The sequence below is a fragment of the Rousettus aegyptiacus genome, unplaced genomic scaffold (genome assembly GCF_014176215.1).
Source record: "Rousettus aegyptiacus isolate mRouAeg1 unplaced genomic scaffold, mRouAeg1.p scaffold_m13_p_3, whole genome shotgun sequence".
In the NCBI taxonomy this organism is placed as follows: Eukaryota; Metazoa; Chordata; class Mammalia; order Chiroptera; family Pteropodidae; genus Rousettus; species Rousettus aegyptiacus.
In genome coordinates this window covers 136,012,217-136,117,056 of record NW_023416306.1, presented here as the reverse complement: position 1 = coordinate 136,117,056, position 104,840 = coordinate 136,012,217, and the positions used below count along the sequence as shown (strand labels likewise).

General features: G+C 38.0%; 3 protein-coding genes across 14 annotated transcripts; 2 read left to right on the top strand and 1 right to left on the bottom strand.

Moving 5' to 3' along the window:
• Positions 1 to 6,462: 6,462 nt before the first annotated feature.
• Positions 6,463 to 57,834, top strand: CDKL1 (cyclin dependent kinase like 1). 4 transcript variants are annotated; one of them, XM_016145776.2, is made up of 11 exons: positions 6,463 to 7,050; positions 7,700 to 7,982; positions 31,323 to 31,444; positions 44,816 to 44,888; positions 47,339 to 47,429; positions 47,999 to 48,199; positions 50,233 to 50,315; positions 52,909 to 53,040; positions 53,186 to 53,242; positions 54,351 to 54,521; positions 56,080 to 57,834. In XM_016145776.2, exons 2-11 carry the CDS (start codon positions 7,815 to 7,817, stop codon positions 56,185 to 56,187), a joined length of 1,206 nt encoding a protein of 401 aa, XP_016001262.2. In that variant the 5' UTR covers positions 6,463 to 7,050; positions 7,700 to 7,814; the 3' UTR covers positions 56,188 to 57,834. The 4 variants fall into 4 exon arrangements, with proteins under 4 accessions (XP_016001262.2, XP_016001263.2, XP_016001264.1 ...); XM_016145777.2 differs by lacking the exon at positions 6,463 to 7,050 and adding an exon at positions 7,348 to 7,524; XM_016145778.2 differs by lacking the exons at positions 6,463 to 7,050; positions 52,909 to 53,040 and having other exon boundaries at positions 7,532 to 7,982.
• Positions 57,835 to 58,086: 252 nt separating this feature from the next.
• DMAC2L (distal membrane arm assembly complex 2 like) lies at positions 58,087 to 67,962 on the bottom strand. 8 transcript variants are annotated; one of them, XM_016145787.2, is made up of 6 exons: positions 67,878 to 67,948; positions 62,354 to 62,411; positions 62,123 to 62,234; positions 60,802 to 61,010; positions 60,065 to 60,236; positions 58,087 to 59,304 (listed from the first exon to the last, which is right to left on the bottom strand). In XM_016145787.2, exons 3-6 carry the CDS (start codon positions 62,224 to 62,226, stop codon positions 59,190 to 59,192), a joined length of 600 nt encoding a protein of 199 aa, XP_016001273.1. In that variant the 5' UTR covers positions 62,227 to 62,234; positions 62,354 to 62,411; positions 67,878 to 67,948; the 3' UTR covers positions 58,087 to 59,189. The 8 variants fall into 8 exon arrangements, with proteins under 8 accessions (XP_016001273.1, XP_016001266.1, XP_016001268.1 ...); XM_016145780.2 differs by having other exon boundaries at positions 62,358 to 62,411; XM_016145782.2 differs by lacking the exon at positions 67,878 to 67,948 and adding an exon at positions 64,259 to 67,866.
• An 81-nt stretch (positions 67,963 to 68,043) lies between these two features.
• L2HGDH (L-2-hydroxyglutarate dehydrogenase) lies at positions 68,044 to 102,098 on the top strand. Of its 2 annotated transcripts, XM_016145772.2 has the most exons (10): positions 68,046 to 68,251; positions 71,252 to 71,367; positions 71,992 to 72,143; positions 76,695 to 76,826; positions 81,772 to 81,934; positions 83,185 to 83,219; positions 89,897 to 90,064; positions 90,999 to 91,156; positions 92,248 to 92,379; positions 100,020 to 102,098. In XM_016145772.2, exons 1-10 carry the CDS (start codon positions 68,112 to 68,114, stop codon positions 100,213 to 100,215), a joined length of 1,392 nt encoding a protein of 463 aa, XP_016001258.2. In that variant the 5' UTR covers positions 68,046 to 68,111; the 3' UTR covers positions 100,216 to 102,098. The 2 variants fall into 2 exon arrangements, with proteins under 2 accessions (XP_016001260.2, XP_016001258.2); XM_016145774.2 differs by lacking the exon at positions 89,897 to 90,064 and having other exon boundaries at positions 68,044 to 68,251.
• Positions 102,099 to 104,840: the final 2,742 nt, after the last annotated feature.

Here is a 104,840-nt window from a genome sequence, read left to right as displayed (position 1 = left end):
TTCCTCAAATACCATTTGCACCCTCCCTCCTTCACGGACCCTTCCGAAGTACTTTGAAAAGCAAAAAGTACAGTGTAAACACCAGCCCTTCGAGTTCTCCTATCCAGTTTCCTCCTGGAGGAAAGCCACTGAGTGACGGGACAGAACTGGATCCGTGCATTGATACAGTGCTCCATCTTGGGAAAGTCACTTCCCACTTCCCAGTTCCGGAAGTGGTGTCCAACGCATATCTGCGCTCAGTAACAGTCTGCTCTCCAAACAGCTTTCAGTCACAGAGTTAAGTTCAAGCTCAGTAAGTTATTAGTGTTCTTTCCTATTTATTCAGTCTCATAAATTTACCTTTGCCCTAGAATTTCATGATCCAAAAGTCACAGAAGCACAAAAATGTACTTAGAGTGCCCAATGAGTAAGTATGGTTAGCAATCAACTGTACAATGTGGCAAAGATATGTACACTTTGAAGTTCTGAGACTTACTTCCAGAAGAAGGATAGTTTTATACATTGACTGGAAAATGCAAAGTGTTGTGGTTGTTAAAGGAAGACGGAAAGGAGTTTTTAGAAAAGGTATTTTAAAAGGATGGCTTGACAGATATAAAATGCAATGAGTATTTAAAGGGGAAAATACAAAATAACTAACTAAGGTTATGTTAATTAGGGTTGAAAACACTTTATGGTCACTGGGCTCACATATAAGTCAAAAATGCTAGGCTCTCATTTTATTTAAATTGATTTTCCAGCATTTGCATTGCTTTACCAGGCTTTACTCTCTCCAGATAAGAAGGAAAGTTATTTACATGCCTGGTTTTGTGACTGTTAGCAGTGACTGGTCAGGAGGAACTTGGCCGACACCTGGCTTCTCTTTAGATTGTTGTGTTATCAGGACTGGACCAGCGTTCTGCCCCATTGTCAGCTCTCTTGGGCATCTGAGGACAGAGGACCTTTCTGCAGGTGTTCTTTGTTGTTGTAACTCTATTCACCACTGCCAGAGTGTGGGTTCGGAAATCGGAGGAGGTGGATTTGAAACCTGCCTTCAACCCTCGATAGCTGGGTGGCCTTGTCTTCCCTGACCAACCTCCCAGAGCCTCAGCTTCTTTTATAAAATGGGGCACTTAACAATTCCAACCAGTTAATTAATCCAACTATGTAAGATTGTTATAAAGATTTAGAAACAACGTGATTATTGAGCCTGAAACATAATGCCCCTAAATAGCAGTTATTAACTATTTTCTTTATGTTCGCTGGACACTATTTCCTTTCCAAACCCACTTAAAGAGGGGAAAGTAAAGTCAAGTATTTCCTGAAGCGGCTTTATAGTGTCATATTAAAATCACTTGACTCAACTCTCTTTTCCTAACAGGAAACATGATTAGGGGGGAAAAAGCTTCAAGCATTGCCTCTGGGTTCAGCGTCAGTGTTGTGCCCATCTTCATGGAAGTTTGTGCTCTAGAGTGTTGGGGCTGCACACAGATGAAGTTACTGAGCTACTGGAGAAGGAAGCGCAATGACAAGATTCTCCCCTCTGGCAGCTTAAAAAAAAGAGGGCACTACACTCTGCATTATAAGTACTGTGGCCAACTCCCAATATCCTATACATTAGCACAAAGATCCTGACGACCACCCCTCTGCATTAGGCTGCATTAGCAAATCGGTAAGGAGCAAAGTTTCTGGAGTTAGACTGCCTGCGTTGCAAATATTGATGCCCCTCTCCTAGGGTAGTCGTGAGGCTCATGTATAAAAGATACTCAGCAAAATGTCTGCCGTGAAGCAAGCACCAGCTAAATAGTTACTGTAATTGTCATTTAGACAATAGTAATTATCTTGTACAAGATCAAACACCATTAAGAAGGCAGAAATCCTGGTGTTCTGACTCCAAATCCAGGCTCTTTCTCTTACCATGGGATAGTCTACTGAATGTATATTGCTTACTTGAATGATTAAAATACCACAGGACTGTTCGTGTTATCCTAGGGACACTATATGTTCTCCGATTATGCAGAGCTGCAAACAAAAGACCACTATAATGTCGTTTCACCATTCTTTGCACTTTCTTAAGAAAAAGAGCAAATATATCGGGCCATTCCTCAGCTTCCCAAGAACTAGACTTCAGAAGAGTTATAATTCTTAAATATCAAAACCAATTTCAGTTCTGCCAACTGAAAGGACTGCCTGTGATTTGACAGGATAGAGACCATAGTATCGTCTCTGTTCGGTGCTAAATGGTGACATCAACTGTTTGTCTCCCTTTCAAAGCTGTTTTCTCATATTTTAACCCAAACAAAACAACTGGTGCAGCTGCAAGACACGCTGTCTTTCTGGTTCACTGCTGACTTGGGCATAAATAACTGGTGCATTTGCACCCTACTTCTACTGCCACTGGGCTTGGCACAGACCCAGGCTCCTTGGGAACTGAACCATAAAGTTAATTTTACAGACTAACTTTAACCTGGTATGAACTTCAGACAAGGTAACTCTGGAGAAATTCATGTTGACTTTCTCACCTCAGTTCAAGATAATTTTTAATTGTCAAAAAGAAATATCCAACATATACCATATTCTGGGCCATAAAACAAACCTTGATACATATCAAAGAATTTAAATCATATAAAAGTATTTCTCTACAAACAATGGAATTAAATTAGAAACCAGTAACAGAACGATATCTGGAAAATCCCCAAATAGTTGGAAATCAAACAACACACTTCAAAATAACCCATGGGTCAAATAGGAAGTCACAAGGCAAATTAGAAAATATTTTGAGCTGAATGAAAATGAAAATACAACATGTCAAAATTTGGGGGATACATTTAAGGTGGTGCTTAGAGGAAAGTTTATGTCACTAAAGGCTTATATTAGAAAAGAAGAAAGATCTAAAATTAATTGCCTAAGCTTTCATCTTAAAACAAAAAACAAAACAATAAGAAAAAGCGGCTAAAAACAAAGCAAGCAGAAGGAAAAAAAATAAAGCAATGAAAACAAAATTGAAAAACAGAAAAAACATAGAGGAAATCAGTTAAATTAAAGATGTTTCTTTTAAAAGATCAATAAAATTGAAAAGCCTTAGTCCAAATGATCAGGAAAAGGAAGGAAAAATTTACTAATGTCAAGAATGACAAAGGATACACTACTATATATCCTGTAGACACAAAAAGATAATAATGTAATATTATTCTATATGAACAACTTTATGCCCATAAATTCAACAAAATAGACAAATTCCTTGAAAGACACAAACTACCACAGCTCACTTGAGAAAAAAACATATCCTGAACAGTCCTGTATTTTATTAAAGAAATAGAATTTGTAATTAAAAATATTTCAACAGTGGAAACTCTAGGCTCAACTTGCTTTACTGGCAAATTCTACCAAACATTTAAGAAATAAATAATATCGATTTAATGTAAACTTTTACAGAATATAAGGGGGAAAAAAACCACTTCCTGACTCATTTTACTAGATCAGCATTACCATGTTACCAAAACTAGACAAAGACATTACACAAAAAGAAAACTACAAATCAGTATATCACAGTAACATTAATGCAAAAATCCTCAATAAGGCATTATTAACCACAATAGCCAAGATATGGAAGCACCTTAACTACCCATCAATTGATGCCTGGATAAAGAACTATGATACATACATACAATGAAACATTACTCAGACAGAAAAAAAAAAAAAAGAAAGAAATCTTATCATTTACAGTGACATGAATGGACCTACGGGGTATTTGCTAAGTGAAATAAGTGAGACAGAAAGATAAATACCACATGATTTCATTTATATGTGGAATCTAAGGAACAAAAGAAATAAACTAAATGAAAACAGATTCACAGATACAAACTGGTGATCGCCAAGGGGTTGGGAGACTGGGTGAAAAAAGTGAAGAGATGAATAACTACAAATTAGTAGCTACACAACAGTCACGGGGATGTAGAGCACAGCATAGGGAATATAGTGCCAGATGGGTGCTATAATAATCAGGGGGATCACTTTATAAATCATATAAATGTCTAAACATTGTGCTGTATACCTGAAACTAATATAAAATAATTTTAAAAATAAAGTAAAAAAAAAAAGTATAAGTTGGTAGTTACAGAATGGTCATGGGAATGTAAAGTACAGCGTAGGAAATATAGGCGATAATGTTGTAATAACTATGTATAGTGTCAGATGGGTACCAGACCTATCAGGGTGTTCACTTAGTAAGTTATGTAAATGTCTAATCATTGTGCTGTGTACCTGAAACTAATATAATACTGTATGCCAACTGTAATTGAAAAATTAAAAAAAATTATTTTAAAAAAAGTATTACTAATCAACTCTAGCAATGTAGGAAAATGATAGAATATAATAACCAAGCTGGTTTTATCTCAGGAATGTAAGGTTGGTTTCAACACTTAAAAATTAAATGTAATTCACTATATCAACAGACTTAAAAAAACCATATGATCATCTCAATAGATATAGAAAAGCATTTGACAAAATTCAATATCAATCCATTACTAAAAAGAAAAAGAAAAACCTCAGCAAATTGGAATTAAAATGAACTTTCTCAATCTAATAAAGGGCTTCTGTATGAGTTCTATTTGCTGTATAACAAATAACTCCAAAACATAAATATCAAACATTTGTTATCTCATAGTTTCTGGGGTTCTGGAATTCAGATGTGACTTAGCTAGCTAGGTGCCTCTGGATCAATGTCTCTCATAAGGTTGAACTTATGTTTTTCAGCTGGGGCTGCAGTCTCATCTGAAGGCTCACTGGAAGTGGTGGAAGGAAGGATGGAGGGGAGGTCTACTTTCAAGTTCAGTCAGTTGTTGGCAGGATTCAATTTCCCATGGAATATTGGTCTGAGTGCCAAAATTCTCAATGGCTATTGGCTTCCTCATTTTCTTGCTATAGGGCAGCTCACAACATGGCATCTATACTCCCTCAGAGCAAGCAAATGAGAGAGCATAAAAGAGTTCTCCAGGTGAAAAGCATAGTCTCCTATAACCTAACCTCAGAAGTGCTATTACATTCCTTTTGCCATATTCCATTCCTTAGAAGCAAGTCACTAGGTCAAGTCTACACTGAAGGGAAGGGGAGCATATAACGGCATGACCATCAGGAGGCAGGGATCATAAAGGGACATCTTAGAGGCTGCCTACCACAAAGAAATCTAGTTAGCATTATACCTAGAAGGGTAAGATTGAATGCTTTCATCCTAAAATCGGTAATAAGGATATTTACTCTTCCCACTCCTATTTGAGATCATACTGGAGGAACTATCAAGTGCAATAAGGCAAGAAAAAGAAATAAAAGGTATACCAGTTAGGAAGAACTAAAACTGCCCCTATTTGCTGATGACATGATCATCTACATAGACAATCACAAAGAATATATAAAAACTTTCTAGAATTTATAAGAAAACATCCTGATGGCAAATAAACATATGAAAAACTGTTTGTTAGTCATTAGGGGAATGCAAATTAAAGACACAAGAGACCATTATCCATCAGTTAGAATGGTTGGAATTAAAAGAACTGACATACTAAGTGCTGACAAAGATGCAGAGTAATTGGAACATTGCTGACAGGAACATAAAATGGTTTTCTCTTTGAAAACATTTTGGAGTGACTTAAAATAACATATACTTATCCTGTGACCCAAGAGTACTCCTCCTAAGTATTGTTTTTCCAAAAGAGATGAAAACAGATGTTCACACAAAAGACCATGTATAAATGTTTATAGTGGTTTGGTTTATAATCATCAAAACTGGAAACAACTCTAATGTTCTTCAACTTGGAATGAATAAACCAGATTATGGCACAACCATACAATGGAATATTATTCAGTAATAAAAAGGAATGAACTACTGATAAATGCAACAAGAGGGACGAATCGCAAAGCATTACGTTAAGTGAAAGAAGCTTAGCTCAAAAGGTTTCATAATGTATAATTCCATTTATATGACATTCTAGAAAAGGCAAAACTATAGAGACAGAAAACCCATCAGTAGCTGCCATTTGCAAACAGCTACTGGAGGTTCACAGATGATCTCTAGTCCACTCCAGGATCCCATCTACTCCATTTTCAAGGCAGTCACCAATCCCTTTCTTCCCAGTTCCAGTTGCTACAGGAGACAGATTTACATTTAGTGGCATGCTGCTTGGCACATGATTGGTCCCTGTTTCATAGACAGTATGTTAATTTTTCCTCTTCAGATATTGTTTCCAGGGCAAACACCCACCTCAGTTCTGGGAAGATGGTTTGGGATAGATAATAAACTATTGGGGCAATCTGCCCAGTGGCAAATTGCCTTATTTCATAATTTCCCCAGATCCATTAACTTTCTACCATTGTGCACAGACCTGAGCGAGTAGGAGCCAGTTATTGTGCTATGTATGGGAATAAAGGCAGGCTCTATAAGCCTCCATCTCCCACATGAGAGGGCCCATTTGTAGTGCAAGTCAGTGGTCAAGGGGCACCTTCACCGTCCAAGCCAGTAGAGGGAAGTGCTGACTTCCTTCGCCTTTCTCTCCCTGTCTTTCATTCATTCATTCATTCATTCATTCACTCACTGGATGCTAGGTCACTGATCAGGACAGACACCCAAGCTGCCCTCAAGTCTAGCAGAGAATACAGGAGAGTAATTAGAGTTCCTTACACGGTGTGGGACCGGCTATGCCCGTGAAGTAGAGACTGCATGAGAGTGAGAGGGACTCCTAGCGCAGGCGTTTCCCCAGCTCTTTGTTACGGCTGCGTTTTTCCCGGCCTGCTGGAATTTGCAACCTTGCCAGCCTCCTCTCCCGGCAGAAGGACATGCAGGGCCCCTGGCCCACTGTCTGAACAGCTCCTTCAGGGACCAAGGGCCACCCACCAGAGCCCTTCCCTGCAGCTAGGACTGCGGCCGGGTCCAGGAGGGAAACCCGGGCGCGGCGGCCCCGCCCAGGCCAGCCGGGAGCAGGGACCGGTTCCCATAGGGATCGAGGGCCTGGACGGCGGGGAGCGCAGCTGGGCGAGAGTCAGCGAGGCGGGAGCAAGGCCAGGCCCGGCAGCCGCGGCGCCGTGAGTCCTGGGCGGGGAAGGAGGCGCGGGCCGGGCCGAGCGGCCCCGGCCGCCACGTGGCGCCGCTCGAGGCTGCGCCGCACCGGCCAGGGAGCGGGTGGGAGACCGGGGCGGCGCAGACGCGGGCTTCTCGCCGCAGCGAGTCATCAGCGGGCGGGAGAGGTTACCCCGGGCTGCAGCGAGCTGGCGCGGCCTGCTCCCCGCCGGGCTCCCGGCCCGCGCCCCTGAACTGGCGGTGGAGGCGCCGGGCGCTGGGGCGCGGGGCGTGCGCCTCTCCGGGCGGGGTCGCAGCTCCGCCCGGGCCTCGCTGCCGCCCCCCCCCCCCGGGGAGCCGGGAGGTGTCTTCTTGCCACCTGGAAATCAGACCCGAAATTAGAACCGGGGAAGCCCTTAGCCTTCCCCGTCCTCCACCAGCTCATATGTCTTAGATCGGATGGACTATAACATTCAAAAGACAGATTATCTTACAACTCGGTTCGTTTTAGCATGACGGGTTACATTTTAACTTGCAGGGTATATAACCTTGAGTTACCGAAGGCAGCTGACTTTAAGCTGCCATCCTCGGTCGCGTTGCCACTGCTGAGGGGCGAGGCTTTAAAGACGTGACTCAATTCCTAATTCTTTAACTAGTGCCGTTCTTCTGTTCTAGGTCCCTGACAAAAACCATCGCTGAGTAGGGCTCTAGTGCAGTTCATGCCAATATGTTATAAGCGACATTTTCGAACTATGTGAAGATCCATTTTAAGAAGATTTATTCCTCTGTGATGGAGAAGTATGAAAAAATTGGGAAAATTGGTGAAGGATCCTATGGAGTTGTTTTCAAATGCAGAAACAGGGACACGGGTCAGATTGTGGCTATCAAGAGGTTTCTGGAATCAGAAGATGACCCTGTCATAAAGAAAATCGCCCTTCGAGAAATCCGAATGCTCAAGGTAATGGATTTCTTTCAAATGAATTTTCAGGGATGAAAAAATTGAAGTGAATCATATTATGTTAAATAATGCCTTGAGATCTGATTGCATCTCCTTCCTTCATGGACGTTTGTCCTGTGATATAATTGGGACATCTGTGCACAAGTCACCAATTATAAAATGAACTAGAAAGCAGAGACATAAATTCAGGGCAAGGTAGTGTTCACTTTCAGAGATGCTGTGGGATATTTTCATTTTCTTCCCAATAGCTTCTCTTTGGTGTAACCTGTAGGTCTGGTTCTTTGAGACCCATTATCTTTGATAGTATAAGAACTTACTACAATTCATTTACTAGCATTCACGATTTTTAAACTTCAAGGCTGTCTTCTGTCGATATTCTCAGTACATTAAGAGAATTAATCATTCACCTGTTTTCAAACCACTAGAAAGCTGACGGGCTTTCATTACACCTCACATTTATCTACCGCCGAGCATCATCATGCCGTCTTGAGAAGGTTTCTTTTCAAAGAAGTGAAATGATCACTTTTACAATTTTATTAGTTAACCCTAGGAGGCCATAATGAGGGGGGGGGGCGGTGTTTATTATAGGCTGAAACTGTTTTTTTTTTTCACTGATGTAAAGAGCTTTCTTTCCTGAATTTCTGTGAAACTGAAACCCAAACGTCAAGGTAGAATGTGACATGTAATGAAAGCAGTGGTGGTTAACTCGGTTTCAAATAGTCAGGGCTTCTGTGTTCTGATGTGTGTAACTAACTACATGAGAAGGAAAGAGCAGCCTTGTAGGAGATGAGTGGGACACTCGGATTTTTTCTTATTCCTGCTTTTCCATTTTCTCCAGAAAAAAGCCTTTTTTTCCCCATGACTTGAGTATGTGGGTTGTCTTTGGATAAAGACCCAGAATGCGAAGTAGCAGACTTTGGATAAATTTAAGTGGGTGGGTCATAGGAACACTTTCTCACTTTGGGTTTAGAATGTTCTTTACCAGCAGGATGTTATCTATTCTAAGAAACTTCCAAACCATTACTACCCTTTCCCTAAGTGCCGGTGAGACCGGCAGTGTTTACCTAAACCACCGCCTGGCCCCTGGACTGCTCTGCCCTCCTTACCCTCTCTGCACAGGGAGAGCTTCTTATCATTTCTCTTGGGCTGATGGGCAGTTTTTCACTTTTTCAGGCTATTCCTAGAGGAGAAGGTAAAAACTATATTTCAAAGGGTGCATTTATTGGACAAAAAAAAAAAAAGAGCATCTGTTTCTGTTTCTTTCTGATTCTGAAGGTCACCTGTGAATGCCTCTCTGAAACCTTGCATCACTCTTTAGCAATACTGCGTTTACAGGTGTAGCTCACTGAATTAGTTGGGTTCTTATGGGATGGAAACCTCACCTTTGTGTCTAGCAACTAACTACCTGGTGTGTAGTAGGCCTCCAATAAATGGTATTGTTGGATAGATAAAATTATTTAAAAAAATAAAGTCTTGGGAAGGGTAGGTGCTGCCAATGAATTAGAAAGTCAGATGTATTTTTTTGAATAACAATATTGACATGCTCTAAAAGGCAGAGTCGTGTGCACAGGAGCCTGATTTCAAGGCACACAGCACCCTACTCTCCTGATCTACAGGAGGTGATGGGGCTAGATTTCGATAGAGTCTGTCACTTTAACTCCTAACATATTAGAATTCTGTGATAGTCTTAACAAATAATGGGTACTTATTTGTTGAATAAATGAATTGAGGATATAATAAAGTCACATTTTCTTCATTAATTTACTCAGTAAATACTTATAGAGCCCCATTGTGCCTAAAACAATGCTTATACGAAGTTTCGCAACCCTGTCTTTCAGGCGCATAACTCATGGAAGGGAAGTGAGATGAATTTCCTCTCGGCTCTCACTCCTGGTAGACTGGGTTTCTAATGAGTAGGGCCTGTGTCATTTATCTTGTGACCCCATGCCAGGCAAGAAGCTTCTAAATGCTTATTGCATAATGAAAATAAAATGTTTGGAGGCACATTTAAGCTAGACTTTGAGATGTTTAGGGAGTCATGGAATGAGAGAGAAGGTATTCAAGGCAGACAGTCTATCCTAGGTAAAGGTGCATAAGTGGAAAGCAGTATATTGAGGGAGCACAAGTAATAACCCCAAAGCCTTGGCCAAGATGCCTGCTGGGTACTAAGAGGCTGGAGAGAGAAGGGAAGGGAAAAAAAGCAAGAGTCCAGTGGAATAGTGTGTAAGGAATTTCCTGCAATACAAGTTTGGCCCTGGGGTGTGGTGGTCAGCACATAGCTCCATTTTGGTCCCAGATGTCCTTTGAGGTTTAGAGCCTGACTGCAGGGTACATGTTGTAGCCCCTGAAAACAAGAAATTGATGAGGAATAGGCAAGTGTTGTAGGCCCCCATCTGAGCTGGAATTGAAGGCAGAACTTCAGTGCCCAGGGGAAGGAGGAATACCAAGCCGTGAACTTGTGGGCCCCAGAGAGGTTGCCGCTCAGTGACTCAGTGAATTTGAGTTAAGGTTATCCTTGCACATCCTGCACTGAGCTGTGGCTTTTAATGGCCCCTCCCTGTTAAGGTCAGGAAGTAGGAGCCAGGAGGAATGAGGTTGAGGTGCCCCAGTGACCTTAGCCAAAGCAGGTGAAGACAGGCAGGGGCTGACCCCCTGACTGCTTCCATTATGACAAGGAAAGCTAGAAAGATATATCAAGCCCAGATGTAAAAGGCCTTGAATGCCAGGGTATGGAGTTTGACTTTCTCCTGAAGAAGGGAAGCTAGCCAAGATTTTTTTTTTTAATTAGAAAATTGCCATTTGTGGATTTTTGGATTTTGTGAACCAGTAAAATTTCAAAAAAAAATTTTTTCTTGCTGATTGAGATAAGGTTGTCAGCATTAAAAAAAAAAAAACAACTACCAACTATTGTCACTATCACTTCATAAAAAAGGACATTTTAATATTAAAAATCTACGAAAGACACAGTTTTAGACAAAAGCAGTCTTCCCAATAAAGAGAAGTTGACAACTATAAATAACATCTATATACATACATCTTTCTGGTGCATGTAAGTGTATATATGTAATATGTAATTGTGTGTCTGTGTGTTCATCATTGTCCTTATTTTTATCATTTCACTATCCATTAATGAAAATGGTGATATCATTTTCTATGGTTTTTACTTTGTTTTGTGCTACCTAAATCTCATGAAAGTACTATGTCCAGGAATGAAAGGATTCTCCAGGTCAAGTAATGTTCTACTTAATAGGACCTATATCTGATACAACAAAATACTAGTACTGCAAAGGAATGTAATGGTCCCTTGGATTTTATAATAGAATTGGACCTGTATGCATCCTCAGAGAAGTCCTTCTGTGTATGTTTTTTAAACTGTTTATTTAACAATTTAAAGCAACTCCCCAAAGTTGCTATGGACTCTTTTAAAAATTGTATTTGTTTCCTCTTAACCAGATAAGATCATGGAAGTGAATTTTCCAGCAATCAGTTGTATAATTTTTAAGGCAGCACATCTATAATTCTTCCCATTCTTGGTGTGAAAACCTATATGAAGGTGTAGCTATCCATAAGTAAAGGCTTTTGAAGATAACAATTATCAAGAAATCTGTTTTGCTAATATTCTTAGAAGACATTTTTCTGAAAGTTTTTTAACACTTTAGAAAGTATTATTTCATACCATTTGGGGAAAAAAAGTGACAGTGTTGTGAGACAGATTCAGTATTTGTACTAATAAATTGCTTCCTAGACTAAATATAATTCACTCTTCACCATAAGGTCCTACTGCAGTTAACCCTTTAATGTTTTAATTTTGAATCACAGTTTTTCTAGGTTACATAATTAGGTTTTTTAAGAAATAAACAATTGTTCTAGTTAAAATTAGCCAGCTCTTACTCTACTTTAAGAACAAAATTAAGTTCCAATCTAGTGACAGTAATAACATTACACTGCAATACCTGAGCTCAAAGGAGCTATCCTACTCTTTCTCAAACTCATTTTCCATTGTAGAACAAAAGGGAGGAATTCACTATTTTCTGTCAGTGTGTTCATTTGGCAAGTTTTTACAGAACTCCTGCCAGGTACCAGGTACTGTTCTGGGCTCCTGCCCTCACAGACGAGGAGAGATTGAGTGTAAATAAATAATTATGTTTCCAGTGGTGAAAAATAAAACAGGATAAGGAGGGAAAGAGTGATGGAGAGGCTTGCTTTTTTATATAGGATGGTTAGGAAAAGCCTTTCTGATAAATGACATTTGAAGAGAGGCTGAAAGGAAATGTGAAGGGATGACTCATGCAGCTATCCGCGGACAAGCATTCCAGGCAGAGGGAATAGTAAGTTGGAAGTCCCTATGGCAGGATCAAGTGATGTGTTCTACACGTGTTCTGGTATGTCCTAGGAGGAGCAAATAGATTGTTGTGTCTGGAGTACAGTAAGTAAAGGTGAGGGTCACTAGAGGTGAAGTTAGAGAGGTAAGAGCGTCAGACATCAGGACCTCATGGACCATGCTAGGGACTACGATTTTTACTTTGAATAAGATAGGAGCCATCAGAGGGTTTTGAGCAGAAGGATGCCTTGGCATGACAAATCCTAGAAAGATTTCTCTAGATTCTTGTTGCTCCAGCTCCACAAGCAGAAAGATCTTTTGGAAGGATTTTTGGAGTAATCCAGGTGCGAGGTAATGGAGTTTAGGTCAGAGTGGTAGCAGTGGCAGTGGTCAGATTCTAGATTGATTCTGAGAGAAGAGCACACAGGAATCTGATGGTTGGATGAAGAATCAAGAATGACTCAAAAGTTCTTGACCTGAGTAACTGGAAGAATGAAGGGATACCTCACTGTGATAGGGAGACCCCAATGCAAATTTGGAGAAAGGAAGCGAAGAGTTCTATTTTAGATATGTGAGGTTTGAGATGCAAATCCAAGGAGACTGTAAAGTAGGCAATTAAATATACAAGTCTGGCATTCAGGGTAAAGTCCAGGTTGCAGATGTAAAGTTGGAAGGTATTGGTATAGCTATGGTATTTAAAGCCACAAGACTGAGTCACCAGAGGGAATAGAGAGGACAGTACCAAAGGCTGAACCCTAGAGCCCCAGCATCTGGAGGTCAGGAAGATGGAAAGGAACCAGCAAGGGAGGCAAGAAGGGCCGTTTGATGAGATAGGAAAATCCCAAGAGCAGTTTTCTTAAAAGCTTAGTGAAGAAAGTGTTTCAAGAACAAGAGGTTGGTCAATGGTGGCAAAGGTCACCATTAGTAAGTACCTATTTAGAATTACCCATTGGCTTTGAAATTATGAGAGTCATCTGAAATCTTGACAAGAGATGTTTGGGTTGTAGTGGTAGGAATGAAACCATCAGAGAAGAGTGAAGAGAATGAGAGGAGCAAAGTGGAGATGGCGATATAGACAACTTGTTTGAGGAATTTTATTATAAAAGCAAGTGAGAAATGGGGTAGGAGGAACTTGGAAGAATGTGGAGTCAAGAGAGTTTTTGTTGTTGCTGTTTTTAATATGGGAGAAATAAGTGTGTTTGTATGCTGATGATTTTAATCCAGTAAAGAGAAAATGATGTTGTTGGAGAGAAAGAATTGCTGGAGCCATGACCTTGAATTACTAATCTGGACTATGACCAAAAACAGCTCTAATAGCATATATAAAATACCAGTTCATGGATCAGCTAGGAGATTCGGCTGCCTCTTATTTTATTTGGAATGTTACTAGTTCTTTACAGACACTATCCTTAATCTTTATGTAACAGGATCCACAGTTATCTCTAAACTATGGGTGTGGAACTTCTTCTACGAGGATGTACAAAATTTTCTGATTTGCATATGACCCATGAACCCTACAGGAAAGAATTCAACCCTTTTCATAAGTAGGGTTCAAACATAAGACACTTTGGATGGGAGGTGGGGTGGCCATGACAGAAACCAGATTATGGAGAGAGACAAAACTTCTCAAAGAAAATCACCTTAAATCAAGAAGTCTGGCATGGTAGGCTGGAGTCATCACAGGCCCTATGATGGGAAGTGGGCACTATTTCTGCCTAAAGCAGGTGACTGTACTTGAGCTCAACCCTCAGGGGAATAACTATGTGTCCAGCAAGAGAAGAGTCATATGGTTCAAAGCAAACACAAGCCAATCAACCAAGAATAACTAAATTTCTAAAATCTCAAGGCTCTATAATGCTGAACCTTCTCTCTGTGGAATGAAAATGGTAGAACTATTGAAAGAAGAAGCAAAGAATTCCAGTCAGTAGTGGTGGAGAGAGTAGATTCTCCTAGAGGACTTGAGGTAAAGGACAGGACAGTGCCACTGGGAGGTGCTTGGGCAGACCTTCAGCAGTGTGGCAGATGACACAAGGAACCTCTGGGTAGATCAGACCAATATCAATCAAGGGCTGAAAGCAGCAGCTAGGACATTGTCTGGGACAAACCACCCTCTGGAAGACCGGAAAAACGAGAAACAGCAAGGAGATGGAATCACATGTTGCCATTTGGTCACTTGGGCAAAGTGCCATAGATTATTACCTAGAATGCACAAATCGCACTTATACAATCTTAGAAGGTGAGTATTGTTATCCCATTTTACAGATGCATGTAAAATGGGATAACAATATGTGGCCTCCTGGTTAGTAAGCTAGAATGCAGACACAGTTCTTTTGATCTGTCCCCAAATCCATGCTCTTACACATCGGAAACGTCGCATTACACCACACATCACACATTACACTCTGAAGTCTCCCAATGACTGGCCCCCAGGGTTTATCCTGCCCTTGCTCCAGCAGGGCCTTAGCTGCAGTACTCATGACTTCCATTGAAGCTTGGGTGCAGATTCTTACTGGGATAACAGTTCTTTTCAACTCTCAATCAAAAACCCCATAGATTATTTAATAAGGCAAAGAGTTATGGTTTGCCACCAACAAAGATGAGAATAAGCATAGGGAGAAATGTCCATTTTAAACTTTACTATAAATATTACAATAAACTGCAAGAATTCAAATAGAGAACAGGATCACTTAAGATATACGGATGACACTATCTTACTGTCAGAAAGTAGCAATGATTTGAACCGACCTCTAATGAAAGTGAAAGAAGAAAGTGACAAAGCAAGACTGCATTTGCACATCAAGAAGACAAAAATCATGACTACAGAAGAAATACACAATGAAGACATTGAAATTGTTAAATATTTTGCTTACCTTGGTTCAGTCATCAGTTCAAATGGAGACAATAGCCAAGGAATCAAGAGGAGTCTGAGACTCAGAAGAGCAGCAATGGAAGAATTAGGAAAGATCACTAAGAGCAAAGATGTGATGTTAGAGACCAAGGCTAAGATCATCCACACCCTCATATTCCCAATAACTATGTAGAGATGGGAAAGTTGGATAGTGAGGAAGCCTGATAGGAAAGAAAATTGATTCATTTGAAATACAGTGTTGGAAGAGAGCTCTACAGATACCTTGGACTGCCAGAAAAAAGAACATGTGAATACTAGAGCAAATTAAGCCTGAGGTACCGCTGGAGGCACGAGTGACAAAACTGATGCTGTCCCACTTCGGGCACATCATGAGAAGGCAGGGTTCTTTGGAAAAGACAGTAATGCTGGAAAAAAATGGAGCACAGCTGGAAAAGAGGAAGACCAAGTATGAGATGGAATGACTCCATAAAAGAAGCCCTAGGCATGAGTCTAGGTGCTGAGCAGGGCTGCTGAGGACAAGACATTGCGGTTGTCACTCATTCGTAGGGTCACCAGGACTTGGAGCCGAATCAATGGCACTTAACATACGCATCACCCCAAAAAGGATTAAAATTGGTTCTTGGCAATGCGGGAAAAAAGACTTAACTTTCTGAATGTGCGAAGCACAGATATACAAATAGTACATTTGCAGATAAATAGTTTATTTGTGGTATTAAAATTTCATTGGGAGGTGATTAGGAGACTATACATAAAACAGATGGAAAAAAGGTCCATTTGGAAAAGTGAGAATTAGTATATACTTTGTGCCAGAAACATGCTCTTATTTGACTTTAATTAGTCATGAACAGTAGCAACCCACTGAATGTTCAGAGCATCCCCTTTTTTCCTACCGTCTCCCCACTTTCGGTAACCTTCCAGTGAGGCCGTGAGCTGCGTGACTGCATGAGGACAGGAGCCACAATTAGGAATTGCAGTTTCTGATCTGGCTTGTAACTGTTGGGTGACCTTGGGCAGGCTCTGGTGCCTCCTGGAACCTGGCCCACCTTATCGCCATGATTTATGTCTCTGTTTGGCATTGCTTCACTGACTCTTTGCTGAGGGGAGCAGAGCGTTCTCAAGCCAAACATCTAACAGATGTCAAGCTGCCTTAAGGATGCACGGGCAGGAAAGTAGAGGGTCAAAAAGAGCAGTGGCAAAGGAGAGAGAAGCACAGGTGGGAAGGCAGAAAGGTAGGATTTAAACATGGGTGCTAGTACCAAAGAGGCACTGGAGAGAAGCACGTCACACAGTCTCCCCAAGGGGTTCACTGCTTTAAAATATCAGACCAGAAATAGTGTCGGTCGAATTACCATCCTGGTGATGGAAACGTGCAGTGGGAAGTATAACTGTCAAGGTTCCCTGTTATCCAAAGCACTTACGTGCTTAATTCCATGTGTTCTTGCGCCAGGCCCTATTCTACAACACACTGACAGAATACCATGTAAATCCTCCCCAGCATTGCAAGCCAATCAGAACTTCCATAAAGTCAAAGCTTTCTGCTCCCTCAATATTAGTAGAAGGAATATTCCCCCAATACTAGTTGAATAATATTACCCAGCTCAATAAAATCTCAATGGGAAATCCTGTGATGTCTTAAGAATTTAGTCTTGCTGTTGCCAATTGGTACTAATTTCTAGGTCCCTCTTCTTCTTCAAATTGTTTCATTGGCTTGCTGAAATGGATTAGTGGCACATTTCTATAAATTGTTTTAGCCATGCTCAGAATTCCGTGTCACGGTTTATATGAGATTATAAATTCAAATGTCTGTGGAGATTCCACTGGTAATGAACGAGTAAAGCAGGCTGAATGAAAGACAAAATGGAGAAGTGGAGACTAAGGCAAACTGGAGACTTTGTGTCTTGTGTAAAGTGGGTGGCCACTGCTCAGCTCCACAGATCGCAATTCCAGGGGGCTAGAGTTTCCGAGTCTTTCTTAAAAACTAAACGAACAAAACAAAACAAGAAATTAGAATTTTATGTAAAATTTCCCAGGGTTTTCCCCCATAACGTTTTGTTTTGAAAAATATTTCAAAATATATAGATGTGGAATTAATACAATGACTACCTATGTATTCTTAACTAGATGCATTAATCAGTTCTTAGAAGTCTTTATTTCCTTTCTGTCTCTGTCTCTCACATACACACACGTACAGACACACACACTTTTTGGCCGAATCATTTCCCTAAGTATGCAACATGAATCTCCTAGAACAAAGACATTCTTCTATGTAACCACAATATGATTTCAACACTTAAGAAATTTATCATTGGCTCGATACTATTATCTGACATACAATCTGTGCTCAAATTTCTCATATTGTCCCAATAATAGTCATATAACTATGTATAATTTTATCTATATCTGTCTGTCTATCATCTATTTATACTTTAAACCTATGATGTATAATCAATGACCATACATTGCATTTAGCTGTCATGTGTCTTTAGTGCTCCTTTAATCACTTCCTCAACGTTTTAATTCTTTTTTTTTGGTCTGTCATGACCCTGGCATTTTTGAAGCATGCTTTTGCAGAATGTGCCTCAACAGAGGTTGTCTGGCTATTTCCACATCACTTGATACAGGGTAAATGTTTTCAGCAAGAACACTACATAGGCGAGGATGTGTCCATCACACTAGTTCTCATCAGGAAATACATAATGTCAATTTGTCCCGTAATTAGTGCTTTTAGTTTAATCTCATGGTTAGGGTGGGTTTGCCACATTTCTCAATTGTAAAGAAACAATTAATAAGTAATTTGTGGGGTTATAATTTGAAATTGTTTGACTGCCTCGTTCACCAACAATTTTCACCCAATGAGCCTTGCCTCAATCAATTATAACAAGTTATCATAAAGTGATTGTCAATAATTCTTTCTATATTGAGTAGTTATAATTTTTCTGTAAAAAAAAGAGCTTTCCTTTACCACCACCCCACACCTCAAACTTTTTAGTATCACTGTGAACGCATGGATTTTTTTACTATTATTGTTCGACATGTTACAAACCATTACTGTCATTCTTCTTCCTGATTCTCTAATTGCACATGTCTGGCCACTTGGGGCTCCTTGGGTCCAGCTCCTTTGTCCTGACAGATACCCATCATTCCTTGAGTACTTCTTTACTATTTACATAACAAAATATCCCAGGCTCATCCTTCCTCATCTCTGGAATCAGCCATTTTTCCAAGGAGCCCCAGATCCTTTTAGTGAGAATGAAATCTGACTTGAAAGGACTGACAAGTAATTTTAAAAATATTTAAAACACCATTCAAGCCAAACTGAGCACATCTACAGACAGCGTTTTGCTTCCAGGCTCAGTTTGGGGCCACTCAATTATACATTTTTCATTATATGCAGATGTTCTCATTAAAGACTGGTAGGTCTGCCCTACTCTCTCCATTACTAATATGTAGGTAGATGTTAGGAGTTTATGGAAACTGGTTGTCAACGGCAGAGAAGACAAAGCAGAGCATTCCCTTGCCCACAATGATAGAAACCAAACAGTCCATTTATCATCTCTCTTTATTTGTTCAACAAGTGGAGGCCTGTTTAATTTTATTTTTACCAGATAACATACTAACTGCAAATAGTAACAGACTTTTATTTGTTTATTAGAAGATTGTTTTGCCTTAGCTCATAATGTGTTTATCTAGAAAGATTGTATTCCTGCTTTGTGGTGAACTTCTAAGTAATAAAGCTGCCACATAAATGCTTCAGGAACAAAAGAAGCAGGAATCAACAAGCTGGTTCATTACTTTCTTAAAGACACTCCGTTTGTAAGGAGATTAAGCACATACCACCACCTGTCAGTGCCCTAAATGCTCCCACACACATTCTGCCACACACCTTAGACTCTAGTCTAAATATCATAGAGCAGGAGGATGCAGAAAAAGTGATTTTATAATGCACAGTGATAAAAAATAAATTTTACTGTTGCCTTTTTTCCAATTAAGTTAGTTTTTATTTCCAGCAAATAAAACTTAAAGGTAGACAACCTGTGTTATGCATAATTATTAGAGAATAGTCAAACCATTCTAGAAGGTAGTACTTTTTATATGGAATGGAAAAATTTTTAAATGGGCCAGGCTTGTGTCTTTCACTTTAAATTTTTTTAATGTTCTAATTCACCTTCTTATTTGGCAAGATTGACGTTTTAGGCCACAAATTTGCTTCCAACAGGCATATTTTCTTACTAATTATTAAACTTCTTTATTACTTATTAACTTTAAAAGCACTGTGGTAAAAATGCTATTGGATATCATGCCAGGTTGAAAATCTTTGAACTTTATTCTTTTTTGTTGTTGTTGTTAGAATAATGAAGGGTGAGTTTCTAAAACAACTGATGCTATCGACCATATGTAAAAACCAAACCAATAGTATGTTTTATAACTATTAGTACCTTGCTCCATTAGTTTTTGGCTATGTCATTGTTAATTTTCATTTCGATCACATTTGTACTATTGCTTCTTTCCTGGTACTTTTCATATACTTTATTAGTCACAATAAAACAGAATGAGCATGTGCTTGTGTACATCCTTAGCCTGTGCTGGGTCTAGAGAGGAATCCAGAAGAGATCACAGCCCAGGTATCTGGACAGAGGACCAGCCTGGCACATTCTGTTCCATTCGTGTTGTCTACAGCAAACCTAAAAGAAACAAACTTCAGCCTCCCCCCACCCACCTCTCCACCCCTGATTCCAGCTTTTTCAGTACTCTTCCACTCCATGTGTCTCACTCTTTCCTTCTCTAGCAGTCGCCGAAACAAAAAATTAGCCAGGGTCTCTACCACCTTGGCATTTTAAAGAAATGTGAGATCAAGGCAGCTTTCCTTTACCAAAAGAGAATGATAAAGAATGCTTCCTCAGCTATACCACGAGAGATGCAGAATATTTCCCTCTATGCTGGACATGGTGGTAATAATTAAATAGCTTTTTAAATAATGAAAATAGCTCCCCTGCAAGGCTGTTCTATTAACTAGCTCTCTGAAACTAATTTAAAAATATCTGTCTTGGTTTTACAATACAGTGAAGAGATCATTTTAAAACCATTGGTATAATAAAGTAATACATGCTTATGTAAGAAAAAAACTGAAGGTACAAAAGAATGTAAAGTGAATAGGAAGCCTACCTTGCCCTTCACTCTCCATCTCTGTCCCCTTAAACAACCACAGTCCCTCATATGTCATTCCAGAGGATTTCCGTGCTTGTACAAAGATATATATATATATTTTTAAGACACAGACACAAATGCAATCATATTGTATATGCTATTCTGTAATTTTTACATTTAACAATATATCTTGGACATCTTTCTAGTCAACACATAGACATACCTTATTCTTTTTAATAGCTGCATACCGTTTTATCATTCGAATGTACTATAAGTCCTACAGCTTATTTAATTAATCATCTATTAGTGGACATTTGGATTTTTTTTTCCAATGGCTAATCATTTACACATAAAACTCTGCCAATGCGAGAGAATACTGGGTATAGAAAGCACCATTTCCACAGGTGGATCACTGGGAGCGCTGATGAGAGAGTCCAATCCTACTTCCACTCCTGGTTCCCAGGCCCACAGATTAGCTAACTGAAAACACAGCACCATGTGGTGGCTGCTGGTTCAGGGCATATACCCCCGAAGGGCTGGGTAACTGATTCTGTCATTCCATTAGGCTGGCCGGTTGAAGGCGATAAGGTGTATAATAGAACCAATGGATCCCATGGCCATGTGCTAATTATCATGCCTTCTTTGCTGTAATATGGGTGCCTTGGTCTAATATGTGGACTTCCATGCCAGTAAAACAGTCATTTTCTAAGCCCTTGATTGTGGTGCAGGCAGGAAAATCGAAACCCGTATCTAGAGTTAGTATCAGTTTCAGTAAGGACAAATTGCTACCCCCCTCCAAGTAGCAGCTGGTCTCCCTAAAGGACCATGCACGTTGACACCTCAGTATCAGTTTTTGCTACTGGAAATTGGGTACACAGCAGCAGCAGTAACGAAATCAGCCTTGGAGAGAGAGGTATATCTGTGCTATTGGGCCGTGTATCACCACCATTCCTATAGCTGTAGCCACCCTGTTCATGGGTTGATTACACAAGCACTGGGGTGGCTAAAGACAAAGAAGGCTGATACCCACCAGAAAAGATATCCTCTGCCTGGTTGCTCAATGCTTCCTCTGCAGTAGTACAAGACCCGAAAACCCTCAAGCTCTGTGCTCACTCCTACAAGTAAAATTTATGCCTTTTTTCCAAATGATCTTTTAATCTTGTTCCTTCCAGACTTTTAAATCTACAAGACAGGCTATCTGACACTGCCCATAGGTCTATGCATTTCTTCTTCCATGCAAAGTGAACCATCGAGTGTACTGCTTGTAGCTCTGCTCAGTGGGAAGATTCTCTTTCATCACTGTCCTTCAAAGCCTCTGCCGCGTGCAGCTGCAGTATGGTGGCAGACCATGTTCAACTGGTGCCAACATAATGAGCTGATCCACCTGTGAGCTGGACTTGGGGTTTTTCTCCTCCGTTACTTGGAAACTCCCACTGCGCCATACATGTAAGTTGAAGGAAAGGTGACAGTGCAACAAAGTGGATGACACGGGAGGCGGGGCCACCTTTTTGTAACTAACTTGCTTGTTCCCTCTGGAGATGCTTGAGTCTGATCACAAATGCTTCGTTGTCATAGTACAGTGTGTTGCCGTTGCATCCGTGCAGTCATGTGACAGTGGGTCTCTATTACCCAGTTCACAGGGGCAGCTCTGAATCACATAATCACCTGACGTCCTATGGTCAGGTGCTCGGTCCCTACTAGAGATTACCAGGTGTCCTTGTCAGAAATTGCATGAGAACACTGTCCCTTGTCACAGGACGGTGTTCCTATACAGTGAATTTCCCCCTGGCTTGCCTTGTATTTCTCCACTGCCATGGTTCAGCACCTTCAAGATCCCTGCTGGTATGTATGAGCCAGGTCTTGTAATTCTCTGAATACAGTTGTTTCTTCCTGGAGCAAGAACTGTATTGTCTTGCTCAGGCTCTGCTATAACCTCATCCCAGTTATAGGTTTGTGGGTCCTGGGAGGAGGCAGGAATAGAATCAGGAGGCACCCGCCTCAGTGAGGTAGTTTCAGAGCACTTTACCTTTGGCCAAGGGACAGAAACTGCTTCTCCCAGCCCAGAGGGTTCAGGGAAATTTGAGGGTTTAAGATTCTCAGGTTCATCCCCATAAATGTTTCCATCCCAGACCTCTGGGTTCCTCTCTTTCTCATCAGAGCCCTGACTTTAGGATAAGAGACCTGTTGCAGCTATACATTGTCTGTCTGTCTGTCTCTGTCTGTCTGGTTTTTTTTTTTTCCTCTCTAAATCTCTTCTACTCTTAAAATTAATTCTGGAGCCTGATTTTAGCAGTTTATTGTATGTCCGCAGGAGATAAATGTCTCTTTAAATACTGCCATAGAGGTCTCTGATTCCCATAGTTGACAGGCGGCTAACCTGAAACTATCATGTTCCCCTTTCTATTTTCAACGACCTAAAGGTGTTAACAAAAGCCAGCTCTTTCAATAATCCCCATGATTATTATTGTCCCATACTACTCATGCGTGACACCTTTGCATAAGCCAAGCTACATTTCATTCAGAACCACCACTGAAGAAAGTCTTAATAACTGCGTTGCTGCAGCTCCCCAGGGCTTCCTCTCCCTTCGCTTAACCGCTGGCAGTGGGGGCTTTGTTGCCATCTGCCTGGCGGTTGATCTAGTTCCAGAATCCCATTCTGAGGATCTGCTAGCTAGAACCATTCTAGTACTAATTGTCTCAGCCTGAAAGTAAAGTCCGAGACAAGGGACTCTGTTAGTAGCTTATGTTGGCAAATGATACTAGGGAGCAGGAATAGGGGACAGGAAAGGGAAATAGGGAAGGCGGAAAAGCCAATGCATGAGGGAAAAGAGACTTATTCTGCCAGGTCTCTCCAAGGCGCGGGAGAATCAGAAGAGCATATACACACCACTTCCTGTCCCCCATTAATCAAGGATTCTCCCCCATGGAGTGTTACTTCCTGCATGTTAGAATCGTCCCTCCAGTAGCCCATACCTCAGGGCCCCAGAAGCCCCAAAGATACAGAGTGCAGCTGAGGTGAGGGGCTACAGGTTACATCTGTGCAAAGGTGGCTGATGCAGCAAAGGTTAAATTAAAAGATGCACTAAAAGGATGGGAAGCAAGACACAAGGGATCGCCAAACCACCGACTTCCTTGCTGTTCTGCAAACATTCCAGGCAGGGCCCTACGTAGGAGCCTCTAGAATGGTCGTTGTTCCTGCCTGGAACATTTTCCTGGATATCCTCATGACCCTCACCTTCTACAGACCTTTTCTTACTTGTCACCTTTACAGTGAGGTCTTCTCTGATCGCCTTGTTTTAAATTGCACCCCCCACCATGCTATGCATGCCCCCTGCCTACTTTATTTCTTTCCAGGAAACTTATCACCAATAGCGCGATCAAATATGAGCTCCCTTGGAGCAAAGATTTTTGTCATCTTTGTTAAATATTGTAATCCCAGAGTCTAGAATAATGTCTGTCGCAGAGTAGGGCTCAGTATATGTTTTAAATAGGAATATGAGACAAATGAATATAGAATAATTTTTCATATATATTAATATATATTCTCATTTCATATATTTTTATAAAATTACTTGGTAGTTTGCCTTCTTCACTCAATACATCATTGTCATTAGGTCAATGGAGAGACCTCGATTTCATACTTTTTTATAGCTGCATGGTATTTAATATTTCATGATTTGAATGTCACAATTTATTTAGCCATCCTTTTCTTTCAAAGGATGTTTGTACTGTTTCCAATTTTTGCCTCCACAAACAGTGCTGTAATAAATATCCTTGTACATATGTTTTTATGCAACAGTGCTTTTATTTATATATGGTATATTCCCAAAGGTGATGTGCTGGGTAAAAGGATGTATGTATGTGTGTGTATGTGTTTGTGTGTGTATGTGCTTCAACAGACTTTATTTTTTAGAACAGTTTAGATTTTAGAAAAATTGAGAAGATCATATAGGTAGCAGCCCCCAACCATTTTGGCATCAGGGATCAGTGCTCCTATGGGAATCTGATGCCTCATGATCTGAGGTGGAGCTGAGGTGGTGATGCTAGCGCTGGCTCGTCTGCCACTCACCTCCTGCTGTGCGACCCGGTTCTTAACAGGCCACAGACAGGTACCCATCCGTGGCCCTGAGGCTTGGGGGCCCCTGATATAGAGCATTCCCATATACCCAGCACCAAGTTTCACCTATTATTAGCATCTTACATTAGCGTGGCACATTTGTTATAATTAATGAACCAGGATTGATATACTATATTAACTGAAGTTCATACTTTATTCATATTTCCTTAATTTTTATCTAATGTTTTTTTCCTGTTCCAGGATCCCATCTAGGGTACTACATTACATTTACTTGGCATATGTCCCTAGGCTTCTCTTGGCTGTGACAATTTCAGACCTTCTGTGTTTTTGATGGCCATGACAGTTTTAAGGAGTATTGGTCAGGTGATTTGTAGGATTCCCCTCTGTTGGAATTTGGTGTTTTTGTCATGGTTAGACTGGGGTTGTGGATTCTGGGGAAGAAGACCACATCACCTGGCTGAGACAGTGTTCGTCAGGTTACTCCACTATAAACTTACTCTTTTTCTGCCTCTCCATACTCTACTTTTTTGGAAGGACATCGCTCTGTGTAGTTGTTTCAGCACTTCCTTACTTTCTGGCACTGTAAGATGCTCTAGCCTCATCTTGTCGTTTTCCTGTCCTACTTAGAATTATCCATTTTCTCCATGGAGCCCTGGTTCCCTGTATTGGAGAATGGTATTAGAAAACAAGATCTGAGCACTAGGCGTACTCGTCGCTACTGTAGTGTGGTTGTTTTTGTCTAGGCCGTTTCAGTTGAGAGAACAAGGTAATATATGTGTATATACTAACCCATGTATACAAATATATCTATAGTTATTTCTACATGTAATTGTTTATATTTCTGTTAAGCTACACGTGAGTTCATACTGATGTCTCCCACTCAAATCCATGGGTTGATTAGATTATAGATTGTACTCGTCTCCTCTCCTTGCTTATCTGTATGCTCAGGCAGAAACCTGACTCTTATCATCTAGCATCATTTACCTAATTGTTCCAGGACACATATATAGCAGTATCAGAATTATTAATCTATACTCTCATGGGAAACAACTTTATCAGCGAGAGTACAGGGCTTGTGTGTAGTTCCTTTAGTCTTACAGACTTTACCTATTTCCAGAGTTACTTACGTCAGCACCTTTCCCCCCCACCCACTTCAGTGAGGTTATTTCCCACATTTGTAATACAGTTAGATCTTTTTGTTACAGTATGCATTCCATCCTAGGATTCCCCAGCCTCTTAAATAATTTTTAAAATTTTGCATACATTAAATTTTGCATACATCACCCTGTGCTTCAAGTTCTGTGTGTTTTTACAAATGTCTAATATCACAAATTCACCATTACCATATCGTACAAAATAGTTTCAATGCCCTAAAAAAAATTCCCTTCACCTATTCTACCCTCCCCTATATCCTCTGAACCCCTGACAACCACTGATCCTTGTGCTGACTCCATTGCTTTGCCTTATCCAGAATGTCATATATAATTGGAATCAGACAGTATGTAGCCTTTTGAGACTGGCTTTTTTCACTTAACAATGTGCATTTAAGTTTCATACATGTCTTTTCATGGCTTGATATCTCATTTCTTTTTATTACTGCATAATATTCCACTCTATGAATCTATTACAATTTGTTTATCCTTTCACTTACAGGAAGACAACTTGGTTGCTTCCACTTTGGGGTGATCATAAATAAAGCTGTTTGTTATAAACGATTGTGTGCAGGTTTTTGCGTGGACATAAGTTTTGAGTCATTTGAGTAAATACCTAGAGGTGTGTTTAGTAGATAATATGGAACAACTGTCTGTAGCTTTGTAAGAAATTGCCAAATTGTCTTCCAAAGCAGCTGTCTCATTTTGCATTCCCACCAGCAGTGAATAAGCGTTCTTATTGTTTAGTATCATCACAAGCATATGGTGTTGTCAGCTTTTTTTGTTTTTTAATTTTAGCCATTCTAATAAATGTGTAATGGTATCTCATTGAGATCGGGTATCTTTTTGTATGTCTCTTGATTATTTGTATTTCCTCTTCTCTGTGTTACCTATTTATATCTTTTGCCCATTTTCCCTCTGGGTTGTCTTTTTCTTTATAACACATAAAGTTTCTTTTAATATTAGGGATATGATCCTATATTTGTCATAACTTTAACAAATATTTCCCAGCCAATTATTTGTCTTTTGACATTGCCTGTAGCACTTTAAAAAAAAAAAAAACTCTTATTTTATTTACTTTTTATTATGGTAAAATATGCATGACGTAAGATTTATCATTTTAAGCATTTTTAAGTGTACAGTTCAGTGGCATTAAGTATACTTACATTGTCGTTCAATCATCACCATCATTCATCTCCAGAACTTTTGTCATCTTCCCAACATTATTTTTACGTCGACAAACTTACCCGTCCTTTTTTTCTGGATTTCCTGTATTGTTTTTTTAGGATTCTCTCTCCCATCCTAAAGTTACACTAAGGTTCTCCTAATTTTGTTCTAGTATTTATATTATTTTACATTAGAACTTTAACATATCTGAAATTTATTGTTGTATATGGAGTGGTGATATATGGTTTTAATTTTCCTGATGGGTAGCCAGTTTTCCCAGAATCATTATTAAATAAAGCACATTCTTTTCAACTATGTTAAAGTACTGTCTTTATCATAAGTTACTTTCCCTTAAACACTTGTATCTGATTCTCAACTCCATACTGCTTCTGTTTATTCATTTCTGTATGAGTGGCCTGCTGGCCTACTACTGATGATCAGGGTGAAGAGAAGCTGGGGATGCGGGAGGGCAGATTACAGGCACTTTTTTGAAAATTTTATCATTTGCTCAAGCAAGTCGCCCCCACTAGTTTTTTCCTTAATGATTTTTAGACAGTTATGGTTCTGTATGAACCTAAAAGTATTTTTTTTTAATTCTTTAAAAAAATTCTATTTGGATTCTGATTGGAATTGCATTACATCTACGTATTATTTTTAGAAGAATTGACCTTTTATGGTATTAATTCTTCAGTGGTGGTATCATTTTGTCATGGGCATACCTACATTTCCAAAGTCCTTAAATGGGGTAAAGGTGAACATTAGAGCTTTCATTGTGAATCAAAAGCAAAATTGGGCACTGCTTCCATTAACTTTCATCGAGTCACATGACTTAGTTGAGAGCATTCATTTTGGTGAGAAGGAAAAATGAGAAAAAATATGAAGAATGTTGATTCTCTTTCTGCTTCTTGGACAAGATCTCAACCTTGCTTGGTTTCAAGCCCTTGAGAGTATCATAACATGCAGGTCTGAGAATCCTTCACAAATACCCAGGATTAATTATAAAGTGAAGCATGGGGGATCATCACTTTTCTCCATTCTGGGTAAATGTCAATTGACAAAAGATTCCTGCAAAGGTATATATGTTACTAAGACCTATAGTCAAGTTAAAAAATTATAAAAGCTTGTAAAAATATTTTTTTTTACTAAAATTGCTCCCCCTTTCTAAACTTTAATCTCCATTCTTTTGTTATTTAGCACAGTTGTAGGAGAAGAATGATTTTGAAAGTAAACAGGGTATGACCATTGAGAATATGGTCTGTTGTTTTTCTCTAAAGCACAGACAAGGTAAATATCTCCCACTCTCTCTACGTAGCATATAGACCAGAAAAATCCTTGACACTTGAAGAATAGGAGAGACCACAGATGTAATGGTCTGTACACTGGTCAATCTAAAATCATGTGACCAGTGAAGACTCCCTAGAGTACAGGTTACATACCCCAAATCTACACAGGCCAGGCAGGTGTGGGAGAAATCATTCATTTCCACAAATAAATGCACATTTTCTCCCTAGGTTTATTGAAATATAACTGACACATGACATCGTATAATATATATTTAAAGTATGAAAAGTATTGTTTTGATATATTTTTAAATTGCTAAATGGTCACCACTGTATATTAGCTACCACCTCCTTCCTGTCACATAGTTACCATTTCTTTTCTGTGGTGAGAACAATTTAAGATCTATTCTCTAAGCAACATTCAAGTCTATAATACAGTGTTATTAGCTACAATCACCATGCTGTAATTAGATCTCCAATTTTTTTAAACTTATAACTAGACAGTTGTACCCTTTGAGCAGTATCTCCCAGTTTCCCCCACATGCCTCAACTTCTGGTAACCTCCGAGTTTGTTCTTTTTAGATTCTACCTAAAAGTGATATCACACAGCATTTGTTTTATTTCTGTCTCACTTATTTCAGTTAGCATAAAGCTCTCAAGTTCATCTAAGTTATCACAAATGGCAAGATTTCCTTCTTTCTTGTGGCTGAATAATATTCTGTTGCGTTACAATTTCTTATTTGTCTTGAAATTTGGAGTCATTTCTGTTTGGTTGTACATTTTCTCACTTTTGATAGAAACATGGATACATTAACTATTTCACTTTTAACTCCAATATAAGAAAGCTAATAATGCAAAGGCGATGATAAAGGGCAACTATTGCTTGGTCTTAGTGTCAAGGAGTGGTAGGGAGTGGTGGGAACAGTGGTGAACTAAAAGCACACAGGCTTTATCTAACATGAACAGCTGCTTCTCATTGATGCCACAGAGACTGCAGGCCCAGTATTACTGGATCTTTAGCGTCTTCAAGAGAATTCTAGTAACTAGGTTTTCAGAGCAACATTTCCTGATCTGAAATGTTGCCACAAAATTATTCAAAATCTAGTGGGCCAAACATTTGATCTTAGAGAATGTAGAAGCCTGACATTAGAGAATGTAAGAGCCGGAACTTATCACCACAGATGGGTGGGCAGTGAACACAAAGGGCTCATAACAAGATGGAGGACACAGTCCAAGAAGGACACAGCATTCCCAGCTCTGCAGGGAAACCAAGTAGGGCTCAGGTTGAGTTCAGCTGATAAAAATGGAGTCCTTTCCTTAATGTAAGGCAAAATGCTTCACTGCACAGAATAATAGGAAATGTCAGTATTTAAAACACAGAGAGAAAATAAAAGGAAAACCAATAAAATAGGAACAGCAAGGGTGGAAACTTTATACACGAGGAACTACGTCTGAGTCTGAATGGCCCAGGTTTCTAGATAGAGCATAACAGAGGATGATGGTGACTGGCCTGGTAAGAATATTGAGATCTGAATGCTGAAGAATGAGACCAGGCCCAAGACTTTGGCTTTGCATACTCACAAAGAGGAAGAGATTATAATGAGCCCTGAACTATATCTTTGTAATATATATGGTAATTTAGTCTGTTCTATTAATATCACTGGTATGTGTAATAAACATGTTGAATAGGCCTGTGAACATCTATCCATCGCGTTGCTTGATTCTTCTCATCTAATTCCTCTATACGTCCCTAAAGAAGCCCATTCGGTATTGAAGTAGAAACACTAAACCTTTGTGAATGCAAAGATTCACAATATTGGAGCTATGATTGAAACCCCCAGGCTACTGATTACAGACTGGTTTCAGGGCCAGAGATGTCCCTCTAAGTGTTGCCCCTGAGGCCAGAGGAGTCAGCAGAGAGACAGGAGTAATGTGGTTTGAGATGTGAAACCCGCGGGATTTCACACCCAGTCTCACCACTGCACTAACACCACTGTCGGGGAGGCTGCACGGCCACTCCCTGGGGAAGCCTGCCAGGCCCCTCTCAGGCCTCTCCCCATGTGACCTTTCAGAGCGATCATCACTTTAGACCACTTCCTCCTTCCACGATGTGCCCGTGCCATCATGGCGTCACACTCTGGTGTCTTCTCTTATCTCGGGGGACCGTCTTCCCTTTCTCCTACTCTGCTTCCTCTTCATCTCCCACACATCTGGGTGCTGGGGTTCCTTGGGCCTCTTCCTTTCCCATACGCTCTTCTGGGCAATCTCATCCATTCATGCCTTTGCTTACACTTATGCTGACTCTCAACTTTTACCTTTAGCTCAGACACCAGGCAACCTGACTGCTCCACTTTGGTATCTCAGAGTCCTCAGCAACCCAATGCGCCAAAAACAGAATTTCCACTCCACCCCCAAATCTGCTTCTCCTCTCTCAGTGATGGCCCCGCCATCTGCTCCTCTATGGAAACCCTTGGTCATTCTCGACACCTCCCTTTCCATTCCCCCTCACCTCCAGTACATCACCACATCCCGACTACGCTAATCACAAAGCGTATCTGCGAGCGCTGCTTCTCTCGCCATCTCCCTCGCCTCGGCCCTGGTCCCTGTTCCGCATGCGTACCTTCTGCATATCAGACTGGAGGGGCTTCCTCATTTTTCTGTTTTAAAATGTTTCATCAGTCTAGGAAACATGATTTACTCATTCCTTCACAAAGAATTACCAAATACCTATTATGTGTGAGGCCTCGTGCTGGGGGTGCAACGTCGTTTTGAGTAAATAAGAGAACGGACCCTGATATCGTGGTTCTTACATTTTATCGAATGCATTTATTATATCTATTGACAGCAGAGGACATTAAACAACCAATTGAACAATGATTACTAAGTAATCTTTTCCTTGTGATTACTTTGTAATTCCAAATAATTCTGAAGGACACATGCTTCTTGGGGTGGGGGGAGCGAATGAGACGTACAGGGGCACCGAAACGGTCTGGGAGATCAGAGAAGACCTCCACAGGAAGGGACGTTTCACCCGAGACGTAAAGGACGGGTTCGTATCAACTAACTCCCCCCTTTTCATTCTCCTTTTTTTCCCAACCTTCTCATCTCTCTCTTTGCCTTCACCAACCACCTGGGTTATAATCACTTCTCACTTACAAGCTGCTAGCTAACAGCTCGTAGAGAGAAGTAAGTTAATACGGTTTACGGCTTTCTTCAACCAAGACAAGAAACTTCTTCAAGGACAAACGGGTTTCTTTTCATTGGCTCAAAACTGAAGAAAGCTGTCTTTCACAACTCACATTTAGCACCCTTGCTTTTCGTGTTTTCAGCAACTCAAGCACCCCAACCTTGTCAGCCTTATTGAAGTCTTCCGGAAGAAGCGGAAGCTTCACCTGGTGTTTGAATACTGCGACCACACGGTTCTCCATGAGCTGGACAGATACCAGAGAGGGTGAGTGATCCATCTCTTACAAACAAAACAATAAAACACACCAGGATTTGTAAGAAAAACTTAGCAATGACTCTTTTTCACATCAGGCAAGAACAGCCAGAGTTTGGACAACATACTCCGCTGCTAGAGGTTAACAGAAGAGGAGTTACCAAAAACGTTGGGAAAGAGATCATAACTAATCTTTTTAGTGAAGAAAGCAGCAGCAGCATTGTTAGGTTGTACTTGATTTCTTTGGTACTTTATCTCTGCATAGAAGCTGAGTCTCTAAGGAAGAAAAGGATGTTAGTTATTCTGTGCCTGACTAGGGAAGCATAAGGACTTGGAGGTTGAAAGGAAGAGTCCAAAGACAGTGGCTAACGGGAACTTTATGGGCAAATGAACATGTCTCACCTGATGCAATAAGGTGTCTGGTCTGCTGTATTGGCTAGACTGCTTTTGGTTACAAGCGACAAAAACCCAGCTAAAGCAAGTGTGGTGAGAAAGGAATGTGTGACTGTAACTGTGAAGGATTGGGGGTGACTTTAAAGGTTCTGCTGATCTTATCACACATCTCTCTCTCTCTAGCATATGCAACGCGTTTGGGTGTAGTAGAAGAAGGCTTAGTGAGCAGACCGAGACTGTGACAAAAAGGAAGGAGCCCCTTCCTCTAGTTGAGGGTAGCCCCTTGCCAGGGTTAGGAGAATGCAGGTTGGATTTTGGCTCTAACCACTCCTTAGCTGGTTAAGTAGAGCACCATAGGTAGTGGCTGTTTCTCTCTCTCATTCTCTCCCTCTCTTTCTCTCTGTCAATTCTTCTTTGTGTTGGCTTCATTCTGCCTTGCAGACAAGTCTCCCTTATTAGGTAGATTTTGGAGTGTGTGTGTGTGTGTGTGTGTGTGTGCGCGCGCGTGCGCGTGCATGCATGCGTGTGTGTGTGTGTGATGGAAGAAGTTAAGAAGGGAAAAATATGAAAGCATGGCTGTAGGCTTTTATCAACTGATGTAGCCAGTTAGAAGGAAGTTCTAGTAGAAGGTAGCATCTGCAGATAAAGTCTAGTGGAAGGCTCTGATTGGCTCTGCTCATGTGATGCAGCTATCCCTAGAACAAATCACTGTAGCCAGAATGACAGAGTAGAGTGATTAGCAGGCCCTAGGAAATGTGATTCAAAGCGGTTATGTCAAGGAAGACTTCATGGAGAAGGCAGCCTGTGAGTTGAAAACTGAGAAGATTTAAGAGAAGTTGAGCAGGAAAGGATATTCTATTCTCTTCTTTTGCTCTGATCCTGGGAGCCCAACTTTGGCTGGGACGATACTCAGAGTGCACTGTAGATCAGAATGATGGAATGGTGCCCTATCCCTGCTCACATTCATACTTAGTGGCTGGAGACTGAGGCTCTTTCAACGGTGCTTTCCAGCCTTGGCCAAGAACTAGCTCTGTCCTGTGACAGTGATTATGTATGATCTACTATAACCTGCAGACATATGGGATTAAAGTAGTTTGTCATTTGGTAGAGACCATGGCACAGGCTTTTTATGTTAATTTATGCAACCAGAGAGAGTCAAGACAACAGACACCTTCCTTTATAAAGTTATTGATATAGAGAAATTCTGTGTTCAAGGGAAAAAATCTTTAGTATGTTGATATTTGCTCTTTTTAACAGATTGCAAATGATACTTCTACTAAACTTTTTAGTCTAAGTTACTTGTGGTGCAAGGGAGATGTTGCAAGGAGTTTGATTAATTATGTTAGATTAAGTCTCTTGGAAACTGATTAGTAGTGAATTGAAAGCAATTGGGAGTCGCTTTAGTTTTTTTGGATACAGTTTGAGCAGAAGATAAAAAGGACAGGATGAGGAGTGATTACAGTTTTAAAACCAGATTTTTTTAAAAAAAACTCCACTGGCTAAATATATTATATATGTTCCAGGAAATAGAAAATACTTGAATATGGAGGTGGATTAGAGAAGGGAAAGATCAGTAGATATGTGTGGTTAAGCATAAGTGACTTTATTTCCAAATGACAACGTGCTCTGGTTTGTCAAATATAAGATTGACTTAAGGAATGTTAATAAATGAGCAAGTTTGAAAAATAAGATGTATTCTAAGCCAGGTCATATCCATTTATTTTGAAGTTCAATGATTTTGTCTGTTTGTTTTAAAATAAAAGTTACTTTCCATTTCACCATTTGGCAATTCTCCAATCTTTTTTTAAATGCCATTTAAAATTTTTGCTTGTCATCATTAAAAAGTAAATGTTGTTAAACTTTGTCCACCAAAGATCATGAAACTTTTTTCCAATATAGAGATCTCTTACTATAAAACTTCGTAAGTACATTGCAGTAAAAGTAGATCATCATCTGTGTGACCTTCAGCAAATTGCTTACAGGTGTCCTCACCTGTGAAAATGAGAGTTTAGTACCAGATAAAGTTTAAGGGAACTTCCAGCTCTATAATGCTATGGATTTGGGATCTAATATCTTAGAGGTCAGAAGACTTTGGTTCTCCTTTAGTTTTGAATTTGACCTGTTAGAAAATATCAACAAAGGGTAACGTGGTAATGCTGGTGTTTCTTCTACTCAATGCCAGGTTGGGTCCTCCTTAGGTCTGCACACTTACTGAAGGAATGTCCTGTGATCACTATATTTCTAAATACAAATTTCAAAAATACAAACTGGATCATATCACTCCTATACATAAAATGCTTTACTAGCTCCCCAAAGCTATACTGGTGTGATAAAACTCTAGTATAGGATACCAGTTCTCACTTGCTCTATGAGATCACCCCATTTCCCACTGGTTTTCCATCCCATGGAATCATTTGCATTCTAGGCTTCAGTATATGCTGTTTTCTCAGCCTGGGTTGCCCTACCTTCTCTACTTTGCCTGGAAAACTCCTGTTTGCCCTTCAGATACAGCTCAAGTATAACCTACCTCCCTTGTGATACCTATCTTAGCACACTTGTAGAGTCAGGAGTTCCTTCCTCTGATGTCCGTCTTCTGGGGTCATTTCTATTACGTCCCTCACTTACCCAGTAAACTATAAAATCTTCAAGGGCAAGAGCTGTGCCATCTCACCTGTGTATTGCGAATATCTTCTAGCTTAATTCTTGACACTTGGTACTTTCCCATTACTTGTCGAATGACCTAGTTAACAAACCAATACATTGAAACATATAAAATAATTTTAAAGGAGTAATTGTAACAAGGTTTTGATTATTTTTCATTTTAAAATAGTCGCTTTGATTTAGAAATGCTAAAACTTAATATCAAAGGATATTATCAGTACAGCATTAGAGCAACTAGTCCAGCCAGAGAACAATTTGGCAACATGTATTAAAAGCCTTAGGGGCAAAATCTTAGACTGAACACTTCTACTTCTAATAATTTATCGGAAGAAACTATTTGAGTATCTGTGTAAAGATTTAGTTATAAAAGTGTTTATTGTTAAAGTATTGTTTATAATGAAAAAATTGTAAACAACAGAAATGTCCAGTGATAGAGGATTGGTTAAGTAAATTGTAGTATAGCTTTGTGATGAAATACAGTGGAGCCATTAAGAATCATGCTTATAGATAAAACATACTTTGATATAGAAAAATGTTCATGAATGGTTGCAAAATGAAAAAATTATGCTATAATAAAAATACATATTTCATTTTTTTTGACTTTATATGTAGGTAGAAGAAAGAAAAATAAATAATATACACATTCTAATAGTGATTCTGAGTTTCGATCGTTATAGGTATTTTTATATTATTTGTTTTTTTAATATTTTCTCCATGTTCCATTTATTATTTTGTAACGTTTTAATGATTAAAAATTATTCTTGCTAAATCGGGCTCAAAGACTTCTCTCTACTTTGAATCTGAAATAGACAGTAATTCATCTTCTTATTAATGTGTTTGTACTGCTTTGTAATTTCTTGTACTCCTTTGGAAAGCTTTTAGAGAAGATTTAAATTCATGTTGACACTAACAAGCTAGTTTATGCCACAAGATATGTATATTGTGTCATAAATATGTGACATAAATATGCGTCTATTATAATTTCCAGTGCTGTGTTCACGTTGTTTATATTTGCCCTCATTACAAGCAAATTACTATTGCTTATCTTCTATAGATATACTTTCCACTTATATAAACTATTGGTCTCTCTTATCTCAAAGTTTCATAAATGACTAGTTTAGGTGTTCTCTCCTCATTTTTCTGCCCCTCTGTGAGTACAGCCAGACACAATACTTCACTGCTTCCTTCCCGTACAGATTCCTTTACCACCATTTCCTACTCTGACTCTAATATAGTGTATTCAAAGAGCATCTGGTGGGTAAAGGTTGTTAGTACAAGTTTTCAGTTTCTGACAATGGAATTTCAGAACTTTTATAGAACCCTGAAAACCAAATTTTTGATTAAAAATGACACACTGTTTGTTGTAAAAATGTTTCAAGAGCCACAGAATCATATAGGGAAAAATAAAGTTAGCTTGAGAGATTGTTTTCTAATTATTTTTCTATGTGTGTGTATATATATATATATATATATATATATATATATATATAATAGTCTACATACTGTTCTGCATTTTTAAGTGTATTTGGAAGCTGTCTCCCTATTCGCACACATCTACTTTTAAATTTTTAAAGTAGCTGCATAGAATTTTATTGTACAAACATACCATTTTTTTATTCAGTCCCCCATTAATAAATATTTAGATTGTTTCTAGTTTTCTACAGTGAACAAACACTTGCATAAATAGTTCTATAGGGTAAATTCTTAAGAACGTATCATTTCCATACGAGCTTGGCCAGCACTTTCTTTTCCAGCTTTGTCGTAGTCTTGTGTAGAAATAAAGCTGTGATGAATGTTGATGTTTGGCTTCTTGCATTGTCACAAATATTAGAAGAGCCGTAGTGGAAAGGATGGTTGCTGTATTGAGAATGCTGGAAAGATCCGTGTTTTCTCCTCGTCATCTCTTTCGTCTCTCATATTTCTAACTTAAAAAAAAATCAATTTGATCTCTTTACTTTCACATAGCAGTTGCTTATGTTTCTTTCTGTTCATTTCAATTTTGTTATTAGGATGTCGGGCTCACAGTCCATTCTTCCCCAAACATTTGGATAGGAGAGATAGAAGATTCCTTTCTGAGAGTTATTTTGTGAAACCAACATAGAATCCATCAGGGCAGAGATACGGAGAACAACCTCAAAGAGACAGAATGGCTGCCAGGCTTGTTAGATTTGACAGATTGCACGTTTTAGCTAATGACAAGACCCTCCTAATTTGGAAATGGGAGGAATTAACCTATCGCAGCCTAATGTCAAAAATCAGTCAAATTGCCTACTTACCTTCATCCTGATTCTTTGCTGACCAAACACCATTTTGATTATAACTTGACTTTCTTTATGGAATTGCCCACAAGGAAAGTATAAGCTGGTACTTGGGATTTAAACATGGATGAATAAATTGGCATTTTGGTTTTATATATCACACTAGTAAATTTGTTTAATGTTCACTTGCTCCTTTGAAATGGATACTGTTTTGGTGTGCTGGCAAAATCAAGTGTCTATGTCTGCAAGCTTGAAGACCATTCTAAAAGCCCTCAACTGCTGGCTGTTTTGCTAAGCAAAACACCACTTTCTCCATGTTGCTGTGCTGAGATGACATTTTTCCTCCCTCAGTTCTGTTTTTCACTTAATAGTCTTTCATATGCATTTCTATGTATGTTGCAATATAATCTTTAAATGTATTATTAATAACTGTAAGATTATACTTGTAGTTACATTACCATCTAACCATTTCTTCATTGTTGACTATTGAGGCTATTTTTAGTGTTTGGTTTGATAAATGATTCTACTATCAAACTCTCCCTACAATGGATTTTACTTATTTTGCACTACTCTATTAGAAGGTCTCAAAATGGGTTTATTGGGTTGTAGAGTTTGCCAAACTGAACCAATTCACCTTAGCACCAATGTTGTGGATGTATACGTTTTCTCCTTATAGTCATGCTATTGGTTTCTATTATTAAAATATTTGATGAATGAATTCCATCAGACATATAAGAAAAAAATAATAGCAATCCTACACAGACTCAGAAAATATCGGAAGAAGAAATATTTTCCAAATAATTTTTTGAGGCCGTTATACCCTGGTACCAAAATCAGATGAGGACATTTCAAGAAAAGAAAATGACAAATATCCCTCATGAACTTAGGTGCAAAAATCCTTAGCAAAATTATTAGCAAATCAAATCCAGCAATATAATATTATATACAATATAATATAATAAAAAGTGATGTACTGCTATTTCTTGATTTATCAGTTTGGACATTATCTCTAGACTTCCTATTATGATAGATGAGAATTTTGCTTTCTTATGCTATATTTGCTCTGCTTCCCCATTCTATTCCGCCAAAATAGTTACATTCAATTTTATTAATTCAATATTAACCATTCCCATGATTATGCCTATGTAAATATTACTTATGGCTGAGCATTTCACCATACTAAGGTCTCCTTTTATATTTCTTCTGCAAATTAATATTTGCCTTGTTTTTTAAATTTGCTTAATATACTTTAACCCTATTGCTAACTTTTCCCACTCTTTTTAATAGCCTTTGAATAGACTTTTCCACAGGATAATCAAATCAGATAATCCATCCACTCTCTTTTTCTTTTTTTCTTTTTTTTTTTTTTTAAGTAGCATCCTGCCTTTATAGCCCCCATTCTCCATCTGCCTGGCTTGTTTCACTCGAAGCCTATTGTCCATCTGTCTTCCTGCGACTTCTCTTTGCTGTCATCCTTGGAATCCCCTTTGCACCTCTCTATGGTTGGATTACTACTTCCTCCTGTCTTTTTCTTTCTGGGTTTACGTACTTATTTTAGCCAAGCACATCCATCTCCAGTCTTTCACAAAGATGGTAAAGTCACACAGAACTCTAGACTGCAGACATTCCTTATGCGATCCCATCGCCCAATCTTCACCTTTCCTTGGAGTTAAACAGTTAAGAGCCCTCTATGTTCCTGGTGGTGAAACAAAATTCCCAGAGGAGGCAGGAGGAATGCCATGAATTCACACTGGTGGAGGAGTCAAGAGTACCCTCCTCCTCCACCTCTTCCTGCTAGTGGATGTTGGGTCTCATCCCCCACCACACCCCCAAAAGGAGGGCTTCTGCTGAGCTGAGTGGCAGCCCAGTGGGCTTTAGAGGAACAGCTGTAGCCGTCAGTGAGGCAACTGAACTGGAGACCCCAAGAAAGACCACCGATTGTGCAAGGAATGAAGAAATGCCTCGCCTAACCCTCTCACCTTGGTTTGGGACAGAAAATAAAGTGAGTGTCCTTGTTTAGTTTTCTCATACCTTGCCTAGACCCACATTTCTAGGTCTGGGAAGCTGACATCCTTGGGAGTGCAAATCCCACCAGACCTGCGCCGCTGACTAGGAGTCTGAGAGGCCCAGGATGGATTCTGTCCAGCTCCTCTGGAGTACTACATACCAGGAGGAAGAAATGGAGATATGGTTTGTCCGAAGTTCAATAGTTTAACCTCATAGTGGAGGAGAACCAGGCCCAAGACAAAAGTCCAAATACCACTTCTCTCACAGGTTAAGGTTGAGCTTATACATGATTCTCCGAAGGGACATCGTGTCTTTGAGCTAGAATCCCAGTGGGGCCTCTTAAATGCAGTAAAGAAAGAGAGAGAATTGGGCCCCTTCCCTTCATCGCTGTTCCAGTCCTTGCCCACCCTGCCCCAGAGCTCAGCTATGATCACCATTTACCACCAGTTGGAAAATAAACATTAGAAAGTAGAATGAATTCCTTAGCTTTGCCAGTGTGAGCTACAGCTTTAAGAATAGCTGCTTTAGCCCGAATGGCCTTGCCAGACACCCAAACTCTTCAAAGCTTTTAAGTTTCGTTTCTTAAATATTTTCATATTTGTTTAAGATGGTATAAGACAGAGGGCATGGTGATGACAACCCTCAACATGCCTGGCTCTTGAGTCATGCTGACCCAATCTGGATGAGCTGCTTTTCTGTGCCTGGAATGCAGTTGTCAACCTGTCATTTTCCTTCACCATCCTCCTAGAGATTCCCATTGCTTCCCTCTTGTGTCAGGTCTCCAGTTTTCTCTGTTTTGTGTAATCTTCTTTGATAGTTTACTCTTTGTTAGTGCAGGACATCCTGTAGGGCCTTCCTGAGAAAGAGTGTATGTGAGATGAGACAGAGAGAGAGAGAGAGAAAGGGATTGGGGGGTGGGGGAGATTGAGACATTGCCCTTGCATGTTTAAAAAGTTTATTTTTCTCTTCACATGCAATTAAAAATTTTGTTTGGGTACAGATTTGTATTTTTGTTTTTTTGTGGAAAATAATATTCTTTTGAAATTTTGAAGGCATTTTTTAAGTGCTTTTGAACCTCTAGTGCTGTTAAGAAGACTGTTGTCATTCTATTTTCTGCTTTTTTTTGTGAAGCTCTGTTTTGTTTTGTATTTTATTTAATTTCATTTCCAGAAGCTTGTAGAATCCTCTCTTTGTTCATGGCATTCTGAATTATGAAAATCATGGGCCTTGCTTTTCACCCATTATGCTGGCACTTGGTGAACCCTTTCTGTCTGAGAACAAATTTTTGAATTGTTTTGTCATTGACTTCCTATTCTTTGTTTTCTCTACTTTTTCTTTTCCTGGACCTTCTGTTATTTGGATGTTTGACTCTTTAGTCCTCTTGTTTTCCTATAGTGTACTGTTCTTATTTCACAGATGCAACAGCTTTCCTGTTGCTATCCTCTCTGAGGATATTAATGTTTTTTTAAAAAATGTTTTCTTCACTCCCCATAGTTTCTGTTTCTTTTAAGTTGCCCTTTTTCTGTTTATTTTGGTCTCTAACTTTCTTATTTGAGACTTTTCTTGGGCATCATATAATCTTGTTATATGCCATATAATCTGGTTAAGAGTAGGGAATTGTTGGAAACTATGAACTTCTCTGTGAGATTATCTAACTGGGCCATTTGCTGAGGGAACCCCAATCTTCAGATCTTTCCTTTTGAGCTTCCTCCCCAAAAGTCTTAAAATATTTTGTTTGGAGAATGAAGTCTGGCTGCCAGCTGTCTCAGAACCTAATGCTGGAAGAGGGCTGAGGAGTCCAGCATTCAACACTTAGTATATATACAATCGTTTAATCCCTTCTTTTGGAACAGGATCCATGATCTCAACTGTACCAAATGTCCTCTATTACATCCTCCCCAGAAAACAAAACTCTGGCCTTCTACTGGGTAGGTGAGGAGTGTTCCCCATTCAAATAGAACAGAAGAGGGAATTAGGGATTTAATTGTTTCCCAAACAGATTTTCCACTCTTTTCCTTCCCTCCTACTTACATGGAGATCTTGGCTGCAGTTCCTGAGGATTCTTTGGGGTAAATTGGTTGGTCCTCCATGTTCCCTTCTCTTGGCTTAGATTTCAGCTTACTAGGATCCATCATCAGTTATAATTTATCCACCTGCTTTCTAAATTCCAAAGTATTTTGCTATTATTATCTCTTTTCCTATTTTCTCTGACCATGTGGATTTTTTATCTTTAAAAAAATTTCTCAGTGTAGTTCTAGTCAGGTTTGGGGATGGAGTGAAATTAGATGGGTTTGTTCAATCCACCATCTTAATCCAGAAGTCCTTTGAAATATTTTCTTCAATTGGCTTTAGTGACACTCTTATCCAGAGTGTCATCTTAGTTCATCCAGTCCTCAGCCCCCTCCAGTGCTGGGTCCCCCTTGTCTGTCTGACTTCTACATCTCTCAGGGCCTCTGTATTTTGACATCCTCTTCTTCATCTGTATTCTCTTAAGTGGCTTCATCCAGTCCTAGGGCTCTAAGTACCATCAATATGCTTATGCTTCCCAAATTTATATTTCTAGCTGTACCTTCCTTCTGCATTCAGAACTGCCTACTTAGAGTTTTCCCTTGGATGTCCAATAGGCATCTTAGTTTATCCACCCTCCCCTCCCCCAGCATTCTCCTCAGTAAGAGGGCCCAGCATGAACCAGCTACTTCAGCTAACTAGAGCTTCATTTTTTGATTTCTCTCTCTTTTTCACATCTAATCCCTTGGGAAATCCTGAAGTCTCTATTTTTATTTTTATTGGAATTAAGGTTGTTAATCAGCTGATTTTATTTTATGTATGTATGTATGTATGTATGTATGTATATATTATGGTGATATTGGTTAATGAAATCCAATAAGTTTTGCCTGTACACTTTAACAGTAAGGCATACACACACACACACACACACACACACCCCACACACACACGCACGCACGCACGCACACACACATACATATACATACATACATGTACATTGTGTGTTCACCTCCCATAGTTAGATTTCTTTCTGTCACCACATATTTGACCCCCTTTACCCCATTGACCTCTCCACTCCTCTCATCCCCTACCCTCTGGTAACCACTAGTCTGTAGTTCATGTCCATGGGTCTCTGTCCTGTTCCCGTGTTGCTTTTAGGTTTATATCCCACATATGAGTGAGATCATGTGATTTTCAACTTTTTCTGTCTGGCTTATTTTGCTTAGATGATTTTCTCGAGGTCCATCCATGTTGTCGCAAATGGCAGAATTTCATCTCTTCTTATGGCTGAGTAATATTCCATTGTATACAGGTACCACAGCTTCTTTAGCCAATCATCTATCGTAGGACACTTCAGTTGCTTCCATGTCCTGGCCACTGTGAATCATCCTGCTATGAACATTGGTGTGTAAATATCTTTATAAATATGATTTTTTAAGTCTTGGGAGTAAATACTCAGTAGAGGGATTGCTGGATCATATGGTAGATCAATTCTTAGCTTTTTGAGGAATCTCCATACTGTTTTCCATAGTGGCTGTACCAATTTGCAGTTCCACCAGCAGTACATAAGGGTCCCTTTTTCTCCACATTCTCCCCAACATTTGTTATTACTTGTTCTGTTGATTACAGCCATTCTAACAAGTGTGAGATGGTATCTCATTGTGGTTTTGATTTGCATTTCTCTTATAGCTAGCAATGTTGAACATCTTTTCATATGTTTGTTGGTCATTTGTATGTCCTCCGGGGAGAAGTGTCTGTTCATATCCCATTTTTTTATTGGATCCTTTGTTTTTTTGTTGTGATTGAGTCATATGAGTTCTTCATATATTTTGAATATTAGGCCCTTATTGGAGGAGTTGCTTGCAAATATATTTTCCCATTCTGATGGTTGTCTCTTTACCTTGTTGACAGTTTCTTTTGCTGAGCATAAGCTTTTTAGTTTGATGTAATTCCATTCATTTATTTTTACATTTACTTCCCTTGGCAAATGGCAGTATTTTATCTTTTCTTATGGCTGAGTAATATCCCATTGCTGAAGTCTCTATTTTTAATATACAGCTCCAATCGGGCCACATCTCATCGCTTACCCGTTATGTCAGATGTTGTTAAGCAGAGAAGCTTTCTGGAACACTCCCCATAAGATAGCACCCCTTCCAGCACAGCACCCTCTGTACGTGTATGTGTATATCCAATTCTAGTCCAATACCACAGAAGAGATTCTATTTCTCTCCCTTTGCATATTTGTAACTCCCTTTTTCAATAGTGAAAAACCTGGCTCTTATCATCAGCAGCTAAAAATGATCTTAGAGGTAGAGTCTGAGGCCCTGGCATTTCAGAGAAGAAACAGAGTAATACAGCAGTGAAGTGAGTAGCTAACCTAAGATGGCACTAGGTAGTTTGTACAGAATTTTTCCATTTGGGAATTGTATAATAATGTGCTCAGCCTTTAAGGAGCATTAATGATATACTGTTGTAATTTACTTTAAAATGCTCCTTTTAAATAATTTCTTTTGAGAAACTTTTTAGAGACTAAAGTTGCCTAGCACTGATAACCTGACATTAATACTCAATACATTAAACAATCGAAATATATTCCTTTTTTTTTTTTTTTTGACAAAAAGTAGAGGTGGGGGGAGAGCATTTCCCTTGAAATGGTCTCGTCTTAGTTGTATTTTTCTAGACAGGTGAGTTTTTCTAAGGAAAAAAATTTAGAGAGAAGATATCTCAACCCTAGGGACATAGTTCTGGTGCAGAATTGTCCTAGCCATTCTTCCTGGAAGTGGCCTCTTTATTTCTTTCGTATTGTCCCAAAGCTCAAGCATCCTCTTATCTGCTTGAAAAGATTTCCTGAACATTTGGTCTGTGACAACAGTGACCTTGTAACCCCTCCAAGGGCTGGAAGTGATGTTTTTGGTCACCTTAACACAACCACACAAGAGCTTCCTCCTTGGTTTACTTGTTAATTCTGGCTGAGGACCACAAGAGTGTTTAATGTTTGCTTTGTAAAATCAGTAAGTATAGCTGGTGGGGGTGGGGGGTTCCCCTGAAAATAATTGTACTCTTTCTGAAGTCCATTCCACTCATCTAATTTTTTTTTTTTTTTTAATCCTCCCTGAGGATGTGCCTTTTCCTAATTCCCACAAAGGACCTGCTGGGGCTACTTGTTACCCAGTCATATAACAGAGTCAGAGTAGTGCTGGGAACAGTGGCATGAATTTAGACAGTGCAATTGAAGACAGACAGAAAGATGTGATGGGGGCGCAGCTAGCTGCCAGCGAGGAGCAGTGTGGTCAAGGAACCAGGATGCCTTTGTGGATTTTTAATTATTGTTAACTTTTGGTACATGGTGTGCAATGTAAACCATTTCCCTGTCTTCAGTAAAATCTTCATTACCTTAAAAAAAAAAAAAGTGTGGCCTGGGGAGCCTGAAAAAACTATGTGCCCACATATGGAAGATGAGTTCTGCTGCAAAGCCATTAGTTTAGGGCAGCTTGAAAAAATAAATAGCACCTTTTATGCTATATATTAACTAACTTCCCATCAACAACAAAGCTTCTTCAAACAAACAGAGATTCATGGACATAGACAATAGACTAGTGATTACCAGAGGGAATGGGGAAGGGGAAAGGGCAGGGGCGGAGGGGAGTGAGCCAAATAAATAAATAAATAAATAAATAAATAAATAAAATTGTCAAAGCAAACAAACAAAAACAACAAAACTTATAGAAACGGAGGTCATGATGTGTCACAGATGTTTGAGGTCGTTGGTGGTCATAAATGCTTGTTGAAAGCCCTGGGGGTCTTCATGGTCCCTCCCTGTAGAAGTACAGGGTAGCACTGTTGTTAGCATGCTGTCCCTAGAGTCCAGTAGTGTGCTGATCACCTGCTCATTACATTTTGGACCTATGATATGGCATTTTCATGAGCTAGATGACTATGTGCCACCTGGGATTTTTCACTGTTTAAGCCACTCTTGGCTTTCCTTTTTTCTTTTTTTTAGCTGGATTCCATGACAACACTAAAAAATGTGTTTGTGCTGCTTCTTTATTTTCATTAGGGTACCAGCACATCTTGTGAAGAGCATAACTTGGCAGACGTTGCAAGCTGTAAATTTTTGCCATAAGCACAATGTAAGTCTTATGATTTCCCTTGAAAAATCAGAAGGCTCCCCTTAAGCTGAGGTGGAGCCTTTGTTCAAAGTTATATTGTCTTTTCATGGATACAATTTTTCACCCAAATCTTCTTTACAGAAGGCTGGTTGGGGTAAATATAGGCTATAAGTGCCAATCTAGCTATTCCTTCTTGTTCACAATTCATAAAAGATGCACTTTTATGATTTTTAAGAAAGTAGTTATACCCGTATACTGATCAGAAAGTACTCAGATTTAAGGTAGCATCCCATTCACTTGGAATCTGTACAGGTACCCTCAAATTACTCTGAAATTGGAGCAGAAACCCTACAGTAGGACTCATGCCTGTTTAGTTGCAGTAGGTGGAGTCCCAAGAATGATGCACAGTGCTAGCTAGTGTCTGCTGTGGTGAGATATGAGTGCTAGGTCTGAAACGCAGCAGCCCAGGGGAAGCCTCCGACACTCTGGACACAGCGAGGCCTAGTGGAGGCATGGTGGGCCCAGGTGGTGTGACTTCATAGATGCTGGGGAGCCTGCTGCCCCCTCTAATACAACACTGTCTCTTCCCTGCACGCAGAAGCCAGATTCCAATATTATAGTTTCATTTTGGCCACAAAGGCAATTTGACTGCAATATGTCATCCTGCCGAATGCCGGGGTCAATTTAGTTGGTGGGCCTGAATCCCCATCTTCGAGCTGTTCTAAGTGATTTGTCCTGACGCTGCCTTCTCAGAAGGATCAAATATGAGAGTAGCCAACACTTCTCCTTACTGAGTCTCCACCTCGCTGAGGGCTCCTTTTCAAAGTGCATGTATATAGCAGGGAGCATGGATACCTTATATTGCTATTTACTGCAAGTGAGGGTTAGCACTTTCCTGAGAGCAGGTTTTAGGATGGGGGAGCAAGAGAGACTGCATAAAGGCCCTGGTGGGGAAGTCAGAGACGCTAAAGACAAATATAGTGCATACCACAGTTCCCTGGAAAGCCCCTGACACTCTGTTTGGCCACATGCGCAGATGGGGGGAGGGCGCAGGAACTTTAAAAGAATTCTCAAAACAGAATAGGAGCACATTCTTCCTCACAAGTACTTCTGACCATCTGGCACCACAATATTCATGGGTGTACCCATTTATAGTAATATGGGAAGCCAGTGGTAAAAGAGTGGAGATCTCAGGGCCATTAATTGCTGAGAACCAGATAGACTGTAATAAAATAACTCAGAAATTGTCTCCCAGATTTTTTTCCAAAGTAATTAATACCCTTGGGGAAGCACTGACCATGATCTCTCACCCTGAAGGTTCCTGGGAGTGAGTACCAGGCCAGGCTAAGGAGAACTCTGTCCTCTCTCCACATTCTAGAAAGTTAAGAATACCCCAGGGTTTCGGCTGCAAACCAGAGTCTCTCACTGCAGAAGGATCCAACATTCTCTCCAGAGAGGAAAACACTTGGAAGAAAGGAAGATTATTAGGAACTCTGTAACAATATTTTAACCCAATCGTTGTTTCCGTGTAATTATTAATTAGGTTGTTGATTTGTTCTTTGCCAAGAAAATTATTTAATAAGAAAATCATGTGGAGATTCAGAAACATTCTTCTAACATCTCCCTGTTAAACAATGTCAGCTGTGGTTTGGAAACCACAGGTGATTTTAGTCTAAACTATGGCGTGTAGGCTACATCCCGTGGGGGTGGATGCAGCTCAAAGAACGCTTGGTGTGTGTGGGATGGAGCTGACATCTAGCGACTTTCTCCAGAGGGTGAGCACTGCCTACTCTTGTTTATCTTGTCAGGACAAATGTCAGAGCTGGAAGGGAGGTCTCTTGGCAAGCTCCCGGTTCCACCCTTTTCTTTTCTAGTTTATCTCAGCAGGCCCAGGGCTTGTCCTGTTTACCAGGCGGATTGTGTTCTGTTCTGTTAAACAACTGAATGATGAATTCTGCTTATGCACCAACTTGCAGCTCCAGCAGCCACAGTGAAAACCTCGTCCAGAGCCTTTTAACATTTCCCGTTCACTTAGGGTTGCCAGATTAAATATAGGACATCCAATTAAATTTGAATTTCAGATAAACGATTACAACTTTTTGATGTACGCATGTCTCAAATACTGCATGAAACATATTTATACTTAAAGATTGTTATCAAAAATTCAAATATGCCTGGGTGTCCTATATTTTTATTTGCTAAATATGTCTACCCTACATTCATTTTCCCTTTCACCCTTGTGACTTTTGGGTCCTTTAAGAATTTGGGATGATTCAGGGTATGATATGTATGGTACTAGATTTATTTTATGCTGCTATTTTGTAAAATTTGCTGCTGTTTTGCTGTTATCCAAAAGGCCAATGAGAGTCAAACGATTTCTCAAATGTCTGCTAAATATCCATGTGTTTTATTTATCCCATATATTACAGTTGCTCTTAAATAATCTGTTTTGGTTTAATTTTTGTGACTAGTGCATACATAGAGATGTGAAGCCAGAAAATATCCTCATCACAAAACATTCAGTGATTAAACTTTGTGACTTTGGATTTGCTCGGCTCTTGAGTGAGTATTGAAGTCTTTCTTAAGTGTAGAAGAGGGAAAGATTCTTTATATGATTTCAATCTAAATGCTATAGAAAGCTAGTTCTTGTGTATTTAGGGCATAGGCTTGATATAAATTATAATTCCGTAATTATGGAAAACATATAGACACATACAGTTGTTTAAAATTATATCATAGTAAAGAGGTTACTAAAAAGTATATTGCCCTCCTGGTTTCTACCATTTTTTGCTAAAAATAGTACTTTTCAGAAGTAGGATTTTAGAAGAGTGGTTTTCAACTTTGGCTGCAGATTAGAATTATGTGGGGAACTATATATAAGTATAAAAACTATACTGATCTCCCCCCACCCACCCAGGGATTGTGGTTTAATTGGACTAGGGCGGTGACCAAGCATCAGTAATTTAAGAAGTACTATATTCCAAGTGATTTTATTGTGCAATAAACATTGAGAAACGTGGATTTAGAAAAGCCACAAGATGGGGCACAAGCTCGATGTCTTGGGTCTCTTCCCTCCCGTTTTTGACCCCATGCTTCTGCTGCTCTGTTTTCCATGTCCCATCATTGGCCAGCTGGACCAAGTGACTACTACACGGACTATGTGGCTACCAGGTGGTACCGCTCCCCGGAGCTGTTGGTTGGGGACACGCAGTATGGCCCCCCAGTAGATGTTTGGGCGATTGGCTGTGTCTTTGCTGAGCTGCTGTCAGGGGTGCCTCTGTGGCCAGGAAAATCGGATGTGGATCAGCTCTACCTGATCAGGAAAACCTTGGGTAAGGGGTGTCTTTGTCCCACTTTTGGAAAACTGGGTAGTTTTGCCCTTGTCCGCGCAAGGCAGAGCCAAGCTCCTAGTCTCATCTAATGCCCTTCACAGTTATGAAGGAGGGAAACTCTCAACATCCCGTTTAAATGACCCTGTTCAAGGTGTCCACATTTGTTTTAGTAAAAAGAATCAACAATTTTGAGTACGTACTAATTGTCGAAAAAGACACAAGATTCTCTCTTCAGCATAGTTTGGATCAAGTCAAACTCTGACTAATGATCATAGAAACAATAAAAACATCCATTTCTAGAAGAGATTAGCAGTTTACAGAATGCTAATATATTTTATTTCATTTACGAAGTGGTAATTCGTTCTTTTGATGTCCTTGACTTCAGCCTGCCAGGCTTGTTTGGATTATTTAGATGCTGTAAAGGAGAATTCTCAACCTTCTAAGTGTCAGGAAGAAAGGCTCTTTCTTCTAGTGTCACCTTGCTTTCCATCTCCAAGCCCTTTCCTTTCTTTCTACTTTTGGGGTGAAGCGGGAGGGTTGGAGAAGAGACAGAAGGAGAGGAACAGATGAAAAGGCCTGGAAGCAGTAATTGTCCTCTTCAAAAGTCAGGAAGTTTAGTTACTGCTCCCCGTGTATCCTGATTTAAAGTGAGCTTTTCCTCCTCTAAACTCTTGTAGCACCTGTTGTCACCATGTCTTGTCTTGTACTTTTATCTTCCCAAAGATATTATAAACTGCCCGAGGATGAGATCATGTCTTTTATTTCCATCTGTCCTCCACCAGTGTCTGCAGGTAGTATATGCAGTAAATACTTGCTGATGGCTTTTGTTGAGTGACAAGTAAGGCCCTTCCAGGGACACTGAGCCTTCCTTTGCTGTTTCCCTGGGTGATTTCAGGATGCCCTCTCCATGTCCCCCCTCCCCTCCCCCTCAGCTCTCTAATGGAAGAAAGTTGTAAAGGTACAGGCACTGCTCTCATCACGAAGCTCACCGAGACTAGGGGCGAGGTATTAGAGTATATTTGGGCTGCTGGTCCAAAATGGGGTGGGACAGCAGCTTTTGGATTTGAGTGAGAGGTTAAGCTCCAAACCAAATTGATAAAGTCAGACAACTTGATACCCTGAGGTAAGAACTCCAACCCAGTCCCATAGCAGCATTTCTGGGGCCCTGGTTTAGAGGTTTTTGTCCTTGACTCTGCTCTGGGAAATGGGCCTTAGTGTGCCCCAGAAATGCCTTTCTGAGTTTCCTTATAGTCTCTGAACAAAATTCAGATGTTAGTTGATTTGGTTGAAATGTGGGCAGAATAAGCCTCACATAATACAGAAATGCTTCTTTCATTGCTTCACATCACAAGAGCTTCTAAACAGTGGATAGAATTAGATTTTCAGGTGATCACTACTTGGGGAAACAAGGAGAGGTGGTTCCAATTTAGAAATATATTCATTCTAGCAAGATCTTTCATGGTTTGTCTTCCTTCCATCTTCCCTCCCTCTCTCTCTCCCTTCCCTCTCTTCCTTCCTCCTTTTCTCCCTCTCTTCCTCCCTTCCTTCCTTTCCTTCTTTCTTTCCTCAAATATTTATTGAGTACTTACTATGTGTCAGGCATTGTTCTAAGTGTTAGGCCAATACACTTTTATCTTGATTCATCAGGATTTAATTAATATGATTTTGATTTGTAGTTGCTGCCTTTCACAATTAAAAAAAAAGAGAGAGAGAGGGTGTTACCTGATTTGTGTGTGTGTGGAGGGGGAGGCTTCTGAGTTGTTTGATTTCCCTAAATACACTGTGAGCCTGGAGGGGCAAGAACCTTGTAGCTTTCCATTTCTGTGCATGCCTCCTCTATGCCTAAAATGGTGCTTTGCCCACTGTAGGTCTCAGTACAGGTTTTTGAAGGTCGTCTTAATGCCTCTTGGAAGAGCAGACTTCAGTCTTTGTAGGTGTAGGCACAGGCAGACACTGCATTAGTGGAGGGAAGCTATAGATCAGTGCTTGCTAATCAATCTCAATTTTACCTTCCTCTTTCTTCTTGTCTAAAGGAGACCTCATTCCTAGACACCAGCAAGTGTTTAACACAAATCAGTACTTTAGTGGAGTGAAAATTCCAGACCCTGAGGATATGGTGAGTGACCCGTTTTGGAAAGAGTTCTGCATGTCTAGGCTAAGGTTGGCGGCTTGTTTAAGTGGTGATCATTCTGTTGACACACGGAGTTGCAGGCTGACTAGGTTTGGTAGTTACTCACTGGCCTCATGGCACATTCTGCACTGAAAGGTCAACTGAAGAGTGAAAAAGAAAATTGGGGTAAATTGGCTAGCCAGACCCTGGCCTTCAGTGCTAATGTAGAGGCTACTGATGGCAGAGCTTAGCTACATGATGGACAGGAATGCAGCACTGCCTGCCCTAACCTCACCTGTTCATCATTTTCAGCAGCTGAAGCTAGGTAGCTCAGAGCCAATCAATTTTTAGACAATGACTCATCCAGGAAAATGCAGCAGCATCCAAATCTCCTACTCTACTGTGCTCTCACTCCCCAGACTGGGGGAAAAAGGTAATGAACTTGCATGGTCAGCCTTACTCTGGTGACTGTCCTCTATGGCCAATGTGGGGAACACATTCATTCTAAAAAAACTGAAAAATTAAAAATGTGCATATCCTTAGCCCACTTTCAAGAATATATTCCAATGAAATTATTAGACGAAGGAATAAAAATGTAGCATCCTTTGATAGAAATCATTTCCTTTAGTGTTTTATCAGTGGAGGATTAATTAAATAACATAAGGTATATGCTTACAATAAAAATACATAGCCAGTAAAAATAGATTTCTTATGTATTCACCTGGTAAAAAAAAAAAAAGTCCACAACATATTGCTAAATGAAAAAAAAAAGGTTTTAAAACAGTATATTTAATTTGAGATAATTTGACTATATATTTAATATATAACACATGTATTTACATATATCAATGTAAAATAATATGACAACCTCTGGAATATCATACAAAGCTTTTTACATTTGTGAAATAAATGTCTGCAAGGATATATACAAAAATATTAACAGTGGATATCTCTCTGGTGGAGTAATTTTTTCTTTATGGCTTTTTATATTTTTTTGTGTTTTCTAGTGAGCCTGTATTATAATTAAAATCAGTGCAGAACCAAATTAAGGTTCGTGAAATCCTGAGTTACTACTGTCTAAGGAAGTTACTTTCAAGTTGAAACTAACACTCCGTTGCTCAGTTTCCACATGACAGTTCTGTCGAGTTCCACTTGAGCTCTGTGTCCCCTCCACCTCTTGACTCGTCCCACAGTGAAGGCCTCCACTCCCCGACTGCCTCCTCCTCCTGCCTCTCTAGCAATAGGAAAAGTGGGTGTGCTGGAACCGAGAGGAGGGAATGACACCTGGCATATGTGAGGTGACCTAGCTGGCTCCCTTGTGACCCGGATGTTTCCAGTTCCACACTAAATATCCCTTAGGGATTTCCTGTTCACTTGTCTACCAGTGCACCCCCAGAAACAACCCAGGTTTTATAAATGTAAAATGCTTCCCATACATTTCAAAAAAAATGCTTCCCATGATTTCCCAGAGGTTGTCCTGCAGGGGATTTCCTGTTGACAGAAACACAGGAAGAAGCAGTGCAAGGGATGTGCTGGTTAAACATCTGTGCTGGAGTCCCTCTGCCGGTCAGTAACCCTGCAGGAGGGAGGCCTGCTTGCTTCTGGGGCTGGGAAAACCGGCTAAGCAAGCAGGATAGGCCTATCATATCACGGCCAACCAGGCTGCCTCATCTCAGGCCTTGTTGCTGAGGCGGCAAAGTTCAGTGTCAGCAATGTCATGTCAATTCCTGGTGGTGCTCAGATTCAGCACACAGAAATAGCAAGAGAAATATTTACGCTATTGGGGGCGAGGGGGAAGGGAGAGGGAAGGGCTACTTTCAAGGGCTAACACAAATCTGCTTTAGAATTTTTTCCCCTGTTGATCTTAAAACAGGCTCTTCTCTCTTATCAGTGCTAATAAATGCACACTTGAGATTTGGTTGTTGTTGGCCAGTTCCCCGTCCAAAATAACACTGTGCTCGCAGCACCTGGGATTGTATTTCATTCATAGAGCCTGGCCAGCCACTCCAGCTTCCAGCTCACACACTGCCATCTTTATACACGCAATGCACTCAGTCATTTATTTTACTCAGCTCGGCTGGCTCTTATTTTCTCAGCTCCCTTCTTTGATTAGCCTCTTTGTCAGTGGTATATCTCTTTAACTGGCCTGTCTGTCTTACTGACATTGGGCATCGCTCCCATTTTATTGTGTTTGTTATTCCTCAGCGTCTCCAGCATGTGACTGGAGCAAAATAGTCTTATATGGCCAAATGGAGATTGATAAATATCTGCTTGGTAGACTCTAAACAGCAGGATGATCAAAGAAACAGCAGGCTCTTCTGAGAAGAGACAACAGTGTTTATTTCAGAAAACCAAGAAGCATCTGTTCACCTGGGTAGCAAAACAAACAACACCCTCACCAAAACAAACAAACAAAAAAACTCAAACTATTTTGAAGCTCCCTTTATGTTAATAAAGATAAACGAAATAATTAGGGCCCACTTTATATAAATGCCAGTATAAGTGCAAAAGTTAGTCTGAGGCAAGGCAAATTATATAAATTGAAGCACAAAGAAAAGAAAAAAGAATGATTGCTTGACATTTTTTTTTCTTTCACTAGTGTTTTCTCAATTTTCTACCTACATCAGTTCTTCAGGAAGTGAAAGAAGTCATTAGGAAGAAAATTTGGAAAAGCCATTTGGAGGTGGGGAGAAAAGGAGCTTGTGAAACAGGCATAGGGAGGTTGTTTCAGGTGAGACGTATGTTGGGCAGAGGGTGGAGGAGGCAAGGAAGGTGCCAGGAAGATACTGTCACTCAAAAGAAATGCAATCTGAAGTAACCTTATATTTGAATATAATCTGTATATAAATCCCCCTTTTTTTCTTTTTTTAAAACAGGAACCACTTGAATTAAAATTTCCAAACATCTCTTATCCTGCTCTGGGGCTCTTGAAGGTAAAATCATGGCTTCTAGAAAACCAGGAACCACACAGCAGCTGTTATCATTGAGGAATCTATGGATTGAAAAGTGTTCCTTTTAGAATTCTCCTCCTCCTTTGAAAAGTATATGTATTTTCGGTTTTTAAAATGGGTCACATTCTATTACAGTGTAAACATCTGTTTTTCACTTAAACTTAACATTGTATTTGAAATCTAAATTTACACAAAATAGACATTTCAGAGGAGTGGTGTTTGTTTTAAAAAAAGGATCCTTTTCTGCAAAACATGTTTAGCCATAGGATCTTTTTAAATAGCTAACTCCCTAGTATGTTTGAAGTAGGTTTTGATTTTAAAACTTTACATACACATTTTAAGAAATATGTAGGTCATATGTAAAGGAAGTACCAATTAAAATATTTGCAAATTACTGTCAATGTCTCACCTATTTCAAAATATATTTTATACAGTCACTGATGCATTTATAATAGAAAAAAAATGAGAGTTCCTTGGCATATGTGGTCTTGAGATTTAATCCAAATATGAGCCATACAGCCTAGTTACTGACAAAGCAATGATATAATATAAAAGGATGTATATTATGCCTTTCTTTCAATGCAGGGCCATATATGTTTGTAATGCATAGACTATTTTTCAAAGAATATACCAAAAAAAAAACCAAACTGATTTTAGAAAGGGGAATGGAAGAACTAGAATGGTGGAGAGACTTTGCTGGATCTTGTATGCATTTTATTTTTACCATGTGTAGGTATTATTTTTTAAATTATACTAGTTTTCACAAAGTATTTACGAGGGACCAAACAGGCTAAGTGGATTATTCATGTTGGACACTGAGGTGTCCTACTCCTTCAGGACAGAGCACCAACTGCCTCAAGAACAGCAGATGGAGAAAATGATTTTTTTGTTGTTGATATTTTTAGAAACTATTATGCGGTTACCTATTTAGGAATGATCATGGAAGGAACTAAAATCATGATTGGTTTTTTTTTTTTTTCCTATTCTTCCCCACCTTGTTCTCAACTGAAGTTTAATCTTACAAAGAAAAAAAATTAATGTTAATTTTATTTTAAAGTAGTAAGAAGATGGAATTTTTATGTTCTTTCAGGGCTGTCTTCACATGAATCCCGCTGAGAGACTGACCTGTGAACAGTTGTTGCAACACCCATATTTTGACAGCGTCAGAGAAATAGGGGATTTGGCAAAAGATCATGACAAACCAACGAGGAAGACCTTAAGACAGAGCCGAAAGTACCACTGCTTTACAGAAGCATCCAAGGTTACAGCTTCAGATGATCTCATACCTGCTACCTAGTGTAGAGTCTGAATCTATACTTGAGGTGGCAACTGTGATTTGCAGCTCCAGCACCCTTATTCCAACCCCAGGAGACAGGTCACATGATTGACTAACCAGGGTCCCCAAAATAGCTGCCTCTTAAGGCCCCTTCTACCTGAATCCTAAAAGTGTCCTTGCCCTGCAGTATCCAACTGCCACACGGGGGCCAGGGTTTTTGGTGTACATAAGCACAGGTCTCAGCCACGTACATAGGTGTGAGTCCAGCTGAGCACGCTTCTTGGAAAGTGAAATCAGATTTATCCTTCTGTCATCATTTTTACCTTCAGTATTTATTGACATTCCAGGTTTATCCTAAAAAGAAACTGTTTTCCTCCCTGATCTTTTAATCATTAGAGTTGGCTAGGGTGAATGCAGTGATGAGTGCTTTCAGTGATAGCAGAACAGTACATTTAACCAAAGAATAGCCTCCAAACTTCTCACGAACCTGTGAAGAATAGTGATTGGCGGCAGATGGCAAAACAGCCTCCCAATAAGTGTCTTGTCACAGGCCAAAAGCTGTAATAATTTAGAAGGACTAGTTGGAACCTCAGCTGAGATGAGCTGGCTGCTCCTGGTCACTTCTGAATCTGCCTTAGATATTGCTTAAATTATGTTGTCTTAGATTTTCCCTTTGCAGCCTCCACTGCACAGCACACTGAATGGTATCTGGTGGCGTATGAGGATTGGAAGAGGGAAGAGGGTGGACAGGCCATCAGCCATAGCTACTGCATGAATTCCAGGGCCCTAAGATAGACCAGAGATTTGAAATTAAAAATGTCTTTATTTTATTGACCCAGGTAGCAAAACAGGCTAGAAATACTTTCCTCCCAGTTACCCCTTATCTGTTTCTTTGTGTTCAAGAGTAAAGGTATTGATGGAAATACTTTTACTTGAAAGAACAGGGGAACCACACTAATTTATGTATATTGCTTGTATGTACTGAAAGATTCAACCATTTGATTTAAAAATAAAAAGTACCCACTTTTCAGATACCTAAGGCCATACAGTACTATACAAGAAATATGCATTCTCCTTACCTTCATTTGACATTGACAATAAATTTAATCATTTTCTGGCAGCAGGAAGAGAGCAGTTTTACCTTTTAAGGAGTAAATGAGCAAATCGCCGAAGTGCTCCAGACATTTGTTTTCTTTGCTATAAAACAAGGCATTGGCTTAAATGATCTCTAAGGTCCCAGGAAGCTCTTAACTCCTGTGAACATGTGCTTTTTTCCAATAAGGTTAACATGCAGACTTTTTCCTTTTTCATACTCTTTAAATTTTCTTTAATGTGTGTTTTGTCTTTTGATCTAAAATAAACCTTTAAAAGGAAAAAGTAGAGACCAAATTTAAACCTTTTGTCTTCTCTCAGGTTCTGGATTCTGTTGCAGAAAAACTTTCTGTGCTGAAAAATTTACTTATTTACCTCTTTTGTGCGATGTGTTATCAGTAGTGAAAAAGGTGTACAGCACTGAACCTAATTCTGTGTTTTGTATTTTTAGTTGCAGTACCTACCTCAGCTGACTAGCAGCAGCATCCTTCCAGCTTTGGATAATAAGAAGTACTACTGTAATACAAAGAAACTTAACTACCATTTTCCAAACATATAAGGAGCTTGGAGACTGATAATAAAAAAAATTGATGAATAACTCGAAGAAAATAAAACATAATTTGATTGAAAACAATCACAATGTTGAGAAAACTTAAGTAACTGGGGGAGGTCGCTTGGCAAGATATGAAGGGAAATTCCAGAGGCAGTCTTCTGTGCTGGCTGATGGTGTCTAGAACACAAAGGAAAAACTTGGATTTTCACTTGGGCTTTTATTTTAAAGTAGCTGAGTTTATGGACAGCTATATAAATGGTATCTACTGTCCATACATCAGGCAAAATTAGAGATATAAAAAAATCTTATGCTTCAATTGTATCATATGTAACAAATGAAAAATAGATTACAAAATGCCTATATGTATTTCCTTTGATCTTTGTCATCTCGAGTCCTAAGTTCTTCTGCCTTTTCAGATTGTCTCAACATCATATTTAAGAAGGTTTTGGTTCTTGAAATCAAAATATGTAAAATTCCATTTCCTGCTTGCTCTTTTTGAATTTTACATTTTAAAACATTTCGTGGAATATTTAAGAGTTGTTCAAACCATTTAACATCATATGGGTTATAAAAAGACTAACTTACATGCTTATATATTTAATGATATGTGAATAGACATTTCCTACATAGTCTTTTTATCTTTAGTAAGGGATGCATCTTAGTCATTTTTGCAGGCAGGTTGAATTTACTGTAATCCATCTACACTTGTTCGCTCTATTCCCCTGCAAACAATGGCATGAAGACTGGCCGATGACCCAGGTGATCAAGGGGTAGAACAAGACCTATAGGCTTGGCAGGAACTGCATCTGCCAACCTGAAAGAAATTAAGTTCATTCTCTCCAGCTATGCCTCACACTTGGAGACAGATCTACAGGCAAGACTTTAGTGCTCTGGGTTTTAGAAGAAATTGTGAGCTTTTGCTTGAGTCATGAAAAGACATTAGGTTGTAAATTGATATTTTCTCTGAAATATCTTTTTACACTGTAAGTGTATATATGTGTATATATGTGTGCGTATATGTATGTACTATACTAACAACTAATAAAAATGTCCAAAATGATGTTGAGGATTCCTACCTTTGCACAGTGATACTTAAAATGATGACATATAATTAGCTTCCATTTGGCCTATTGCTATTTGAAAAGCTTTTTCATTCTTGTCACCTGGACACAAGGGCAATATAAAGTTCATGTCTGTTTCTTATATCTCAAAGCCATTTTTGGTTGATGTGCTATTTTCTAGCAGTTCTTAGCCATGGTTTTCGAAGGTGTATTTTACTGTTTCTTCAGAACATTTCTTCTGTACTCTCAGTTTACTGCTATGTTAATTTTCTTCACGACAGCATTTGCCCTTATTCACTTACAGCTAAGTAATCCACCCAATTGTGGCAACTGTTCAATAATTTTTGCTACTCCAGCCAGTTTAATACCCTAAGGCTTCCTGATGTATGCAGCTTCTCTCATAGAGCTGATAGTGAGCTAAATACTAATCCCAGTATTATTTAATTCTTGTTATGCAGCCTTGATTCAAGGAAGCACATCCAACTTCTGTGAGTAGTTTACATTTTGTGGGTTTTTTCCTTAACCCAAAACAATATGCTTGATGAGGTAGGTGACTATAATTGCCTAATTCATCTAATAGTTTGACAGAAAACTATTCAGAATAGAAAACTAGCTCCAAACTAAATTGTGGTGAACCAGTTGCCTCACCACACAGTAATCTAACAAACGAGATAGAAGTGCTTATTTTTTTTCTGCTGAGTTCTATTAAATGTACACTTATGTTTAACTTATATTGACAATTCTTTCTTCAGCATGGTATCACCACTGTTTCATGAGACTATATCCTTGTCTTTTTTTAAATTTACTATTTTCTGATTTTTTAAAAATGACAGTGGCAATCATATTAGTAAACAGTAAAGCATTTATGGTATGTGCTATTGACACAAGTTGGTTTCTAAACACAATTAAAATTCATTTTCTATCTGTGGCATCATAGAGTTTATTTTAAAATTATTTCCAGTCAAGGTCATATTCAGCAGCTTAATGTTCAAACCAAACAGACAAATCCATAAATGAAATGGCATATAACAATAAAGGGATCAGGACCACTCACTTCAGGCAGGTATGAATAAGGATCTGTTTTTACCTATTAATATTTTTTATCTCACCTTTATAGATATAAATTGAATTTTGTGCTTATACACTTCTTTTTGAAGTCCCTTGCACTCACAGGAAGTAGTGTCCATATATGAGGGAATAAAAATTATAATTGACATGTTAAACTTTTCTGTTTAAATTGAAGCAAAAAGTAAGTAGGGCCATGCTGGTCTTCATGATGGTTTCCTATGTTTCATTGCAATCAGCAGGATGATTTGAATTCAGCCAAGTCAAGTATTTATGTCTAGTTTTAATAAAACACCAGACTAAGCTTACTAAATAGACAAATTAGCCAGAAACTATTCAGAGAAAGGGTGTATGTTATAAAAAACACAGGAATGCAGGATCATGAGAAAGGCATGCAAATGCCAGGAAGCCAGATGAATGCCTCAACAACCACTGACTACTTTGCATAATTGACTCATCAGTGAATCTGAAATTTAGCTTCCAATTTTTCATAATTGTATATTTATAGTAATATGCTTCAAAAATTTTAAAATAACAAATGACTTAAAATACAATAAATATCTTATACACTTAAGTCACTTTAAAGAACTAAGTATATCAAGAGATATCTGTATAGATAGCTATATAAAATGAGGAGTATATTAGAATTAAAATGCTACCTGGGTTGCATTTTTCTTAAAATGATTTAATGTACTTAAACTCTATACTTGCAGTTTAGTAACTAGTGAGTCACATGTGAATATTTTCTACATGATGGACTCTGCTTCTGAAATGTCATGATATACTATCGTTATAGTTCTATTGATTATATAATACTTGATGCTGTTTAGGATCAACAATTTTAAATGATACTTTATAATGAATAAGGCACCTATTATTATTTTACTTCAAGTCTAATTTTAGTTCCAGAGAAGGTAATGCTGTTTTAAAGGCTTGGACAAGATTTTCTTTATCTCTTATTCCAGGAAGATCACTTAACAACAAATACTTGAGTTTTCTGTAAAAAGAGAATGAAAAAAGTTACTTCAATTTGTCCTTTACTCGTGCAGCATTAAAAATAAACTCAATTTACTGACTTTTAGAAAAAAATTACAGAATATGTATATGTCACTCTATACTTTCAAAATGACTTAGAACGATAGTCTTAGAGTACTACTTTAAATTCATGCTAGGAACTAAGACTTTGAAAAGTTTTGTTCTGAATTACAGCAATAATTCTAGCTGAATCTTTCCAAATACTAAATGAATATTATGGCATTGAACTCCTTTGCATGTGAGATATAAAATATGAATTTTAACCTAGAAAAGGAAAAAAATTGGGAAAGTTTATAAAGGAACTCAAGTTGCTATTAAAAGATGCAGCCTTGATAAGAGACAAATAACCTAGTACTTTTGATTCTAACGCTTAAAATTTCTCAAACTTCCTGTGATAAGTTATTGGCAGAACATGAGGAAAATTACTTTAAAAGATGGAGAGGAAGCATACGAGCTAGTGTTTATTGAGAGCTTACTGTAGGAGCCACCATGCTAGGTGTTTTATACAGATTTAATTATTTAAAAAGATGCCCCCTAAAAAATGCAATAAAACCTTAACATGTTAAGATTAATAATTCTAACTGTTCTAAAGTATTATAGATGAAAGTCATTTTTTTAAATTATATTTTCAGAGCTAAAGATACTACCCCTCAACTGTTTTAAATTCTGATTATTCACCTTAATATCATTATCAAATTTCCACTTTGGCACTGACCGCCTACCTTAAACGATGTAAAGCAATGATGCCTTTGTCTGTGATATTCCCACATGAAATTATTTCCATTTCCAACATGCTTTTTTGTAAATTTTCAAGTTGACCAAGTCTCTCCAAACAGTGATCTTCGATATAATGACACTTGCATAACCTTATTTTTTCAACATGCTGTAGGCCCTCTGGGGGGTTAAAAAAAAGTTCAATTTAAGAATCTGCTTTACCATTAAGATAATCAACTTGTCCTAGTTTGCACAGGACTGTTCTGGTTTTAGGACTGAACGTCTTGTGTCCTGGAAAAGCTCTTAGTCCCAGGAAAAGTGGAACAATTAGACACCTTATTAACTATACAAGGTATTCACAACATGTGTTGTGCTGATAGAGCAGTCAGACTCTCATGCATTGGAGGGAAGAAATGCCCACATAAGCAAAAACTGTGTGGATATAATTATTCTTACATTATTGAGGATTTCTCAATGACAGAACTTTGACAAATAGAATTTGACAAACAAGGTCTTGAATTTTAAGTCAATAAACCACATAACAAAGTCATGTAGAGAAGGGCTCGGTGAGGGGAGAGAGGAAGGTATTTGTAACTTCCATTTAATTTAAAAATAAATATCATACATAGGGAGAAACTGGACTTTATTGGTAAAAAGGATACACCTATGACTATAATATTCAATTGCAACAAAATGTCACTAAAAATCGGCCGCATTTCCCATAAGCAAAGGATAGGGTAATTACCCAAGTGATCAAATCCAATGCTCATGATACAAGAGTCAGTGGCATCGATTGCCTGGATCTTGTATTTGTCCAGAGGGCCCGTTGGGAGGTTGTTGTAGTCCTTCTGCCACCTCTCCTGGCCATGGTAGCGCACCATGGCCCCACAGCGCAGCAGCCACTCAGAGGCTGCCCTGTCAGGGCCAACATCCTTGATGCGTTCATGATCTACTCTGTTGCAAAGAGAACAAAAGCAGTTAGCTTTTACTACAATCACTAGCTTCTTAACTATATTCACCAACATAAATATAGAATAGCAACAATTTTTCATATGAAATGACTGAAAAGGGAGACAAGTATATTAATGAGATCTATATAAAACAAACATACAATGGCTCTACCTGCTACCTTTTCTACTTTTATTTTTGTTTCCAAGTGAACACTGTCAAGGCATATTTATTATTTTTTATTAATTTTTATTAAGATGACAGAAATATTTCTTTAAAATTTTTTTAAAATTTTATTGTTTCAAGTATATAGTACATTAGTTAGACATTTATATAGTTTATGAAGTGATGTCCCTGATTCTCTCTCCTCTGGCTCTACACCTAGCCCTTATATTGCTGCTGACTGCATTCCCTAAGGCATATTATTTTTATATGAGTTTATCAGCCAGACATGAATCTTCATTGATTCATATGTAGCACAGTGCTTGACACCAGGAGGTACTTGATAACAATATATTAAAGACAAAACGCATTGAATGAAGGGTACAGTTGGTTGTTTTTATTAATAATAAAAGATTAAAGAGGGAATAATTTTGAACCTGAGTTCAAATTAATCTCATTAAGTGATATTAATTTCTATACATGGCTTTTTCTCTAGGTAGTGGTGTTGATGCTATATTAAGTAACAAGGAAGTAGTTTCATCAATTTCAAAATATTTCTAAGCATGCCCAACTCACTTTTTAAAAACCTGAGTTTCCTTGATAGTATTCAAAAGGCTACATCCCTTCAGAACTATAGAATAAAATATTCTAAAATTACATTTACTGAGCTATTCAGATTATAAAAGTAATAAATATTTTAGAAAACTTGAAAGGCAAGACCAAATAAGAAAAATCACTGAAATCCTGTAAAGCAGTCAAGTGAATATTTTGTAAACTATTTTCTGTCTTTATTCAGTGCTTGTGTGTATGTTTTATTTGTTTTTAAACAAAATGAGGTTCATACTGCATCTACTGTACAAAAAACATTTGAAATATACAAAATAATCAGGTAGCTACTGGGAATTCATTTAACTTTAACAATCCCCATGTTTCTTCACTTAATAAGAGTAACTTACTTATTAAACACTGCGTTCAACCAGCCCCAGAAGTATCTGGAGTCGCGTGACCATGGGAGTTTCTTTAAGCCACACAACTGCCGGGAAATTTTTCCAAACAGCATTATTTGATCTGGACACACAAAGCAGTATTCATATTAGATCATCAGCTGGCAATCAGAATCACATACATATAGTCATTTACTTAACTCCAAAGTCAATTCTTTTGTGCCAATAAAGCTAATGACTCACTTGCCTCTCAATAGTTATTGAGCAAGTCACTCATGTCTCAGTTTCCCAGTTTCTTTTGCTGCAAAAAAAAAGAGAGTCTCTGTGGTTCCTTCCAGCCTTGACTTTAAAGTTCCATTGTTCTAGCCTCAGTTGGCGTCTGCCTGCAGGTTGCCACCTGGTGTCCATTCAGGCAGTGCACCTAATTCATTGAAACCAGCTCCACTTCCAATCTACATTTCCATTATCCAAATGGTGAACTATAAATCACCTATAGAGCAATGTGTCAAGGTCAAGACATTTATATCCAGGAAGAAAGAAGAGACATGGAAACAGATTTTCCTATGACAAGGCTGCAAATAGTGTCACTAGAACAGTGCAAGGAATGATGGGAAGGCAGTTGGGAAAGACTGGGCAAATAACTTCACTTCTCTGACCTTTGATTTTTTCATATTTAAAATGAGATGATGTGCTCAGATGATTTCCAGATGTAAAAATCTATAACCATGAGTTGAGAAGGTGATTTTTAAATTGACTTTCAATCTGATTGATCTCAATTCAAGTTTCTCTGATAGTGTGCTAGGTGTGTGTTGGGGGGATAATGATAAATGAAATTGTCTCTGCCTTTGAGGAGCTGACAACTTAAAGCAGGGTGGAGTAAGCTAAAATAAGCTACTAAGTAGATGAAATAAAGGATAGACTCTGATAAAAACCTTAAAAGAGTTTAACTAAGAACACACCAAGATTTTAATAAAGATACTAGGAAAAGGACTGTCAAGTGATTAGCTGAGGCAGAAATATTTAAGGCATGTTGTAGTTCAGTTTAGTTAGCACATGGGGATGATGAGGAGACAGGGTCTGGCAAGATCTGGCAGGGAATTTAGACTGTCTTATGCAGGTGGTTGGAGTTAGGTTTTAGCACAGAAGAGTGGCATTGTTAGAGCTATGCTTCAGGAATATTACTCTGCAGCAACAAGATTAAGTATAATAAAACAAGACAGAAATCTAACAAGGCTTCAACTATATGTGACATGGGAAAGGGTCAAGTGAGGGAAGAATGGGAATGACATTACAGAATGGATTCCACATGACTCAGTAAGTGAGATGTAGGGGCAAGAAGTTCAAGATGACACTAAGTTTTGGTCCTGAGTCACTGGAAGGATGATGGTGCCACTATCAGAAATCAGTGTCAGGAGGACAAGGTTCAAGTCCTTCTCACCCCAGTTTTCCATATTTTATATATGAAGTGTTGGCAGAAATAGAGATGACCAACAAATCATTAGAATCAGGGTCACAAAATGGTGGTCTGAGCTGGAAGGAACTCAGACCACCTAGACTAAATCTAGAGATGAGGAAACCAAAGCTCTGATATTAAGTAACTTGGTGACACCCTAAATCCTTTCTGGAACAAGGTGGGGTTTTAATAAATGCATGTGTTTAAAAGGACTTGCCCAATGTTTCATAGCTAATTGGTGGCAGTACTGAAACTTGAACCTAGTTCTACTACCAGTCAAAGGTCCTATCCTTAGTCATTGGCTGGTTCTACAATTCAGGAAAAAAAAAAAAAAAAAAGAGGATGAGAAAGAGGCCTGAGTGGGAACCATCTTAGAGCTCAGTAAGTGGCAAAGGATGTTGAGATTCTGGAATGGTGACAGATGAGGTCTGAGGACAGAACCTATAATCATTTACCCACTTCTTCACTTTTCCACCATCACTTTGCCTTCATTATTGCAAACCTTTCCCCATAATGTCATCATGTTCTCAGCCCTTTCCAGCTTTTTGTTAAAGCTCTTTCTGCCTGTGCCCACCTCTAATAACCATTGACTGTCAACCTTCATTTACAAACCTGGCCTTTCCAGCTTCGACTTAAGCTCTTCCCTCTATTATTGTCCCTCCCCGCCCACCCAATCCTGTCTGTGGAAATCTTACCCAACCTCAAGACCTTATTTAAATGCCATCTTCATCCATCCATCCATCCATCCATCCATCCATTCACTTAATAAATACTTATTGCAGGTCTGCTACACCTAGTGCAAGAGATACAATGGCAAGATAAAAAAAAAAAATAGAGACAAAGACATGGTTCCTCATTGTCATCATTGAATGTATAGTCTAATAAAGGCAGACAACATAAACAAATAAATAACATGCAACATGGTATCTTAGAAAAGGTATGAAAAGTTCTGTCAGAGCACAGAGGAGTAAAGAGAAGGCTTCACACTAGTTTTGCAATGGGTCTTAAAAGATTAAGAGTTTCTAGTTAAGCAGAAAAAAGTATGCAGAGTGAAAGGAAGAGCAAGGATTACATTTCATTTCCATTTTTCTTGGCACCTAACAGTGCCATGTCCCTAATGGAAGTTTAAAAATGTTTACTAATTAGTAGTCTTCAATAGTTGATATAGTTCCATGGAAAAAAATAAAACCAGAGAAACTGTTAAGCAAGTTAGAGTGATCTGTGAAAATTTAAGTACTTTCACTTGATTCATTCTGGCCCCCCTTATAAATCAGCTTAAAAAAAGACCAAATTTACTTTAGCTATGATCTCTAAAAATACAATATCACAATAAATCTAAATATAAAAATCAAATTTTTATTTGGCAATAAAGGTAAAAAAATTAATTGGTAAGTTTTTACTCTCTCGACTGCGACTTTGCTAATTTCAGATAAATTCAAGCAACTGCTGGAAATGTTTTCTACAGGGAAAGAGGAGCCCTCTAGTGGTGGATTGGTTAACTTAATTCTAATGAATTAGACCAAGTTAAAAGCAAGTTAAAAAAGAATCACTACTAAATTACTGCTGCAATAAATAATTCGGGAACTAAAATCATTAAAAAACTTCTTCCATAATATGGCTTAGAGCTGTAAGTTTGTAACAGATGTTTCTAAAAGTTGCCATTATGTTTGTAACTTAAGAGAAGTTTGGACTTTTAATAATGACTCAAAATATGATATATAGTTTCTGAGTAGGTTTGAGAGTCTCGATTTGCATAAAAACATTGTTTTTATGCAAATAAAAAAGAGGAAGTTCTGTTTTTATATATCAAATGTAATTATTCAAAGTGATGGCTAACTTAGCAGTCAAAAGACCAAATAAGTGAACTAGTTTTTGAGTGTGTAAAAATGTGGAGAGAGTGGCGGGGCGGTATAAGAATTAGGGAATTATAAACCCACCTCATTGAAAATAACCTATCATTGATGCCAATTCTTTTTCCTGAAGAGTCTAGTGAAATACAACAGAGCAATTCATTAGAAATTAGAAGGTCCCAAAGGCCGTTTCTAGGCCAACATCGCATGGCACTCATTGAACACTTTATAGGTTCTGACATCAATGGAAGATGAACATGAATTCTCAGCTGAGGAGGGTGGTGTCATGAATACAGATGTCTCTAGCCAAAGACATTACAGGATGTACAAATGTAAGGTGAGCTCTTAAGTTGAAATTACTTAATTGAAACAAATTAATGTACAGTCCAACATAGTGGAGAGGGTAAGCAGAAAAAATTTTATAAAATGAGCACGTGTATTGTGATTTCTTTCACCTTGCTAAACTAGGAAGCACATGCTCAAAATCATAGTAGTAAAAAGTCACTACTATGGGCCCAAATGGCCACACATTTGGAGTGTATAATTCTGTATTCAACCTAGTAACAAATTAACTATATCCTGTACAAATTAAAAAATGACCATCTCCACTATGTACCTATCAGAATGGTTAAAATTTTAAAAAGTGAAACCACTAAATACTGGTGACAATGAGAAACTAGATGATTCAAATATTGCTGGTGGGAATGTAAAAAGGTACAGCCACTTTGGAAAAGAGTTAGGCAATGTCTTACAAAAATAAATGTGTTTTGTATCATATGACCCAACATATGACCCAATAATTAGATTCTTGGGCACTTATCCCAGAGAAACAAAAACAGGTTTACACAAAAAAAGCTGTGTACTAAATTCATAGCAGCTTTATTCAAAATAGCTAAAAACTGCAAACAACTTAGATATCCTTCAATGAGTAAATGGTTAAACATATTACTCAGCAATAAGAGGGAACCATCGATACATACAATTTGGATGGATCTGAAGGGATTATACTGAGTGAAAAAAGCCAATGCTGAACATACATATGATATAATTGTTTACATAAATTTTTAAAATGGCAAAATTTTAGAAAGGGAAAATATAATGAGGAAGGAGTGCACTGCAGGAGGGAAGTTGATAAAAGAACCTACAAATGTGACAAAAACTATAAGGAACTAAATACTTGTATAAATGTAAAACTAGGGACATCTGAATAAATCGGTGGATTGTGTTGATTTCTACTTCCTGGTTGTGATGTTGTACTATAGTTTTGCAAGATGTTTTCATTGGGGGAGACTGAGTAAAGGGTACACAGGATCTCCATTGTTTCTTACAACTAACTACATGGGAATCTATGATTATCTCAAAATTTAAAAATTGACTTAAAAAAACATCTTTTTTTCTCCTTCTAAATTTGTGATGGAACAAGCAGGTAACATTCTACATTGTTTTCACAAATAAAGCGAAACATGTACAACGATACAGGAGGTAAAATCATTTGAGCAAATAAAAGCAGTCATTAATCAAATATTTCACTGTGCGAAAAACCTGATGAGCCTTATCTCATTTAATCCGAGACACACGACTATTACTTAATTCACAAAGGAGGCTCTGAAGCATAGAGGTGAAATAGACTTCCGCCAGTCACCTTACTGATGACTGCAACCAAATTCAAACAGGCAGGTAAAGTCTTTCCAGCAATAAGTGTACATTCTATTTTTCTATTCAGCTGTTCTCACCGTAAAAATTAAAAACTGCTATCAAGCAGAGAATGGGTGTTAAACTGGCACAGTGATGACGACATAATTTCACAGAGTTAGGTTTTTCTTTTCAGAAATTACATAGTCCACCTCCCTCATTTCACAGATAAGGAAACAGGTGAGATGTGACCTGTACAGGTGAGTCGCTGTTCTCAGGCCTGTACTGCATATTTAAAAATCGTACCTCGGCCTAGTTTAAGGAAAGAGAATGCTAAATGATGGCAGAAACCAAGCCGTCTGGTTCACCCAGGTGCTCAATTTTTACAGGACCAACAAATACTGAATGACACCGCCAGGAGCCCCACAAGAAGTTCAGAAGACTTCAGGCTATCAGGCGTATCCGTATCCGTGACAAAGAGCCTCGGTGTGGAGCGACGGGGGAGCACCCCTTCAGTGGGCACTCCGCTAGGTGGGGACCCAGTTGGAGACTGCTGGGGCCCAGCAATCCGCTTCGCGCAGACCCAGGACAGGGCCGGGACGGGCCCAGAGAGAAGGGAGGCCAGGCCGCTGGGCCTGTCCAAACGAGTTTTCACCATAATCACGCCCAGACTTTCTCCTGCGGCTCTGAGTCCGCTCAGCAGTAAAGGTTGAAAGCGCGCGACTCAGTGGGATAGGTTTTCCGTAAGCCCAGTAAGGGGAAAAGCGAAAGGGCAGAGCCTAACCGCCACCCTGGCGCCGCCCGGCTGCGGGCCTAGCTCCTTTCTACTCACGGAGTGGAAGGGAGGGAGCGTACGAGCGTCCCTGGCGTCTACGGCAGCGCCCGCCTGCCCTTCGCCCTCTGCCGCGTGATCCCATTGGTCACTTGCGGTCGCCCCCACGTGGGCGAAGGCGCGCGTCTCATTGGTCCCTACATGGGAGGCGGGGCCAGAGAGCTCCAGAGCCGGGTCTGTGTCGGGCTTAAGTGGCCGCCTCTCGGGGCTAAGGTGGAGGACAGAGCGCAGGCGATGGTGCCGGCCCTGCGTTACCTGTGTAGTGCCTGCGGACGGGCCCGCGGGGGGTTCCCCGGGGGCTTCTCCGTGGCACGTGCTACCGTGCCGGGGAGGCCCTGGCCGCTGTGCCAGAGTAGCCGCAGGGCCAGCACTAGGTGAGTAGCCGCTGGCTCTGCCTGGCTGCCTGCGCTGCATCTTCCTTCAGAGGTTCCTTGTGCTGGACTTGTGCGCCTGCTGTACCTCCCTGTCCCAGGCGTGAGAGAAAGGCGGGATCCTGTGGAGCCTGGGCTCCAACCTCGGAACCCAGGATCTACCTACAGGATTTGTGTGCTGTTTTGGGGCAGGAGGCAAAGAATAAGAGGCAATGTTGAGTAGAGGTCTGAAACTGTCTTTGAATACAACCCCTCCACTTCTTATTTAACTGTGGACGGGTTATCATAAGCTTCTTTAAGGCTCAATTGTGAATTGGATCTTAATCTCTCCCACAGGTAATTGTTTTGAGCATTAAAGGCAGTTTTTAATTTGACCTGTAAGCAATCAGATAGGCTGTTGATTAGCTGGTATCTGTATTACTTGGAACATCTGAAACCAGCCTTAAATCAGTTCCTGGCAGACACTGCATAGTTAACCCTGTGAGAACCAGCTTAGTTGCCTATCTAAGCCTGCAGAAATCAGTGTTCAGTGATTTGAAGTTTGGAGGTCACACTAGAATCCACTGTCTTTCTGTGCTTTCTGTAGAGGGGATGGTTTATGTCAAGGCTTTAAAGCTGTAAAGCTGTTGCCAGTTTCTAGAACTAGAAGGTGGGGAAGATGAGTGTGACTGGAATTTAGCAGAATAAAGATGATCACAGCAGAATTATTTTAACTACACATGGAAGTTTATTCTATCAGCTTTGGGAGGCTTTTAAAGGGTTTTTAAGAAGAGGGATTAATAAAATGTTGATGTTTCAAAAGTTGACGTTGGCTGCTATGTATTGGTGGATTGGAGGACGATTAGAGTGGAATGGGATTTGTGATTCGTTATTAGGGTATGTAGACAATTATCTTGGAAAGCTTAAGGGAAGAAAAATAGGACTAGTGAAGGTTTTGTGTATACTTTTTGTTTTGAAATAACTATAGATTCATAGAAAGTTTCAACAAAACAGATCTCATATACCCTCACCCAATCTACCCCCAAAACTGTAAATTTTGAAACCAGGAAATTGATGTTGGCACAATCCTTAGACCTTGTTTAGATTTCATCAGTTTCACATTAACTCATTTGTACATGTATGTTTCTATTGTAATTTAATCATGTGTTAATTTTTGTAAATAAATACCTCTACAATTAAAAAAACAGAAGTGTTCCATCAATACAAAGATATCCCTTGTATTACCTACTGTGTTATATTCATATCCCATCTCTACATCCTTCCATTACCCTTGGCAACCACTAATCTATTTCCCAGATGTATAATTTTCTCAATTTGAGAATGTTGTATAAATGGAATCACACAGTATGTAATTTTTTTGAGATTGGCTTTTTTTCACATAGCATAATGTCCTTGAGCTCCATCCAAGGTGTTACCTATATAGATGGTGGGTTACTTTTAATTGTTGAGAAGCATTCCATAGTATGGATGTATCGCAGTTTGTTTAACCATTCACCAGTTGAAGGATATCTGGGCTGTTTCCAGTTTTTGACTATGAATAAAGCTGCTATAAACATTTATGTACAGGTCTTTGTATGAACATAAGTTTTCATTTCTTTGGATAAATGCAGTTGCTAAGACCTGCAGTAAGCACATGTTTAGTTTTCAAAGAAATTTCCATACTCTTTTTCTAGAGTCACTGTACTATTTTACATTCCTACCAGCAGTATGTGAAGTACTTCTTCATTCTCATTTGGTATTACCACTTTTTTAAATTTTAGCCATTCTGATAAGAGTGTAGTGATATCACATCGTATTAATTTGCATTTCCCTAATGACCAGTCATATTAAACATCTTTTCATGGGCTTATTTGCCATATGTGTGTCTTATTTGATGATATGTTTGTTCATATCTTTTGCTCATTTTCTAACTGGCTAGTTTGTTTTAAGAGTTCTTAATAGACATTCTAGATAGGAGTACTTTGTCAGATATGTAGTTTGCAAGTATTTTTCCTCCCAATTTGTTGGTTTTTCTTATCCTCTCAATAGGATGTTTTGCAGAGCAAAAGTTTTTATTTGATGAAGTCCAATTTACCAATTTTTTCTTTTATGGATCATGTTTGTGGTGTAAACTCTTAATCTAGCCCTATATCCCAAAGATTTTCTCCTGTGTTTTCTTCCAAAAGTTTTACAGTGAATATTCGATGATATAAAACGTTCGTTGTTAATTTTATTCTATGAATAATGGTATTGTGTGTGGTTTTTGAAGAGGCCTTTTAGAAATAACATTGAAATATTTACAGATAATGTTTAGGATTTGCATCAAAATACTATAATACAGGAGGGGATGAAATAGGTGGGGTGCAGAAGAAGCTGGATTGGCCGTGTTCCTAATAAAACCTAGATTTGTTGACCATAAGGTCAGTGCGAAAGGCAATCTTATATGCTTCTCATTGTAGAGTTAAATAATACAAGCCCTTTCTAATTTTTGAAATGGTTGTGTAATCAGAGCTTTTCATGGTTAAAATTATGGTTCTGAACCCATTTTGGGACCATTTATTTCCCTAAGGTTCGGTGTTCTCATGGGCTGTGCCTTCGACAGAAAAAAAAAAAAATTCTTGCACACTAAGGTATTAAAGACTTCATGTTTTAGCTTATCCTCAAGAATACTGCACTTGAATTTTAAAAGACTAGGTGGTAGAGAAGAGTGTGATGCTTAACGTGGAATTATCATTGATGTAGCCAGCCCAGGCAGAGTACTGAGGAGATGTAGAGCAGCTTGGACAACTAGCCACCTGCCTTCTGAGTGTAGCTGATTATACATTATACTGACCAGCAATGCATGCAACTTTTAAAGGTGTTTTTCATGAGTATGAAGCCAAATAGAATAAAGCCCAATAAATATTTGCTTTCAGTGATTACAAATTAAGTTTAATTATCCATAGATGATAAAAATTATGCATGTGAAGTTTGATAAGGTCTGCTGTAACCATGCATTACTTTAAAGGTGACTTTATCTTAAAGCTCATTTGATATAGTCATTATCGGTGGCGGAATTGTGGGGCTTGCCTCTGCCAGAACACTCATCCTGCGACATCCAGCACTTTCCATTGGTGTTCTGGAAAAGGAGAAGGATTTAGGTATGTATCTTATCAGTGTTGCTCTTCTGGCTTAACCTGAGCACCTGCTCATTTTGTCAATTCTGTGTCTGTCATGCTGACTGTCACTGTTAGTACTCTAGTTTGAGTTCTCCGTAAAGCAAAGCCTGGGACTAGGACCTGGGTATAGATTATTTATTTGAGCGGTTATGTAGGAAACGGGTGAGGGCGTGAGTGGAGCAAATAGGAAAGGAGGAAAAGCCACATGAGGATACATTATCAAAGCTGCTGTTGTAGGTTTGATTCCACTGGGACCTCTAAGGAGCATTTCCTTACTGGTTGAGGATTGCCCCTAGGGATACTGAATTCCCTTCCCCATATCAGAAAAGGTCTTGGGGCAGAATGGAGCTATAGTGGGCCCTTTAAGTGGTTTGCTGGTAGTGTGAGGTGAGTTTGTGCACCAAAGTTGTAACTGAAATTAGAGATTGGCTGAAGGGATGTGATACGGACACCAGGGATGGCTGCCAAAAGAAGTTACCTAGTGCTCTGACTGTAATACTTTTAAATAATGTGGTCTCTGATAGCTTCAACTATGTTTGTTCCCCCACTTCTTAGGTTTTGTATGAGTCGTGTACTTTCTCTTATCCTGTTTCTCTTGTTCAATAGCAACGCACCAGACTGGACATAACAGTGGTGTCATACATAGTGGAATTTATTATAAACCTGAATCTCTGAAAGCTAAATTATGTGTACAAGGTGCAGCCCTCATCTATGAGTACTGTAAACAAAAGGGAATTTCCTACAAGCAATGTGGCAAGGTATAGTATTTTATTAGGGCCTTGACTTATTTATAACTAGCATTTTCTTATTGATGTCTGATGTTAAGTAAAAAAATATACTTGGCTTTTCTTTCTTTATAGTTATGTAATTTACAAAATCTAATATTAGAGAATAACTAACTTAAAAAAAAGATGGTGTGACTAACTTCATGTAATTTTTAAAGTAACAGCTTTATTGACATATAATTTATCTACCATACCATCACCCTTTTAAAGTGTACAATTCAGTTTTTAGCATATTCACAGAATTGTGCAGCTATCACCACTGTCTAACTCTAGAACATGTTCATTGCCCTAAAAAGAAACAGCCATTCCCCATTCCTTTCACTTCCTATTCTTACTTCTCCTCAGCCCCTGGCAACTACTAATATACTTTATGCCTCCGTGGATTTGTCTATTCCGGGCATTTTAGGTAAATAGAATCATACAACATGTGTCTTTTATGACTGGCTTCTTTCACTTAGCATGTTTTCATTCCTTTTTATATTTTATGTTGTATAGGTATACCACATTTTGTTTATTCATTTTTCAGTTGATGGACATCTGGGTTGTTTTTGCTTTTTGGGTATTATGAGTAATGCTGCTATTGACATGTTTTTGTATGGACCTATGTTTTTATTTATCTTGGGTATATACCTAAGAATGGAATAGCTGGGTCATACGGTAACTCTACATTTAACATTCGAGGTGCTGCAAAACTGTTTTTCAAAGTACTATACTATTTTACATTCCCATCAACTAATGAGAATTCTAGTATATGTGCACCTGAAGCAAGCACAATTAATGAGGATTCTAACATCTACATATCCTTGCCAACACCTGTTATTGTATGTCTCTTTTATTTTAGCCATCCTAGTGGATGAGAAGTAGTATATCATTATGGTTTTGATTTGCATTTCCCTAATTATGATGTTGAGCATCTTTTCATGTTATTGGCCTTTATTGAAGAAATGTCTATTCAAATCTTTTGCCCATTTAAGAAATTAGATTGTCTTTTTTATTGTTGAATTGTACATGTTCTTTACATATTCTGGATATAGTCCCTTATTACCAATATTTACTAAAATACTGCTAAAATATTAAAATGTTTTTTATTATTAAAGTAAAATAACAGTAATAGCAATCGTAATTTTAAAAATATTGCTAAAATTCTCTCATTTTGTAGATATTCTTTTTTACTTTATTGATGGTATCCTTTGAAGCACAGAAGTTTTTAGTTTTTATGAAGTCCAAATTATACTTTTTTCTTTTGGTGCTTGTATTTTTAGAGTTATATCTTAAAAAATCATTACCTGTCCTAAGATTATGAAAAATTACTCCGTGTTCTTCTGAGTTTTGTTATAGAATTACCTCTGACAGTTAGATCTATCATGACTTTTTTTCCTCAAATGAGCCGGTTTTATTCCAAATGATATAAAATTGGGGTAGAACAAAGACTGAAGAGCAGACTTCAGCAAGATTCTGGACTGAGTTTATTGTGATCTCACAGCTAAGGTAGAAATGGCTAAGTGAGAAGATCTAAAGAGAAATACACCACAGAATTATTTGTTTTTTAGACAAACGTTTATTCTTAAATATACAGTTGGCTCCAAGATAGCACTACATTCTAGCTATAAGTGGCAGCAGATGTTATGGCAGAGAATCCAGATGTTTAAACAGGAATGAAATTAAGGATCATCATTGCCTCAGGAATAAGGAACAGTTGTGTTTTTTTTGCCACATTTTTTAATTCCAAATGTGGAATTTCCTTCCCCACAGCCTTTGCTTTCAGCTCCTTGTGTTTCTTCTGCTCTTCTTTTGGTTTCTGCTTGAATGCCTTATTTTCCTGGTCCATTTCCTTGGCCTGCTTGTTGGACTCCTTCCAGGGCTTCTTACCACCTTCACAGCTGGCTTACTGTCCTTTCCCTAGACTTTGCTCTTGGTGGCATGACCTGCACCTGTATGCCAGTGTATGATCACGTTTTAATTAATTTTAATGTATGGTGTGAGGAAGGGTTTCAACTTCATGCTTTTGCATGTGGATATCCAGTTGTCTCAGCACCATTTGTTGAAAAGACTGTTCTTTCTACATTGTTTTGACACCTTTATCAAAAATCAGGTGAGTGTAAATGTAATAGGGTATGTTTAGGATTCTCAATTTTATTATGACTGTCCTCATGCCAATACCACACTATCTTGATTACTATAGCTCTCTTATTATGTTTTGAAATTAGGAATTGTGAGTCTTCCAACTTTGTTCTTTATTTTCAAGATTGTTTTGGGTCCCTTACATTTCCATATGAGTTTTAGGGTCAGTTTATCAATTTCTCCAAAAAGGCAGCTGGGGTTTTGGTATAGATTGTGTTGAATCTACAGATCGATTTGGGGAGTGTTGCTGCTTTAACAGTATTAAATCTTCCAAACTGTGAACATGAGAATCTTTCCATTTTTTTAGATCTTTTATTTTTTTCATCAGTGTTTCATATTTTGTGATGTATAGAAATTGCATTTCTTTTGTTAAATTTATTCTTTGGATTCTTTTTGATGTTTTTGTGAGGGAAGTTGTTTTTTAATTTAATTTTGGATTATTCATTGTTAATATATAGAATATAATTGATTTTTAAATATTGATTTTTTTATCCTGTAATCTTGCGGAACTTATTTATTAGTTTAACAGTTCTTTTTTTGGTGTGTGGATTCCTTTGGATTTTTATATGCAGGATCATGTATTCTGCAAATAAGAGAGTTTTACTTCTTTTTCAATTTGGATACTTTTTCAATTTGTCATCATGCCTAATTTCCCTAGGTAGACTGTTTAATATAATGTTGAATAGAAGTGGTGAAAGTAGACATCCTTGTGTCTTTCTTGATTATGGGGAGAAAGCATTCACTGTCACTATTAGTTGTGAGTTTTTTGTAGATTACCTTGATCAAATTAAGGAAGTTCCTTTCTATTCTTAGTTTTTTGAGTGCTTTATAATCATGAAAGGGTATTGGATTTTCTCAAATGCCTTTTTTGTTTCTGTTGAGGCAATCATGTAGTTTTTGTTCTTTATTCTATTGTGTGATATATTACATTAATTGACTCTTGGTTGTTAAATTGATCTTGCATTCCTGCAATAAATTCCACCTGATCATGCTATATAATTTTTTTTTTTTTTTTATATCACTACACTCAGTTTTCTAGTATTTTCAAGTTTTTGCATCAGGTTTTTGAATTAGTTAGGAAGTGTTCCCTCCTCTTCTGTTTTTTGGAATAGTTTGTAAAAAATTGGTATTAACTCTTATTTAAACATATGTTAGCATTCATGAGGAAAGTCTTTAGAGCTTTTCTTTGTGGGAAATTTTCAAGTTACTAATTCAATCTCTTGTTATAGGTCTATTCAGATTTTCTTTTTCTTCTTAAGTCAGTTTCAGAAGTTTGTGTCTTTCTATGAGTTTATCCATTTCACATAGATTATTTAATTTGTTGGCATATAGTTATAATATTCCCTTGTAAGTCTTCTCTATGTAATTTTTTAAGAATAAAAGTTTATTGTCACCATTAAAAAATGCTATGAAGATTTTTTTTAATGATATGGGAAAATGGTCCTGACATGTTATTGAAAAAAATCAGGTTATAAAACTATACTTACAGTTTTCATGGTTGAGTTATAAGAATTCTTTACATATTATAGATAGCTAGTATCTGTGTAATTTGCAAATATTTTCTCCCATTTAGTGGATTGTCTTTTTACTTTCTTGATAGTGTCCTCCGATTATTTTTTGATTTTTAAGGTTAATTATTTGTTGATTTAAATAACCTTTCCACCTTGATTAAAAGTGTGATGAAATTCTGTTGACTCCTTTCTATGAAATGGTTCTTTGTAATTTTAATTTATTTGTGTATATGCATCTGTGCTTTCCTTTGCTGGGAGCTGTTAAGCAAGAAAGAAACTATCTCAAACAGATACTTTGCCCAGAAATAAATCAGTAAAGTTGATAAATTTACCTTTTTCTTCCTCTGCAACAGAATGCATTAGTAAATACTGTGTAATGTATTTTATTCCAGGAGATAAAATAGTTTTCTGTTAGTGATATCCCATTATATTGAATGCTGGCCTTCTTTCTGAGGTACTGGTGTTTTACATTCTCTTATAGAAGTAAGAAGGCCATTCTGTTTTTTTGTTTTGTTTTGTTTTTAATATAAAGACTAAGCAACCATGGTCCACTCTTCCCTGGGATTGAGGGAGTGGTAGCAATAACAATAGCTTATGACCAAGATGCATGTAACGACTATGGTATCAGAAGTGGAAACTGAGGCTATATCTCACCTTTGTGGAAATTTTATTATAATGTAGTTTTCTTAAAAGAACCTTTTTTGGTGGAGGCGGAGAACGAGGTAATCAAGAAAGGGAGAAGTAGACACATGAAGAAAAAAATAACAATTTAAAAAAATAAACCTAATTTGAGTTATGCCATAATTTATAATTTCCTATTGACTTTATCTTTCATAGCTGATGGTATGTTTAACTGTATCCAAATTCTTTATCTCTCTTTTTCTTTTTGAAGCTTATAGTAGCTGTTGAACAAGAAGAAATTCCCAGACTTCAGGCCTTATATGAGAGAGGCCTACAGAATGGTGTCCAGGGCCTGAGGCTGATCCAGCAGGAGGATATAAAAAAGAAGGAGCCATATTGTAGGGTAAGTGATTCACTAACTCTGCACACATGCTCTCAGGGACATTTTCATTTTGGGCTTAGTCTTGTGACATGGAGGCTGAGGGTGAATTTATAGGAGGCAGGAATCATAATAGAAACAGATAATCCTGTCACAAAAGCAGTGGAGTGACAAACAAGAGAGCATTGCCACAGACTCTGGACACCTGATTTCTTCTTTCCCTATGAGAAATACCAGATCTGAAGAACATAAGGAAAGGCAAGAGAAGGTCTAAGACCATATGACATGTTTGAAAAGCACTGAGCTATAGTTAGATCATAAGGTGTGCAGGGAGAAATAAAAGGAGATGGATAGGATTAGGCCCACATAAAGGGCTTGATATTCATGCTAATAACTTCAAAGTTTATTCATTAGGTGCAGGAGCCACTGAAAATTTTTGAGGCAAGTGGCTACAATATCCAGTCTGTATTTCAAGAAGATAAGCCTTGCACGACTGTGAAGTGTGGGTTGTAGAGTAGCTTGCTTAAAGCATGCTATGGGGAAAACAGATCTTCCTTTTATTCATAAAAGAGACATGAATATATTAGTTACTCTGTGTATCAGCTTTCTTTGGTAGCTTTACAAAAGCTGCCAGTCCAACCCCCAGTTCCACTGACTGGTCCAATGAAAGGCTGTATCTCTTGTTCCCCATCCCCCACTATTTTATTAACAATATACAATAGTTGGACTACAGGTACCTGTCCCAAAGAGTATGCTTATCAGAAGCTTGGTTTAGAGAAACACTGTTTATGGGAGTTAGCCTGGAGGATTTTTAGACTAGTCATTTCTGTACATCTTTTCAGATCATCAGAGTGGCACACCTACACTATAGTGTTTTGCTTTCCTCTACCTTCTTCTTGATTCCCAATTGCTCTCTTTGAATTGTTCTTCAATTTTATGACATCATCCTATGGTGAAGGTCATTGTGTCACTGTGGCATTTACTATAATAATATGGTCGAGGACATAGATTATTTACTGTTATACAACATCTCTCTCTCAGAATCTGCAGGAGAAATTTCTCTCAGACCTCAGTTCTAAGAATAATTTTGTTTTTCCTTAACACAATTAGCTTGTTTTTATCTTATGGACACTGCGAATCATTTGACTGCACTGTCCAGTGTGCCCTGGCTGCAAGGAAGCTCAGACCATTTAACAAAAAGACCATTATTTTTGTACTACACTGCAGTGTTAACTTTTATGATATTAGGTGATATACATGGGTGGGAATTTTGTTATATTATTCTTTATTTTATCTCACTATATCCTCTTTTCCCCCCTATAAGCTGGAATCTAACATAAGGTGAGCAGCATAATGTGGTGGTTGAGAAGTCAGACAGACATAAGTTCAAATCTCACATTTGCCTCTTTAACAGCTGTTGACCTTGAGTGGATAATTTTTTTAAGCATTGGACTCCTCATTTGTAAAATAAAGGTTTTTCTGAGAATCAGATGAAATAGTAGTCATAAGGCATCCACCATATGTTAATCCTTAAGAGGCAGTAGATATTATATGCTTATTTAAGTAATTCTAGTGAATTCACGTTGGTTTCATTTTCAGAGTTGGGGGGTTTTGGGGGGTTATTTGTTAAGGTAATTAGGGATACTTAGATATATATGTTCTTTTCCCCTTGGTTTACATTTGCCTTTTTCCTGATGCTTTACATGTCACTCATTATTTTATTCTGTTTATTTCCTTTAAGCCATATCAATACCTATGAAGAGTAATGTAGGCTATTTAAAAGCATTGTAGAGAAATCCTAGAATATTGTAAAACTGGGGTTGTGAATAAGAGCTTGTCTTAGTACAGGCTGCTATAACAAACTACTGTAAACTAGGCAGTTTATAAATGATAGAAATTTATTTCTCACAATGTGGAAGGTTGAAGTCCAAGATTAAGGTTCTGGCAGCTTTGGTATCTGGTGAGAACCTCCTTCCTGGTTTATAGGCAGTCATCTTCTAGCTGTGTTCTCTCTCACATGGCAGAAGGGGCGAGGGAGCTCTCTGGGGTCTCCTAAGAGATTAGGAGGCTGTACGTATGTGGGGGCAGGAGTATGTAGGAAATCTCTGTACCTTCTGTCCAGTTTTGCTGTGAACCTAAAACTGCTATAAAAAGTAAAGTCTACTAAAAAAAATTAAGAGATTAGAAACTGGTTTAGTTACTTTCCCAAGGATACACAACTCCTAAAGAATCTCTTACCCCCAAACCTGACTCAGAACTGGTATTTTTTCTGTTTAGTATGAGCAACATTTTCTTCTTTCCTATGTGCCAAAGACTGTTAGGCACTGCATATATGAAGATGAGTAAGACGTGATGGTCAATCTGAAGGAAGTTATAGTGTAGCGGAAGATAAAATTTTAATACAGTGATAAAGATTGTGATAGAACTGGTATTCTGTCCTGTAGCAATATAAGGAAGTGTTTTTAGCTTAGTCCAAGAGTTTAGGAAAGCCTTCCCAGAGGTGGACCCCCACATGAGAGATGAATAAGTAGTATAACATAAAAGAAGTATATACCGCTTTTCTCTGAGACCTCTGCAGAAGTGATCTACTTTATATACTGCCACATTGTAATTAACAAAGCCTATTTAGGGGTTACAATATATAGTGGAAAATATAGTCTGTTTATTTCATAAAGATATCTTGAGTAAATTTTTCTCTTCTCCCCAAACTCATCACCACTACCAGGAATGGTGGGCAAAATTTCCATAGTACAATGTTACTTATGTTTCTTCCAGGCCCTCCAGAAAGAAAGAAAAAAGAGCAGCTCTAAAGGGCTTCTTAGCCAAGGTCCCTTTAAGAAAATTAAGTATTCCCCGGAGAGCATCTTGGAAATTTTTAAACTGCTTCTGCAAACTATGACTTTGGAGGAAAGCTCTTGATAGATCTCTTTCAGGGCAAATTGTGACACTTCTGACTTTAGCTATGCTGATCTGTCTTGCCTTTTCTTTAATTGGTCAACCATATGTTCATTCGTTTCTCTGTCCTCCCGACTAACTTCTGATTCTTAGCTTTCTCTGTCCTGCTTTCCTGGTTCTTTTCCAGCCACCTGACCTGCCATGGCCTCAGATTTCAAGCTCTGATCTGCTAACCTCTACAGTGCATGCCCGGCTCCTGGCCAGCGGCCAGCCTGTACACCAACCCCATCCTAGGCCAGGGCATTCGATTGCTCAGTAGCAGTGACTCACTTTACCTTCCCCCACCAAACATGTGTAGTGAGACATACCAGCATCTCATGAAGAGGGGCAATGCCAAGCCATGAAAGGGAAAGAAAAAAAAGAGACCTTTTAGGAAAGGTCTAGAGGGGGGAAAAAATCTAGTATGTTTAAAGACAGCCCTCAAAAGTTCATTCATTCAGTAAATGTTTAAGTGCCTTCTGTATGTCAGGCATTGTACTGGGTAATAGGCATATAAGATGGATAAGGAGAATAGTTGAGAGGCATTCCAAAAACTATTCATCTGAAGCATTTTTACAGCATGTTTTTACCCCTTTGTTATCACAGTTGTCACATAGTTTTATGCTAGATAAGGAAGTTTTTGTGACTAAACTCTTGGTGTTTATTTAATTTAGATTCCAAGGTTGTTGTACCCAAAATACTGTTTATAGATTGAAGTCGAATTGTAGCTATTGACCTGTGAATTTAGGATTGTCAGGCAATAAAAGTCTAGTATAAAATCTTATGTGTATCTACTGTATCAAAACAGAAGAAATGATTTCCTGTACTCAGGCACATGCTCTCATATTCTGGAAGCAAAACTGTCAGGAAAATGATGAAGTTTTCCAAATGTTGCTTACAGTTTGTGAAAAGGGGCCGTTGGGTATTCGTGGGCCTTTTTACCCTTAGAGTGAGCTAGCCAGCCATCTGGTAACACTGGTCAGGAGTGGGTGGCAAAGTCAAAAGCTTCTAAAGGGTAAGCAGATAAATGTATTGGGGTAGGGGTGGGGCACTGAATACAAGAATGAGATGCTTTAAAATAATATATTGTCAAATCTATTATTTTAGATTTATATTGTCCAACAATGAAGATGACAGCATTTACCAGTCGCACTCAGCTTCTGGGCCTTACTTATCTTGGGAATCAGGCTATTCTCTTAGGGGAAATTGTTAGGGAAAACTGATATACTCGTATACATAAGAAGGCAATAGAAAATATGGCTATTACCAGGAATTCCCCAAAATGCAGTCAATATTTGGTGCATGAAATTCTACTCTTTATTTTTTTCTTCAGAATCAGGAAAAACCAATCTACATTCAACATTTATTCCAAAAAAATTAAATACGCATGGTTGTAGGCCGTTCACCTGTAGAGCTTGAACAAACACAAAACAAAACACAAAACCCCAGGCTATTAATATCTCATATTACCTGAAGACAAATTTTGAATTAACCACATACAATCTCCAATATTGCAGTCTTGAAAATAGAGTCTACAGCCAATAAATCAGTGCTCTGCAAACATATGAACAATTCTGAGTTCTCTCTTACTGTGTATGACATATGATCCACTACTGGGAAAATCTCAGTGGAGTTTATTTAAAACATAATTTTGTTTGGTGGTACAGAATTTGACTCAGAATCAGATGTGAATTAGAATCAGATATGATGAGGGATGAATAAAACTGAAAAACTCATAGCTGCTGGAAGAGCCTGGCAAAGTTAACTCCTTTAAGAAAAGAGATTTTTGTATTTAGCTAATACTATTTCTTATATCTGTTAGACGCGTTATATATATATTCAAGATCAAATTTAGGCACTGAGCAGAACAAGCTTTTATTGTTCTTTAAAATTCACATTTTTCCAAGAAGCAATAATGTGTGTTCTCCATCGAAATAAACAATAAAAAAATTCAGTGCAAAATAAAATTTATTGAACAACCTGTATTCAATGATTTTTAATTGTATTGTCTTGACTTTTTATAATCCCGTCCCAGGGTCTAATGGCTATTGATTGCCCATATACTGGCATTGTGGACTATCGTCAGGTGGCTTTGTCATTTGCCCAGGATTTCCAAGAAGCAGGTGGTTCTGTCTTGACCAGTTTTGAAGTAAAAGATATTGAAATGGCTGGAGAAAGTCCTTCAAGAAGTGAAGATGGTAAGCCATCCTTGTCTTTTCCTTCGGATACTTGTATTGACTTCTAAACAAACTTGAGACTATTTTTGGCTGGTAGGAGACACCAGGAGCTAGGTTAGAGTAGGGTGCAGAGCTGGAGGCAGGTGCAGAAGTGCCAAGGGTGAGCTTGGATGTGGGAGAATTAGTACTTGCAGTGAGTCTTGTGCTGATAGAACTTGGACTGATTGGACACTTCTGACTGGTGCTGAAACCTGAACTGCCATGGCTGTTTATATAAAATTAGTCTCAAACACTTCTTTATCCTCTAGGTTAGAGTCAGAATCCCTTGGGGATGCTTGTTAAAAATTCAAACTTTAGCATCATTCAGTCTTAATCAGACTGTCTGGGGATAGCATATGACTCAGCCATGCTGAACTAACCCCTTCCCCCACCTCTGACCAGTGCACCACCACCCCCCTCCCCACCCCACCCCCCACCCCCGCCCCGCACTTAAAGTTTGTTTTGTTTTGCTTTGGGGACAATTTTAAAATAATGAATCAGTTTGTAAGTTTTGAATTTGCTCTCGTAAAATTTGAAGGAGAAAAAAGGTAGTGCTGAGTTTATTTTTGACAGGTTTTTAAGGAGATCTGGGCCACCTGAGTCATTCTCAATACCTTCCTAAATTCTAAGATGATGAGAGAAATTGTTAAATAATTAAGATTTTGTAGCTAACTAGCATAATCAATCAAATTTATGATATAAGGACATCATATTCTTCACCTGCCATACTATGTTTTATAAGAATTTGAGATCCCATGTGTCTGATTGGTAACTAATTTTATAAATAGTTTTTTATTGGAAATTTTTGTGTTGTGATTAACTCTTGCTTCTCTCCACAACCTAGAATCTGCAAGGTCTCAGGTAGCCAACACTTAGACAAGTGTCATAGCATTTAGTCCTGTGGGAAAATACATATTTATCATTATAGCATGGTGTTTGGGTTTGCAGTTCAGAGAAAAGTTGGGACTGCTTATGTTGAAATTGAGGTGGGGAAAGATAAGTATAGATTAAATGAATTCATATAAAATAATTGAAAAAACATGCCAGAGTTTTGTATATTTTCAAATATGAACTAGTTTAATCTTGTTACTTGGTAAAAGGCATGAATTGTGGGACATAATCATGGTTATTACAGAAGAAAATTGTTTAAATTTGTTACTAGTCTATTTCAAATAATGTATACCACCTTTTGCTAAAAATAAATCTTTCACTAATTCCTTTTTTTTTTTCAGAGATGAAATATCCAATTGTTATAAGGAATACAAAGGTAAAGATTTCTTAAGCAAAGCTACTTTCGTCTATTTTATCTATTTTCATTCTGTCTCCTTCCTTAAAAAGTTGAGTTAACCACAGTGCTGCATTTTATGTCACTGAATGAAATTTATCTAACGTAAAGTTATTCTGAGAGAAATTCTTTGAGTACAATGCAATAACTTTTATTCTAAGAAGGCTTTCAGCTTTGGAATATATTCATATAGAGATTGCTGGCAAGGAATAGGATTATGAGCGCTTGGAGTATTTAATTTTAAGGCAAAACTGATAGATATTTTATTGTTTTACCTACTTATCTATATTAACTTATTAACTCTCTGCTAATTAGAAGACTTGGAGAGGGCAGGTTGTACAGAGGGAGACAGACTGCTTTCTTTCATCTTTACATAGGCTGAGACAAGAACTTTTGGCATAGAAGTGTTGCATTCATTGTGTGTTCACTGAATGGTCAGAGTCCAGTCAGGAAAGCAGAGTCATCAATGAGTATGGTAGGATTTATTCTAGGAATTAGATCTTATGTAATTTTGAAAGGATCTGGTGGAGCAAAGATTCAGAAGGGGAGTTGGTAGATCAGAGGTGTATCTGAGAAGCCAAGTGTGTTAACCTACCGAAGTAGAACTGCAAATGCAAAGCTCATGAGGAGATCTGGGGGATCCCTTGTCTCTGTGTCTACACTTAAGTTGTGGGCTAGGGCAGCAGTTGGTCAGTCCGATCAGTAATTGGGAGGATTTGGAGCTATAATTCACTTAGTAGTAGGTGTTTGTCACCACCTTGGACTAGAATGACCTTCAGAGAATAATGGCTGCTGCTTTACTTCTACCTACCAAATCATATGCAAGCAATTTCTATTTTGGTCAACTTTAAGTTGGAACTATACAGGGTAGGGGATTCTGTCAAGCATACTTCCTAGCTTTACCAAACTGACACAGTGTAAACTCCAGTCCATCCCTTTTCAACTTGGCATCCATTCACACCCCCCTTAAACCACATTTAACTTCTAAATAAAGACAGTAGTAAAATTATGCTTCCACCTACAAGGTGCAGCTATCTTTCATACAGCTGAAGACATGCTTACTCTCTAAAAAATATATGGAGTATACTTTATCCATCTTTGGGTGATGTTCATTTCTTTTTCTAGCTGAGTCAAACTTCTGAGAGAGGAGAGGAGGCATCTGAAAAAATGCAAAGGAAAGGGCTTGCAGAAATGACCAACTCGGCCAGTTTAAGTCCATTCCTGACCGCCCTCTCTTCCCTTCCAGGACTCGCCAACTAACATGTTTTCCCACCTCAAGGACTCTCCAGCTCACATCTGTTGATTTGTAGCTTGCTATCCAACTAATGTTCTTATCTCTGTAGCTGTGTAGGAAAACTACTTTTACAAGACTGTGTAAAACTGATTGTTATATTACACTTAATGCTCAGCCTTTGTACACAAATCCGCTGAGAAAGTGACGACATCACTAAGTGCTACTTTCTACTTATAGCCTCAGTGTCCCATCTCTCTGAGAATCCCATAACAGCGTTGATAATGCCAAGGTCACAGGTTCTACAAGGCAGAATGACCTGTAAATAGGTAAGACCAATGGTCTAAAAGTTCCTCCTCTCTTACAGCCCCCCACCCAAACCTCCCCCTCCCATCCTGAGTCATGAGGCACATGTGAAACCTCAAACAAAAGAATCACATGCCCCTTGCATGGACACTGCAGAGGTAAATAAACTGTAATAAATCTAACCAAAGCGAGCTCGTGCATGGAGTTGTTAACCCCACACGCTCTGCAAGCCAATAAATTCTTCTTCTAACAAAGTTGTCTGAACATCCAGTTTCCTCCATCGGGTGTTTCTTCCTGAAATATTCCCTTTTTGAGATCTATAACTTCAATACTGGGATAAAGGTTAACCACTATTTAAGTATATTGTATCAGTAATTTTCAACTGGAGGTAATTTCGCCCCCCAGAAGACATTTGGCAATGTCTGGAGACATTTTGTGTTCTCATAGCTGGTAGAGGAGGGCAATGCTACTGGCATTTAGTAAGTAGAGGCCAAGGATGCTGCTAAACATTCTGCAGTGTGAGAGACAGGCCCCCACAGCAAAGAGGTATTTGGCCCCCAACGTCAAAATTTCGAAGTTGAGAAACTCTGTGTTAAATAATGGGGACATGACAAAGATAAGTAAATTCATCTTCTTAAGCTACCATAACAGAATACCATGGACAGGGTGGCCTGATCAACAGAATTTATTTTTTTCAGTCTTGGAGGCTAGAAGTCTAAGATGAAGGTGCCATCAGGATTGTGTCTGTCGAGAGCTCTCTTGGCTTGTAGATGTCTCTTCGCTGTGTACTGCCTTCTCGCTGTGTTCTCACATGGTCTCTGTGTGTGCGCATATGCAGAGAGAGAGAGAGGAAGAGAGAGAGCGCGCGCGCACACGCGCACACGAGCATGCAAGCACAAGCAATCTTTGGTGTCTCTTTCTCTTATAAGAATACCAGTCTTATCAGATTAGGGCTTTACTCTTGCGACCTCATTTAACCTTCATTATCTCCCTAAATGCTCTCTCTCCAAATATAGTCACATTGGAAGTTAAGGCTTCAACATATGAATTTTTTTGGGGGGGGGGTGGTTGGCGGGTAGAGGACACAATTCAGTTTATAACTATGAGGAATAAGAAATAAGTATAATTATAGATAAATATATTTCAAAGTAAGGAAGAAATACTCATAACTACTACATTCCTTATTTATATCACCAATCATGTGGTCTTAGCTGATACTTATAATTTCTTTCTTTCGCTATTTATTCCATAGTCCCTTTGCTATTGGCAAGCATCTCAGCTAGTCTTGGTTCCTAGTTTGGTGGGTTAACTCATACTTTCATTCCCGAAGTATCTCTGCCATTAGCAGCCCTGCTTGTTGTGTGTTGTAGTGGTTTCCATTAACCTTTATAACAATGCATGGGGATATACTAAGAGATACCAGGAGGTCAGTATTCCATACATACTCTTTATGATTCCAAACCCTCCGGGTGGTAGCACCTCTATTTCTTCTTGAGAGTCAAGATCAGTTACCCCATTCAGTGCAGTTATCCTCTCTGCCTGTCGATTCACTGGCATGAGGAGCCCAAAGTGGCCAGTTGTGACTGTATCAACTTCTTGCATAATGGAACCATTGTTTATTTTGTAATGGAAGTATTTCTGCTTTGAGAACTAAGACTTCTAAACCATTAGAGCCCAAAGTCGTGGAGATAGGAAGCATAAATTTGGATTAAGAGCAGGGACTAGTGGATCATTATAAGGAGCCACTCCTGTTTCTACCTCTTGATTTCCAGACCTGTGAATCCTGGTTACAGGAGAAACAATACCATATATTAGTCACTGATTTAGAACATATGCAGCATCTTGGAAGACATTGCCCCAGCCTTGCAAGATGTTGCCAGCCAGCTAGAGCTGTTATTGAATCTTCTAAAGCCCTTTCCACTTTGTCACCCAATAGCTTCAGGGCAATGGGGAAAACAGTAAATCAGTAAATTCCACAAGCATGAGCCTATTGTTATATTGCATTTACTGTAAAATAAGCTCATTGATCAGAAGTAATGCTTGTGAGTAAAATGCCATAATGTTAAATAAGGCATCCTGTAAGTTCACAGATGATGGTTTCTGTAGAAGCATTGTGGGCGGGGAAGACAAATCTATATCCAGAGCAAATATCTGTTCCAGTGAGGACTAAATGCTGCCTGTTTTTTTTGATTGAAGTGATCCAGGGACCATATCAGTGGCTTTGTTGCTCTCTGCTGTTGGCAGATTGAGCATTCAGCAGTGGCTGTAGATACATTAGCCTTGGTGAGTAAGTCCATGTTGCTGAGCCCATGCATCACCTCCATCCTTGCTGCCATCACCATTTAGTTTGTGAAGCCACTGGGCAAGGACAGGGGAAAGAGGCTAACCAACATCTGCAGATTAGGTCATCTTGTCTACTGATTATTAAATTCTTCCTCTGCTGTGGCTACTCTTCAGTGAGCATTTATATGCAAATTATCTTTACCCCTGAGTCCATTCACATACCTTTTCTCCAGAGCTCCTTTTCCTGACGTCTGGCCAAACCACTAGTTATTGCTTATGAAGCAGTGTAGATCCATACTTCTAGCCATCTCTCCTTCTAGGTAAGATAAACAACCAGGTATGGTGTTCAAAGTTCTGCCCACGGGGAGGTTGTCCCTTTACCACAGTCCTTCAGGGCCACTTCCAAGCGGGGCTCTGGTCTTATTGCTGATCACATTCAATGGTGCCAGAATGTTGTGCAGAATCATTTGGGAACCAGGCCTCTATTTTTTCTTCCTTGGTGAAGTGATCATAGAGAACTTCCCATGGGGGGTAAGAGGCAAGTTGAGAGTGGGGAGGTAATTTAACAGGAACAGGGGTCATGGGAATTTGAGCCATTTACCTCTTCAACTTATTTGTGCCAGCAGGACTTGTACAAAACTGATCTTGTATATTCTAATTCCTCTTGATGACAAAGTATTGCTGTACACACCCAATTTTATTGCTTGGTGAGTCAGACAATACCCTGTTAATAATGGGTAGTTCACATGGTAACTTGGTGACCTGTGGTCAAGTGTTGAGTCAAAGCCAGAAGTACTTTCTCAGAAGGAGGATAATTATCTGCAGAGGGTACTGTAACTCTCCTCCAAATTCCTAAAGGTCTGTGCTCTGATATGCCTACAGGAGACTACGGAAGTCTCCATAAAACATCACTATCTGCCACAGACACTTTGTTACCGTCACATCTGCTGGGTCATGTGGCCCAAGTGGCAGAGCAACCAAGATCTCCATTTAAAACAGAATTAAAAGTCTGTTTTTGCCCCTGCCTTCACTCAAGGGACATTTTTACTAGTGTATGGCATCATGTGATGGAAGATATGCAGGGGCCTATGGGATACCAGTGGATATATATTTCACCCACAGTTACTGTAATTGTTGCCTTATATTTTGGCACTTTCCTTCAGTATAATTAAATAATATAATTAAAAAGTTTGAGTCAACTTACCAAGTTGAACATCTATGCTTTTATGAGGTTAAAAGAAAGGAATTTTAAAAGTAAACTTTATGGGAGAGGATTTGCAAACTAAAGATGTATAGATTGCATATGTGGGGAAAGTCTGTTTCACTTATGAAATAGCAAAAAAGATGCACAGTTGGATTTTTTAAAGAAATACATGTTCGAACAAATGCATCATTCAGCGTTTGCCTAAATTTCCATTTTGGATGTGAAATTAATGTGTTACTTAATTTAATTATTATTTCATATATAGCATAAAATTATCTCAGAGACCTAAGATAGTTGTTAATCATTTCTTTCTTTGGAAATGTTCCTTGAGTTTTTAAAGGAGAACTACTAGGCTATTTGCATGCTGAACCATTCTGCAAATTCTCTTATCTTTACATTTATCATAGAGCTTATCTACATTTTATGTTCTAAGAACAAAAGAATTGCTGACTTTTCAAAATAGGAACAAATAGATTTGTATCACATAAAAATACTTCTCGTACTTTGGTATATAACTCTAGATGAACAGGAAAGATATTTAGAAGAAGGTATTTTTTTGTTGTTGACATAGCCCTTTAACTTCAAGAGTCTTAAAACTGTCATGATTTAGTCTAGCTAGTTTGAACTCAACTACAAAGTTTCATCTGATTTTTGTCAGAAACGTGACTTGTATAACTCTTGAAAAGAGGTTTACCTTGTAGCTAGGCAAAAATAGGATGCATGCAGAAATAGAATAAGGCTGAATCAATAATGACTGGAAAGAAAGAATGTTGAGACAAATGAGAATGCTAAGGCCTCAGAAACAGGTCATTTAGGGAGGAAATCTTAAGAACAAGAAATTACCTGGAGCGAGGAGATGCTAGTTGTTCACTCTGTAAGAAGTAGAGATGGGAATTGGAGTTTGATGATGAATCAGGGTTAAATGAAATCATTTAAGGTATCAAGTTGACTAACCCTGGCAGGGTAAATCTGAAAACAGGCAGATGATAATTACAAAATAAAATTTATGGGAAAATACAATGGCCTAAGATTAGCGGTCTCCTAGATGTTAAAGCAAACCTTGACTGTAGTGTGTGTTCTCAGTAAATGTGGATTGAATGAATGAGGTTTTGAAAATAACCTCAGTTTGTAAAGTAGATGTTGATCGGGAAGGAGGAATTGGTTGTTGGTGGGTTAAGGCTGGAATGTGAAGCAACTGGAGAATAATAGGATAATTATTCATAGATAAGACAGGAGAAGCTGTTTGAAATAAAAAGAGGCCAAACTAGGGCCATCTAAATGAAGTTTGCTTCTTCCAGCAACAAATAATTAAGTTCCATACTCGTAAATGTGTATGTATGTGTACGTTTTGTTAATTATCTGCACTAGGTCAACCATTGTGTCTTAATTTATAGTACAAAATTTAAGGTGTGACATCCTCTTGCATGCCACTATTCTAAGTTTCCACCTGCCACCTAAATCCTGAAGAATTTATTTTGCTGATACTTATATTTGATTTTCTGTTTTAAAAGGGATAAAAACAAAAAAGTCTATTTCTATACCCTTATCATCTTTTCTATCATCTGTTTTTCTACTCTTGATTTATTCTTCTCCTCTCTGCTTCTTACAAATCACTATTCATTTCTTTTGCACTAGGGAGAGGAAGTTCAATGTCAGTATGTTGTGACATGTGCAGGACTTTACTCAGACCGTATTTCTGAGTTGAGTGGTTGCAATCCCAATCCTCAAATTGTACCTTTCCGGGGAGATTACCTGCTCTTGAAGCCAGAAAAATGCTATCTTGTAAAAGGAAATATTTATCCGGTAGGTAATGATGCTCTTGCCTTCTCACCCTTCTCAAGATGACTATTGGCAAAAAGGGAATGAAACAACTTTTGTCTGGTTCAGAAGTAAGCAGTTTTTTGAAGGGCTTTTTGTGTAAGCACTTCACCTGTTTCTCTTATGTCAAATCCCTAAATCCTTATTCTGATATCATAATCATTAAATTATACTTAATTGCCCATAAGTACATGTCTCCAGAAAGCATGAGTTTACCTTGGGAAGGGCTATCAAAAGAGAACCTAATTGATTCTTCTTTCTCTCTAGTGGAAAGATCACTCATAAGGGAACTTTTCCTTTTAGCATACCCAGATATGCAGCCCTCTTTCTCAGTTCACTAACTTTAGGTTCAGAAAAGAGGATGTGGCCACTCTATAGTTTCATGGTATAGACGACAGAGCCCTTTAAATGAAGAGTTCCTTCTTCTGTCTGGAACTACTAGGTTGAAATAAGTTATTAGTATTTAGCTACTTACTGTTTTTGACCTTGCCAAAACATCCATTTCATCTACTTCAAACTAATATACTCCAATTTTATAAAAACTTGTGTCATAAATGTGTGTTTTTCTGGCAGCTCTGATTTTACTTGCCAGCCACATATATCCCTAGTTGGGAGGCAGAGTGTTGGGGGAAGGCCAGGGCAGGGAATAACCTGAAGTAGAACAGTTCTTTTTTTTTTTTTACCCAGGAAGAGGAATAGATGAGACAGTGTCTATTAGTCCAGGTAGTATCAGTGTTTCCTGCTTGGCATTTCTAGGCAGAAGCATGTAAGTAGAAAAGTATATCTGAGAACAGGTCAAAGTAATGAAAATTAAATGTATAGGAAGAAAGCGATTTATATTTCCAGTTAAATGTTTGAGCGCATACTAAAATGCAGAATGAAATGGGGCTAACAGCTCTTCCCTGTGTTAAATCCGTAGGTCCCAGATGGCCGGTTTCCTTTCCTAGGAGTTCACTTTACACCAAGGCTGGATGGCAGTATTTGGCTAGGGCCTAATGCAGTTCTCGCATTTAAACGAGAGGGCTACAAACCCTTTGACTTCAATGCCAGAGATATTGTGGATGTAATTACCAAGAGGTAACTTTATTTACTTAAAAAAAATGATTTTAAGTGCTTATCTTTTTAATGTGGGAAATTTTGTCTTTATCGATATTTGATTTATTGAGTAAATCTTCATATTTGTGATTAGTGTATTGATTTTTTAATTAGTCCAAATTAAGAGCTTTGTGGAATAAGCATAATGTTTTAACTACTTCAAGAAAATCTTGATAATTCAGGGTTATGTCTGGTTTAAAAGAATAAGACTAAGAACTAGTCACATATCTGACCACCCAAATCTTGTTTTGCTAAACTTCTAGTTGAGTTTGAAATAAAAAAAGAAATTTCTCTTAAAATCAGTAGATGACTCACTCTGATAAGATTATTTCAAACCAATTACTATCGTTTTGAAAATCACTCGAGAAATTTCTGATAGCCAAAGTTGTTTCCTTTTGTGGAAAGCTAACAATAATATTGTGTTGATCTGGTACGTAGGTTCTTTTCCTATTGTAAGAACTCAATAAGGTATTTTGGGGGGTCCTTTTAGCAGTGTTGTTCTCCAGTGTGTTTCATATCAAAATTACTAGAAAGTTTTTTAAACTGTGCTTGAGTTTTGCCTTCCACAAATTCTGAAGCAGAAGGTTTTTCCAAGCACACATGCTGGGAAGCCCGATCCTATATATATATATAGGCTCTTCAGTCCCGTATGAGGATCACTACTAGGGTATTTTACCTCTGACTGAGAGAAGAAAAGTAGGGTAAATGCCTCAGTTCTTTAATGCCCTGATTTCAAGATCTGCTAATGCCTTTAAGTATGTGTTGAAAACATGAAATATTTGTATTAGAAAGCCTTTTTGTTGGCAGGCTTTATAGACTCCTAGTTTGTAACCAGTATTCCCTGGGAATTTGAGTTTGAAAGGTTTTTATCTTTGGAGTTTAGAAGGTATTCCTTTGATGAAATTTCCTTCTTTTATTGGCCAAAAGTTGATTTTCTTTTAATATGTGGTTTTTCTGACTTTGACTAGATTTTTGTGACGCCTCCGCCCATCTAAATCTAATAGTTGTAAAGGTGTTTTATAGTAATAAAAAATTTCTTTCTCTCATAAAGATTTTATTTTCTTTGCTTTCAGTGGCTTGATTAAACTGGCATTACAGAATTTCTCCTATGGAGTCAATGAAATGTATAAAGCCTGTTTTCTCAGTGCAACAGTGAAGCACCTTCAAAAGTTTATTCCTGAGATTACTATCCGCGATATACTTAGGTAAGGAAAAACCATAGGATTGTACATACAGTCATGACCTAGGTGAATTTTTGAGGTGGTGATTCGTAAGCACACTGGAAGCAGACAGTGTGTCCACTGAATCTTTGTGTGTTCTCTCCCAACAAGATGTTGAGTTCCTTTTGCAGTGCCTATATTGGACCTTGCTGCATCATGGCCCTTAGTCCTTGAACTAGGTCCATTTATAATTATCTAGACTACCTTATAACATTAAACTGAAATCTTCATTGCAGCTGTATTGTGATGCCACCTTCGCCATTGTGTCTAGCTATCAGTTGCGATAAAAACACCTTGCTTGAAATTTTTAAAATCTCCCTGGCCTCTGCCTCTTGTGATTCCAGAGCCTTTTATCTTTAATTCAGTTAGGATCAATGATCACCATTTGTGTTAACTAGTTAGGTAATAAACACATTAAAACATCTATTTTGATTGATTCTTAACACTTTTTAGAAACACACTCCTATACCTAGCCTCTTAGCTTGTTTCTTCTCTACTGTTTTGTTTTTCTTTCTTGGGTCCTACTCCACTCAGGGACTTTGTTTGCAGGACAGAAGTTGGAAGTAGTGTGGTAACCATCAGTCTGAGACTTTGTTATGTGGGTAACAAGGAAATGAGGCAAAGGAAGGATTACTTAAAACAGTTTTTTTTTTTTTTTTTTAAGATAAAAGGTTTTCTGGACTTGATCTTTAAATTGTCCTAAATACTACCCACGCTGTTTCCTTTTCTCTTTGGGTGTTCACCTTTTTCCCTGAACAAGCCATTCATTAAGCCTAATCAACAGTTTACTTTGAAGTACCCCTCCTTTATGAATCCATCCCCTAAATTTCTAGAGACCTAAGTGTCTGTTGTCTCGGTAACAGCTGCTGAACTTGCCTGGTGTAAAATGTCAGCAGCTTGACTCTGTATCTGGGAAGAGAGCAATAATCGTGTCTGCTGTCTCCCTGAAGGGAGCATCCTGGTCTAAATCTGACTCTAATGTATCATTCTTAGACCAGCCTCTTTGAATCCTTAGAAGAACTGTTAAAACCCTGGTAATGTTTTTGCTCTATCTCTTTCACCCCTCTACTTAACTTCTGAAATGGAAGGGATAAAAATATCTAGGCTTTATTTTCTTTCATACACCTATAAATAAAGGCTTTTATGTTTTCAGTGGTCCACTTTAACACCTTGTAATGTTTTATATTTGAAAATAGGTTGGTCAAATCTGGTATCTGTCACTGGTACTAGTATTCCTTGGAAAACACAATAGATGGGGATAGTGAATTCCGTGTTTAAACAGTTGTAGTGAATTCACTACCTATTTTTAATTACCACCCTTTCATAGAAGCCTGAGGAAAACTCTATACCAGTGAATTTCATATGGTAGAACTGGACTTGGGGCTTGTAGCTTTTGGTGAACACTCCTCTGCCTGTGGGTATAAGGGTGTGAATTTCATTTACCAGTTTCATTGGCAAGTAGTAAAGAAGGGAATACAGCACTGTAGGCAGGTGCATTGAGGGACAAATTCAGTCCAATCTCAGATGAGTTTCTCTTTGGAGACAGAGAAGTTGTACATATTTTGCAATTTACTCCTTCCCCTTTACTCCATTTCTGTAGCTATTGTATGCAGGAAATTATCAGTAACAAAAAGGAAGTTATAGAAGATATATTTGATACCATTTATATAAGTTTACACATTACCATATATTATTTATGGATCACACATGCAATGTGAAAATAAAAACAAGTGCAGTGGTAAACATCTAATTCAGGAAATGGTTACTTCAGGGGAGAGAAGGGAATGGGATTCAGAGAGTTCCACAGGAAGGTATTATTTCTTAATAGCTTTATTTCTTAAGCTGTTTCATAAAAAAAAAAAAAATAGGTGTTGATTGTGTTATTCTCTGTACCTTGTAACATGCCTGACACATTAAATAGGAATAACAACAAAGATCGGTAGACTTTCCTACATTTTGAAGTCCAGGTCTTGCCTATCTTGCAACCCACTATAGTAAAACCATCAATCCCTATCATTAATATTGAGGTAGAAGCAAATTAAGCAGTTCTAGATAGTGAAAGGGAACCAAAGCAGTGCTTTTAATGAATTATTTCGCTCAGGCTGGTGTCCTTAAATTGTAATAACCTCCAAAGGGCATCTGACTTGACTTCTCATTGCCTAGCCAGAGCATCTTGGGCGATAACTTACTGGTGAACATTGGAATGTAAAATTATAATCTGTCAAATATATTCATTAGGTGTACAAACTTTTCATTGTTACATCATGACGTTTAAGGTTCTTAATTTTAGCTCCAAAGTCCTTTAATTTATTCTGCGATTAATTTTGCCATAGTCATCTAACAGCAGTTTCTATTTGTTAAGCATTGTAAGGATGTAAAAGACGAAGATGTATATGCTAAGATCCCCTTTGTTCTCCACCCTTCACGTTGAAAATTTCTTCTTTGGGGAATTTCTTATTTAGGCAAGATGTTTTTATCATAAGTGAAAGCTAAAGATCATACTGTGTCATTGTGAAATGCAAAGGTGAAAGCCAAATATGCTTGCAGTAAAGATGATATAGATCAGGGTTTTGTCAGTCTTGGCACTGTTAACATTTCGGGGCAAATAATTCTTTGTTGTGGGAAACCGTCCAGTTCATTGTCGGATGTTTAGCAGCATCCTTGGCCTCAACTTGATGCCAGCAGTACTCTTCTAGTCATGACAACCAAAAATGTCTCCAGACATTTCTAAATGTCCTCTAGGGGGCAAAATCTACTGTTGTTGAGAACCACTAGTCTAGAGAATTTGGTAACCCTCACACTACAAAATACTAAGAAAGTATGGAGAAAAATATAATAAAAATCCTTTGAACTACATATAGCTGAGAATGCAAAAAAGTAAGGGGCGATCTTAGGAGCAAAAACGAAGAGGAAATTGAAAACCCAAGTACTAAGAGGACTTGGTTCTGATGCTGTCCAGGAAGGATAGGGAGAATTTGCTAGTTTTGATATAAATATGTGAGTTTTAGTTTTAATTGATATGTGATTTTCATACAGTAAAATAATACAGATCTTAAGTACTCAGTGAATTTAGACAATTGTATAGACTCATGTATCTACCACACAAAACAAGATATAAAATATTAGGGACTTATATTTTAATTTTCACTCAACTACTAGAAAAGAGGCCTTGGGTCTGTAAAAGTTGGAACTGAGAACTCGTGTAAAGCCAGAGACCCTTGAAGGGCTACACCCTCAGTGAAAAGGAAGTCTACAAAAACAATTCCCCTTGGCACCAGAAAGTATTAAAGAATTTTGTCTGTCCTGGTCTTGAGGGAAGTGGGGAATGTGGAATTGATGAAATCTACTGAAAATCTAGAGCCCCGGGCCTGTCCTCACAAGTGCTTGGGGTTTGAATTTATAACACCCAGCTTAATCTGGGAATCTTAGCTGAGAAATTAGTTTGAAAAGTAGGTTCGGACTTATTCGGATCCCGCTTCAAACTATTTCTCCCTCTCCCTCCTCTTACATTAAATAGATTAGGGAGAAAGTGCAAATCAGGATAATTTCACCACAGACTGAATATTGTTGATTCTAAGCAATTATTAGTTTTGCATTATTATTATTTTTAAGAATCTTTTTAAAAGAAATATGCATTGATGTGAAATGATGTGCCACCTGGGATTTGCTTTAAAATAAACCAGTGGAGAGAGGTGGACAGCAAGTGGGTATATAGATGTAACAAGATTGGCTATGTATTGATTATTATTGGAATTGGGTAATACATAATTGGGAGTTTATTATACTGTTCATTTTATTCTTGTACATGTTTAAAAATTTCATTAAAAAAAAAAAAAGTGTTCCCAGAATAGTAATGAACCTGGAGCACCTGATAGGAGCAAATGTAAAACCTCTGTGAAGGGACAAAACTTCAACCCAACTCCCATAGTATTCCCTGCTGAACAGAAATTTACCATCAAAAGTTACAAAGCATCATAAGTGAGACTAAGCAGATAGAATAAATGCCAGAATTAGGCCCCTCACATTTCTGGGTGATAGTAATTTTAAGAACCATAAAGTGAATATGCTCCAATGAATTAAAAACAAAAAGAATGGAAAACATGAAAAAGAATAAGACCAAAAAACAAAACAAAACCAAAACAACCACTAGACAAATTAGGAAACAAACTAATTAGAATTTCTAGAAATGAAAAATATAGTTCTTATCTTAAATTTTAAAACTCAAATAACTAAGTTAGACAGCTGGTTAGATCTTAAGAGAAAATTAATAAAATGAAAGTTAAATCTGAAGAATGCAGAGAACAATATTGCAAAATAAATACATCATGTGGAAATTAAAAGACGAGAAGAAGAAAATGAGAAGAGTCTAGCTTGTATCACATAGATGTTCCAGAGAAATTGAGAAGAGACAATATTATGAAGAGGTGTATTTGAGAATTTTTTAGAATTTACAAAAAATATATAAAATTCAGGATACACAGTGAATCCCACCTGAATAAATAAAACTGAACACAAAAATGGAAACAATTATTTGCCTTCCAAATCAGGCGAAGGAGGAAAAAAATATAGAAAACACAGTAAGTTAAGAAAGGAGGTAGGAGAACCCCAGAATAATCAGGTTAAATAGCATACAATAAAATGGTAGAAATCAAACATACTAATAATTACAATAAATGTAAATGTGATTAATAGTTAAGGTGGAGATTGTCAGGTCAGATTTTAAAAATTTCATCTATGTGCTAGACAAATGCTTTTTAGAAGAAAGATGAATACTGGGTTTATTTCAGATGAACTACATCATAAGCCAAAAATTATTATTAGAGATAAAGTCATCCTAAATTTGATGCATGTAATATGAAATACAGAAAACAAAAACTGACATATCTACAAGCAGAAATCAATAAATCCACAATTGTAGTGGGTGATTTTAAGACATGTCTATTGATAGAAGAGATCTAGCAAATAGAATATAGATTTGAATAATACTTGATTGAATGGATTTCTAGAACTCCCCCACCCCCATTACAGAATATTTGTGTTATTCAAGACCTCAAAAAACATTTACAAAGGCTGAAAATGTCCTAAGCCCTAAACCACATTTCTCGTGTCACAATCCAGTTAGGTTCAAGATTAGTTGCCAAAATACCCTTCCTTCATGTTTGGAAATTAACGTGAAACTGTTTACTTTCCCCATACCACCATGATAAATTTAAATATGCTCATGTGAACTTCACTTTTAGCTTATTTGGAACTGGCCAAAGATGTCAGGTATAGCCTGTCATAGATGTTTTCTAGCCCACCAGATAATGCCTGTTGCAGAACAAAAAAACAGTAAATACAGTGCTTCTCAGATGAATGAGTGCTATGATTATATATTTACCTATTGTTTCTGGACATATTTAAGGGTCTAGGATGTACATTCCCATTAAAGTTAGCTATAAATATAGTAAAATACATGGCTACAAATAGTGCTAAACCATTAAATGTTTGTTTTTTGATCTATTAAAATGGAATTTTTAAAAATTAGAAGTTAAAAAATTAAAATTTTCTGACCTTATTGAATACTTCCTGTGTACCAGGCACAAACCTAGAAATAGGAGTGAAGAAAGGGTGTTGTACAAGGTGCTGTCATTACCCTCAAGACGTTTATGATTTATCTTACCTGAAATTTTAGATTATGATTCTCATTTCAAGCTGAGGTATTCTGAGAGGGAGTGCCTATATGTAATCATACAAAAAAAAAAAAAAAAAACCCTGAAGCTGCATTAGGTACTGAAGAGAGAACATGAGAAACTTGGTAGTTTAAAGATTTCATGTTAAATAGTTACTTTAGTTTGAATTAAAGTGAGATCCTTAGAAAAACTTAATATTGTACATTGTTTTTTATAGTTTAAATTATAGGTCTTGAACACTCGGGCAGGAATATAGGAAACTTAAGAACATAGTTGGTGTTTGTAAGCAAAATAAGTATACACATTTTTAACTGTAGTTAATCAATATTAACTTCTATTTATTTAGAAGGAGTAACGGGAATGTACTAACTAAACCTCTGTAGAAAGGAAAGTTTTCCTCTGAACACTCACCATCAGTGGCTGGTCATGCCACCGTGTGTACCCTACACATTGGCTTTCTGCCAGATAAAAAGGGAGGGACAAGAAACTCCTAGAAAAAAACTCTTAACAGAAGCAGCAGCATTGTCCAAGAAAAGGGGAGAAATGCTGCTTTGATGAGTTGTGAAAAACCAGAAATGTAAAATGTATGACATAGGCCACATGCTGGCTGACACACTGATATGTATCCTTACCCAAAGAAATTTTAGTTTTAGTCTTATTCTATCTTGTGTTCTAAGTGTTATATCTGATTCTTAATTGGAAATCCTTACAGCTCAAAAATCTCTTGTCCAGATTTCCTGCAAGTTTCTGTAGAACAGGTACTTACTTTTATTATAGAACCTTTCACCCTTGTTGTAATCCTTGTTTATCTTTCTACAAATGAAACATCTAGCTGTGTAACTTCAGGCAAGTCACTTAATTACTCTGTTTCTTTGCTGTTAAATATAAATTCTTAGAGTTGTTATGAGGACTACATGAGAGAATTCCTAGCACAAAGTAAACACTTGGTAAGTAATAGCTGTTATCATTATCTCTCCTCTGCCAGGCTGAGGTCTTAGAAGGCAGTGCTCTTATATTGTTCTTCGTATCTTCCTCAAGTACTTATCTGCATTGGGCCAATGCAGAATCAATAAAAGTGTTTAATATTGTTGCCTCATTTCTTGAGACTTGGCAGTGAGTTTAAGGCAGCTGTTTTCAAACTGGGTTTTCTGGAATAGTTTCAATGAAGGTGCATTTGGATTTCAAAAATATTTTGTTTACGTTTCATCGGTGAATTTTTAAACTATCTTAAAAACAAAAAAAATATCTAATTTGTAAACTCAAGTGTTATAAAACACAACTTTTAGTAGTAAAGGCTCTTACTGTATTAATATGCTACCAAATTCATTTCTGTGCTTTTCCTGTCATTTCTGTTTAATAATTAATTGAAAGTTATCCTGATATTGAAGGCTAACCTGTTAAAAATAAAAACAAACTACAAAAAGGACTCGCTACCATTTGAAAACATTTCTCTCCATAAATTTTAGTAGTGTACAATCGAAACAAAATATACACACAAAGTAGAATTCTGTACCAGATATAGGAATGCAACTGACATGCATATCTCTTGCTTTCATTCCTTTGTATTAATCAGAAGAGCCTTATTATTCCTATTAATTTTATAACAATTTTATAAATTTAAATAAAAAAATATATCTATTCTAATTAAATATGGATTTATCTGCTACTTTGGGGAAAAGACAGCTATTTATAACTAACTTACCTATTTGTATATTCATTTGATAAGCATTTATTGACACTATGAAGTGGCTGGCATTATGCTCTAGGCTGAGGATGTAAGTTTTATAGGCTACAACTAACAGCCTTCGGCTAAATACAAACCTGTTGATTCCACATGATTGTGCATTTCGAAGAATAAAGAAGGCTTTATTGCTTTAAGAATACTTTGAAAATGCTGACTTTTAAAGTGTCCTATTTTATCCAGTCAGTTGACTACCATTCTTGGCTTTGCAGAGGACCAGCTGGAGTAAGAGCCCAAGCCCTGGATAGAAGTGGAAATCTGGTAGAAGATTTTGTATTTGATGGAGGAGTTGGGGTTATTGGAAATCGCATTCTTCATGTGAGAAATGCACCTTCCCCTGCTGCTACGTCTTCCCTTGCAATTTCTGGAATGATTGCAGATGAAGTGCAACAGAGATTTAAATTGTAAATAATGAAAGGAGCTATGTATGCATTTTAATCTCCACATTCAGCAATAAGAATGTACTAATTGCATTCTTTAATTTTAAGAAAAACGGCTTGAAAATATTTTTAGATATCTCATTTAGATAACCACTGAATTGTTAAAAGGATATAACATAGAAATAATAATTTTTTAAAGTCCATGCTCTTATACTTTGTGAGTAAAGAGAAAAGGAACAGTTGTATCTGTCCTGAATCCCTGACTTTGTTAATGATTTGTCCTCACCAATCGTAATCAAGAGATTTGGCTCTTTTACAATGTCTGGGAATAATGGCATAAAAAGTTGCTTATTCTTTTAACTTTTTGGCTTTCTAATATCTAAGCTTTCTGTCTCTCGTAGACAAGAAATTATACCATAGGTTGCAAACCTTTTAATTTTGAAGAGTCATGGAAAAGTTCACATTATTTAGAGCAACAGTATTTGTATTTGGGAATTCAAAGTTCCTCACTTAAAATATATGTGAAATTTTACATTTTTAAGTAGTTTGAATAAGATTCTATCTTAGCTATAATATTTCTAAGAACAAACTTTGCAGAGAAATTCCAAACCTTTATTATTCCAAGTCTCTCTATAAATGAGTTGGTATAGAGTCATCACTAAATCTAAACAGCAGTACACTGTGAATGCTTGTTGACAACTCATCAGTTTTCTGTGGCTGAGAAAATAAAAGAACTTATGACTGATAGGTTTTTATGAGAACAGTTTTAGAATCCTGGCACTGATATACAAAACTCTGTAATTTAAAAAATTATTTACTTCATATCTCTGTTCTTCAGTTACACCAAGATTCACAAATGTCGGCCAGGACCACCGATGAACTATGCCTACTTGGTTTCTCAGGGATCCTATAAACTTTAATGAGGATATTTCTTTATTTTTGGAAAATACCTAACTTTGAGGCATTCACTTTTGTAAACCGCAAAAGTGCCTTACGTGCATGTGTACTTCATGAGCATTTAAAATTGTTGGCCAGGGCCAGACTGTACATTACATACTGTATAAATGTGTTTGGTATCTGTCGAAATGATTCTTGCAATTCAGAAAGTTGGAAAATAGAAATATAAATGAAAATATGGCAGCCTACTGATTGGGGTAACTTTTATTACAGAAACACCATTTAGGTGGTTTTATCCATTCCCTCACATATACTCTCTCAGGATTAATCTACCCTTGATTTTTTTTCTTCCTTTCATCACTCCAAAGCTGTGTGATAGATGAGTTAGAAGGATATGCATTTTGGTTGATAGGAAAAACTTTTTTGTTTTCTTCCTTTTCATTTCAAGCCTCGATGATTACATCGATTGAGCTACCTCATCCCATTAATTCGAAAAGCTACACATCATCAGCTCATGTTCAAGAAGTAGCACACATCCCAGGTAAATAGACTAGGCAATTATTTGAAATTTGGGATGAGCATATTAGAAGCATTCAGAAACCATTCACAGAGGAAACAAGCCCCAATAGTTCTTCATAACAACTGATTCCTTCAAGAAATGTGACACACAGGATATTTTTCTGTCCCATTACAAGACTTGGAAGAGATGGAAAATATTACAATTTTCTATTTCATCAGTGGGAGGACTACATATGCACTAAGCTGTGAAAGACTGAAATTACAAAAATAACTGTCCTAATTAGAGTACCCTCATTCCATGTGGATCTCTACTTTACTCTCCAAAATTATAAGTGAAAAAATTAAAGTGTTTTGAATGTGTAGGTTAGTCTCTTTGTAAAACATTTTGTATTTATGTCAGTAGGGGTTTGTTGTGTGATACTGATATAATATTTCTAAGTTTTGTGTTTCTAAGAGAAGAAAATGTATATTAATATTAAAAATATTTTAATGAGCCTTGGTGTTATGAACATAATTTTTAATTTCATAAAAACTCTGATTCAGATAAAGTTTTTGTCTGTAAAACTTGAACTATCATAGCTTTGTAGCTGCCAATCTTTAAAAAAATTTCGTCTTTGTGTACAATAGAAAAATGAGGTAGAGTAGTTTATAGTTTGGGTAAAAAGTGGAACTCTTCCTCACAAAAATGGCTTTCCATCTGGTAGTGATGACAATATCTGGCTGACCTCAGTGTCATCTTCATGCCCCTGAGCACCAGGGAACATTATTTCTGTTCCATAGAAGAATGTATATAACATAAACACACACTGCTTTAATGGGTGAAAGGAATCCAATAAATAAATCATTCTTTCAGAATTGTATTAAAAATCCTAGTTCTTGGGAAAATATTTTTGGTATGTTATTTCTTACAGGGGATCGGCTTCTGGGCATGAGCTTCCCCATTACAAGGCAAATGATTTATCTGAGTACCTGCTCCAACTTCTCTCTGGCAGGTGGACTGTAAGAGAACCAAAGTTAGCTATAGCAATGAACCATGAAAGTGAGCGACAATGACATTTGTTTTCTGTGATATTGCTTTGGTTACTGACGGACAGCACTCAGTGTGTTTAATACTTCCATTTTTATTTATTTATCTTTATTTTTATGCCTATAGCACCTGGTCTTCATAAGTGGAATACTCTCATTTTTAACCCTTGAAGCAGGTGCTTATAATGAGGTTAGAAAATTTTTATTAAAAAAATGACTTTTAATTAATGTTCTGAATAAATACCACATTCATATAGTTAAGAATTCAAACATCACAAAAAGGTACACAGTGAAGTCTTCTCTCCTCCAGCCACCCAGTCCTCATCACTGAGGTAACAAGAATTGTCCATGTCTTGTGCAGCTTTGCAGGTCATATGTGTGTGTGTGTGTGTGTGTGTGTGTGTGTGATCTCCTTAACTTTTTTTGCACATGGTAACCTACTCTGAATATTATACTTCCTGCTCTTTTCATTCTGCTGTGTATCTTAGAGAATGTTCAAATGGCCTCGAACACAGTAACCTGGTTCTTTTTATGTGACCTTACAGGTTTCATTCTATGTATGTATGATTATTTTTGAGCAAGTCCCTATTCCTACTAATGATTATTTAAATTGTTTATTTCGAGTGTATTTTTTGCTTTTGCTGTAATGATACTGCAATGAATAACCTTGTGCTAAGTCATTTCACATTTGAGCAAGTATATCTATAGAATATATTCCTAGAATTTGCTGGGTCAAATGGTATGTGTCTTTGCAACTTTCATACATAATTGTCAAGTCGCCCTTGATGGAGGTTGAACCAACTTACACTCATACATTAGAGTATCTCTTTACCCATACTCTCACCAACATAATGTATAATCAAACTTTTTGATCTGTGCTATTCAAGTAAGTAAAAATATAACACTATAATTTAAATTTGCATTTTTCATAATATGAAGTTGAACATCTTTAACATGTTGAGACGTATTTCCTTTTCTCTGAACTGTCTTTTCATATCCTTTATCCTTTTTTTTCTTACTGAGTTTTAGTCTTAATTCATCGGAACTTCTTTAGATATTAGGAAAATTAACAACTAAAGAAATGAGTTGAAAATATTTTTTCCAGTTTGACATTCATTTTTTGGCTTAGCTGGTGGTGGGTTTTTGTTTTTGTTTGTTGTTGTTGTTTTTGGCCATACATTTAAAAAATAGAATGTATCAACCTTTTAGATTTTATATCATAGCAGAAAGGTTTTTTGTACTCAGGAATAGTTATTATTTATATTACAGAATAATTATAAACAAACTATAGTTTTGTTTTTATATTTAGGTCTTTGGCACATCATAGTGTAGAGTGTGGGGGTATAGATCCAATATTTTTTTCTAGATGGCCCATTTGTCTGGTTGGGAAACTTTTTACTGGTGTCATTCTTGGATTATCCTCCAGACGCACATGGATCAAATTTCTGTTTGCCTAGTTCAGAGATCACAACTCAGATGCCTGTAGAGACTAGGCAGGTTACATAAAAGGGTGAAGAGTGCCAGGTAGGGAATATAGCCAACTGGAAATGGGATGGCATACTTTGCTAAAGAGGGCAGCCACTACTCACTGCTGATTATTCCCTTGTAGGAATGCAGCAGGGCCCAGTGTTGCCAGATCTTTGTCAAGAGAAGCTGGAAATCCAGATAAATAAAGTCTCTTGATTTTAAAATGTTAACAATTCCATAAATTCAAATATAGCCTTGGCTAAACAAAATGTGTCTCGAGCCAGATTTGGCCTAGGGGAGGCTTCCCATATCCTTGGCCAAGAATGAAACTTCCCACTAACAACTTTTCTATAAGAAAATACAATCTAGTAGTTTGACAGTTTAACAGTTTATGGCTGGAGTTTAGGAGAGAAAAGACAAAGTCTTCGCCCTCGCTGATTGAAAGATTACTTTGAGAAATATAAACATTTCACTATTCTACCTTTTATCCCCAGGACATGGGAATGTGGATGTTGCCATTTATCAGAAGACATTCTTGATTCAGTGGATATTTGGATTAGAAAAATTGCGTAGCTATTTATCCTGGAACTGAAGTGAAGCACAGACGTTTGTTTTGCATCCTGTCCTCTTTCTCGTTGCTGGTGGCTGGGAACAATCTATTATAATTCATGTGCTCAGCATCTTTAGTGGGATAAAGTTTATACTAATGAAGTTTCCAGAGTCATTCCTCTTCAACTCAGGAAA

Bases quoted from the DNA above. Each gene is read 5' to 3' on its own strand.
- CDKL1 (XM_016145776.2), top strand. From the start codon at position 7,815: ATGGAGAAGTATGAAAAAATTGGGAAAATTGGTGAAGGATCCTATGGA. The intron at 44,889-47,338 runs GTAAGTCTTATG...TTTTGTGACTAG, and splicing joins ATTTTTGCCATAAGCACAAT to TGCATACATAGAGATGTGAA. The intron at 53,243-54,350 runs GTAAAATCATGG...ATGTTCTTTCAG, and splicing joins CTGCTCTGGGGCTCTTGAAG to GGCTGTCTTCACATGAATCC.
- DMAC2L (XM_016145779.2), bottom strand. From the start codon at position 67,962: ATGGGATCACGCGGCAGAGGGCGAAGGGCAGGCGGGCGCTGCCGTAGA. The intron at 61,011-62,122 runs GTAAGTTACTCT...TCTTTGCAACAG, and splicing joins TTGAACGCAGTGTTTAATAA to AGTAGATCATGAACGCATCA. The intron at 60,237-60,801 runs GTAATTACCCTA...TTAACCCCCCAG, and splicing joins CATTGGATTTGATCACTTGG to AGGGCCTACAGCATGTTGAA.
- L2HGDH (XM_016145772.2), top strand. From the start codon at position 68,112: ATGGTGCCGGCCCTGCGTTACCTGTGTAGTGCCTGCGGACGGGCCCGC. The intron at 68,252-71,251 runs GTGAGTAGCCGC...TTTATCTTAAAG, and splicing joins AGCCGCAGGGCCAGCACTAG to CTCATTTGATATAGTCATTA. The intron at 76,827-81,771 runs GTAAGTGATTCA...ATCCCGTCCCAG, and splicing joins AGAAGGAGCCATATTGTAGG to GGTCTAATGGCTATTGATTG.